The sequence below is a fragment of the Sturnus vulgaris genome, chromosome 2 (assembly GCF_052056855.1).
Source record: "Sturnus vulgaris isolate bStuVul1 chromosome 2, bStuVul1.hap1, whole genome shotgun sequence".
NCBI classification, from domain to species: Eukaryota; Metazoa; Chordata; class Aves; order Passeriformes; family Sturnidae; genus Sturnus; species Sturnus vulgaris.
The window spans coordinates 85207796-85351008 of NC_142244.1; the positions used below are offsets into that span (position 1 = coordinate 85207796).

General features: G+C 39.6%; 6 protein-coding genes across 13 annotated transcripts; 3 read left to right on the top strand and 3 right to left on the bottom strand.

The window, feature by feature from the left end:
* The first annotated feature begins 12358 nt into the window (after positions 1–12358).
* P2RY8 (P2Y receptor family member 8) lies at positions 12359–45979 on the top strand. Its single transcript, XM_014892123.2, has 3 exons — positions 12359–12464; positions 16009–16094; positions 41781–45979. The coding sequence occupies exon 3, from the start codon at positions 41849–41851 to the stop codon at positions 42920–42922; it is 1074 nt and encodes a 357-aa protein (XP_014747609.2). The 5' UTR covers positions 12359–12464; positions 16009–16094; positions 41781–41848; the 3' UTR covers positions 42923–45979.
* Positions 45980–57344: 11365 nt separating this feature from the next.
* ASMTL (acetylserotonin O-methyltransferase like) lies at positions 57345–81918 on the top strand. 2 transcript variants are annotated; one of them, XM_014892172.2, is made up of 13 exons: positions 57345–57675; positions 58688–58819; positions 60569–60616; positions 61230–61294; positions 62283–62344; positions 64292–64400; positions 68163–68589; positions 71292–71454; positions 73189–73373; positions 75055–75184; positions 76135–76278; positions 76786–76908; positions 78522–81918. In XM_014892172.2, exons 1-13 carry the CDS (start codon positions 57583–57585, stop codon positions 78737–78739), a joined length of 1899 nt encoding a protein of 632 aa, XP_014747658.2. In that variant the 5' UTR covers positions 57345–57582; the 3' UTR covers positions 78740–81918. The 2 variants fall into 2 exon arrangements, with proteins under 2 accessions (XP_014747658.2, XP_014747668.2); XM_014892182.2 differs by having other exon boundaries at positions 81587–81918.
* Positions 81919–85372: 3454 nt separating this feature from the next.
* On the top strand, positions 85373–89053 carry SLC25A6 (solute carrier family 25 member 6). The gene is made up of 4 exons (XM_014892225.2): positions 85373–85523; positions 86691–87177; positions 87866–88006; positions 88409–89053. Exons 1-4 carry the CDS (start codon positions 85413–85415, stop codon positions 88564–88566), a joined length of 897 nt encoding a protein of 298 aa, XP_014747711.1. The 5' UTR covers positions 85373–85412; the 3' UTR covers positions 88567–89053.
* Positions 89054–91119: 2066 nt separating this feature from the next.
* On the bottom strand, positions 91120–107455 carry LOC106862937 (granulocyte-macrophage colony-stimulating factor receptor subunit alpha-like). Of its 5 annotated transcripts, none has more exons than XM_014892209.2 (12): positions 107297–107455; positions 102724–102841; positions 102430–102563; positions 101344–101464; positions 99900–100029; positions 99633–99808; positions 98606–98745; positions 96915–96947; positions 95881–96010; positions 95164–95257; positions 94443–94524; positions 91120–91730 (listed from the first exon to the last, which is right to left on the bottom strand). In XM_014892209.2, exons 2-12 carry the CDS (start codon positions 102809–102811, stop codon positions 91668–91670), a joined length of 1191 nt encoding a protein of 396 aa, XP_014747695.2. In that variant the 5' UTR covers positions 102812–102841; positions 107297–107455; the 3' UTR covers positions 91120–91667. The 5 variants fall into 5 exon arrangements, with proteins under 5 accessions (XP_014747695.2, XP_088016042.1, XP_088016044.1 ...); XM_088159916.1 differs by having other exon boundaries at positions 102430–102566; XM_088159918.1 differs by lacking the exon at positions 95164–95257.
* A 3081-nt stretch (positions 107456–110536) lies between these two features.
* On the bottom strand, positions 110537–122908 carry LOC106862599 (granulocyte-macrophage colony-stimulating factor receptor subunit alpha-like). The gene is made up of 9 exons (XM_088159919.1): positions 122749–122908; positions 119624–119753; positions 119357–119532; positions 117873–118012; positions 114594–114632; positions 113523–113652; positions 112183–112273; positions 111602–111683; positions 110537–110803 (listed from the first exon to the last, which is right to left on the bottom strand). Exons 1-9 carry the CDS (start codon positions 122780–122782, stop codon positions 110729–110731), a joined length of 897 nt encoding a protein of 298 aa, XP_088016045.1. The 5' UTR covers positions 122783–122908; the 3' UTR covers positions 110537–110728.
* Positions 122909–126066: 3158 nt separating this feature from the next.
* On the bottom strand, positions 126067–136270 carry LOC106862949 (granulocyte-macrophage colony-stimulating factor receptor subunit alpha-like). Of its 3 annotated transcripts, none has more exons than XM_088159921.1 (9): positions 136203–136270; positions 131504–131637; positions 131240–131415; positions 130351–130490; positions 129718–129756; positions 128818–128959; positions 128196–128286; positions 127547–127628; positions 126067–126653 (listed from the first exon to the last, which is right to left on the bottom strand). In XM_088159921.1, exons 2-9 carry the CDS (start codon positions 131563–131565, stop codon positions 126576–126578), a joined length of 810 nt encoding a protein of 269 aa, XP_088016047.1. In that variant the 5' UTR covers positions 131566–131637; positions 136203–136270; the 3' UTR covers positions 126067–126575. The 3 variants fall into 3 exon arrangements, 2 of the variants coding, with proteins under 2 accessions (XP_088016047.1, XP_014747724.2); XM_014892238.2 differs by having other exon boundaries at positions 131508–131637; positions 136203–136264; XR_015801605.1 differs by lacking the exon at positions 128196–128286 and having other exon boundaries at positions 131508–131637; positions 136203–136264.
* Positions 136271–143213: the final 6943 nt, after the last annotated feature.

A 143213-nucleotide genomic window follows, 5' to 3' on the forward strand; every position in this document is an offset into this window, starting at 1 on the left:
CAAAGTTTTCTAGTTTCTGTTTTATCTGATGGTCAAAGCAGGGCCCAAACAAGTCCTTGAAGACATCCCAGGCTCTCCAAGTCCCAGTCTCAGCTGCCCTGAGAGGGGAATGCTTCAGTCTGGTGTTGGGTTCCTGCCTTGCTCTGGCAGGAGCAGGAGGATGTTTGTGGTGCCAGCTGTTGCTGTAGGGAAAGGACAGCACAGCTCATCTCAGAAGCTGAGAGGCAGGAAGTTCTGCACAGAAGGAGGACCTTGCAGCAGGTGGGAGCAAAGTTCCAGGATATGATGCTCATGAAGGTCCATGCTCTCGTACAGGCTGTCAGTCAAGGCTTCTACACATGTGATTAGCCTACCAAATAATTAAATTTAAATGTATGCGGTGTAGATCAACGAGTTGCAATTAGTGATGCCCTAGCCTTCTTTTTTATCCTGTTTGCTCATATTCCTTCTCTTTTATAAATGTTGTTATTCCCTAATGCTTCCTCAGTAAGAAATGCAAATTAAATGTGCCATGAAGTTGCTGATTTCAAAAACACATTTCATTTTTCTCCACTGTTACAAAAAACAATAGATGGAGGTGAAATCTGCAGGAAGTATGCCTTATCATCCACGACCATGGGCCCGTTAAAGATGCAGCCTCTCACATTTGAGGTATGTTTCTAAGAACAAAGGTTACAGATAGATCACTAGATATGTTAATAAAAGCTGAGGCAGCCACTCATATCTGTGTGTGGAAGTTGAGAAGGAAGTTCAATAATGTCCTCACATCTGAGGTGAAGCAGGAGAAGTCTGCAGGATAGAAAATCCAAGACAAATTAGTTTGTGCTTTGGGAACTGGGGAAACACAACATATTTTGCTCTTGTGGAAGCTTACATGTGCTCAGAGATTTAAAAATCTAGTTGCCACTGCAAGTTCAAAATCCTTACATTTCCATCAAAGCCTTAAATTAAGATATCTCAATATTAGATATGGAAAAAGAAATCAAACCTGAGATAAGTTTGTTTTAGATCTTAGCCTTTTCACAAAGCCATAGTGCCCAACTACATAGGAAACAAAGAATTTTTTTAATATTTTCTTTTTCACTTGTCTCATTTGGCTTCTAGCTGCTTCTTGAGAGTTTATTCAGTGATGAATTGGTCAATGAGAACCAAAGAAAATGCTGCTGTAGATGCTTTTTGACTGAATTTTTGCTCCCTTTAAGTCAAACAGGCTTGTTTTTCTGCCACTGGATCCAGCATCCCCAAAGGTGTCCAAGTCATGTAGGAGAAGTGGCTCATGGTGCACCAGCAGGTTGGCCACCTTAACTGGTGTAGCTATTGCTGCTTCCTATGTCTCCATTAGAGCTATCTTTTAACAAAAATATGTTAAACAAGCCAAGTGACTTCAGCCACTCCTCACACAGCCTTCCCTCAAGGCCCTTCACTGTTTTCATTGCCCTCCCTTGGACACTTTATAATGGTTTTATATCTTCCTTATATTGTGGTGCCCAATAGTTAGCTAAGGACACCTGCATTTGTGGCTTCAGCAGCTCAGCATCATGGCAGAAGCCACCAGGAAGCACCATTACCTCTCTTCTCTCGTGCTGGCCCAAGACTTCCTCTACACCTCACTAACCTTGCAGCAGAAGGGGCTGTGGCAAGTGAAAATTAGAATTTCTGAGGTGGCGAGTCCTCTTCAGAGGATGGATGAAAAAAGTGAAAACCCACATAATGCAAGGGAGGAAACCCAGGGAGGGATGGAGGGACTTTCCCTGCAGTCGCATGGGGATGGTGCTATTCAATCTCCAAATTCCTCTCACCTCTCCTCCAGTTTCTGTTGTGGCAAACTGTGGGGTGAGAAACAAGCAAGCAGTGACCCCTGCACACCTTCACAGGGATGATGGGAATCATAGGAAAATGGGCAGCTGGATGGTGTAAAAGCAGAGGTTGCCTTTAGGCTGACTGCCCATCTCTGTTCTTGAGAATGACACCTCAAGCATAGAGCAAGGCAGGTGCCACAAAGCTGTTCCCAGCACAGTGTTAGCATGTGCTTCCCCTCCATAGAAAGAAAGAATACCTTGTCTAGGGGTAAAAACATACATTAAAGGAAATATTCAGTTGGTGGAACAGCTATTCAGAGTGCCTAAGAGAAGGTACTCTTGTGATATATTATGTACCAATACCTAAATTGCTATTACAAGAAGGAAATATTAAATACTGCAGAAAACTACTATTAAAAATATGTATATTCTTTTCTGAGACGAAAATGAAGAAGTGAAAAAGTTGTTTAAGGAACACTTGCTCCTTAAAAATGTATAATATATAAATTTTTTTTTAAAAGGGTTTATTCTTTACTCATTTGGCTTTCTTCCATTAAAAAAGGACCTTATTTTTTTACCTTGTAAAGCAATTTGAGTAGAGATCAGCAAATGCATCCTAGGACTGTGGCAGCATTAGGTACCAAAACAGAGGAGATGCCCAAGACCAAAAGCTGCACACTGCCCTGTCAGACCTCTGCTTGCCCTGCCAGCCCAGGCTTCTGGCAGGAATCCTGTAGCTGTCTGGTGCCTTGGGCTTCCTTCCCCCATAAACTGATCAGCAGCCCTTCATTTTACAGCACAAGTGCCTGCATTGCCTGCTGTCCCCAGCAAAGATCCAGCTCCTCAGCCCTGCAGGAATTGCCTTCTGCAGAATGAGGTGATGCTCCAGCTCAGGCTGCACACAGAAGCCTCAGGCATTGCCCAGGAATTGGTCACTTGACATTGCAACCATTTGAGATGTTCAGATCTGCTCCTCTGGTGTGCACTTTCTCCAACTCGTTAATTTAGTAAGACACATCACACTTTTCAGTGCAGGAATGACAGACAACAGCTAACTGATGTGTTTGTTTCCCTGACCTACGTTTTCCTTAAGAAACACTGCTTACACTAGAGATGTTGCTTTGGCTCACAGGTCTCTGTGCTGTCTTTCCTCTCACTAGCAATGGCATCACAATTATTCAAAAACTTCTTACTGAACACTTTTCACTTCCTCTTGTACACAGTTCAGGGAAACCAAAAAGCACACTGGTGCTTTCAACTTGGTATTGTGTAGGATTTTTATGATGTACTATATGCCTGAAACAGTGATAACAATAATCCAGTTAGCTTATATCGCCAAACTGAAGAGTTTGCTTGGGGTTGTATAAGATTTTGTTGGCATTAAACAGTCTCCACTTTGATCCTGTGGCTATTATTGTACTGCAAAGTTTCAATGAAAGGCACAAATGAAAATCTGCAGATACATTCCTGGCACATGCATTGGCAATGAAGATATGCTGAGAACTTCCTGAGACACGAATTGCAGAACTGAAAATGCATTTAATCTGGGATAGATACACATTTCATGATTTTTTGGGGACCTGAAAAGACTGCTATTTCAGAGCTCCGTCTGCAAAAAAGACAGCAAACTGCTCTCTGCCAGAACAACTGCAACTTCTTTGGAGGACAATTACCATCACAAAATAGCTCAGTATGAATAGCTCAGTATGATCTTTCTTGGCATCATCACACTCCAGCACATGAACGTCTCTGAATTAGAAATGCAAGGTACATTAGTGCAGGCTCCCTGCACCCTGTTGGACTACATTTCTTGGGCTTAAAAAAATTCTTCCAAAGCTTCTTTCTCTTTTGCATTCCTAAAGGAAATGACTCAAGACAATACAATAAACATTCAGTCATGGAGCAAAGAAATATCTGGACTGGGAGCAAAATACATTGTTGTCTGGGTCAAGGGTAAGTGCAGATGAGTTGACAGAGCCTGCAGTTAAAAACTGAATGGCAGAAAGATCCACAGATTATCTTCAATCTGTCTACGTAAATTTAGTTTCCTCTTTGCAATCAGTGTTTGTGCTGTTGATCATTGAGTGTTAACACATTGCATGTACATTTCCTAATGATGGTTGTGCTTTATCAGCCATTTCCGGGCACGGCTCGCCATGTTATGTGCCCCTAAATATCTGAAGTGTATGGCAAAGCAGGGCGCAGCAGAAAATCAACCTGGTGCTCTGCATCTCTCCTCCCTTAAGGCACTGGCCTTAAAGCCTCACCTGCTGCCCATAGTTTGCTCCCAGGTCCATGTCCGCTGCCAGGGAGCCTCAGCCACAAAAGCATCCCAGAGAGCTGTAGCTGTGCCCATGGCAGCCCAAGCTGGGCCACAGCTGGAGCGCTGTGGCTGTGCAAGCCAGCGGGTTTGCATGTGAGGCTGCCACTCCTCTGGAAACCTGCAGCTAAAAGGACACCTGTCACAGCAAGTGCCCCAGCCAGCTCCTCCCCAGCTGCCTGGGCACTCCTATAAAACCTTCCCGACCCATGCTGCTCACTTCCTCGCTTCTTTCCCCTCCCCAGTGCCCTTCCAACACGAGCCATAAGCAAGCAGGCTTTTGCCTGAGTCACCTGGAAGCACGTGCCCTGCCCTGAATGGGAACATTCTGGATGCACAGCTTTGCCAGCGAAGGCAATGAGGATGTCAGGAGCAAGGCTATAGCCCCATGAAGATGTCAGGAATACAGGAATTATTCCAGGAGCTGCCATGGTTTTACTTGCACCTTAGCAGAGCTGGGAACATAATTTGACCCTCACTTTTTGTATGTGTGTGATGGTCTCAGGAGTAATTACAAGACTAAAAGTACAAGACTGATGCATTTATCATAGGAATAGATTCCAGGTTCCTGATTTAAACTGCAATACAGAGCCCTTTGGCAATATGCATGACCTAACCTCCTCCTCTCAGACACCCCATTCCTTTTTTTCAAGAGATGCCACAAAATTTTTTGTAACTTGCTGAAAAGATTTCTTAGCAAATGTGTGTCTGGAAAAATCAAGAGCTTTTCTGAGTGCAATAGCCTTACAATAAATAGTTAATGAGTAGTAATATCATCTGGGGTTTTTTATTTTCCTCTTTTCTTTTTCTTAAAAAGAAGGGGCAAAACCAGACTTGTCTTGAGACACCTTTAAGCAATGGTGCATGATAATTTAAGAAATTGGGTGGAGTACTTCCTTCCTGCAATCTGTTTGTAATGAGTGAGAAGTGAGAGACAAATAGGATGTCTTATATAACGTCTGAAAAACAACCTGTTAACAGAAAAAAAAAAAAAGTGTTTTCCCATCTTCCTAGTGGGCCCAATCCTGAGTCTTCTTAAAGACTCCAATGACAACTCCTTGTCTTGGTAGGTGGAATTGCTGGTGCTGGCCAGCTAGTAACTCTTTCACCTGTTATTTTCTCTTCTTGCTCAGTAGGCAGGCTTGCTTCTTGCACATCTTGTCTTGGGGGTAAAAGTAAATTTGTCTTCAAGTTGTTTTTGGTGGAAGTCAAGACTTGACAGCATCTGTTTACCTAAACATGAGTGAATACATTTTCCCAGAAGCTATGTGATGCAAGATGGGGAAGAAGGGGAAAAAAACACAACCAAAGCCCGCAGGGAGCTCACCATTCTGTATGCAGCAGCCACAGTCTCCTTTTTCAGCACCCTCTGCTTGAGAGGACATAGCTGCTCTGAAGCATTTACTGGCCATATTTCAGTTTGTCACATGCACATCTAGGCAACAAATTTTAAAAAAAACAACACTTTTCAAATAGCTTCAAAAAAACCCAAAACCCTGAAACACTTCAGTTGATAAAACAAAAAGTAAAAACAAACCCAAAGCATTATATTTTTTTCCTTTTCAACCACTTAAGATACTTTGCTTCCCTAGGTATTGATTTTTTGCAGGAGCTGACTATTTTCCTGCTGGTTTTGTCCATGAGTTAGACATAGTGGTTACAAGGATCTAAGAAGATGGCCAGCCTGAGGAAAGGCTTTCCCATGTCCTTCATTTGGGGTTGGACTAGGTGATCTTTAAAGGTCCCTTCCAACCCAAACCTTGTATCATATCCATCATCTTGGTTCATCAGGGAACAGGCAGACAGGAAGCTTTGGTTTCCTGCCCACTAGCCACTAGAGTGTCTGGGCTGGCTACTGAGGTCTGGCAGGAAACAAGTCTGGTGGGTAAGGGACCAAACAACCTTGATAACTAGGGGAGCAAAGTGCATCCCATTGTAAGAGATCAGGTTTGTGACCACTTGAGGAACCTGGCTGTGCATAAGACTATGGGACCTGATGAGATGCATCCCAAAGTCCTGAGGGAATTGGCCAATGTAGTTGCCAAGTTACTTTCTATGATATTCCAAAAGTCATGACAATCAGGTGAATTTTCTGGTAACTGGAAAAAGGGAAAATATTATACTCATCTTTTAAAAAGATAGAAAGGACTGTGGGAGCTACAGACCTGTGAGCCTTACCTCTGTGCCTGGGAAGATCATGGAGCAGATCCTCCCAGAAGACACATGGAGGATGGGGAGGTGATTCAAGACAGTCTGCACAACTTCACCAAAGGCAACTTCTGCCTGAATAACCAGGAGGCCTTTATCAGTGAAGTGACTACAGCAATGGACAAAGGAAGAGATTTTGCCTGTCTGGACTTCTGTAAGGCCTTTGACATAGTCCCTTCCTACATCCTTTCTCTTTAAGCTGGAGAGAGGTGGACTCAAAAAGTGGATTGTTCACCGGAGTAGGAATTGGTTGGATGAACTTGCCCTGTCCCAAGTAACAGAGCTTTGACCAAAGCCTTGCCCATACTGATTTCAGTTGGTCAGTCCCTAGGTGTGTCAAGGCATGATCCTGGAAACTGAGACCCAAGAATTTATCTGCTTTGGTTGATGTGGTTTTACCAGCATCTCCTAAGAACTATGGGGCAGACACCCAAAACAGAGTTCAGTTTTCTAGGGTAGCACTCAATTCCATCTACCATGAGAGTGTAGAGGGAACCCTGCTTTCTGCAGGACCACAGAGTCTCTTGAGGTGCTGACACTTTGGGAGGACTTCAGAGCAATGGGGGATGTGACCATGTCTGCCTATTCTTTGGGGCTCAGCTCAAACAGGAGCTTGGAAAATGGCAACTTCTGATTACATTTTCTCCCAACCCAAGTTACCTTGAGTAAATTTCTGATCACTCTGCTTGTCGCTGTCTGATGGAAAGTTTCCTCTGTGAAATGCAGTAACCTGATAGACCAAGGCCATGGATCCTGCCTCCTTCCAACACTTTTCCCACAGAATTAACACCTGAGGTTCTCAGTCCTGAGTCTGGGCCTTAGGCTGATGCATTTTTTTAAAAAACTACAAATGAAAAACAGAATTGGACTTTACACGACTGGTGCAAAAAATACTTCCAATAACTACACACTAGTTTAGAAGTCCTGATTCCTGTACCTTTTTTTCCTCCTCCTTTAAAATGACTAGAAAATTAAGGGAGACTCATTTATGTAGGGATAACACCCTGAAATAAGAATAAGAGCAAGGGGAAGTCACTTTTAAAGGTTGAGTATCAGGATTATCAAACTGAAATATGCCTTATAAGAGTTAGTCAGACCAGCAGTCTGTCAGCAAACGTGCAATTTTCTGAACTATTTCAAAGGCAGTTAAAGGTTTTCTCAAAGCTGAGTCAATCCAAGCTAAGGCTCTAGCTGCTTTGTGCTGTGCAGGTGGATTTATTCAGACTGAGCTTTTGACCATCACAATGAAGGCAGTGATCAAAACAGCAATGACAGAGTGATTAAAACCTTAAAAACATTGCCATGGTGAGGATCAGAGATTAAAGTTTCATGAATTTCCACTAGATCAAGAGATGTGTACTTTATTTTGTGCTGATTAAATTCTTAGTTTCAGTCCAGAGGCATTTTTTCATTTGGGATTTTTTTTTCTAAAAATGTTTTAATTTAAGAGTGCTGTGAGGTGTTAGCTACAGACTTGGAAACAGAGCTCTGGTGTTTCACAAAGTGGGGTTTAGTTTCAGCTGCAGGAAACTGAGACACCTCTTGGTTCTCATTCCAAGCATCACCTCCCTCCCAGGAGCAGTCACCAGTCATTGGAGCACAGATTTATTTTGCACTGAGGGTATTTCAATATTTTGTACAACATTGAACAAGAAAGACAAATGCTGCATCTGAACCTGCACTCTGATGCATGCCACAATGCATCTGATGATCTGTCTGGTTATTCATGATTTGCAGGCTGTGCCCCCTGCTTCATCCTACCTAAGGGCCTCTCCCCATTTTCTCTCTTCCCTTGCTTCTCCACCCCCTTTGCACATCATAGAGTATTAACTCTCCTCTGCCATCTGTCATCACTCTCCCTCTATTCCTTCACAGACTTTTTCTCACCCCTTTCTTGCAATAAGGTCTCATTCATGTGAACCTTTGCTGCAAGAAAAACATATGCCAGGGGTCTCTTTGGAGAATCCCTCCATATTTGCATAGAAACCAAGAGGAAAGTGTGAGTGTGTTTGGAGAGGGAGGAGATGTTGAGGCTGTGAAAGTCTTGAGACAGTTTGGTTCAGAGGTGTGACCAGGATACTCACATCAGTATAAAAAGTAGGAAGTTTCCCTGGCTCTGGTAGAACAGATCTAGTTGGAGAGATTCTGTCTCCAAAACACAGTCCAGTGTCTGAAATGCTCCCCCAAAGGAAGGAAGACCCATCTCAAACAAAGCAAAGACCCATATCATGTGCTACTACCATTGCCACTCAATTAGGCAGCAGCTCTCATTTCCTATGACAGAAATTTCCTATGCTGAAGTGAAAAGATGTCAGTTTGAAAACACTCGCATGAATTTTTTCACCCTGAGTATTTTTCCCATTCATTTGCTCTTGGGTGCCATTACACGAGTCTGCAGTTTGGGGGTTGAATAACTGACAGACAAAATGTTTTGACCCTTGGAGGCTGTGACACTGGGGAGAACCAGGTCACATCTCATGTGCAAGGAAAAACTGTTAGGTATGTTTTCTTTCTTACCATACCAGCCCTCTATGGGCCTAGAACATCTGTAACGAATCTAACTAGAAGTAATTGGCCAAGATATCTTATTCCTTAAGAGCTTGTAGGAATGTCTCCTTTCTAGAGAGCTAGAATGATTTCATGTTAGCACTAAAATGAACAATCATTCATAACTGAGGACGGGAGTTTCTTCAGATGTATAATGGCATCATAGCACACAGGTCAACAGCATTAAGCAAAAAAGAGTTTTGTCACCTGGACAATGATCAAAGTCGTGTATTCTGTCTACCATGTATTCTGCTTTTCCTATCATTGTTGGCATCACAATGCCAACTCAGTTCTGAGTTCTGAGAGTGGGTGGGTGTTACACAGATTGGAGATAATCAGACTGATTTTGAGTTAAGAGTGTCCTCATTCTTTTCACTGGTTTCCTGCCTGCCATTCATCCCTCAAAAAAGCTCACTTTGCTATGGGACAATTAATGCCATGGTTATCTCACCTGCCTAGAATGGACCGAGCACCTGAGCCCTGGAGATCTGCTCAAAACTTTCTGGTGCTGGATGACAGAGAAGCAGAAGTTCTCAGAAAACTCTTCTCCTTTCCTTCATCTTTGCTATACAATACATCATAGATTCACTAGACCCTCTTTCCTCCCTCTCTGTTCTGCTTGTCTTCCTTCCACAGCTCAGGGACTCCTTCTCTCAGCCTCCCTTGATTCTGCCACCTTCTCTCACTTCCACACAGATTTACCCTTCCATGTTCTCACTCCCAAATCACAGGACTTCGTTTTGGAGGTTGCCTATTGTCCCTGTACTTACAGATTTCCCACCATCACCTGTGCAAGCTGCTGATCTCTTAGTGTCCCAGTGCAGCTGAAGCTGAGCTCCAATCAGAACTGCACAGCTCAGCTCAAGCTGAGATGAGGAACCCCTTGGGAAGGTGGAATGACAGTTTGCATGTCTCTTGTTTTCATGTCACAACGAACATTGTGCCATGTCCTCCCACTGTTAGACCTTCCTCTGCTCATGGAATGACAGGCTAGGTCCATCAGAGAGACCCCAAAGCAGGTCTTGTATTTAGCCTGCAATTCTGCATTCCTCCAGACCCTCCTCAGCTGCAGAAGAGAATCTAGCAGCGTTTGCTTCTTTGGGAATAACATTGCTGCTAATGAATGATAACATTCAGCCTTAGTGCAGCTCCCTAAAACCGCTTATTTTTTCTCTGTTTTTTTTTATGAAAAGGGTTGGTTTGGCCTGAAACTGGGTAGCCCTCAGGGCCTTGTGCAAATCAGATCCCCATCTGCATCTGCTTCCTCTGGGCTCCAGGACCCAGAGCCACATTCAGGTCAAACTCAAGGCTGTTGCAGATTGACCCTAGAGGGAGAACTCTGCACTGGAGAGATACTGAGGAGCTTTCTAACATCACTTAGGAAAAAACAAAAAAACAAACAAACAAACAAACAAACAAACAAACAAACAAACAAAAGTCTAAAATGCCACCAGACTAGTCTAAAATATCTCACATAAAAGTCATGTCCCTGTCTCCCAGGAGAACACAGTTGAATTGCAGGTTTTTTACCAACAAAGACAGGAACCCAAATACTCATAGACTGCTTGAGACAGCTCCAGGGAAGATTCTCGAAGTGAACTACAGAGCCTGCTGAGCTCAGTGAGAAGCTAAATGTGGACTCCACCTAAAGGAAATGCACCTATTAACATTCACAGTTGCTCGTAATCATTCTGAAAGACATGACCAGTCTTTAGAGGGATGCTTTCTTAGCACTTAATTGCTTTCTGAGGAAATTGTAGCATAGCCAAATTGATTGCCTTGTAGAAGTAGTAGCAATCATTATTATATTAAACAATTTTCTTTTCATTATAATATGATATATTACAGTATATTTTGTTGCAGCATTAATTACTGCATATACTCAATATAATACTTCAGGTCTGTAGAATTTTATGATTTTTAATGAAAATTACAAATTACCATGCTGGATCTTTTCATTATGAAAATTTCTTTCCCTGGTTTTAGAGAGAAAATCTTCTTTAAAAATGGTAGTGAATTAAAAGTTGCAAAATTTTAATTATTTGTAGCCTTAAGGATCAAAAAGTGGAAAATAAAAAGCTCTGTTTCTAGCCTGCTATATTTGAACTAAAGGAATATTGTTCAAAAAAACCCAAAAAATCAAAGAAGCAAGGTAGATCTCATTTTTGGAGGAGTTTTTAGGGGATCCGATTGAATATATTTTGCACTCTTTGAGGTTATGAGACTGAAACTCCTTCCTGTTTACCTGTGGGCTCATCAGAATACTGACAGTTGGTTTCAATTTTTTATATGTGGAAGTGAGGGGAGCTAAAGCAAGAGCTTGAATCTCTGTCCTGCAGCATGTTCAAAGTAAAATGCCCTGGTGTTTGTGCATATGAAGCTATAGCATCAATAGCCATAGCTTGAGGAGTCACACAAATGCTTTGGCTTCCGTTCCAAGACAGCAACTAAGCACATGCTCAGATCAAGGATCTTGAGTATCCTCATTATTTTTGTGGTAAACTGTAAAAGGATAAACTTCAAGTGCAGATCAGCCTCATCAGTGTCTTGTGGGAGCATGCTTCTTGAGTCTTTGTTACTGGAAATAATCATTAGGAAAACAAAGGTAAAACTTAACTTGCAGAGAATAAGGATTTTTTTGGTAGTTTTTATAAAATCTTGATTGCATTAAAAAATCATGTGAGCATATATATCTATAGAGCAGAAGGAACTTTTATTTGGATGTCAAGACTCCCATGTAAAAAATCTTGCAAAGGTCTTTTTCTTTCCATTGCCTATATTCAAGAGTGCCTTGAATGACAAACTCTGGTGTAAACATCTACAGTGTAAATGCCCAGAGCTAGGTAAGACAGCCCCATCCCTGTCTCAGAAAACCCCAGCACAGGGTCTCTCCACAGGCTCAGAAGCCCAGGTGCCACCTTGGGTTCTGTACAGAGGTGTCCACTCCCCAGAAGTAGCTTGTACTCTTGTGGGCAGCTGGCCTTTAATAGCTTTCAAGCTGGTGGATGTTTATAAGCTCAGTCTCAGAAATGCCTTTTAGTCAAATAGGTGGACTATATATCATACACTATATGTATATCAAATGCTTGTCCAGGCTGCAGTGGATGCCACTCCATCAAATAACCTAGTTTTTTACCTTGCTCTCTTGGGCACCACAACACTGAATTCATGCTGAGAATATTGCTCCACTGCTCTAAATCTCTTCTAAAAATGAGAGTTGGGAGGTCAAGCCATTACTCTCGGTCATTTCTGTACTTCATTACATAAGCATCACTCAGCAGTGAAATGTACTTGGTCAGTTATGCAGAAGACACTGCAGTTTTTCTCTTCCACGGAGGTGATCAGAGTCTTCTCCTCCAGCCACCTGCATATTCGCAGTGTGAAACAGAAATCATGTGTGGGACAGAGCATTCGTTACCAAACTGCAGTAGAACTGTACTTGAAAAACCTCGAAGTGAGGAAGGAGTTAATCTTGCAAAAATAGTCATTTCCTGAGTCCTCTGGTTGGATGAGTAAAAACTTTCAAGTATTTCTATTTCTTCTGTGTCATTTATGAGGCTTTCCAAGGTGCACTGTACCTCTCAGACCAGGTAAGGAGTACATTTTCACTTCTTCATTGTTTATTCGTAATAGTTTCTCAGAGGAGCCAGGCTCAGTCAAGACTGATTTTTTCTCCCTCCTATTATTTACATCTGAAACGAGAAGAAAGTTCATTGCAATCCAAGAAGTACATGTGTCTCTTTGTGCCAGATGACTGTGAGCTGTAGAAATAAAGGAAGAACTGTATGGTGTAATAATAGAGCAAAGATAATTAAGAAATTATGTTGCATATATTTAGAAGTCAGAATTATTACAGCAAATACTGCAGTAAAAGAGAAAGAAAACTCACCGCCAGTTTTAAGGAGCTCACTCTGCAAGAGCCACTAACAAAATAAGGAGTTCTCAGGTGCAGTTTGCTTTAGTGAGGAGAGTAGTAAAAAATCATAGTGTGTCTTCAACTCTGTTTTTAAAAAGAGGAAGAATAAGCTTCTACATGTTGGGGGACAGAAAAAAAAAATCAAACCCAGATAATTTTGGACCAGTTTTAGTTGTAAATCTGGACCTGATATCTATCTGTAGCTGTTGCAGAGTCATGTACTGTACTCATCCTGAGACTGCTCTGGAGGTTTGCAACAGCCCAACATACACACAGAAGTGACTGTGGAACAATATCATAAAATTATACAATTTCACCAGAGTCTTTTGATGCATAAAAGCTGAACTCAGACAGACAGGCACCAGAAGGAAATGCAGGCACAGTGCACTTTTGCGTATGGCATTTGTTGCCTCTTAATAGATAAGGAGAGAGATTATTTGCGTGAAAACCCGTTTGTTTTGTTTAATAGTTCAGACACAAGCATAAAATAGCCATCTATGGGGAAGTTATTGTAATAATGGGCTGACATTGTGTCACCATACAGAAAGGGAAATTGTACGTGCCATGATGATTTCTGGGTGAAATCAAGCACTGGTATGGCATTTGTGGGCTTTTTAAGACTCGAGGTTTTTTTGGCATTTGTGGGTTTTTAAATCTTTCCTTGTAATCACTTTTAATGTTTTGATACTGAGTCCTTGAATGTCTGGTTTAAACACTTTCTGGATTTTATACTTAGTAGTCAGGAGAATCTAGTTAGGACTTTTAAGAGCATTGGTTTGATTCAGACACAAAATTTCCATCCACATTGGGACTTCATTCCTAAATAATTTCCACTTTACTTGTGAAATTGCTGTTAGAGTAGCAATTGGACCTCTCTAATGAATTTCACCCTCATCAGACTCAATGATCCACTTGCAGTTTTGTCACTGCATCTACACATGGGGAATTCATGTGAATCCCAGCCGATGCCAGACTTGTACCTGGTTTTCACAGCTTCCCAGTGCAGGCAATCTGATCAAGAACCCCAGTCTTCCCTTGCAAACAGCTGTGTCAGTTTAGAAAAAACCAGAGAGCATGTCCCCATTTTGCTAGGGAAGAGGCTATAGTATGGGTAGAGCATTTACATCAGCTTTAGTCTTCTCAGTTTGAACATCAATGCTGATCAATTTGCTGTTTGTTACGGGTCTGTACGGCCTTAGTTGGTAAATACTTGCAGCCTGTGCCATAGTTTGCTGCAGGAAAGGTGGCTGAGGTGTGCCTACCATCCTGCAGTCACATTTCCCAGTTACTGAATAGGCAGAGCTCAAGGGAAGGTGCTCAGCAGCTTGGTGTGGGAAGAGCAAACTGAACCCAGGCATCCCGTCACCAACCAGCATCTTACCCACTGCTTGTGTATTCACCTTCTGTCTTGCAGTGTGGGTTTGGGTTCAACTCAGATGTGTCTGCCTGTGCAGATAATTAGGCTTTCACTGATGACCATTTGTGCAGAAAAGGCCAGCTCAGGTGATTTAAAATGTTTGCTCCCAGTGCTCTCTTTCAGCACCAGTATCTTTGTTTGATGTGGGAAAAGGGTGCTCTCCTCTGTCGGGGGGTGGCAGAGGTTATGTGTAGTCTTATGTGTAGCAGCACTGGAAACAGACAAATAGTAGAAATGTCGTTCCTTGTATGGTAACTTTGGTCTGCCACAGTAACTGCTGCATTCTGGTCAAGTGGCCCGAGGGGAGAAACCCAGACAAATCACCCACAAGAAGTTATTTTGTGGTAGAGTCCCCTGTCCTGCTTGAAAATGAAGGCACACCAAGACTGTCACCATGTGTCTAAAATATGTGCTGGTGTTTCACACATGTATTTCCTCTTAAAAACTTTACTTCACATTTGCATAATTTCCAGATAAAAAGTTGTTTTGTAACAGAAGTTCGGGGGGCTTCGCTGCTGACAAATAACGTTTGCAAAGCTTTCAGTTGCACAGAAGGGAGGTTTTCTTATCAGGCATATTTACTGGCACTGGTTCTATGCTCTTCACAAAGGTGAAAGGAGCAAAAGGAGCTTGAAAATGTAGCTCTCCTCTGAAAATGACATTACAGAAATGACATTACAGTTTGGACCTTGACTACTGCCTCCAGAATTCCTGGATGAAATGAGCTCTGTTTATAAATAAATGTCTGTGGGATATTTTTTTTATTTTTTTTTTTCTTAATTATTCTTACTACCAGCTCTCAAATGGGAAAGTCAAGCCGGTGTTCTTCTTAGACTTACTATTTATACACAGGAAACCTGAGAGGGAGTCATCCTGAGAGTTAGGGTTGTTATTTAAAATATGTGTAAAATGGGTAATATAATCCAATTTCTGTCTAAATTTAGTTCCTAATCAATCAGAAATATCCCACAGGATTAATTTTCTACACATTTGAATCCGGTAATGTCAGTTTGATCCAGTCTCTTTTCATATATTTTTGATTGGAAGCCTTCTGTTCTTACAGAATTTTTCCATTGGTAATCTTATTTTCCACTGTTGATGAATATTTAACTAAAGCTAAGTACTCAGAGAAATAGAGAGAAAAATGTGTGTATGCTTCATGCAACAGCTCAATAATTAAATACTGGGTTTTAGCTGTCATTGATATCCTAACAGAGGGATTCTGCCTTTTTGCACACAGACTGATGAGGGTCCAGGCGTTCAGGCCGGGGGCAGGGATCTGTAAGCTTGGTCATCAAGAGCTGCACATTTTTGTCACATTTTCACACTACTGCATGAAGAATTGGGGCTCAGCAGCTGATGAATTGAAAATCCTTGCTCTCCCAACTGCTGACTAAATCTTGAAATCAGAACAGAAATTACACCTTGCTATGGTCATGAAGAACCAGCTAGGGCTACTTACTGTGAGATACACTGCAGCTGATTCACATCTGCAAAAATGAGAAGGGAAAATAGCAAATCAGCAACAAGCATGTGCTCCTTTTTCTTCTCTCCATCTTCAGATGTCTGTATTTTGAAGCTTTAGTAGTCCTGCACAGGTATGTTTTAGTGAACCGTATATTTAAGGCTGTGAAAGAAAATAGAAAATGTTATCAGTGCTTGTCACTGTGTCACTGCAAATGTCTTTAGATATGTGGGGTTTTTGTTTGGTTGGGGTTTTTTGGGAGGGAGGTTTGTATGTGTGTGTTTTTTGGTGTTTTTTTTTATTCTTACAAGATTTCTTGTTTGTTCCTTTCTGCAGATCTTACTCATAGAGGAAATCTGATCTGCTGCAGCACGGAAGCATCAGTGGTGAGATGGCGAGACAAATTCCTTAGGGAGCTGCCTGTAAGTCCGGTCAACTTTTAAGATGAAAAGTTTTGCATTTTCTTTGGCAGGATGTTACATGCAGAGTTTAGCTGTATGAGGCAATTGCTGAGGCAATAAGGGAATATTCAGGAGTACAGGCTTTGAGTAGGTGAGCAAGCACAAAGGCAGAAATAATCTTGTTACTTCCCGGCCCCCTTGGAGGCAGCACGGGTGTATCTGCACCCTCTGGTGGGCTACACAGAAAATGTTTTTGACCAACAGTAACTTTCCACTTCATTTGCTGAGACAAGTCACTCATCTCTAGCTTATTTGACATACCTGTAATAACTGTTTTCAGCCACTGTAACATTATGGCTGCACCCAAAATAATTTTCTGAGATGGTTTTTTGTCTATCATAACTCCTGAACTATACAAGAAGTTGATTGTGGCTCAGAGTTGTTTAAGAGGGCATTACTTGGTGTGAGACAAAACCTTGCCAGAACCGTAACAGCCCAAGCAATTCAATTTCATGATCTGAGCACTGTTCTGACAGTGTTAAATTTACTAATATTGACATACTTTACATGTAGGAAAATCTCCCTTGTGCAGATGGTATATTCCTCAGAGTCCTAAGGGTAAATATTACAGAATAATACTTCAGCACGAAAAAAATCAATAAACAATCTGTTTAGTGGGAGACCATTTCCTGTCTCATTGTTCAACTCTCATCTACTTGCTGCTGGAGGACACTTGCTGACTGAGATGTAGAACTACAGGAAAAAGCAGAGCAGCCTTGTGATTTTAGAGACTGAGTAATGTTCTGGGAAATACGATTCTGCCACTGATTCTACCTTGAAGCAGATGCTGAGAAAGGCTTTTGTGATGCTGAGAAAAGGTCACCTTCTTAAGAAAAGGATACAGGTGAAATTCCTGAAATGGAGCTTGAATGGAACTTCAGAGCTTCAGCTCCGAACAGGGAAAATTCTAATGCAGCCTCTGACTACTGGGGAATTATACCATAGCAGGTGCTTCTTATAACACAAGACAGCAATACTTAAGACACTTAGAGACAAATATAGAGAAGATATCCATTAGCAATTATAGAACAAATAGATTTTTACAGGACTGAGAGAGCTGATCTGGTTCCACAAAGGAGAATGCTTAAAGAAGGTCAGTGAAACTGTTTCTTCTTTACAAACACAAGTTCTTGCTTTTCAGAAGGCCAAAGAGTAGGAATAGTGTAACTCCTCTCTAGAGCACACTCCTAGGGGAAAGAGCATGCACATTCTACTCTGTCTTTGGAAAATATTTAAAGGCTGATCCATCTCCTTCCTTGCTAGCTAGGTAGTATGCTAGATCTATGCTCTGGGTTAAGCTGTCACCAGCCAGTAGAAGCTGGAACAGCAAGCAAAAGAGGACAAAATCTCTAGTCTTGTCCTCAGAGACACCGTTCCACAGTAATTACTGGATCACTCCAAAGGACAAACTAAAGAATAGATTCCAGGCCATGTGCACTTGCTTGATGGTTACTGTTGTCACTAGACTAGAGAATCTCTTTCCCTCTTTCTTCGTGATGTTTTTGTCATTCCCTGAGCTGTTGTATTGATAATATTTTTAGTGTGCCTCTCTGATGTGAAAGATGGGCAGTAACCAGAAGCTTTGTGGCTAAAGCAATCTCTATCTCGGATAATAAGTCCTATGGTCAGACTTGAAGGGCAGCTTAAGGCATCTATTTCCTGAAATTAACCACTACTTTATCGTTCAGACAGGGAAAGGTTTTTTTTTCTATCAACCAGCTTTTAAAATTGTAGCAAATTCTATTTAGGCCCCAGAAAGAAAAGGCAACAGGGAATTTTAACAAAAGGAACTTTTGCAAAGAAGTTCAAGGCTCAAGTCTCACTGTAGTTTCCCAGTGAGAGTATGTTCTGTGAGACTCACTATTTTCCCCCTCAATTTTTCATGTTTTTAAGGCTCATCCTTTGTCTACACTGGATTACTTCACACTGTTCCTTATCATTTTTCTGACTATTTCAGATCCCATTCTGAGACATTTAAGCCTTCACTGGTGCCTTCATCCTTCCACCCATGTGATGCTTATCTTACAGAGCTTGAAATTCTGTTTCAAATCTTGTTTCAAGGGGTTAAGCTTCCAGAAACAGGCACCAACCTTAGGATCTGAGTTCCTAATTTTCAAATGTTATTAAAAGATTTCTGGATCTGACTTGCAGAGTATTGAGTACTCGCAAATCCAGGTGTGGTCAATAGAAATGTGGCTTTAAAACGGTAACATTTTATTTAATGCCAAATCCTCTTAGAAATCAGTTCCTAGGCAACTCAGGGCCTTCATTCCTCACTTTCCTCTTTGTCATATGGGGTTAAATAATCTTTATATTAGAGGAAGGCTGAAAAAAATTAATTTGTAGGTGTTTCTGAAGCACTTTGATGCTACAACACTGGATGCCATAAATATGCCCAAAAATAAGTTGTTGATTTCGTATTTAGGACAAGAGTTTGAACAGTGCATTGTACATAGGGCATGGCGACATTTATTGAACAATGAGGAGAAGAAAGTCTAAATTTTTCTGATAGGTATTTTGCCTTTGGAAAATTGCTGGAAAGGCATTGGTTCCAACAGAAATCAAGTGGGAAAGAGCAAGCTTGAACATGTCCATTTTCCAGCCTGTGACCTGCAGTTTCTTGGCAACTGGGGCTGATTTTTGGTCTTCGGCTTGTTGACTCACCATTTCACTAGTAGGATCATTCAGCTAAAAAGCAACCAGGGGAACCTGCTGATGAAATTCTGGCTTTTCAGCTGTTTATTTATTCAGGCTGCTAGGACAGTAACCTTCGTGAGATAAATGGGCTTTGTGAGCATTTCAACATGGAAGGAAAAGACAAGACATTTTCACAAGGGGACACCTTCCATTCCCCTCAATCACATGTCTCTGCAAAGCTGCTGATCTCAGGTACGTGGTGTTTAAATCTTCAGTGTGCTGATCAGAGCTGTTGGGGTCTTTAGAAATACATAGTCAAAAAGTTTGCAACCTATCCATGATTGCAGCTAACAGAAGCTGGCTGCTAGCACATGAATGTGAGAAAGAAACAAGATCAAGACCTTAAGCTGGACTAAACACTGCCTTGCACATTGCAAAAATCATGTCCTTATCAGCCCGATTTGTGACCCAAGTCTGTATATCCCCCAAAGAAAACCACTGGAACCCAGTTTTTCACATGAAGATGCGGCTTCTTGGCCACTGATTTTTCCCATGGGGCACTAACATGTCTTTAACACCTCTAAGAGGATGAAGAATGAAGTTTCCTGTTGTGTGTCTGGCTTTTGCAGCCCCAGCAATTCTCAGCAGTGCAGATACATAGTCTTAAAATCCGGTCTTAGTGGATAAAATGGGCTCACAAGCTCATCACTGAGGTCTTTTGTGGTGAAATGCACGTTAAATGTTTGACAATTAAAACCATATATACTTGTGAAAATTATTTTTGAGCTTTTTAAATGAAATGTTTTCCACCAACAGCTCTTCTCTGAGAAACTAACAGGACATGGCACATTTTTATGTTATAGTCAGCTGATAGGTTCGTTTAACTCACATGTCTGTTTCTGCTAATGTTTGTGGGTTGAGTGTATAATTACCCCCACATGAGTGGGGCAGAGATCAGAGCCAATATGGATATCAATAACAAATATGATTGTTCTACCCAAAGCTTGGAAATGTTTACACTGAGTGGGGTGGGTTCTCAGCACCTTCCACTTCTCGTTGCTGCAGTGCTTCAAAAAACAACTGCAAACTCTCACAGCAGTGACTGGGAATCATTTTGTTAAACGTGGAACACCAGCATCTGGAAAGACTATTGCTATGCCAGTTAGCAGCAGGAGAGCAAAGAGAGAAAGGAATCAATTGTATTACAGAAAAATCAGTTCCTTTGGTTATGCCTACTTTTCTGACTGCTCTGACTTGTCTTTGGGACTACTGCAGTCACAAGTGTAGAAGGAAAAAGAGGTAGTCAGAAACAGAATTATTCAGGTTGGAGAAGACCATCAAGGTCATCGAGTCCAAGCCTTAACCCAGCACTGCCAAGCCTGCCACTAAACCATGTCCTGAAGTGTCACAGCTATACATCTTTTAAATACCTCCAGGAATGGTGACTCCACCATTTCCCTGTCCCAATGCCTGACAACCCTTTCTATGAAGGAATTTTCCTATTATTCAATCTGAACCTCCCTTGGTGCTACCTGAGGCCATTTCCTTTTTTCCTATCAGTTGTTACTTGGGAGAAGAGACCAACCCCCACCTGGCTCCAGCCTCCTTTCAGGTGGTTGGTAGAGAGTGATAAGGTCCTCTCTTTTCTTCAGACCCAACGCCCCCAGCATCCCCAGCTGTTCTTAGTAAGACTTGTGCTCCAGGCTCCATTGTCCTTCTCTGTGTGCTCTCTAGCACCTCCGTGTCATTCTTGCAGGAAGGGGCCCAAAACTGATAATCTTTGCCATCTTCAAAAGCACGTGGTCACCTGTAGATTTGACTTTCTCAATTTTCAAATAAAAACCTCAGTGTTGCAGCTTGACATTGACAACGATTTTGTTGTTCACATTACCATGCTACAGGAGCTGTAGGTGCTCCCCTGCCCACGCATGCCACAGCAAAGTAAAAAAGTTCACACCTTCTATGTATCATCAGCTTAAAATTTTTTAGTAAATCTGAAGAAAATAAGTAGGGGTATGTTCACAAAGAACTGGTCAGAAATTCAAAGTGTGCCAGGTGTTAGAAATAAAGCCACACTTATATATTTTGATGTCCAGCTATAGGTCCAAGAGAACTGAATGTTAAATGCTTTCACTTCCTTCAATGGAAGATAATATATGCTTCATTCATAAGCTGGGTCTGTCACATGCTGGATCAAGGAGGATTTGTTGTAGGATTTGCAGACTGATATTTGTATCCACAAGAAATACTTTGTCTTCTATTCTGAGCTACATTTTTCTTGTTTAACCCCAGACAGGCTGGGTAAAACTGTTTTCAACAGTTAGGATGAGATGGTGACACTGCCCTATAAGGGGAGATAACACCAACATGTGTGGATCCAGTGGCTCTGGGGACAGTAGGAAACACTAGCCTATTTTCTTACTGTGACTTACAATGGATTAATATATCATGAATATTGTCCTTATTGTCATTGCACACATCTACAAACTTCTCCTGCGTTATTATGGCCATTACACACAGAAAACCATATGCAGTTGCACTAATCAGGGAAAGGAACTAAAAAACATCAGGTGGAATTATAAATGTCTGAATTCCAGGCTTTCATCCAATTGCCCAAATAATCTATGCAATCCTAGAAATTTAGTTATCTCAAGACTTTCACCCTTTATCAGCCAATTCACATTTTTTGAGAGAGAGAGAGAGAGAGGAGAAATATAGACTCATGTATATAGACCAAAGATCCTTTCCAAACAAAGCTGAACAGCAGCTGGGCTCAGTAGTTCTCTGTGCTTTGTTTACATTCTTATTTCTATGTTAATGATAAAGTGAACAAGTGTTTTGATACCTGTTCTGCCTGACAGTTGCCCAGGATTCCCACAATCCCTTCTGGATTCTCCCATATCACATCCTTCCCCTACAGATGAGGCTATATGCTCACCCACAGAATTCATTTGTCTGATAAGAAAGTGTTCTGAAATACCAGAGCCTTTCACTGCGAAGCCCAAGCAGCCCACATGGTTTCAGTGAATAGCATTCATTGACTGCCTCACAGAAAGAATTGCCTGGCCCAGCACCTCGGTGCAGGTTCTCTCTGTTATCTCCACCGTGCTCCACAGAGCACTGGCCCTCACCTTCCATTTCTGCAGCCAGTGTCACTGTGCCCCTTTACTTTCTTCTGGGAGGAAGAAAATAGATTCAGACTGAGCCTTCTGCATGGACATTATTGTCTTAATGCTCTCCTCCTCCAGAGAAATGTGCTGTAGAGACTTGTGGGAGCTTATTTCCTTTTTTGAGATCTGAGCCAAAGCTTAAGTCTCTTGATGTGTAGCCATCAAAGGCATCAAAGGTAAATAACTCATAGTAGTGCTGGTAAATAAATATCTTGCAGACTATTACTCAGTGCCATATTGTTTCATGCACATTTTCCAATGGGATTGTATAGAAGCAGAACCTTAAGCTTGCAGCAATTAAACTTCTAAATAGTTTGAAGCATAATTTTTTTCAGTTTTATCTGTTTATGTTATACTTATTAATATTTATTTCACTTATGAAATTAATTTGTCCTAAACCACCCTTAATCTAAATCCTTTCCACAGCAACTTATATTTGTGAGAAATTATGCCATAGATTTTGGCAAGGCCCTACATTCAGAGAGTTGCAAATGACATCATTTTTTAATACACCTGCAATGTATCTTATGCATTAATTTTTTTATATGTTAGGGCTACAAAGATTGTAATGTTGTTGAATCACTACTGTCAATGATGACAAATGACAGGAATATTTCCCCAGTGGATAAACAGCCAAATATGGTACAATTTTTAAAAAGCCAACAGAGCATTCTCAGATCAGAATTACAGAGTATGTAAATGTTCTTTGCAAATCAGTTTGTATTTATCTTTTTGACACTGACAGTCCTGGTGTCCTTTGTGGCAAACCCCCCAAATGGATAATGTGGTTAAAAACCCAAAGAGTTTTAATGTGTTTGCTCTGTTTTATATACTTTCGATCCACTCAATCTCAAATTAAATAACTAGATGAAAAAAATTGTGCTACCCTACACTGAAAGGGTTTGGAAACCAACCTCTCTTCTTATTATTAGAAATAATCCCTTCACTTCATGTTTCAGTCTGGGTAGGTGAGAAAACTGCTTGTTTTTTGGCTAAAAGTGTAGTGTTTCCATTTCTGAAGTTCTTGTTGCATTTTCCACTGGTTATGTATGCCCACAGCCCTAGGGGAAAAAACAAAACAAAAAACCACTACCTAGTTAGGGGCTCTTCTGTGTTGTTTATGCACCGTTTAAAATGTTATCAAGTATTTCTTAACTTTTTTCTTCGCTTAAAAGCAGATTGTTTCAACCACTACTTCCTTATTTCTCCTCCCTTCCTCTTAACTCTTTAACAGAGAATCTCTGTGTGTGCTTTTCTTCCTCATTTACAGTCTACAAATTAGTGGATCTGTGCATCCTTCCAACCAACTGGGATTATGAAAGCCAAGCAAACTTTAGGGCAGCTTTTCATCAGAACAGCAAGATAGAGTTGAAGAGTTGGCAACAGTTTGCTAGGAGTGGGGGGAGAGGTGGTGTCACTCTCTTACCACTGAAAATCCTATAGTTTCTCATTCATCCTTCTGACAGTTTTATTTTGACAGCCTGCATCACAGATAGCATCGTATTGTGACCACACAACACTGAAAATGACTTGATAATCTGCTGCTTTCTTCAAACCTTATCCTTCACAGTGATGCACCCACATACCCTCTGATAGGAGTTAGTCATGCTAGCAATGACAGGATGTCACAAGAGATAGCTGAGATCTCATGCTGGCACAAGAAGGTGTGTTTAATCTCCTCCCTGTATGTCCTGAGAGCCTCATTCTGCTAAAGAATCATTGGGTTGGTCTTTGCTCTGAGGCCAACCTGAGCCTTCCTGTGCTCCATGAGCACAGCTTTCATTCTCACTGGGGTCCTCTTCTCTGGCCTGGGTTCTTAGGTATTTCACTGTGTAATTGCACCCCTTGCCAGGAAAATGTGGTCAGTGTTAAATATGAGATATCTATACTGTTCTTCTCCCACTCCAGCCAGGAAGGGGGAATGTGGAAAGGATCTTAGCAAGATGTAGATACCTATACCCCTGTAAGCTGAAGCTCACCATCATCCATCTAAACAATGCAGGAAATCAGGAACTTTTGCTTAACAAGAGACAGCCCTACTTGACCCCTGCCTGTCACAGGGGGGAAAGATACATTAACACTTAGCCAGGTGATTTGCAGTGAAAGCATCACATCAACCTACCAAACTCACCCTCACACACTTCCATAAGTACCTTATATCTGCCTGAGAGAACGGTGAAAAAATGTGGAGTTGAGCCAGGAAGCTTTTCTATGCTGAATATCTTTCTTAATCTGCTGGGACAGAATATCTGTTCTCAAAGAGTTTAGCAAGACGTTTTAATTCATTTAATGATTTCCATGATCTGGAGGATTGATTGAGTGGCAGTACATTCTGGAAGACCTGCCAGGGTTCTTGAACTAGGGAAAAGCAATTGGGACTGCAATAAAAGCAGAAAAGGCAAGTATTTTTATTTGACTGCCACTGATTCTTACAATACAAGATGAAGACCATCCATCCAGTGTGGGATTATGCTCACCAATGGATGATTTAGCTAGGAGCATAGGAGATTCTTCTGCAAAAGGGGCATAATCCCAGGAGGCAGACCAAAGAAAATGTGCATTTGTAACTCACATTATATGCCTAGCATCAGGCCTCTGCAAGTTCATATGCCTGATCTGCTTGCTGGAATCCACTCCAGCCCTACACTGAAGGAGAAAACTTTCATCATAGGTGGAATTTCCAATTTCTGACCTTTATGCTGGCACTGAAAAAAGTTTTAGGAGCCTAAATACTCTTTAGTTGTCACTAAGTGCTAAAACTCAAGACTGAGGTTTTTGGCTGCTTAGCTTTTGCTAAAGGTGCCATTATCAAAATTATGAACCCCAGTCACTAAGTCCTCAGAAGCCCGTATATCCTAATACCCCACTCAGGCTGAAGGTCTGAAATGAACCACAGCTGTTAAGCAGGGGGAGGACTGTTCCTTATGCTGCATCAGTCAGAGAACCCAGTATACCATAAATTGCCAAAACACTTATTGGAGTACACCCTCCATGAGATACAGAAAGAAGCAAGATGTCAATGCCACGTGCTCTTTAATCTTGTGGATACTTAGGGCACTCCCTACAGGCTATGGATGTTTACCTGGCCTGATTGGAACCAAGCATTCTTGCGAAAATGCATTAATCATAATGTTATGTATCTACAACTTGTCTTTACTCCTGCAGCTGAATTTTTTCCAGATTGCATGGTACCACAGGGATATAAATTCCATGAGTGAGAAAAACAAACTGTAGTTTTTGTTTAGTACTTGAGAGGAGAAGACATCCAAAATGCAGTTCCTTTTTCAATGTAATTTATATATTTTCTGTGAAGTAACTAATAGAAAATCCTGTTGCTTGATGGGGGGGTATAGATTTAAATCTCATCACTCTGAAGAGAGAAATAAATTCATATCTCCCACTTCCCCATCGTGTGATATTTAGAAAGTATGAATAGTACTCTTGTTGCTGGTTTGGGTACGTCTGGGTTTTATGAGATAAGACAGAGGCAAATGTCTCAATGCAGTGGAAATTTCAGGATAAATGGTTGTAACTAGAGGTCTCCTTGAAGCCCTCCACAAAGTGCCAAAAACTGAAGCTTTCTCAGAGACTAAGGTGATGTCTACCTTTCTTGCTGCTCAGTGTCCTAGTTTTCTGTATCTGATGGTAAAATGCCCAATTATGAGCTGGTGAGGTGGGGACATCTCAGATGGAGCCATGGAAACTCCTCAGCAGGCAGGTGTAGAAACTTATGTTTCTACAACCCGAGGCAGAGTGGATGGTGGTGCACTGGGCTCTCTCTCTGGATTTACATTCTGTTTTAACTCCTCTAGGTACTTGCTGCTCTCCTGTGTCTTCTTTTCATTTTTTTTCTGTTATTAAGCAAATCTAACCACAATCTCTTTTTACACCCAGTTTCTAAAGAAAGTCTTTCGCCTGGTTTTCAGCTGAACTGTTGCTTCACTAGTAACAAGAAAGAGATATCAGAAATCCAGTATACGAAATAGTACACCGATTCTGTAATACGAGATATTCAGCCATTTGAGAACCAGAGAATTTTATAGTACCCTGCAGTTTGTGGAGATTTTTCCTCTTAGGATATGAATACATTATTATAATTCATGCAGAAAAAATATCCACTACCTCCAAAGAAATACTTTTTTTATTTTGATAATTGTTTTAGGAAGTCTCATTATATCATCAGTTAAGGTTCAAGGAACTGCTCAATTTCAAAAGCCATTTAAAATGTTCTCCTTATAACTCCTGTAGCATTTACAAAGCAGGACTAATATTCCTTGAACCATCAGCAGCAAGGTAACTGCATTGTGCAAAAAGATTAGTATGATTTAATGAAAAAATTATATCAGAGTAGGAAAGTGACTTTTCAGAAGGCATTGAGCAAGTGAGAGAGAGCACTAGAATTGAAGATGTTCTGCTTATCATCCTCAAGAACACACCTACAGTCTTATCAACTCTTGTCAATCCAGTCAACCCTCAGAAGAGACCTGATTCTTAATTATCTACCACTTGTAATTGCAAGGAGGCTTTTTCACAAAGAGATACAAAGAAGTCATTAACATTTTCATCTCCTTATTGTCATGGCTCTCTGCAGGAGCTATAATGAGGAAGCTCACTGTGAGTGTTGCCTTCAGTCCGCTTCATCCCAGCATTCTAGAAGTGGTTTTGGATTGCCAGATCATTTTACACAGGCATATTCAATAAGGTGGTTCCTTACTCTAATCCAGAAAATAATTTTGCTTTGGATATCGTGGCATTGTGGGACCACTGACATACTGGTCACAGTGTTGTTGCTGTGTTCTCATTGACAGTTTTGGCAGCAGGAAGCAAGTCTGCATTTGCTTTTGCAGAAGGGTGCTGGGAAACTAGTCAGGGATGCCACTGCTAAGGACTGCTTCCTAACATGTTTGGATGCCTTCTGAGGACTTAAAACAAAATTAGTATATTTTCTAAATATTGTTTTTCATCAGGTGTGTAAAGAAATGGTGGGGGGGAAGCAGGAAAAATTACTATTAACACAAACGGCAATGGCAAGGAGTTGGCATGTGATGCAACCTAAAAATAGGGGACTAATACAAACACTTGTTCAGACTAAAAAGTACTCTGTCTTGTGATTAGTGTGACCATTTCAAAATATTTCCTGTTGTGATTGTATAACCTTTAAAAAGAAAGGATAAGTTTGAGCTTGTGAATTGCTAGGTCTTCTCTTTCTACTGGTTTTAGTAAAAAAAGGGATAGATTTCTTTTACATTAAAGAAACAAGTAAACAAAACTAAATGACAAGCCTTGAGGGCTTTTGTAGGTTAGTTTTCATCTTGCTGTAACAGAATGCTCTAAAGACTATCAACCCACGCAGTACAAACACAAGTAACTTCTACACATAGTTTATAGTACATCTAAGAAGAATCTATAGAGATGGTGGGGGAGTGAAGGGAGGGCTGAAAGGAGGAAACTGCTATTGAAAGTTGTTTTTGTGTGTGTGCAATTTTTTTAAAGAATTTCAGAGAATGGAAAGAGGAACCTACACCGAGCAGCTAGGCCTAACTCGTAAAAAACTTTCCCCACATTGTGTGGCGAAACATCTTTTATTGCTGCACTCTTGTATATTGGCACTACGTTTTGCTCACCTGCATGGATGGGTGGATGGATGATGCTAGAAGGGATTCTGAGAATTTGTTTTGATTTTCCAGGCTCTTTTATGAAAATGTTATTAAGCCACAATCCTCAAGAAAATTGATTTATTTTAAAGTTTAAAACTTCTTTCCTTTTCTTTTTCTCTCTTTCTCTATATGTTTGCATGATGATAAGGCAATGTAAGACAGAAACACAGAGAAGAAGAAAGGAAACTAAGTTTGCTCTCCTGATATATACATTGCCTTTAGGTTTTTATAAAAGTCTTTCTGAGATGTTAAAATAAAAAGGACTCAGGTCTGTTTCCTTCAGGTCCCTGAAAGAGCTTCAAAACACTGGCATTTTCTTTCATTTGATTGCCAAACCACATTAAACCCCCCGCAGGCTCAGTGACTGTGACAAGCACGGGTGACTTCATCTCTCATGCCCCACCAGGGCTCCCCACTGCTGAGCTGATGCCACATGCAGAAAGGGCCAAGGTTCCAGGGGATTTCAGCAGGGCCAGGGAGAACACAGTCTTGGCAGCTCTGTGGGAAAACCCCGTGATGGCTCTGAGCCCCTGAACTTCTCATGAGAAGCAGGAGCAATGAGTCCCAAAACAGCTGGGAACTAAATAATAGTAAAAAATAGATAACCTCCACTACTCTGAGAAAGAGAAGTGAGAAAGTAGTTGGTGCTGATGTTTCTCCCCTATGAGCTGGGCAGCAAGCTGCATTTTCAAAAGGCCTATCCTGTCTCTACTCCCAGGTAGATGAGGGCATCCTTGGGGTTTCAGAAGAGAAGGTGGCTGCTGTGGTGTCTGGGATCACATCCCAGCCACTGCCAAAGCATCAGGTGTCTGCCAGCAAAGAAGCTTCCAACAGCAATTCTCCTTCACTCTCTGTGGCACTACAACAGAGTGAAAAAGAGAACCAAAACCTTTTGATAGGGAAGCCCTCATGAGAGCCCAGGTTTCAAGCTTGCCATTTGCTGACAATTCTCAGTTAAACAGCTGAAGTAGTAGAAATTTATTTGCAATAGTCTATGGGCCAAAGTTCTTCGGTGTCTTGATTGGTTGAGTGCTCTTGCTGCTGTGGAGAATCAGGATGGCAAAGACCTGAGCCAAAAGCTGCTAATCCTCATCTTGTGAGGAGCTCCTCACTGGGTCTTGAACAGCTGCTTTTCACAAGGAATCACACTTGATGTGCCTGAAGACACACATTGCCAGAGTGTATTTTCCTAGTTTGGTTAGGGGTACTTGAAAGGTTTTGTTATTTCTGCATTGTTTGCTCCCACAGCTGATTTTTCTATCCCTAAACACATCACTGCCACATTTACCATCCTCATTATGCAACTGATGATGCAGTCCTCTAGTCACAGCCTTCAGCCCACAGAAATTCTATCTTGTGTTGATGCAGCTGAATTGTTCACTGGATGTGACACAAAGCTTCCAAGTAATGCAACAGTAATGATCCTGAAGCAGCATGGCCAATTTTGGCAGGGCTGTATCAGGGTGTGCCTTGCCCCTACCATTCCTAACAGTCACTGTCTGTCATCAGACTTCTCAGATGCCTAAATCAGGTCAGATTCCCAGCTGAAAACCAGGGCAATCTGCCTCAGCATTTTTACACTTTCCATTTAACTGTTTTTTAAGGTATCTGGGTTTTTTTTGTGGCTCACTGTTTTATGTAATGTGCTTCACACACTTCACATGTAGCAACTGTTTGTCTGGTTCCTTCCTGGTCTTTATTAACACCTTTTCCTGTCCTTTTTTGCTAAGACTGCAGAGGATTGAATAACATTCCCACCACTAAATACGTGTCATCCTGAACTATACAATTTACTGTGCCAGTTTGCACTCTCTCTCTAATTTTTTAGTTTAAAACCTATAACACTAATTTTCAGTAACAGAAACATTGCCCTATTTTAGTTTAGGTCAAACCCAATTTTCCTGATGGCACCACCTGCACCAAACATTTCCTTCATTCTTAAGTGCACCTATATCAATTATCTTTGCATCTGTGGTCAAGTTACACATGCAAAGTGCAGGAATGTGGTAATATTTCAGAGCACATCACATAGAGATCTCTGGGGCTCCTACCAGCCCAAATTTCGTCTCCAAAGAACTGTCTTGTAGTGCTCTACTGTTATATGTATCTTACTGAAACATAACTGTACCAGTCATCAAAATTGCCTTAGAGCAGTCTAGCTGGCACCCTACTGCTAGGGGTGCTCCACAGGAGTCAGTACTGAGTACAGTCCTGTTCAACTTACTCATCCATGACCTGGGTGAAGGGACAGACTGCAGCCTCAGTGAGTTTGACAGTGACACAGAACTGGGAGGAGTGGCTGACACACCAGGGTGCTGTGCTGTCAGCCTGTGAGACCAGGACTGGCTCCCCCCCACACACCAGCTGTGGAACACTTCTGCCTGAGATTATTTCATAGGTAGTATTCATTATAATAATGTATCAGCATATATCTGACTATAGTTAGGGCACTTATATACTTCTCCAAGCAAAAAGAGTATGTTAGACAAGGATAGAGTCCAATTTCTCTCTAATTTATGTCTTTAAGTTAATTAAGTGCAGAGAGGACTGGAGAGATGACCAAACCCTGAATATCATGGCACTTGCAGTCAAGTTCAGCTGACTCAGTCCTGTCTCACCTGTACTCAAGGATATTAAGAGAAGTGAAGCACGTGTGGTTTCAGGGTGCTATTCCTGTTATAGCTCTTTGTAGCAGTGTGATAGCTCACACTAATACATGTGTAGATAGATACTGGACTAAAGGTGAAGATTTTCTTAGAAATCTTTTTCCTTTTTTTCTGCCATTTTATAATCTCTACTTCTTGTCTGTTACCAGTCATACCGCGAACTGGTATCAAATTGCCAAGCTAAGGGGAAGTAAAAAAAAAAAGTGTTAAATCACGGAGAAAGTAACAATTATGTTGGCTCTTTGCTCCTCCTTTCTGTGCACATATGATGCTGCTTTTAAAACTAGGTCATATCTGCTGTTTCTGAGGTTCCTGTTACCTGTACACTGTGCCTTAGGGTAGATGAGCTCTGCACTGTTCAGGCACCTGTGAGTCCATATTGTGCCCTATGCCAGCCACAAGCAGCACATCTGCAGTTATTGATGCTCAACACAAGCCATGAGCTTTTGCAGAGAAGCCGATTTTCAGTTCTTTCCACACACAAAGAGATTTTGCACGAGCTTGGAAACAATGGTCTTCCTTCTACCCATGAAGCAAAGAGCTCTGAGGTGCTGTGCATACAACACAGAGAGCTGCCTCAGACTTCACTGGGGGCTGCATGAATACCAGACCTACAGGACTGCTCCTGAGAGAAATGCATCCTTGTCATGCCATTGGGCCTTCCTAGATTATATGATCCTAATTAAAAAGCAGAATCAGCCAGGGTACCCCATGACTATAGCTTGAATTCTATTGAATGGTGATGGCAATTGGTTATAAAAATGAAGAAACTTTCTCTAGCAGAGAACCACAACCAGTTATACGCGACCATATATATGAGCAACTGAAGATCACTCAGGAAAAATACAGCTCATATATAGCTCAGTAGTACAATTCAGGGTTCACATTCTGGACTGTGACAATAAGCAGTAAAAGAAACTGGGCAAAGGAAAGAACTGTGACAGTGCAAGATTTCTCATGGAGATGACTTGAGGTGAGCCTCAACTACCAGTCCCTTCAGGCCAAGCTGGAAAGGAAGCATTGTCCAAAGTGCTAGAGAAGGAGCTCATGTTTCCCACTGCCTTGGATTGCATACATTTCTGCCTCCTAGTCCTTTGTCAGCCCAGCCACACCTCTCCTCCTGAAATACACGCAGTCACCTCTTTTCAGTGGGTATTTCAGTGGGTACAGGAGAATGGCTGAGTGCAATACCAGTTCCAGTCATACCAAAGTGCCTCCAGCAGCCCATTTTTGTATCAAAGCCTTCCAGTATGTTTGACAGGAAGTGAGGCTCATTCTTTCTGTATATCTAGCTCCTCTTACCCTTTCAGGAGCAGAGAATAAGAAAAGCAAGAAAGCTGCACAGTGCACATCAATTTAGTTCCTACAGAGCCCCTGGTCTCGTATTTTTCAGCCAAGACACTTTTCACTAGCACTGATGTGAGAACTACTCCAAACTGACATGAGAGTCAGGACAATGCCCAGTCCACAGGAGTTCACTGCCAGAACATTGCAGAAGGCACCTGGGGGGAGAGCAGTGGTCAGTCCATTCCATGGTCTGCCAATAAGGGCTAAATGATGTGTGCTGAGCAAGTACTGAAGCAGAACCAGAAGAATAAGAAAAAAAAAATTTATTTGGAGTCCTTATGATCATGTAAAACTGACTGTAGGTTTTGACACACAGGTAGAAGAAGATAGATATGGGTAAAACAATGCATTTGATACTATCTTGTGGCAAAAGCCAACCTGGTCATTTAAAAGTAGCAGCTGAGTGATCCAAGTGTGAAAGGGGTCAAGTACGTTTTAGTGAACTAGCTCAGGTTCTGACAGATTCCAGGAAATTATGAGCCTCCAGGAAATCAGGATCTGAATCAACAGGATGTTTAAAACAGGCTGGAATCAGCTTCAAACACCTGCATTTACTGTGGAAGTCAGTATGTATGCAAATATTACAGTCACTGGAGATCTGCCCAGTACAGTAAATAATTTCCAACTCATCCTAAAATAGGTACTTAGATTTCTATGGATGATAAATCCATAGCTGTAGCAGAAACCAGGCAGGAAATCCTTATCCAAATCCTGCCACTTAGTACTACTGCTGTGGAAAGAGTTTTGCCTCTTCGTGTCGATCTTAATAAATAGGAGGAACAACAATTCATCCTGTGTTTTTACAAGTCACCACTTGTTAGGGATCCAGCACAGGCTTTTTGGGACACATCTATTTATCTAGGAGGTAGAAAGATGTTTTGAATCTACTGAGACCAACTAGTGGAAGCAGTGGAGAAAGGCCCATCTGAAGACAGCTTACATGCTCAACCAAGTTATTTAATACTCCCCTAGAAATATTGCTTCCAATTTCTAGTCCCAGTATATTATATGGCTGTTAGAATTACTCTACACTGTTTGCTCAAAGCATTTCCCAAATACCACACTAAATTATCCTTTCAGGTACACCTTCATGGCCTGTCCTGTTTATGGGCTCCACCATAAGCTAAATAGATCAATAGCTACAGCCTGTAATATCCTTAGTGCAAGTATGAAAAAAACCCCATCATCTAAGGTTCGTTTCTTTTTTTTTTTTTTCTAATTTTGATCTCTAAAGATAATCTTCAAGGGCATGCAGCAACTCTGCCTCAATTCCTTTGTAGACTGATCAGGAGACGAAACACTTGAAGAGAGCTGCACAGAAAAGAGAGATGAAAAGACATAAAGTAGAGATTTCAAAGAGAATATATATATAGACATATGCTTGTATGTGTGTATATTTATTTGTTTGCTGAGAAATGCCAGTTGGAGCACACAGATTAAATGTAAAACCACCAAGTTTTTGAAGATTGAGGGATTCTCTGTTAGGAATCTGTCATATTGTCTACCACAAATGTCTTGTGCCTATAAGCTGTAAATTCTTTTCCTGGACTTTGAGGTCAGAAGGGAAATGATCAACTACACCTTTTCCTCTGATTCTCACAACAGCTATGAGAGGCAATTACTTGTAGAGGGAAGTAGTTGATGTTGATGACCAGAAGCCATTGTCTGCCAGTCCTGGATACCGACAATATTTAAAAACTTAGAGTCGTAAAGGAAATCAGTTCATGTGTTATTTAAATTTCAACTAGATCAGGCAATTTCATCAAAGTTCTATAAAAACATGTGTCTTCATTTTGCCATAAGTCAAGGCCAAGATACCTGCAGGAGGACCCTCTAGCACAGGATAACTCCACACTATGCAGGATGTCTGCCAGAGGAGTCAAAGGGAGGTTTACAAGCTGATTGTTCATGGCCCTGCACCATCTGACAAACACTGTGGTCCATTTTAGTGAAGGGTCCCTGCCAGGAATCAGCAGTTTCAGGAACTGCTTGTATGGCTCTTTGTCCTTGTGCAAGACAGCATGGTTTCACCCAGAGGAAAGTTACCTTGTGCTCTTGGGAAATACGAGTGTGCATATGGGTAGTGATCACCGAGGACTCTATGTCCTATATAATGAATTCCTGAACTGATATGTTGAACTCTTCTGTTGCCTTAGCTTTGCTAATATTTTCTAAATATCAGTCTTCAAAAATTAAGCTTACAAAGTCTGCTCATGTAGGAAAGATCAACGTATACATAATATTCTAGTTATTAGCCCCTAAATTGGAACCTCTTCAAATCCGGTTCAGGATGCTTACTCTGACTGAAATTTAAACTAGCCTACAAAATTTATCAGTGGAGTTACACAACCTGGGTTTCAACTGACCTAAGGTTTTGTGCACAGCATTTTTATATGCTGACTTGTGCGCTGATAAAGAAAACTGCAAAATGCTTTACTTTGTAATCTAAGTAGCACCTGAACTGGAAAATCACACTTCAGATGCTGAGAGGTTTTTTGTCGATACTGGCCCACAGACATGCTATTTCCAAGAACATGACTGCTGCAGAAATAAATTTTTTTAAAGTTTTAAAGACCACATTGATGAATTTCACTCTGAACTGGCTTACTGACACAAACGACAGTGGCTCTGTGTTATGGCCTTTTCCCGGCCGATACAGAGTCTCTCACCTTCCACCGGTCTAGCTCAGGTGTTGGGATGATATTCCTCTGGGCCTTAGCCACAAAGACGTAGATAAGATATCAAAAGAGGCTCTTTCCCCTGATAAAGTTACAGGTTTATTTCTCGTGGGTAGTGAGTGAAAAGGGAAAGGAAAAGAGAACGGGGGAAGAGAAAAAAAGGGGGGAAAAAGAAAGAGCGGGATAAGAGATCTGGGGAAAAAAGAGATGCGGGAAAAGAGTGGGGGAAAAAAGAGAGAACGGGATAAGAGAGAGTGGGAAAAAAGAGAACGGGGCAAGAGAGGGGAAAAATGCGGGAAAGAGTGCGGGAAAGAGAGAGGGGGAAAAATGCGGGAAAGAGTGCGGGAAAGAGAGCGAGGTCAGCCGGTCCTGACCTTTTCTAGGGTCTGGAAAGGGGGGGCGGGGAGAAATTGGATCCCAGCCAGCTCTGTGTGGCCAGGAGGGGAGAGGGACCAAGATACAGGGCACAGCAGGGGTCACGGGATGTACCATTTACAATGTATCTAGGGAACGCAACAGCTCTGTTTATGCAAATCTTACCTAAATTAGGGTGAATGTTGCTAACACCAGCAGAGAATCCCAACTTTGCTGATTTATACTTAGAAAAGGTGAAGGTACAAGTGAACTAAAATTGAGCTATCAGCAAAACTGCATAATCCAGGACAGACACAGGAAATTTGAAAGTAGGTATGTACATTTAATTTTACTACTTAGCTAGTTCTGAAGATTCTGGAGTTTCTTTGCCTCTCATCTGTATATTTAAATTTCACAATAAGAATTTTTTGGTTCAGCCTTGGAAAGTGCCTGTTTTCACTCTGTCAGGCTGGAGAACGGATGCACTCCCTAGTAGGAAGAAATGACAGTATTATTTTTCCTCACTTTTGAATAAAGTAGTTTTTCTCTAGATTGATATAGCTAACAAGCTCTAACAGGTGGAGGTATGCACCCCTCCACTACACGAAAGCTGGGAATGTTTTTATATTTTCTTGCTGAAAAAGCAGAGGGTTTTTTACCTCTCAATATGAAATCCTTGTGGAGAGAAGACACTCTTGTTTTACCTTGCCCTGATGGTTTGAGGTCAGAGCTATAACCACCATAGGGTCTACTTTGACTGTATGTACCAAGATAAAGACTGACATTTGTCTCTGACAGAGTTTTTGACTAATACAATGAGTATAACTTAACTTTTTCGTTGTAAAAAATATGCTAGCTTTTGCTGTGAAGGTATACATTTAGTTTACTTATGTCCTTTACCAGAGTGATCTTTGGTGAAAAACAAGAAATAGAGAAGTGTTTTATTTTTTTAAAGCTAAATGGCATGGAAGGTCAGGAACATCATAGATAATTAGATGCTTTCAATTTTCTTTTCTTTGCTCAATAGTACTTGCACACACAAGTGCACAGAGGGTAGAAGTGTCATTTCCCAAACGTATTTTTTCTTAAAAGAAGGTAAGATAAAACATCAAAAAATGTCTTTGTGATAACATAACTACAGGCTTGGCAACAGTTTCTGACCTTTGCAACAATGATATCAGAACAAAACAATAGGGAAAAAAAATCAGCTAAAAGTACAAGGAAGCCCAAATACAAAGAAATTTCTTAGAAGACTTAGGTTCAAATCTTCACTGAGTGAACCAAACTCTTGACTTTTAGAGATGTAGAGATGTAACACTGCAAGCTAAAATTTGCATGAGAGGTTTATTGCAAGGGTGAGAAAGAAGCATCAAGACAAAACCTGCAGCCTCTTTCGGTAAGGCCCATGTTCAGTTTAGGAAACATTCAGTTAGAGATGGTCTCATTTACATTCCTCAGTTTGGTGAGCTTGAACATTTGCAGAAGTCTTTCTCTGAATCACATGAATGATGCTTTAGGAACTGTACTTGTGATGTATTACAAAGGGGAACTTTTTCTTCTTGTTCTTCATATTAAAACCCCTTACTTTATTTAAATATCGAAGTGTTTGTCACTTTTCCCACAGCTCAAGATTACTGACCCTTGGTTCTTTACCTTCCTGACTCCTTCTTCTCCTCACACTCAGTCTACAAGAGAAATTAAGCATTTGTTTTGTGTTTTTACTCACTTCTGTCATCTCAGTAGTAATTCAGACAGTCCAGGAGGGGTTGAAAACCCAGCAGGAGCACTTCATGCTGAGAACCCCTACGTTTTCTTAGATAGATAGACATAGACGTTAGATAGACATAAACTATCCTAAACCTTTAGCTCTTGTTCCTGCTTTGTAATCAAACTAAATAAGTAAAAAATAATGTAAAATAAAAATATATTAAAAAGCAATCTTTTAAGAAAAAGCAAAATACATTCTTCGGCTTCACTTGCATTGATGAAAAACCTATTAATAGGGTTTTTCTAAGAGCTTACAATAAAATCCGTGCTTTCACTTTGCTTCATTCTAAATCTATTTGCAATTGAGTTTCAATTGCAATTTAGCTTGTTTTTCCTGTAATCTGAAACCTGCCATCCTATATTATTCAGCTAGAAGGGTGTCTCTCTAAAAGTGTAAATATCAAAGAATTTATGAAATAAGAACTTTTTTCCCCCTATACAATAGTGTTTTTACATGTAGTGAACCAAAAATCATGGAACACAATAGATTTTGAAAGGCTTTCTGGTGCATGATCTATTTTAAGTTATTTTTCCATCTCAAATCACAAAGCAAATCTCAATTTTTTTATAAATTGGCAATTCCCGTTTTGACTTTGCTCATGGGCATTTCAGTTTTTTTCACAGGTGCACTAGACACTGACAACAGGAAGATAATAGATGTGAGAGAGAAATCACATCAGCTTAATTTAGCAGTTCTCTAAAAACAGAGACAGCTCTACTGTTACTCTTCCACAGCAAAGAAATAACACAGATATCTTGTGATTTTTTTATTCTTTGATTTCCAGTACACCCTTTAATATTTTATCATCTTTGTAAATTGAAGGGAAAGAAATCCATATTCCTGTCAGATAAGCATTAAGCGCCTGTCACCTTAGCTTATGGTTGCAGCTGGGATGAAAACCTGATGGCACTGAATTTTCAAGTGGGTTTTCTGTGCAGAGTGCCACAAGCCAGTGAGTACAAAGTGTAACAAAAAATCCTACATGGATTTATTGAGTATACTCCAGAGGCTTAGTACTTAATATGAGACTAATGTACATCCCTCTACTAAATGTTTCAGAAATCAGGCAAGCAGAAAAGCTTAACATTTCTCCTTCTATGTCACAATCTTGAGGACTGATGTAAATGTCAATATGACTGGATCATGTCACTTAAAGAATCCTTATTGAGTTTTTTTCAGTCTATCTGTATGTTCATTGGCCTGTCATATTTTAAATATAGGTCTCCCAAAATTAAACCAAAACCTAAAAAAAATGTATTTCTAACAGGAAAATTTATGTAACAGAACTATATTTTTTAAAAATTATGCATATGAAACCATAGCTTAGGGCAGATGTTTTAAAATCCATGCAAGCTTCGCTGATTTGAATTCTGTTGGAAATTGAATGGAAAAAATTCATAAAATGAAAGAGGAGTCTAATTCTAAATCTCTAAAGAGAGATTCTTTTCTCTTTTGATGTATTGCATTTTCAAATTAAACCACAGGAGACAGGCAGAGACAGCGGATACAGAGTGGGAAGGCCATAGTTACCCTGAACAAGATGAAAATGTAAACACAGCATTAACTAAACCCCAACAGACACAGCAATGGGAGATAAAGTACACTGAAATGGTGCATTGTGGTTCCAGCACCTTAGCCTGCTGTTGTGGTTTCACCCTAGCCAGTAGTCAAGCCCCACACCATGACTTACTCACCTCCCCCACTAAGGCAGGACTGGGGAGAGATTAGAACGGGTAACAGGAAGAAAAACTGTGGGTTGAGACAAAGAATTTAATAAGGAAAGCAATGCATACAAGAAAAGCAAAGCAAGGCAAGGAATCAATTTGCTGTTTCCCATGGGCTGATAGGTGTTCAGCCATCTCTAGGAAAGCAGGGTCCCATCACATGAAAGGGTTACTTGGGAACATAAACACCATCACTCCAAATGGTCCCTCCTTCCTCCTTCTTCCCTCTATATACTGGTAATGATGTTGTATAGTGTGGAATATCCCTTTGGTCAGTTTGGGCTACTTGTATGTCTGTGTCTCCTCCCAGATTCTCATGAATCCCCAACTTCCTCACCAGCATGGCACTACAAAAAACAGCGTGGTGGCTCTCTGTAAGCCCTGCTCAGCCATAAGAAAAATATCTCTCTTTTGTCAACCCTGTGTTCAGCACAAATCCAAAAAATAATCTGTGAAGAAAACTAACACTATCCCAGCCAAACCTCATACACCTAGGCATTTAAAAAGCAAATCATTACAAGTAAGGGAGAGTCAGAGCAGGATTTTCTTACTAGTTCAGGCTTTCCTGGCAAGGAATTCAGGATTAGAGTGTGATAGAATCTGACAAAGGAAAGAAGAAATTGGGAAGAGGATTTTCTCTACTCCGCATCTCCTCAAGAGGTCCTTTGCCCTCAGGAATGACATGCAGCATCTGAGTGCTTTGCATGCCCTCTTCTCCCCTGCAGAGCACTCTAAAGGAACCATCTATTATTCTTCTGCTCATTGTGATGGACATCTTCATTACTGAAAACAATGTCAAGAAGACCTAACCTTTTTGGAAAGCTCTTGTAGGCACATAATCAGTAAGTCTGGTGTCTTTCAACTCCAATTCAAGAGGTGCCTACATTTGGAGGCACTTACATGTTACTGACAGTAGCATTCCATGAGTGCATAAAATTTGCCTTTAGTCAGGCTGTGAATGCTGACACTGTTTTGCATTCAGCAGCATCTATGTGTGCACTTTTTATCTCCTTTTTATCAAGACATTCTCTCAGAAAAGGCCAGTACAAAAGAAAATACGTTTGAGATTAAAACAAACAAAACTAAAAAGTGAGACATATTAGATAGCTTTATGACCAGTGTGACAGATTTAATGAAAATTTTCACCTATATTCCTACCTTCCCAACTACCTGTAATTTGTATAGGAATAGCATCTAGGAGCCTGTGATAGCAAATATCTTTCACTTGCAAAGGTATATTATTACAGATCTGTAGTAACTCTGATATAGACAACAATTTTCTGTTTGTTTTGAAAAGTATAGCCTTGTTAGGCACAAAGGGGTGCTACTTGAGCAGGATTTTTGAGGCAACACACTTCATGAATAAATATTTGCTATGGTAAGTCACAGACAGATGAGCTGAAACAGAGAGCATTAATGCTTTTTTCCCATGAGTTATGTGACAGTGAGTGCTTTTTCAAGTTAGACTGAAAAATGAAGAATTAGTTTCATTCTTGATATAACTTCCCTGACAAGAACTGAATTTCATTTGCAACAGATTTGGCTCAAAGGGCTTTTTGCAATTGTGCCCATCTGATGACCACTTTACTATTTGAAACATGCTTGCTCTGTGTCATGTGCATGATATATGTACATCTCCAACTTCTTTGCAGTTCCTATTTTCTTGTTCCTTTATCTAGGATTCCAACAACCCATCTGGAAGCAAAATTAATCAATATAACTTTCTTGGTACTGACTCTCTGACTTGTTAATATTTTTAGCTGACATTTGAAGAACAGAACTATGTCAAATAGATCAGATCAAGAAAGAATCTCAATAAGCCCACACAGACCTGCTTACTGCTGTAGCTGTACCTTTTTCTGGATCTGCACTCAGGTTTTTTTGAGTTCATTATCTCTTTATTGCACTGCAGCCTCCAGTAGAGACTTCACATTTGCCAGGTCTCAGTAAGCATCAATGGTTCAGAAAGCAAGTTTTTCAGTAAAAGCCTCCCTCAGAAAGCACAGTTTTTGTCAGAATGGTTACTTCCAGCTATAGAGTTTCCCACCATCATGGGCTGGGTTTTTTGAGGGACTGACAGCTTACACTGCTCATGGCCTATAACCACACAAATTAAAGCTCTTTTTAACAAGATATGAGGTTAAGTGACATCAACTGGCACCTATGTTTTTAATCTAACCTCCTACAGCAGGGCTGTTTTGCTGCAAGATGTTTGGAAAAAAACATGCAGGTGATGAGAGTCCACAAACAGGAGTGTGCCTGAGCCCACTCTCTGTCTATTATTAAACAGTAGAGATGTGCCCACAGTTATTGGCTGACTTGGCCTGGCACCTCTTCAGTCTTTATTTTAACTCTTCACAGAATCTACTGTATATCTATCCTCTGCCTTTTTGGGTATTTGTTGCCATTTATTCACTTTTTCAATGCTATACTTTTGTGAAATTGCCTCCCTGGACTTGAAGCTTAATAAAAGCAAGCACACATCAAGGTGTCGGTTCTTTCTTGCAGCTGCTGAATGGTACTATGCTGCTTAAAATACATAAACCATGAGCTATTGCATCCGCCAAGAGAGATCTATGTAAACCAGGCAGTGAAAGCATGGATCTGCTTTGCAGACTGCAAAACTGAAACTAATTTTGCAGAATTACAAATGATGCAAATAAGACAGCTGCAAACATTTTTAAATAACATTTTTAAATAAGTTACATTTTGCAGAAACTGAAGCTCAATAGTTTTTTTCTTCTTCATAGAAGAGGGCTTCTCCAGCCTGTAAACCAGCCCAAGCAAGTGCAATCTGTCCCTGGTTCTCATGTTTCTTCCTTATATTCTGTTTATATTATAAATACAGCAAGAGTCATTGAATACATGTTCTCCTTTCCCTAAGTTGAAAAAAAGTGAAAAAAAATTAAAATCCAGCCCTTACTTGAAATGGATCACAGTTTAGTTGGGGGAGGGGAAGGTCAGAAGATATTGTGCACTACAGAAGTCAAGGTCATGACATCTAGAGTAGATATAATGGATTTAGTTCATGGAGAATTTATGGACTAATGTTCTCATGCAGACATCAATTGAATTTCGACTTGTGATATGTGATTTTCTTTATGTTACAGTAACACAGGAGGTGTGATAATGAATAGATTACAGAGCAATCTGGACAGGAGGGATTGATGGACTAAGGTCAATGGTGTGAGGTTCAATAAGGCAAAATGCCAAGTCCTGCACATGGGTCACAGGAATCCCATGCAGCACTACAGGCTTGGGGCAGAGTGGCTGGGAAGCTGCCCAGTGGAAAAGAACCTGGGAGTGTTGGTTAACAGTGCTATGATTTAATTGACATGGTGGTGTTTGCTCAGAGGTTCCATGATCTTGGAGGTCTTTTCCAAGCTTAATGATTCTATGATGCTAAGTATCAGAAAACCATTCAGCAGGGAAAAGGTAGCTGTTCCAAGATAGGGAGAAGTCAGACTGGTAAGACATTATGATGATTTGGAGGGAGGCAAGACTTTTCAGAAAGCAATTTTAATGGATTCAGTGCATTCAAGGAAAATCTGTCAAACTAAAGAATTTTTAGTTGATTATTATAGGATTTATGTCCCTAATTTCTGTTTTGACATACTGTTTTTCTCACTTGACATTTCTCATCTAGGTTTTCAAGCCAAGTGTTCATGATATGATCCAGCTGGCTTACAGAGATCAACAACCCATTCGTGAATAATGGTTAAAAACGAATCCCACCTGGACGCTTTGACGCTGTCAATGCTGCAGAATAAAACAGTCTCCATCACCCTCCCAGTTGTGTATACAGTGGTGGCTCTGGTCAGCATCCCTGGCAACTTGTTCTCCCTTTGGGTGCTCTTTTGGCACATCAAACCCAAAACACCTTCTGTTATCTTCATGATCAACTTAAGCATTACGGACCTTATGCTGGCCAGCTGTTTCCCCTTCCAGATTTCTTATCACATCCACAGCAATCACTGGAGATTTGGCAAGACTCTTTGCAGCCTTGTGACAGTGATGTTCTACTCCAACATGTATTCTTCCATACTGACCATGACCTTGATCAGCATGGAGCGATACATGGGTGTGGTACACCCCTTGAAATTGATCAAGTGGAGAAGAAAAAGATATGCCTTGGCTGCCTGCCTAGCTATGTGGATTTTCTTGCTACTAGCCTTCTACCCACTAGAAACTACAGACTTGACCTATGAAGTGAAAGAATTAGGGATTATAACCTGTTTTGATGTCCTAAAATGGGATATGCTACCCAATTTCGCAGCTTGGGTAGCCTTTCTCCTCACTTTATTTGTTTTGCTGTTCCTGATCCCTTTTGTTATAACAGTTGGATGCTACATTGGTATCATTAGGAAGCTAATTCAGACATCAAGCAGATATGGTAATAGGCAAAAGACTAGATCCATATACCTGGCAGTAGTTGTCCTTCTGTCCTTCATCACTTGCTTTGCCCCCAATAACTTTATCCTACTTGCACATATGATTAGCCGCCTATTTTACAGCAGCAGTTTGTACCCTGCCTACAAGCTCACCTTGTGCCTCAGTTGCTTCAACAACTGTATAGATCCCTTCATTTATTATTTTGCATCAAAGGAATTTTACCAGAAATTCATGCAAGTGTTTCGCCCTAGGGTACTGCTCAGCGACAGCTTGGAAAACAGAAGGGAAAGTTTATTCTCTGGCAGGACCATGTCAGCCAGATCAATGTCAAGTGGACCTATGGATGGGTTAGAGGGAGTAAATGTCAATTTGCAAAGGCAGGAAAGTGTTTTTTAGCTTTAGATATTCCCAGAAGAAAGATACGTGTGAAATTTATGAGTAGACACAGAAAACATTTCCTTTTGAATGGCCATGCTCAAAATACCTTGCTCCAGTGACAGAACTCAAGCTGTACGAAAATTGCATTTCAGCATTTTCTGGTCAGAAATGGAAGTAATAAAGGAACTGAATTTATTCAAGAAGGCACTGAAGCAAATCAAACACGGTTAGCCTGGAAATAGCAGCCTTGATGCTTAAGACCAAGGGATAAGTTTAGAACAGTTACTCTCAGGTTGTATGGTAGTTAACCAAAGACTTGTGATTTTCAGTGAATGTGAAATATTACTGTACATGAATTACAGCATACACCAAAGCTGATTTGGGAGTAAGGGAGTTGTTTTTCTAAGCAATGTGCGAAGGTTTGTTTTGTTTTTGTTTTTTTTAAAATCACATTATTTCTCTTTTGTTGTATTTTTATAAAAGAAAGAATAAAAGTAGCATGGCATTTTACCATTAATGCATAATGCACAGCCACTGTGAAATCACCACAACACTCACTCAACTGCTTGTCAGAGTCAAACCACACTGACACTTGAAAAGGTTAGGTTGACTCATAATTTATTTCAATCTTATACAGCAAAACATCTCATAAAATGAAAGGAAAGCTAACAAATTGTTTTCAAATACTGCTGCATTTCTTGGTTATTAATTTCTCAGGACTGTGGGGAGCAGGTTATTTAAGGAAACAGACTTTCCCACATTAACCTATTACAGTACCAATGCTGCTTGTATGTGGTTAGTATCAACTGGTCATTTTCACCATTTCACTGTAGGCTATACATAGAAGAACCATCCCTCTCAGCAGAATTTAGCTTTACATAGTGCCTGGGGAGTGAGTTTTTCTTCCTTACAGAGATGGTGTAGATTATAAACCAGATTATTTTCAGCTGGATAATTGAAAATTCAGCCACAGACTGGAGAGTCATTCTGCGCCAGCAGAAACCAGCTGAAAACTTTTCCTGATGGCCAGATATCAGAAATAGACTTCTTTCAGGCAGGCAAGAAGAAAGAAGAAAAGAAAGAGGAAAACAAGGCTTGAGAATGGGAGTTGTACCAAACATCCTTAAAATAAGTTATGACAGGTGGGTTGAGCAGTCCTATGTTGGGAGCCCTCCTCTGAAATATCTTTCTACAGCTTGTTTGCATACTCTGTGCCATGTTTAATTCTTCTCACATCTCAACAATTGCCTGTGTGCTTGGAAAGACAACTGCTACAGAACGTGCACTGGGGACAGACAAAAGATAAGCTTTTCCTGTAGTATTTACAGCTTTTTACCTATATTTGACCCTCATTGACAGAGGAGAGCCATAAGCCACCTGAGAAGATCAGAAGAGTTCCTCTCACAAGCAAGACAAAGCTACACCTTTTGCATCCATCCAACACTGAGGAGGAAGCTGTCTGCAGCATTGTGGATAGTTGGTTCAGACACCTCATGCTGCACTGATTCCTGAACTCCTGTGCCTAAGTAACAGGCAACACCCAAGGCCCTTAAAATTTGTCATTTTTCTTTGGGTATCTCATGATTAAAAAACAATTTTCCACCACTAATCACCGTGAATTCCTTCACAGAGAAGGGTGGAAAACTGCAACACGCACAGTGAGATATTCGAATGTCTTATCTTCTGCTAAAGTATTGTCAGTTTTGGAGCAGAATAAATGTAAGTGGACTTAGCACTACCGTCTACAAGCCAATGTGAACATTCAAAGCTTTGTGGCATTTCACAGTGTTAGTTTTAATTGATCTGCACTTTTTCTGTGTACAAGGCCAACCTTAGTGATACGTAACTCATGTAAACCTTCCCATCAATTTGCCTGGAAGCTTCACTTCACTATTCACTTTCACATTATTCCAGCTTTCTCACTATCACAATTGTTCAATTGTTTTCTGCATTTTGTTGTGACAGAAATTTTTTTGAAGTTTATATTGAAATCTCTCTCTTTTTTTTTTAACATGGAAATATTTTTACATTGAAAACCTTTACTTCTCCTACATCTAATGCAGACTTTGTTTTATCTTGAACATGGTTCTCAAGTGCACAGTCCTTCCTAAAATATGCTTCAAAGTGCCTGAACTATAACTGACATAAAATAGAGCCAAAAGAGCAGAAACCTTGCAGTTTGGGCATCAACTGCTATATTTTGAAAAATAGTGAATTGCTCCTTTTTCAACTGAGAAAATATCTTCACAACTGCCTGAAAATGTTCTCTCTAGCCTCATGCAGCTCTTCATAACCCTTCATCTCTCATCTGAAAATGTTTAAAAAGGAACAGGAAGGATGCCTCATTTGAGTACACTTCATGCCATTTCGCTAACTAGTCTCTAGTAGCTCAGATTCCTGATTCAGTGAGATTTTTCCTTGAGAAAATAATATAAAAATGAAACCATCAACAGCAATCCTTTGAGTCTGACAGCATATACTGTGAAGTCTTGGAGAGTGTTTATTAGAGAGGAAAAGAATAAATTATTATTAAAAGAGGTCCATAATACTGTTCTTTGATCCTGGAAATATATCTTTCTGGAGCATCATAAGAATAAATCTATGCTCCTTGATCAGTAAGTGTAAATTGACATCCCTATATATATATATATATATATATGTATTTTTATATATATATATATATGCATAGAAATATATGCATGTAAATATGTAGATATTTGTACATTGCAATTTGTGAGGTTATTGAGAAGTTCATGTCCAAATTATGTTCAGTTTGGTGAATGCGGGCCCTGGGCAACTTGCTTACTGGTAAGCATTACTATGTAGTTAATGTAATTTTAGTGAAAACAAAATAATGTAAAGGCTTCTGCTTGTTTCCGAGATTGGGAGGGGAGTTTGTGTTTCGTTTTGGTTTTTTAATTACTGTATAAAAATTTAACCTGTAAATGTGGTTGAACTTTTTTGTACATATAATGATAATAATAAAAAAAATTAAAAGCACATGATTTAAGATTCATTCACATATTTTTACCTGCCATGCGTGAAAAACTTCCAAACATAGAAGAGGACAGGGAAACCAAGTTATGAAATAAAATTAATCTGTTTCTCTTTGTTATTGTGGATTTTTTTCAGGTTTTTTTCATATTTTTTTCCAAGATAGATACATAGATATATTAGAAGTTGGCATTGCCATAGACCCTTCACACAAATTTTAAAAGTATCAATACTTTAATGTGATGTTGGCTAACTTGAATCTTTCTCCTTGCCCAACAGGTGCACCAATACAAATATTTTTTAATTTCTAAAAGAGCCTAGCAGTCAGAGCCTGTCTACTCTCAGCCTGGAGCAGAGGATTGGAGGAAACTGGGAATGGACAGGCAGGGTCAGTAGTCATGGAATCATAGAATACATCAAGTTGGAAGGGACCCACAAGGATCACTGAGTCCAACTCCTGGCCCTGCACAGCACCATCCCCAAGAGTCACACCATGTGTCTGAAAGTGTTGTCCAAATATTCCTTGAACTCTGTCAGGCTGGTGCTGTGACCATTTCCCTGGGGAGCCTGTTCCATTGCCCAATCACCTCAGGATAGAGAATATTCTCCTAATATCCAACCTAAACCTCCTCTGACACAAATTCAGGCCAATCCCTTGGGTCCTATTCCTGGTCACCTGAGAGAAGAGATCAACCCCTCCTCTTCTCCTCATAAGAAAGTTGTAACTGCAATGAGGTCTCCCCTCAGTCTCCTCTTCTCCAGGCTGAACAGACCAAGTTCCCTCAGCTGCTCCTCATAAAGCTTCCCCTCTACACACTTCACTATCTGTAACACTCCTTTGGATGTTCTCTAAAAACTTCGTGTCTGTCTTATACTGTGGCACCCAGGACACAAGGTAAGGCCACACCAGCACAGAGAAAAGCAGGACAATCACCTCGCTCAAACAGCTCGTGATGTGCTGTCATAAATGTTCCCTAGACTGACTATGTTCCATTTTAGCATCATTGTCTGTTTGGCTACATATATGCTGATACATGAGAGGGACAGAGATTATCCAACTCATCACTTTTTATCATTTTTTCCACTTTAAATTGTTTAGAACAACATGAGATCTACATTGATACCCATGAGGGTGTTATTTCTCTGAAGTGATGGTTAGGGTATATGTGACCCAAAGATGGGAAGGATAGCACAAATGTTTTTGTGTGAAATTCATTGTTGGTAAGTGTGAAGTAATGCCCACAGGGTAATCTAGTCACAGCTTTGTTTATAAAATGATGTTCTTTTCTGTGACTACTGTGAATCATAATCCATATTCTATTTATCAGCTCAGCATCATAGAAATCCATGGTTCACCCATATCTAGATTACTCTTTGCACTTCTGGCCTCTGTCACAGATAGGATCAAAAAGGACTAAAAAAGATGAAGGTAAGAGCATATGGCATGCTCTAAGAAATTAATTTTAAATCTTAGAAGTTAAATAGTTTAGGACAGCTCATCTTAGAAAAGAGACAATACAAGGTAGGTAGGAAAGAGACCTACAAAATCCTCAATGAAGTCCAAAAGTTGATTTGGATGACTTACACTGCCTTTGCCCAATAATTGGTGAGCAACATATGAAACTAATGAGATCTAAGCTTAAAACCAGATAAAGTTCGTATCTCTTCTTTCAACACATAGTATAATTAGAAAACACTTTGCCAAGAATGCTGTGGATGCACATAGTACACTGGTCCAGAGAAATTGGAAAAGAACATGGAAAAGAAATCCGTGGTAGGTTACTAAACAGGCAAACCATCACGGGCCCAGGAAGACCCCGAGGATTAAAATTGTCAAAGGCTGGAGGAGCACTGAGAGGAAATCATAGTATGTGATTGCCCTGTTCTCGCTTGAAATGCCAATGCTTGAGGCAGGACAGGTCCTTGGCTCTGCTCTGGTCCATCTCACACTCCCAGTTAAGGCCTGCCAGAATCAACTTGGAGCCTGGCTTCTTCCACCCTGCCTGCTGGGATGCTGCCAGAGGGGATTCAGCAGGGAATTCAGCCTGCTACCATCTTGGAAGAGGCTATTCCACAGTCAAGGGAGCCTGGGACACAAGCTGGATCATCTGTCACTTAGCCCTTTTGATAGGTCACAGAATCACAGGATGGCTGAGCCTGGAAGAGACCTCTGGAGGTCACCATGTCCAACTCCCCTAATCAAGCAATCTCTGATGAGCAGTAAAGATGAACTTGTGTCTTGCCCTTCAAGAAATTTCTCTAGGTGCTTGTAACAGTTCATCCATTTTGCTTCAAAACACATAATTATTAATTCCACTTCTGACATATTTTCTCACCTCTGGTCTTGTTTTTTCATCACCTATCTCTCTCAAAGGCTGCTGCTGCTGGAGCTGACTAGCAGCAGACCTTCTTGTTCACTTGGGGCAGGGCAATTGTGGTTTTGTTTTTTTTTTCACCGTTGCTGTTTTGTTTTTTTTTTATCTTCTCAGGCAGAAGCCTAGTCTACTCTTTAAAGCTCACAGCTGCCTTAGTGAAGAGTACAATTCTCTGGCATGAAATGTCACAAATACATTGGCAAATACACTCTAGTGTACCTTTTTTGCCAAAAAAAAAAGGTAACAAAATCTTTTTCAATGACCTGACAAGTTCGTCTAAAAAAGCTAATTTAAGATGCTATGACCTGGCAAAGTCCATTGAAATAATCAGTTTTGTTGGTAAAATTTTTAGATGTATCTAAATTCATGGTTCTTTTGAGTGCCCCAAATGAAAATTCTAACATAAAATAACTCTCACAAGAATGATTAAGATATCAGCCTTGGTTATTGTCCTTAGTAATTAAATCCATCCTGAAAAATAAAAAAACAACCAAGAATCTTCTATAGGAATAAATGTACTTTCCTCATTTATGCTGCAGTTCATAGTCTCAAAAGGAGTTATTGAGAGAAAAATTTCAGTCATACTATTTTGATATATTTGGACTACTTTCATTCTGGATTGAGTTTTTGCAAGTGTTTTCTTCTTGAACCTATAAAATGTAATTATGGAGTGCATAATAGAATACGACGTAATGGTTAGTTGAAAGATACTTTTAAAGCTTTCTTTTTCATTTGACAAAAAAACCCCAACCCTTCATAACTGAAGTCTGGACTGCCACTGAGCTCCTGGTCTTTCATTACTTAGTTGCAAGTCTTCTGGTATTTTTCCTTAAAGTCTAAACAGCTGGAATATGTTATCAAATGAGGGGACTCTAATTATAAAACATGAAGTTCAGAGCTGCCAGACAGAATACCTTTCTAGCTTTTGGCATAAATAAATACCTCAACTCCCTTTTTGACTGTCTTAGCTCATGATGATGTCTTGCAGTCAGTCTTTTTCTTCTGCAGAAATTTTCAGCACAGAGACACTGATGATTCTCTTTGTCCAGTTTCTGCACCACCGCCCACATGATCTGGCTCTGGCATGCTCCAATTCGCAGAAAGAAAAGTGCCCGTTGTCCTACTGAGAGAGAGCTACCAAGGCTAATTGTCCTTTGGAGCTTTTCCTAGTATTTTGCACAATCTTAACTGCTGTTGTTGGGTATGGTGAAGTAGCAGGAAAATGGAGAAGTGTATTGTTGAGTGCCTTAAATCTGAGGAAATTTCAAGGTTTTTCTCCTCTGCTGTGTACCTGAGCAGCTTTATCGAAGGAGAAAGGACAACAGACTTACATGAAGTATAAACAGATTCAAGCTAGAGATTGGAGAGGAGTTAAAGAAGTGACTTTTGTGGCCGCTGGGCAGAGAAATACTTTAAGTGACTGCAGAGAGACACAGGAAGTTAGTTTCTGCAATAGGCTATCTGCAGTTTGAGAATGTCCGTAAATAGTTTTCTTCATAAACAGCCACATTTTAGAAACATGGCATCTTTTCAGCAGAAAAGCTGGAACTAACAGTAAATCTCCAGATCTCTGCTGTAAGGAAAGGAATGTGATTAACTGACACATAAACACTATTGAGATACAGAACAAACATCTCACAGAGTGACTCAAACCTCTGGAAATGTGGGCTTGCCATGCACAAAAGCTGTAACTTACCTGATCAAGTGTTGCCCTAAGCATCTTATTGCTTAGCAGCATTCATGATGACTGATGACTGTCTCCTCCATTTCCTAAACAATGCTGCTTTGGTTTTTGATTGCATTCAGACACCCAGATGTCAGCAGATCTCTGTGTTATCATTGACACACACTACAAAAGAAATGTTGGTATCCCACAACTGTTACTATCTTCATCTTGAGAGCTGTTTTTGAATTTTGCCATCTTTATGCTTGTAACAGCAGGTTACAATAATATTCCTGGGGATCCCAGCAAGCACTTAAACAGACTGTGGGTTTTTCTTATCTCCCCAAACTCATATGGCATCAGAAAATAAAGGAAAAAATATAAGATAATGTATAAGTTATTTATCTGTCATTTACCTCCAGAGAAGAGTCTGTCCACCTTCTCAATTTGAAGCTCTTTATGGAGTGCAATGGCTTTTTCTCCCTCAAAAAGTTTCAGCACCCCAACACCTCTGACTTGGTTTCCCCAGTTCCTTATTATTGTCAACATGCTGACATTTTTTCCTTTCCCTATTTCATTTTGCATTCCGTAGTATATGCAGAATTCATTGGTATCCCACCCCATTTTGATAAGTAATGCAAATTTCTCTGTACACTTTCACATAAAGTGTCCATATGTTTGAGCTTTTTTTAAATCTCTAAGCAAGTACAAAAATAAGTTAAAACACAGCACTTCAGTTGATACACCTGATCAAATTGAGATGATAGAAGACAGAAATCTGACAATGTTTATTTCCATATTCAATAAAGATATTTATTTCATAGGATAGAATTATTCTTATAACCATGAAAATTTGCTGGAGGAGGCAAAGATCTGTGGTAATTATATCTTAGCACTTATTAGCGTGCTTATGGTGTCTATTTATTGCTCCAATCTCAGTGCACTTCTTTCAAGATATTGCTGGACACACTGCCATTCACATCAGCTTTGACTGTCCCTAAAAGCACGCACCTGCATGCACAGATGTGCATCCATTGCTCAGCCTCGAGAAGAGGACGCTGAGAGGAAACTTCATGGTGGTTCACAGCCTTCTCTCGAGGCACGAGGAGGGGCAGGCACTGACCTCTACTCTGTGGTCATCAGTGACACAAGGAAATGGCCTGAAGCTGTTCTATTATGTAATCCTTAAAATTAAAACTAGGAATGTGAGCGTTTGGGGTGTGTGGTCTTCAGTTCTTAGAAGCGACAGCATTTTAGAGGTACTTGAAATTCAAGGTTCATGAATTCATGAAAAAGGTTCATGAAAGTTAAGGTTCATACATAGGAAAAAGACGGGACGCACTGCCCTCCGGTGGAGATTCAGATAATAAATATAAGAGCTCCACAGATGCTCTTGACCTTGGAGCCTTGGAAGTTATTTTTTGGAAAAGCTGGGATTGCAGTTGAACCATTTAATAGTCTCTTCTCTGCACCTTATTTTAATTTTTCCCTAACTTCATGCCGTTGTCTTTGCAGCTATCATTATACTGTACAAAAAGAAGGAAGATTTATTTTCCAGACTTAGATAACTATATATTTGTATGTTACATCCCATATGTGTACAGACATTTCTTTTATAAGCACACACATACATAGATAACATGTGCAGTCTGCATATATAATATATATAATGCATATGCACATTTTCCTCAAAATATTTTATGTACTTGTTTACATGTTTTTCAAATTTAAATAACATAGAACCAGTGGTTTTTATAGTCTGATACACAGCTTCTTTTTGTCTAGAGACTATGTAAATGTTAATTGAAGTGAAGCTGGGGCAATGCTGAGATTAGAGGTGGAACCTGCATGTGCAGCAAAAACCAGATATTTGACTTCAAGAGAGGCTCAGGGATTCAATATAATTCACTGGCTGTCAAACACACAAACACACAGATATCTAGGGATGCTGTCAGCAAACACTTATCCTTCTGTCCCAGAGACTCCAGGGTTGGTAGACTCTGCTCAGTCTTCCCTTCTGAGGCAGCTTGTTGGCTTCAAGCTTGGAGCTCTGAGGCTGTTTGCTGGCTACAGCACGGAGAAAGAAAGCTACAGATCAGAAGTCGTTTTCAGCAGAAGACATTGGCTGTGCCAACAGCTGGGAAAGTCAGCACTGGCAGCGTGTGTACTGTAATGCTGTTTCTATGTCATGTAAATCGGGATGTGCTTGCAGCATTCCATTTTATACTGGAGGACGATACAGCACATATTTGATATCTAGTAGAAACTAGCAGGAAGGAAGCATTCTTTTCTTTCTTCTATCTTAAATTGCTGTTGTGGACCTGGCAGCTCATCCTCTTGGCCAGCACAGGTACAAAATCCGTCATTCTGTGCTCCTTTTACTAGGACTTAGTTGTCTTCACACTGAAAGTTTTTTTAAGGCTCTAGGTTTCTCCAGTTTGCAATATCTTTCCTGTGGCAGAGGCCAAAAGCAAAGTAGTTAGTTTAAATTCCTGACATCCTTTCTTTAATTATTCTTGGAAGGACATTTTTACACTATTTAAATGTGCTGTTTAAGGATGACTCTTTGGGGCTTGGATAATGATTTCTGTACTGTTAAAAGTTGCTGTGTGAATGACCATGTCCTCCTGGGTGTTGCAACATCCATGTTTGATGTAGCTGCTTTCCTTGTACCAGGAGATGGGCATGGAGCTGCCTAAAAAATGGGTTGGTATTCCTCTGGTACTAGTTATACTGTGCTCCCTCATCAGCTCTGAAGTTTCTTCCCAAGGTATGAGATCTTTGAAGACAAAGATCTTCAAATTAAGTATATGTAAAAACATTTATAGGGACATTACATATCCTACAGCCTGCATATTTAAATCTTATTTTATCTGACTTCCTGTGGTCTCCACAAAATGCCCCCGTATGATTGTAGTACTACTCTACTTCAAATAGAAAGGAAATTCTGGAAAGTGGTCACCTAGAGACATCGAGATATTACAGGCCTTCCAAGCTGGACAGAAGAGGACGAAGGAGCATTTGGACCTGAGCTGACAAATTGATAGGGATTCTTAAAAATAGCCTATGAGAACACAGAGCTAAGCAATAAGACTGTGAAAGAAATCTGGGATATCTGCTCTGAAAGCACTCCCTGAGTCTGGAAAAATCTAGAATAAACCACATAACTAGTTGAATCAGGTTGAACATGTGAAGCAATCTTAAAATGTCAAAGAGATGGAGTGCTATGTGAAGCAGGTAATTCTGCTCAGAAGACTGATAGCTAAATACAAGCTGTATATAAAAAGACAAAAATAAAACATAGGATGGGTAATGTTAAATGACACCATGATTTTAAACAGAGTTACTGATGATTAGCTGATGAAATAGAATCCATCTGCAAACAACTAAAGATCTTTTCTCCTGCAGTAACAGAAACAAGAGGTACTAATTACTTCACGAATTAGGCAGACACATTAGACATTAGACTATGGCAAGGATTTTTCTCATTGGTGGCAGGAAAAGGCTCCTTGAAAAACATAAGTGTGAGCTCTTTGAATTGATGAGGTTATCCTAGAAAAGTCCAGCTGCCCTGTGAAAGGTGAAATGCTCATTCCCTTCATAGTAACTTTACAGCTAAGCCCCTAGGGTTCACTAATTTCCTCACAATGGAAATGCATTGCTTCCCAAACAAGATGATCCTGTGCTTGCACAGGTGGCTCAGGCAAATAATCCATCGAGGTTGAAATACATACACAATACACACAAAAGGAGGCGCAAAAACTTAATGATCACAGTGCTCTTTACGTGCTTGAAGGTGTTACTGTGATGGCCACCAAGTAACTGCACAGACAGAAAAGCAGAGAAGTGCAGAACAAAAATATCGAGGTCTCTGCAGTTCAGAGCTTTAACTGCTGTTTTGCATCTGTTCAAAATACCTTGGATATTTGAAAAAGTCAACAGTTTCATAACCAACCTTGGACAAGCTAATCTTTGACTAGCACAGTCGGCCACGACACAAATTTTTCTGATAACTGCTGGTGTCATTGATCTTCCCCTCTGCCAGCTCGCTGCAGCCTCACGGTGCTGTGCCTGGCTTGCAAGGCTGCCATGGAGGAGTTAACAGCTCTCCGTCCAACCTCTCCCAGCCGTGGCAGCTTATGCAATGTGGTTTAGCTTTTCTCACAGGGTTCTTTAGTTTGACATTTAGACCAGCAAAAATAACATATAAAGATTGTAAATGAAAGTATGTATTTCATCAGGTCTGTGGTTTTGTGCTCTAAACAAACAAAATCACCATTTGCCATGTAAGTTTAACAGAATAACAAATTTAGTAATTACCACTCCTTAAAAATAATAATGCAAGAGCCACATCTCATTTTCTTCAAGTAAAAAAACTCTTTTGATGGTCTCTGGTTTTGGATATTGTCTTAACTTTCATGGAAAATATATAGAAATTCTACATATTTCCCCCTTGTTTGTTTAAGTTTCAAAATGTCTGTTGTACAAAGCAGAATTCAGTTAAGGGAAACAAATCAGGCTTGTTTTACTCTTCAGTTAATGGGATGCCATACCTAAGAAAGATGAGTTATGTTGGGTGCCTCTTTAAAGGCTCTACAGGTGTCTAGAAAAAGTCTTTCCTTTATTCATATACACAGATAGGGATGGAGTCACAGCTTCATTGCTCTGTTGCTATACTAGCCAAACTATATTGGAAGACTGAACAAAATGAGGAAAAGAAGAAAATTCGGCCTGTCAGTTTGATATGTAAACCTTTGCATTATCATCTTAGTCCTCTGAAGTCTGATTTCAGTTTATCATGCTTGCTTATATACAACACAAAGCAAGGCATAGTATAAAAAGATGACTCTGGATAAGAAATGTGTCCCAGATTCTAGGAGCACCCATACAATTGCAATTTCACTTTCTTTGGTTAGTAATGCAGTCACAATGAAGATGTGACACACACATCTTTTCTCGTGTGTGCCAGGAAACATAAGTTTCTGTTACTTGATGGGATCCTTGTCCTTTTATTCCATCAAAAATTATATTGGTATCATAAGAAAGATATTATGGTTTTCATTTCCACAGTATCTTTCAGACCTGTCGTTTGCAAGGAGCAGTGTCACACTCGACAGCCCTGAAAAAGGAACAGTGAAGTTGCTCTGACAAGCTAGAGGACAATCATAGACTATTCCCTATTTTCCTCACTGGCCAGATATCCCAGAACTCTATTCAGTATTATGCATTTGCAGAGCATGGCTGTCTACATTCACACTTGTACTTAATCTAAGGTTTTTATCTCTGTTTTCAATTCAGCATAACTTCCCTAGGTTCTTTGTATTTTGTAAGTACTTGAGAAAAAATGTCTTTAAATTTTCAATTCTGCTCTCAAGTCATCACCACAAATAAATAAATAAATAAATAAATAAATAAATAAATAAATAAATAAATAATTCGAAGTTCAAACCTTAAATCCTGGTACCTAGGATGATGACAAATGGCTGATCCCCAGGCACCATGACAGAAGCAGGAGGCCCAAGCCTGAGGGGAGCCCCAGAAGCCCCACGAGGCCAACAGAGTCCCCTGTCCCAGCCCCTCCAGGTGCCACAAGAGCCCTGTCCAAGTTGTGCTACTGGGGGGGTCCACATATATGATAGGTAGGTGGGGGGATATGTGAGCATACAAAAAAGTTTTTCATCCTGATCAGCCAAAGGGCAACAAAGAGACTCTTGGTGCTGTTTGTGTCTGTGTGAGTGCTTAGTGTCCCTGTTACGTGTTGCTCCATGTGGTTCTCCATGTTTCCAAGTACACATGCCATATAGTGTGTGCATGTCTGCCTGCTGGCAATGGAATACAAGCTCAGCCCTGCTGATGGGAGTACCTGGGGCATGGGGCTGTGGCAGTCTCCCCTCCACTGGGCTGTCAGATTTGGCAACCTCTAACACAAACTATGGAATGGGGAAGGTTGGAAGGGATCATCTGGTCCAACTTCCTTGATCAAGCAGGGCCATCCTAGAGCACATTGCACTGGATAGTGTCCAAATGGGTCTTGAATATCTCCAGTGTGGGAGACACCACAAGCTCTCTGGGCAACCTCTCCTAGTGCATGGTCAACTGCACATTAAACTTCTTCCTCACTTGGGTGAAAATTCCTGAGCATCAGCTTCTGCCAGTTGCCTCTTTTCTATTGCTTGGCACCACCAAGAAGAGCCTGGCTCCACCAATGAGACACGTGGTCCATGAGATAGGTGTAAATATCCAATGCAAACTGCTATTTTAATGACTGGACATATTTTTAATGCTGGAGGATACATTTCACTTTCTTCTAAGCCAACAGAGAAAGCATGCAGCATCACACTATTTGAAAGTAATCTGAGTTTTTATGTTCTTTTTCTACTACTTTTTCTACTTTTTCACTTAAAAGGCCAAATAGGGGGTATTTAAAGTTTGATGAAATTGCAACAGGTGATGATGACAATAGAGTCACAGAATCATAGAATGGTCATAGGAGGGACCTCAAAGATTCTTCTGAATATCTGACCTAAATTTCCCCTCTTTCAGTTTGTACCCCTTACTTCTTATCCTATCACTACATGCCCTTGTAAAATGCCCCTCTGACTTCCATTTTTGCCCTTCAGGTACTGAAAGGTTGTTATGAGGTCTCCATGAAAACTTCTCCAGATAGAGCAGCCCAAACTTTCCCAGCCTGTCTTCATAGCAGAGGTGCTCTAGCCCTCTGTTCAATTTCATGGCCTCCTCTGGACTTGCTCCAACACTTTAATATCCTTCTTATGTTGGGGTTCCTTCTGAGCTAAGAAAAAGTGATAACATCTCTTTTCCAAATACTTCATGCCAGCATTAGCGGAGCAGAAGGGATGGGATGTTAAACATGTGTCCTGCACTCAGCACTGGTGAGGCCACTCAAGTACTGTGCCCAGTTCTGTGCCCCTCCATTCAGAAAGGACATTGAGGTGTTGGAGTGGACCCAGACAAGGGCAGTGGAGCTGGTGAAGAGTCTGGAGCACAAATCCTAAGAGGAGCAGCTGAGGGAGCTGGGATTGTGCAGCCTGGACAAAAGGTTGCTCGGGGTGACTTTATCGCTCTCTAGAACCACCTGTAAGGAGGCTGCAGCCAGAGGGGCGTTCAGCTTCTTCTCCCAGGCAGCCAGGGACAGGACAAGAGGAAATGGCCTCAAGCTGCGCCAGGGGAGGGTTAGGTTGGACATGGGGAAGAATTTCTTCACAGACGGGGTGACTGGATATTGAAATTGAATGCCCAAGGGGCTGGTGAAGTCTGCATCCCTTGAGGTGTTTAAGGAAAAGCTGGACGTGGTCTATTGACATGGTGATACTCAGTCGTAAATTGGACTCGATCTCAGAGGTCTTTTCCAATCCGACTGAATCTGTGTTGCAAGCCTGCCGTCAGCTGGTGCGCAGAGGATAACCAGGACAGCTGCAGCCCTTCCCCTCTCGCGGGGCGGCTGCCGACCTCTCTCCCCACACACGGCCGCCCAGTGCCGCCAGGGGCACGGCCCCGACATTCTCCGTTCCCTCCCGGCCCGGCTCCGCCCCGCCGCCACTTAAGGCCGCCGCCGCCTCGCTGCTGCCTCCCCGCCGCCTCCCCGCCCCCGATCGGCGTGGAGCAGAGGCTGAGGGCCGGCGGCCATGGCGTTGAACCCGGTGCTGGGGAAGCTGGTCAGCAAACGGGTGGTGCTGGCCAGCGCCTCGCCGCGCCGGCAGGAGATCCTCACCAATGTGGTGAGTGCGGCCGGCGGCCGCTAGCCTCGCACGGGCCGGGCGCTGTGGGCAGCGGCGGCCGCAAGCGCCGGCTGGGCCTGCCGGGCCCGATCCTCCCGGCCCGCTCCGTGAGACCTGTGGGAGGGGAGAGGAGAGGAGCGGAGCGGAGCGGGGGAATGAAGGATTTCTCCTTTCCGAAATACGCTAGTGCCGAGCAGTGGGGACCGTAACCTGTCATTCAGACCGTTCAGCCCATGCGGAGGAATGTGTCGGCCTCGCTGGGCGGGCTGCGCGAGGCTTTGGAATGGCACTTGAGTATTACCTGTCCAGCTTAGGTTGCTTAGTATTACCATTCTTAATAATTCAGCCAATAAATTGAACTTCAGTGGAAGAAATAACTTCAAAATACGGATGTGTGGAGAAGCACCGAGGTTCAGTCATGCGCTAAGTTATTAGAAACACAGCGTGCCTGCTAGGTGTAGTAAATGTACAAGTCTAACCTAAGGGGAAAAAAGTTAGAAGAGTAGTTGGGCATTGTTTGACGAAACCAACCAGAAATTGTCTAGTTTTGTTTTCTGCTTATCGTGTATAAGGACACATAAAGTGCGGTAAAACGGCTGTAAGAATGTGCACTGCTGTTGCATGAGTAAAGTGCTATGGATGGATTAAATTTTAAAAATCCAGTAGTATAATTCTCTGTTTTTGAAGTGTGCAAGTTTATACTGTTAGTTTTCATTTGAAAAGAATAATGCAATTACTAATGTGATTAGGCTCTAATAAGAGTAAAATCAAATACACACACCAGTTTCAAAGTTCTGATTATTTTGTTTTAGATGGCTTGCAAAGGATATGTTGTGCTAAACACTGATAGAAGCACTCTTTTTTTTTGTTTGTTTGTTTTTTTTTTCCTGTGAGTGTTTGGGAGGGAGATGTGTTAAGGTCGAAAAAACAGATGTCAAATTTGCTACTTGTTTAATATGCCTTGGGAGTAATAATGAACTCAAATTGACTGCATCACTTTCCTGTGTTACAGGGCCTGCGGTTTGAGGTGGTTCCATCCTGGTTTAAGGAGACACTTGAAAAATCATCTTTTGCAGCCCCTTATGAGTATGCTGTGGAAACAGCAAAACAGAAAGCTCTTGAAGTAGCAAACAGAATGCATGTAGTAAGTTACTAAATATTACGGCAATGAGCTTTTTGTCGGAAAGTGGTGCATGTTACTGTGACTTAATTTGCTTTCGCTACTTAAGTGATCCCTGAGTCCTTTATCTCCACTCAAGGCTAATGGATGTTTTCCTGTCATTTGTGAAAGATAGTGTCTTGAAATTGCCTAATCAGAAGTGTCATGCCTGCAGTTCAGGCTTTCCACAAAATGAAGTGGCCTGCATCTTTTGTCAGCATCATACCTACTCTTGTGTGGGATATATATTCCATAGTTCCTTTGAACAGTCAGGTGTATGGCTGACCTCATTCCAGGTGTTTGTTGATTGTGGAGACAGACTCCACGGAAATACACTGATTTCAGTGCTTTGCTGTAGCTTTCACTGAAGGAGTGACAAGAATAGTCAGAAATTGTGAGTATAGAGGTACTGGAGGGAAGCAGAAAAAGAATTACTGTTTTGCCCAGAATGTTTTAAAACAGAATTTGTCTGTTTAATTTTAAAAAGTAGAAGTTGACATGATTCCAGGTTCTGTTACACAAGGCAACTATTTTGTATCCTAAATTTTATCAAAACCAGTGATGCAACTTACACTATCAGTGGTGTTTGACTTATGCCCTTGACTGTGATCATTATTTGAACACGTAAGGCTCTTTGCCACCAGAACCTATTCAAAAGTCGAGGCGATTAAATCTCACAGAATGGACCATAATAATTTCTTAATAATATAGCTCTGAAGGAGACGAGTGTTTGTGGATCCTAATCTAGTGGCACAAAAACCAATATTGAACACTTCAAATGAACAGTGTTGCCAAATGTCACTGTTGTTCAAAGCAAATATTGCATGATCTCCAATATAAATTGTTACCCAGGATTCTGTCAACTATTTTCCAGATAATGGTACAATATAGGAGAGTGGATTTTAAACCCAACCTCGCTAAATGACTTATTTTGGGCTTTCATTGCAAAACACTTTTGCTGGTGATAATGCTAGTTCATTAGATTTCAAAATGCTTCTTCATACAGGAATTAGTAGAACTAATTCTAGATATCATTAAACAATTTAGAGCACATCAAGTCTTTGTCTAGAAGAATTGCCTCACTATAAATGTTTTGTTATAATGGTCATACTTACAGACAGGTTTCATGTCAATTTGTGATAAGTAAGTGTATAAGGTACACTGGTGTACCTTATAATATGCAGGTAAATCAAAACTTAGCTATAAGGACAGGTACAGTTAAAGTCAAGAAAGGTTTACAAGAAATTTTTATATATGACTACCTCTCATATTAAAAAAAAAAAAAAGACTGTTCCGTTTTGAGAGAAAAACATAAAGTGTAGCTAAAAAAAGGGGTTTATTTTTCAGTAAAATTTTACTTGGAAAAATTATCCTAGAGGGCTGTATTCCCTGGCTTCCAAACACTAGGCACTTCCTTTAAAGGAATTGTTTGCCACCTTGAAGACCAGATTGACTTTTGAGAATGCACTTTATTTCCTGGATGCATTTATTCATCAGTAACATATTTGGGCAAATATGTGGCTTGAGAATGCTGTTCTGAAGCCTCACTTTTATGGTGATATAAATGATTGCTATTTTGCGAACAGTGCAAAAGGAGAAACAGTGTCTTGTTTTCAGGTCAGTGTAGAGCCCTATTACTAAACCAGTAAACTGCTATTTTCTCACCTTAAGTCTTAAAAGATTTTGTTCTCTTTGCATCTTCTGACAAATGCCTTCTTTCTTATGTTTTTGCAGAAGCATCAGAGAACACCTGATGTTGTCATAGGAGCAGACACTATTGTGGTAAGAAGTCTTTAGTGATTTAGCATTATTTTAATTTATAACAAGTGCAGAAAACACTTGTATCTTTAGGTTTAAGTTTGAAAGCTGCCTTCACTGTGAAGTTATATCTCCATTATGATATATCTTTTTGGATTTTGCTGATGTGGCTTTTAGGTTTTTTTCCCAATAAGGTAATTTTTGAAATCTTGAGAGCTAGAAGCCTTGCTGCTGGTTTCGGGGACACTAATACTGCCACAAATATTGCCTTGGATCCTCTGATACGTAATGGAAATTCTGTTTTCAGGTGACTTGTCTGTCAAGAAGTCCACATCATGTGAACTGTTCAGTGTTGTGCCTTGTAGGAGGAGGTCACTTTATATCTGACATCTTCTCTGAGACAGTGAAAAGTTGAATTATCCTTTTGTTTGAGAGTTGCAGCCATTGAAGGGTAGAGTGGGGCACTCATATGCTTGACACTAAATTACCTGTTCTACCAAAGTATCTGTGCTTCTTGCTCTACTCAATAGACTCAAGTTTGAAGCCCCGGCTGAAATAATGATTTAAACATGATTTCTGATCTCAATTTCTGAAAAGTGAGAAAAAGCAGCACACTCATTCTGTCTTTCTTTTTTAGTCTGTGGATGGGCAGATCCTGGAGAAACCAGTTGATAAGCAAGATGCCTACAGGATGTTATCAAGGTCCGTAGTTTTAAGTAAGATATGAAAATTGAAGATGCAATTTCTCCATCACTTAGGTTCTCAAAAGGGCTCCACAGAAGGGATACATGCAGATTTTTTGGGGGTTTTGTTTTGTTTATTATAAGCTTAGTAGGTCAATCTCTTAATTAGGGATATGAAATGCACTTAATATTTAGCTTTCTAGAATTCCAGGAAAAAAGGCAGACAAGATGATGCATCTTTGCATACATCCAAGGTGTCAAATGAAAATTTTCACACTGTTTCATCTTACAATTCAGTATGGAATCTTGTGAGGAACAGAGTATGTGACATGCTTCTGATCACATCCAAAAATACACTGGCTAATTATTATGAGACTATTCCTTAAATAGTCTCTTCAAAGATTCAGAATCCCCTGCTATTATACATCTGTTTCTTACACAGTAGATAATTAAATGCTCAGAAGTAATTGGCCACTGTGTGGCACTCTGGAGCCACTACAAGAGAGAGCCACGGGTAATGGACTCTGGGCTCTTCCTCTGCACTGTGGCTTGCCATGGGATCTCTGGGGGCCAGTCTGAATGAAAGGAGAACATATGCTCTAGTTCGCTATTACATGTTTAGTCTGAGTTGCATCACCTAGATATTTGTTGCCAACTTTCAGTGAAGATGGCTGTAACAGTAGTGTTTATGCCAATTGGCCTTTTCTAATGCATTTGGAATAGTCACCTTCCTGATGTACAGTGAATGAGCTGATAACATGGATAAGTGATACTTTGGAGACTTTAAATGACTGCAGCTTTTGATAGTGTTTTTTATGTGGCTATTTTTTTGTTTGTTTTGCCAATGTCTTTTCACTGATATTGAAATGAAATTTATTTGTTCAGGATGCATGTCAGATCCATTGAGTGATATATTAATGTAATGATCTGCTTCTCAAGCTGTAGCAATATAATCATGTAAACATTTCATAAGACTGTTGCTTAATGGACATTTTTTTTCCTGACAGGTTGAATGGGAAAGAGCACAGTGTTTTCACAGGGGTGGCTATTTTACACTGCCGCAGTAAAGGTATGCGTCATTTTATTACAGCTCAATATTTGTATTAAAAATTACTCTCGTGATAGCTTGTACAAGTAAAGACACAGGATGAAAATGTCTCTCTCACATACAGTCTGAATTGGTTTTCTACTCAAGAACTGCCTTATCAAAATACAAATTAACGACTTCACAAAAGCCAACCTACTTCCTATATTCTGTTTTCACACGGAAAGGAAAGTAACAAGACACAATGGAGTTTAGAAATACTGTCTCTGAAAGCTATGAGACTAATTGAAAGGCCTGTGAAAGTTGTGTAATATTCTAAATAAAGTTCAAGTAAGGTACTACAGACTGTGAGACTGAGCTGAATGTGATCTGTATCAAGTTCATTCTGTGTTGTGCTTATACCAGTTGAGGCTTAATGCCTCAGACTGTTAAGAAGCTGTAGGGAGTAATACACCAATGTTCTTTATCATATCATTTATTGAGAAAGCGAGTGGTTTTCATGGAAACTATACCATTAATATAATTTGAGGTGTGTTTGAAAGGCATTGTCTGATAATTGTGCCAATAGTTTTTCCGTAGAGCTTTTGCAGAAATTTCACTGGACATAGTCTTTCTGTACACAAATTAACAGTTTTAAATCTTTTCTGGAATGGTTGCTCTTAACTCTTGTAAAGTAGAATTAAAGTTAATGATGCAGTACTGCTAATACGCTGGTACGGTAGAGGGAGAAGAGCTGCTGCAAAAGAAATAAAACGTTACTAAGGGGTTCCTGTGAGCAACCCAGCAATGTAAATAACAGCTTTAACTGTTTACTCTATGAAGATAGTTAAGTGCACTCAACTGTACTAGTGATGCTATGACAGCACATCTCATTTCAAGTTTACAAATTCGAACTGCATTACAGTCAGATGAATACAAATATCCCTTTAGTCTGCAGAAGATGCAATCGATAGAACAGTTTTGTAAAATATATTTTTATTTACAATTTATAGTTACAATGTGGTTTTTAACTTGTTAAAGATCAAATTTTTATTTTGACCTGACTAGAAGTTTTTACCAATACTGAAAGACGTGGTAATCTGTCTTCATATGGATCAATTTTCGTATTTCACTTGGGTTTCACACTATCACCATTAGAAATTAGTTAGTATTCTTCCCTTGGTCTGTTCTGTAGATATTTCTTACTCCTTCTCAAGCATTTCCACTGTTACCAGAACTGTGGTAACAGGAGATGCTGACCTTGGTGTTTATAATAAAGAGTAGAGACAGCTAATAATCTGTAATGAATGTGTGCACTCATTTGTGCAAGGCTGTTAATTTTTGAACATGTTTTGGAAAAGCTTTGTCTGCAGTGACAGCAGGTCCCACTGTACCACATGCAGCAGGGTCCATACCCAGGTGTGCAGTACTTTATTGCACCTTCCCTCAGCCACTTCCAGCTACCAAGTCTGAAATAATCTTGCAATCTCTTCAGAGAGGATAGGAAGATGACAGCGATAGTTCTTGATGGGACTGCTGGATACCCGAGTCTGAAGTGCAGGTGCAGCTACACGTACCCACTTTTATGACAGCTACATGTTGAACTCTGATATATTGTTAAGAGTTCTTTGACAACAGTCATAAAGTTGGAAGGGTGGTTGTCGCCTTCTTTGTAAGCAGTGCTGCATGTGTGTGCCAGCATCCATAAATAGCTCTGTGTAAGCACTGATAATTTAAGAATATATTCCACACAGGAAGAGCAGTCTGTTAGCCCTGAGACAGGACTGTAGAGGTTGAAAATACAAACTCTTACTGCTTTGGGAAAGTTGAGTCCACTGTCCCTAAAGAGCATTATTAGTCATTTCATACATATCTGCAATATATTTAATTTTTCTCAAGCAAAATTGTCAAATAATTAAGAAATACAACCTAGATGTTGTGCTCGCTAAAATACAATTCCTGTTTCTAATAAGGCCTTTTTTTTTTCTGTAGACAATCATCTAGAGATGGAAATCACCGATTTCTATGAAGAAACTAAAGTAAAATTTTCTGAGCTGTCTGAAGAGCTCTTATGGGAGTACATTCACAGTGGGGAGCCAATGTAAGACCCTGATGCCATCACACAAGTCTTGAGAATAGGCTTTAGGGTACATTATTAAGCCAGTTTAAAACTTTGTCCTGTGTTCCGTGAAATTTTGCTCTGTGTGTATGATAAATGATGGTATGGGTGATGCAAGGTCACTATTCCTTTGTTCTTGTGTAAAGCTGTCATTTCTCCAGTAAAAGTGAGCTACCTGTTTAGAACCCTAATAAATTTGAAAAGTGAAGACTTGAAGTACTCTGGATTAGAGTAAGACTTGTGCAATATACAGTTATCTTTCTATTAGGAGACGCATTGATGGATTTTCAATGCCCAAGACAGTGCATAGTTCATTACAAACAGGTGAAAAGAGTTAATGTTGGATAATCAGGGCATCATGTAACTGTATTAGAAGAAAGCTAGAACTCGGTTTATTTAGTTTATCAAAATCACTGCTCTGATGCAAGGAACACCAGCTTAATTTTTACTTTCCCTTTTGAAAAGTGAAAACACAGTTTGTGTGTGTTGCTTTGCCAAAATTGTCCTTCAGCTTATGCATTTCTGCTACACTGGTAATATCGTTATTGACCTATATAGGCAACATTTACGAAGACAATATACCAGACAACAGTGATTCCATGGAAGAAATAGGATGAGAACAGAATGCCTCATTACTACTCCTAAGATGAAGTTCACTAGATTGCTTAGAAAAAAAAAAATAAAAAAGAAGTACTTATTTGGAGACAGCAAGGGAAAGGAATTTGTCTTTCCTTTGTGTTAGCTGAAGCCTAATGAAGGCGTAGTTAGCACTATGGACTGCATATCAGGTGATCTGATGTGAACTTTTGTCCCTCTAGCCTCAGTTGTGACCATGTAAGAATATAAATTGTGGTGGTTTTTAAACTAATTTGTGCTATAAAACAATAAAACTGTGTTTTACTGGGGAAAGAGAAACCAGAGTAGACTTTGGATATACTTCAATGCTTATGTGTAAATGAGGCATGCTTTACAAACATATAAGGTTCACAGCTTATTGAATACACTGATGTTAAATTGGATTATGTGGAGAGAATGTTTTGGCAAAACTACAGCTTGTAATAAATTCCTACATAGGTTTTTGGAAGGTGATGTTTACTATGCTAATTAGTATGATGCTTAGATTTAGTGGGCCATAAAGTTGCAGTTTGAAGGAGAAATTACCATGGATTTTTAGAAGGAATGTGAGGTTGAAAATTATTTTGGAATATTCTGAATATTTCCTCTGGAAGTGAGTATGCTTTAGCTGTACTTTATGGCACTTTACTGCTCGTGAGCAGTGCTGTGTTGTTCTGTTCATCCTGCTAAAAAGGGTGTGTGACAGCGAGGGTTTCTCAGGGACCAAAGGTTCAGAGAATATATTTCATTACTCTCTGAGGCAGAAGCCAATTTTCATTACTCTCTGAGGCAGAAGCCAATTGATCTTTGTTTATATAATCCTGAGGATAAGAAGCATTTGTTCTGACTTTGCAAAGGATCTACTAAACACAGTGTACTATACATTTTGCAAAACAATAAGAAGTATCTCACAGCACTTTCTTTTTGTTATTTTTGTTCCCTTCCCCATATCCACTCATACAGGCTACACGATTCTATGCATACAGGTTTTTCTAAACAAAAAGTGACCATTCCTTATTTTTTAAAAAAAAATTTACATCGCAAAATAACTTCCTGAAATAACACAAGACTTAATAGTCATATGAAAAAAATAAAAGAAAAATGACTAGTTCTGTTGAGGATTAAATTGAATATTTTTTTCTAGCAAGAAGAAAATTGGCATATAGTATTTAAGTCAATCACTGGTGACAGAGAGTAATACTAAAAATACATAGCTGACCTAAAGCTGACCTGATCGATAAGGAAGGAGGGGAAATTGCTGTCTCAAGGTAATCTGTGATGAGGCTATAAAAAAACTTCAAATTTTGGCTTCAGAAAGATGTTTTGCTTTTTGTTCTATTCCTCTTTGTAACCAGGGATTTTCTGCTTGCAGGCACTGTCTCTTTCTTCTTTTCTGTCTATCTGTAGAAAGAAGGTTGTACCACAGTAATCCTAACTGGTTTGGGCTTGTATAATGAGTAGACTTAGTTTCTGCCAGCCTCTTTGACCCAGCTTTTTATTTTGTAATTTTTCCCAACTTTCTCTGTCTCTGCTTACAACTCCTAGCCTGAAAATCCTATATGGTTTTAGTAGCTCTCCTCTGATGGCAGTGAAACCAAGGGAGGTGATGACAGAGCCTGCAGCTCTACAGTTTCACGCTTTACTGTGCAGGAATAAAATGTAGAATATAAATGTTCTTTTCAGGATCCAATCCCAGAACATAAAGTGTTGTAGAAAAATAAATATGAAGCCAGTTCTCTTAATGTTCTTGCTGGGAGTATGATACCACTGCTTTTGATGGTTATAATGTTTTTTGCCTACCTGTAAGCATTTACCAAAATGACTACAGTTTCACTGAAAACTGAGAAGACATTTTAGTCATTATAATATTCCTAATTTAGTTGATGTAAATCGTAAGAATGTTAGAAGAAATAATTTAAACAATGACAAAGTTATAACGTAGTGCTTACAATGCAAGATTAAAGGAAAATGCCTATTCCACAGTTTATAACAATTCAGAAAATCCTACTTGCTAGTATACTGATTCTTCTGTTTGTTTTAGCATGCTATTAGAAAGGGAATCCAGAGGTAAGTACTGAAAATAAAGAGCTGTTTCTAAGATTTAAAAAGTTAGCAGTAATTTTTTTGTGTAGTAACCTTTCTCAAGCAGTTTGTGTAATTCCATGCTACCTTAAGTTAGTAGCTCCGAGGCTAACTGACCTTTGGTTGTTAAGCTTGCTGACGTAGGCGTTCAGATTCTTTTGTTATGTAGGAAACATACTTTTAACTGCCTTGTTCCTTGTATGAGAGCAGTAAAATTGTTGGGTCTACTGCAGCTTATCTGTATATATTGTATATCTTGTGTATATTTCTATTCCACTCTGTGGAATTTGCATAATTACACCTAAAGACAAATTAGATTTCCAAGGTTAGTTAGTTCTGTGCATGTACATTCCTGTGCTAAATTACCAGTATTACCATGACATCTAGAAGCACAGTGTTGTGAACCACAATTCTATTCTATGTCAAATGGTTGCTCAGGAGATGGATGGATGGATGGATGGATGGATAGGGCTAAATAGAGTAGTGGATCTTGTTTGAATAGGTTGCTGTTTCCCATGAACTTGTTTCCCAATTCTCATTTTAGGTATTCCTATGACTGAGATCTGCAAGATGCATTCTGTAATAATTTGAGTTCTAAAAGGTCATATTTGTTGAGCTTTTTTGGGATCTAACATTCCTAAAGGCTTTTCAGCCTCTTGTGGAATTGGGTGAGGGTCAGCACGTGTCTGGTGACCCAGTGGCAGTGTTGCTTGGTGACACTGTTACATTTTTGGTAGCCACAACTTGGTAACCTGTGACAACACACTGACTGCAGTCACCTGCTGCTTAGGTGATTGTTGCACTTGAGCTTTCTGAAGCATCGAGACGTTTGGCTACTCACCCTTAGTAGAAATACCGATCCTTATATTTATCTTGTGATTGACAAATTGAAATGTTGAGCTTACCTAATAGATTTAATCTGCCTCTAACTTAGGTACACTAGTCTTTATTCCAGCTTCTGCAGTACTGGTGGATTATTAGTGTTCTGTGATACTTCTACTCTTAACCTTAATTAAATCTATGTTGTTTTTGCTTTCTCTTCCCCAGGGACAAAGCTGGTGGATATGGTATCCAAGCCCTTGGTGGAATGTTAGTTGAATATGTCCATGGAGACTTCTTGAATGTGGTGGGATTTCCTCTGAATCACTTCTGCAAAAAGCTAGCAGAATTGTACTATCCGGCCTCTAAACAGAATGTACAACATAAAAAGTGTGACTCTATCCCTTCTGCGGATGCTTTTAAAAACCTAAGTGATGGAAAAAGTGAATCTTCAGATTTCACAGAGCACAAAGTTTCTAGTAAGTTGGACAGCAGTGGGATGCATTCCTCGGGGGCTGTTTACACTTCTGAAAACGGTTCTACTGTCAGACCTGGTTTTACAGTACCTTTGGGAAATCAGAATGGAGTGTCACAGAGTGCATCAAAACTTCCATCCAAAATTCTTGAGCTGATGGATGGTTTTAGAGCTTCAAAGGTAAGGGAAAAATAAAGATACACATTACATTGTTGTCTGATACATTTGTTTCACTGGACTCCAGTATGTTCCAGGTATTGTGAAATACCTAGGGGAGGAATGTATTAATAAGTAATAGACCACTGATGTTCTGGAGAATCGTAAGATAGCCAGAACTTCTGATGCAGTGCAAACATTGCTAGGTTTTTCTTTTTGTATTTGTTTTTATGTGTTCTATGAAATTTCAGTTACATATTGGATAATTTTTTCTCTTGAGCTGAGAGGGAAAAGAAATTGCCGATTTTTTTCTATTTTTTTATTTTATTGGTCACTGGAGCTCAACCAAGCTGGAATTATATAGTCTTCAAAGAAAGCATTTAATGTGGTTAACTCACCTGACTTAAAACTGTAACAAGAAATGTATATATTTCCTTTGTAACTTTTAATGTTTTGCATTAGAATTCTGTGTAAGATCTTAATATTTTATTTCCTCTCCAGAATATTATTTTTAATAACCTGTTCCGTGTTCTGGATGTGTTTAACTGATAATATCCATGCTGTATCTGATGGAGGCATACTCATAACAGCTCACAAACAAGGTCACATGCTCTGTTTATCATCAGCCAGGCGTGATGAGAAATGCATAGCTGCACATTTTAAGTACTCCCAGATTTTCTACATAGTTCCAGTGTAGCAAAGACAATAGGGAAGAAGGGGAAGAAGAAATGAACTGTGATCATTCTAACAGATCACTGGTCTCCATCAAGTTATTTGTGTTTTAGGAAGTGGTAGTGAAGTGCAAACTTGGAAGTAAAGATTCAGGAACTTTGAGGTGAATGGAGGGAGGCACACCAGACAGTGAACAACAGTTTTGCTGAAACAGTGGAGAGTTGTACTCAGCTCTGAAGGAAGACTGTGGGCGTGCTGCTTGCAGGCATGCAAAGCTGTCCTGAGAGGTTTGGAATAGAGTGGCTTTGAGGTTGCTGCACTTGTGAACTTCTTGTGTATCCATAGGGAATGACATATTTGAATGGGTGAGATGATGCTTAGCATTAATTCAATTTAAGTAAAAATAAATATAGAGAATCATGAGCATGTGGTTGTACATGTACTGTTTACAGTGATGTGATGCTGAATAGTTTAGTGTAGTGAAAAACAGTGGAGGCTGGAAATTAAAGAAAGTACTTTACTTTCCCACTACACCAGCATAAAGTCCATTTGAAGAATAGGTTTAAGTACACAAAAGCATATATTTCCACAAAAACTCACGTTTTTTTAATCATGATTTTTGGGTGTCACTTCAAGAACTTTATAAAGCAGAATAAAATCTCCTGCAGGTGAATATATTGCTGCCTAATTTTCTCTGAACCACTCTGTTGCAGAACAGGAGGGGATCAGAGTTAAATACTTGCAAGTTAAAAAACTTTGAAGTTTATTATGTTCCAAATTTACATAGTCTGATCTGTACTTAGATCTTTGATATTTTTTCTTCTTTCATTCCTTTTTTTTTTTTTCCTGGAACAGAGAATTACTGACTGAATGGGTAGGTTAGCCAAGTTTTGTGCCTTATCTTCTCACCTTCTTTTTCCTGTTGTAATAGTTTCTAGTTGGTATCCAAGACTGGGCAGGTCTTGGAAGCTATCTGGTTGTAAACTAGATGTAATTGGCTCAGTATTGTGAAAACCTGAATTATAATAAATCCCAGCTATATATTCTCATTAGAATAAAAAGGTAAAAAGAGGTAGGAATATGTAGACACATAGTAACAGACCTACCTCTCAAAGTTAATCTCTTTTTCTCTCTTTGATTTTTATTAAGCAGAATGTCAAGGCCCTTCTTTCCTTGATTACCTTTAGATTTAAATTTCATTATAGTTGCTTGCCGTTGTAAAGAAATGGATTCTGTGATTGCTGCATTTGCCTCCACTGTTGTGTACTCCCTAAGTTCCTTGGATTTGGGTGTTCTATCTGCTTCAGAATACAGAAACTGTAGAATTGCAAATGAATTTTGACTGGAGATGTAATATATTACCACATTTCCTTAATTCACTCTCTGGTTTGGTTAGCATACCTTTAATAAAGTTCAGCTAAGGTTTTCAATTTAAGGCAGCCATTGCCCATGAGCTTTTCTTCACCATCAGGCACTAGCGTTCTCTTGTCCCCATTCCATGTGTACACATCCTGCTAAGGTGTGCCTGTAGTACAGTTGTCCTATGAAGTTTTATTCTTTTTATTCTTAATCTTTTGGGGTTTTTCCTTAATTTTAATAAAATAAAGACCTGTATTTTAGCAACTGAAGCTATTACCCTATCTTAGTGGAGTGTTCTGAGTTCCTTATGCTTTGAGTATATCAAATTCAATTTGATCTTTTGATATTGGTTCATAGGCTGAAGAATGTTCCATTAGGTCAAACAGCCATATAGATGGGGAAGTAATAAATATCTCAATAAAGAAGTGGGTCTTTATACAAAACTTGTAGGCTGCATTCCAGAATATTGTGAGTTCCCTTCTCTACCAAACGCTGTTGTTAAAAGTTCTGCTACTTGGCCAAAATACTGAAGCCCTCTAAGAAGGCAGGGAGCAGTTTTGAGGAGATTTGTTAAATTGCGTTGCAGTAGTTTAAAAGTAGTTTTGTAGAATAATTCTAGGCAAACAATATAATTGTTTTGTTTTTTTGATTGCAGTCTTTTAAACACAGCATAACAATTTCTTACCTACACACAGGCTCTGTTTGTAGCCTCTAAGCTGAAGATATTTGATCATCTGAAAGATAAAGGTCCAATGAAGGCTGTGGATATTGCAAATTATGTTGGAACCTCTGTATGTGGAACTGAAAGACTCCTTGATGCATGTGCTTCTCTTGGATTATTAGAGAAAACATCACAAGGTGATTAATTTATCTTCCTTGCAATTGCATATAGTACTGAAATACAGGCAGGACTGGAAGAGATGCTTTTAAGGTCACAGGTTCTGACTTGATATTGTGGGTAAATTGGATTTGGGGCAGAGGGGAATGGATTGTTACTCCTCTGCTTTCATTATTATTAACTGGAATCGTTTCATGTGGGGGAACGCTTTGTGTAATGAACACATTCAAGTCTCCTTTATGGAAACTTTAGATTGTTTTTGTTCTCTGGACATAATACTGACCAAATTTCTAAGAAAAGGTTGCATGGACAGTCCCAGGGAAGAGTGTAATAGCTCAGATATGTCATCTGTACTTGAGTCACAACAATCTCATGCAGCACTACAGGCTGGGGGAAGAGTGGCTGGAAAGTTGCCCAATGGAAAAGGACAGGTGGTGTTCAAGAGCAGCTGAACATGAGCCAGTGTGTGCCCAGGTGGCCAAGAAGGCCAGTGGCATCCTGGCCTATATCAGCAATAGTGTGCCCAGCAGGACCAGGGCAGTGACTGTGCCCCTGTGCACAGCACTGGTGAGGCCACAGCTTGAATTCCTGTGCTCAGTTTTGAGCCCCTCATGACAATAAAGAGGTGCTGCAGCCTGTCCAGAGAAGGGTAATGGAGTTGATGAAGGACAGTCTTTGGAGCACAAGTCTGATGAGAAATGTCTGAGGGAGCTGGAGGTGTTACACTTGAAGGAGGATCAGAAGAGACCTTTGCTGTTCTCTACAACTATGTGTAAGCATGTTGTAGCTAGGTGAGAGATGGTCTCTTCTTAAAAGTAACAAACAGCAGGATAAGAGGAAACAGCCTCAAGGTATGCCAGGGGAGATTTTAGATTGAATATTAGGAAAGGATTGCCAAGCATTGGAACAGGCTGCCCAGGGAAGTGGCTGAGTGTCCCTGGAGGTATGTAAAAGGTGTGTAGGTGTGGTACTTAGGAACCTGGTTAAGTGATGGACTTAACAGTGCTGAGTTAAAGGTTCTACTTGATAACCTTAGAAGGCTTTTCCATTGTAGTGATTCTATGTTTCTATTTAAAATGATGGTCAAATTCCATTTCCTGCTGCAGCAATGCCATCAGTCTTCAGCAGAGGATCAGGTTTCTAATAGGGAGAGTTCTGCAATGTGTCCCTCTTTGTGCTCCTAACTGGAGCAGTCCTTAAAGGTCTGTGTAAATGAGGGAATCAGTATAAGGATTAACTTCTTCAGTCCACATTGTGTAGTTTTAAGTTTCCATGTGCATCATTTATTGATGCACAAGACTTGAAATGATTAGGTGTGAAGGAAAGAAAATAGTTTTTTAACTCTGTTAGAGGACACGACAAAAAGACCTAAAGACAAAACATAATGGAGAGAGTTGAATTCAGGGAAGAAGCAGCTGTAATCTAAACAAAAATATACAATCAAGAATGAGGAACTTCTAATACTGTCCCTTGAATATTAGGTATCTAACTGAGGTACTCTGGTTTAAAATAATTTTTAAAAAATCAGTATGTATCTATATTTTCCAGCATCTAAATGATTTTTTTAAACTAAATACTTTCTCCTTTAAGAATGACAAGACTTGCAGAATTAATTATTTTTTGTGCAAAATTTTTAGTAATAGATCGTAAGATCAGGATTTACTAGTTATTTATGCAGGGAAACGTGCCTTCAGATTTTAAACAGTTGCAAAATACTGAAACAAACCTGGTTACAACTGTGTTCTTCCTGTAAGGTTACAGTAATACAGACTCAGCAGATACCTACCTGACCTCAGATGGTAAATACTCACTTCATGGCTACATTATCCATTCTAATGATCACCTTTGGCCTCTCTTCACAAACTTGGAGTTTGCTGTCAAAGAAGGGAGCAGGCAGAATCATCGAGCCTTTGGAAAGAAAGCAGATGATCTATTTAAGGTAATATAGACTATAAACTCTTATTAGTATCAGCTGTGAGGAGCCCAGAACTGATCTAGGGGCAAATGGAGACAGAGCTGTCTGAAGAAAGTTTGTTAGTCTCAGAAATGGTAGAAACACAGTGCAACTCACCAGTCCTAGACTTCTGTTCCCTTCAAATTTAGGCTGTGTAGTAGTGGAGCAATCATAGAATCTATTGGGAAACTTGAGTGATGGCAAAAATTCTCCAGATGAAGTGTTGCCTATCCCACTGATAATCTGAGAACAATCTCTGGGCCTGTTGAATTTACGTTTGTGTCTTTTTTTATAGCACCAGGTAGTACCTTACCACACATGTACTCTTTCCATATTGGATGCCAGTCAGTTGACACTGATATGCATCCAGTTTAGGCTGTGCTTTGTAGTCAAGCCTGGCTTGTGTCGATGCAGTGGAGAAGGGATCTAATCTTTATGAAGTTTTGTAATTTTGTATAAGCTTCAAGCTGATACCTATTGCTGATAAAATTGTAATCCTTTTGCCATCTGCTTCAATCTGTGGCATTCCTTTCCCAGTGCTAGCCCCAGGTGGATGTGATCAGACTGGAGAATCACTTAGGGTTGTATCTAGCCTAACTTGTCAATTACCCATGTGGTGAAGCAGGTTGAGAGGCATAAATATTTGTGCCTGTGGAAGCAGAGGGCTGGTAGTGTGAGCAGGAGGATGTCTTTGACAGCACTGCTGGCTTAAATTGTACTTCCGACTACATCCTGAGGTTCTTAATTCATATTAAATTTCAAGATAGTGATGAAGGTCCTGAAGGAGATGTCTACATCCCTCATGTATAGTCAATAGAAGAAAATAAGGACTTCTGGAGACTTAAAAACTCTGCTAGCCTCGTGTTAATACTTAAATAACTGGAGGACAGAAATTCCATTTGAAATCATTCAAAGGGTCTTTAAATGGAGTTAAGATACTTTGCTTTAGGATAGCTGTTGCAGTAGATGCCTAAATTTATCTATAAGTTAAGTAGTGTAATGTATGTGAACTGGAGCTCATCCTTTGTTAAATATCTGGATTATCAGCTTTGCTTGGGTGATGCTTGTGTCCAGTTTGGACCTGGGCTCCATATGTGTACAGGATGGTATGTCTGAGCAGAATATATGGGCCGCCTGTGGCACTATGCACACAACAGCCTGGAGATACTTCTACTTCACGGTAGTTGGAAAGCCAGCCACAACTACTGAAATCTGTATAAAAGTGAAACATAAAAGGATTTGTGTGTATGTGTCCTTGAAAAGGAAAAGGCATGAGGTTCTGCTTCTGAATGCTTAATTCTTCGCTAATAAAAATCTTTTAACGTTTCTGCTTTATGGTATGGCCCAGTTATCTAGTTACTTTCTCATCATGAGAGAATAAGTGTTTGAAATGAAAGCAATTTGTGAGGATGTCAAGAGCATAGAATTTTTTTTTCAGTCTACTAAATATGTCCTTTCAAGATGTCTGTGTGATCAGAATTCTTGAGGGGATGCAAAAATCTGCTTATTACTACAGCAGAAGATCTGGATGAGCAAATAGTCAGTGGCACTTTTAATGGACCTTTACATTTTGGGAATTCTGATGTTCACCTACTGCCTTGGTTGTAAATAATTTTATTAACTAATGAAAATCAGCTTTAATTGCACTGCTTTCTCCCCTTTTTAGGACTATTATCACAGCCAAGAGGTAAAGCAACGTTTCATGGCTGCCATGCACAGCATTGCTCACCTGACAGCAAGAGATGTGGCTACAGCATTTGATCTTTCAAAATTTAAATCTGCTTGTGATTTAGGAGGTATTTCTTGTAATTGAACTTGTATACAAATTAAAGGGAAAAGCTTGATTTCAATTCTGTATTTTATTACTTGAAAGACATGTATATTTTTTACTAGAACTGAGTAATATTATCTACTGTTATTTTTCTGATATTACAATGTCAGATTGAAAGAACAGTGCAGCTAATTGAAAGCAGAGTTACCTAAATAGTATATGAATAGTTTAAGATAAGTGAAGGTGAGTCTCAGTTTGTTACACAATTCAAGGCAGAAAAGAAGATCGTTGCTCAGGTGATACAGCATTGGGCTGGGAGTGCCATTTTCAGCAGTGTTGTTGGTTTCCTTAGGCACATCCAAGATTTTCAAAAGTAACGAACGTAGTGAACCACCACTATTGGGGTGTTAAACTTGAAACACTGCGCTGGTAAAACAAAAGTTTTGATTCTTTTCTCATGGGTTTGTTTTGTGTATTGTTGTAGTTACTAATATCTAAAATGTCCACCAAAATGTTGAAGACCATTGAATACCTGAAGAAACTCTGCTTTTTAGCGTTCCTTTTTTTTACCCTGTGCTTGGAGCTGCACAGAGGAAGTGTTATTACATAGGGAAAGATCCACTGAAGGAAGAATACTCTATTTAGTGCCTGGGGAGGTGGACAGCATCTCAGAGGAATTAACCCAATACTGGTACCACTGTTGCCACTTGTGCAGAGACTCCAAAACTCCACAATCTTTACTATGCTGGAGAGTATTTGTCAAATTTCATGTATCAGTGCTTTGTAATGCCTGCCTTCCACAAGCCTTAAAACCTTGCTCTGTATCAACCAGGAAGTCTCTGTTAGTTGTTGAGCTGTCTATCTCTGGTTCTGATTGGCTGTCTCTATTTTAATGTTATATACAGCCTTGTCTTTAAAAATGTCTGCAAATTCTTCAAGAAAATACTTGATTTGACTTCTTTAAACTTTTAACAGGTTGCACTGGAGCTCTGGCTCATGAATTAGTACAAGTATACCCAAATCTCAAGGTCACAGTATTTGACCTTCCAGAAGTCATTGCAAACACTTCTTACTTTCAGCCTTCCGGACAACACACTGCTCCAGTGACATTTGTGTCAGGTAAATGTAGCACCTGATCTTTTGTCTGATTTCTGTTATCCTTGAGCACAGAACAGGCTATTTTGCTGCTGTTCCAACCCCAATCATACCTTAGTACAAGGTAATGTAGGTTCACCCATGCTAAATGGAGACATTGTATTTTTCAAGACTGTGGGGATAAAAAATGGTTGGGGAATGTGGCTAAATAGGTATGAATTAGCAATTTTTTGAATACCACTGGAAACAGAGGCTGCATGTGCTTGTCTGAGGTATTCCATTTCTAGACAAGATCAACATGGTGACTACAAAGAACTTTGTCTCCTTCCTTGCTTTAGATTTACTCTCTATTTTTTTGTTAGAGAATTCTTGGCTATGATCTGCTCTTTAACTACACTTTCCTTATCTGCAAATCAGGGCATACCTGTACCTGTTCATTCTTGTTGCTTTTGTACTCTGCTGAAGCGCCTTGTTCTTGCAGTATGTACTCTGTGGTTTCTGTAGGAATGTACTAACTTTCTTTTCCAACAGGTGACTTCTTCAAAGATAATCTTCCAGAAGCAGATCTTTATATCCTTTCTCGTGTTCTTCATGACTGGCCTGATGAGAAGATACATGTGCTGTTAAGCAAGATATCGGCTGTTTGCAGACCAGGTATGTTTTTTTATCTTGTGAGCTTAAAGGTGCATGTTAATATACCTTTAATGAGCACTGACTAATGCTTTTCTATTATGAGCTTAGGATATTTTTGTTCAATCATATTAGCCTTTGCTTGAATGTCTAGGCTTGCATCATGATAATACCTACTAAGAAAAAGAAGGAAACAAAGCTGCAAATAAAACTATATATAATAAGATTTTACTATAGTTGGAAGCTTTACATACAACTATTGTATCTCCAGTCTCTGTCATACCCAGTCTTTCTTACTAAGCCTTTTATCATCAATTAATTAAGCAGGTACTTATTTCTATAAATAAAATTAGCCTAACTAGAATTCCTTTGGGTTAATCAAGAAGCAGCATTTTGTTTTACTGTTGTTTTGCTATCTCAGTGTCCAAATATGGTAAACTGGCTGAAGTTCAGTACTACTTTATGTACACATACCATGAGAAATACACAGTCTCTTTGACTTTCTGCTACATTTGAATCATAGAATCATCAGAGTATCTCAAGTTGGAAGTCACCCATAGGGATCATCAAGTTGAACTCCTTGGTTCTTGAAGGATTAAAACTAGTTTATATGACTGTCATACAGATGGTCCTTGCAGGTTTGGTGCTGTGACCGCTTCCTTGGGGAGCCTCTTCCAGTGCCTACCACCCTGTGGGTGAAGAACCCTTTCCAAATGTCCAGTCTGAACTTTCCCTGATGCTTCATTCAATTTCCTTGAGTCCTGTCACTGGTCACGAGAGTGAAGAGATCAGTACTTGCACCTCCACTACCCCTCATGAGGCTGTTGAAGACCACAGTGAGGTCTTCCCTGAGACTCCTCCAGGCTGAACAGACCAAGTGACCTCAGCTGCTCCTCACATGGCTTGCCTTTAAGACTCTTCACCATCTTTGTGGCCCTCCTTAGGATGGTCTCTAATAGTCTAATATTTTTTTTTTTAATATTGTGGTACCCAAAACTGCACACAGTACTCAAGGCAAGCTCTGTGTACCAGCACAGAGTAGAGTGAGACAATCGCCTGTGTAGTGATTTACTATCCTGTGCTTGATGCACCCCAGAACATGGTTGGTTGTCCCTTTGGACTGCCAGGGCACACTGCTGATTCATATTCAGGCAGTATTAAAGATCAAAGAAGACAAAAAGCAGAAAAGCCTGACCACTAAGATCATCTGATTCCTTAATGCAACTGTAGGTCTGAAGTTTGTTTCAGAGGAGAGGATGCAAAATAAGACCTAGCCCATAAACTATAATCCTGATTATAAATAATGAAAGAAAATTTTGGGTGACTGTCTTAATCTTATGCAAAGTTTGGGTTATGACAGATACTTACAGGAGTTATTTGGTTAAAATGAAACCAAGTTTTAAGAGTTTAAGAGCATAGGCAGGAAGTGATCTGAACTTCTAGAGACAGTGCTCTAAACTCTCCCTTCTTTTTAACAATTAAGTGGTTGCTTAAAAGTAAACTTTGACTGATTTCCACTGAAGATCATTTAAAAAATCAGTCTGAGGGGATGTCTGTAACTGTCTCTGCAAAAATACTTTGAAGTTGAAGCTAAAAATGCTTACACAGGACCACTTTTGATTGTTTTGGAAATGCAGGAAGTGCCTTGCTAGTGGCAGAAATTGTGCTTGATGAACAGAAGATGTACCCTTCTGTAGCTGTGCTACAATCCCTCAGTATGACTGAAGGCAAGCAGAGAAGCGGCTCAGAATATAAACAGCTACTGGAGAAATACGGATTCACAGATGTACAAATTAAGATAACAGGGAACTTATTAGATGCTGTTTTGTGCTTCAAGAAAAGTCTGTCACTGTAGTGTGCCCAGAAGCAATCTGGGATGCTGAATTTTCACCCCTTGCACAATATACCCATCATCAACCACCTCAGAATCATTGTGGCCCTTTATCTGAAGTGTAGTTGTCACAGGCCTTGGATACAAGTTGGAATGCAGCTTCTGCCGTAGTGAATTCTGTGCACTTTAAGAAGTGTCGAAGCAGGCCGAAACTCCTGCCTGTGAAATACCTTCTTCTGCAAACTGTATTAAGCTTAGGCTTGGCATAGCTGTGTATAGCATGTCAAGTTAAAACTGCAAGCTTGCACTGAGCTACATTAATACCTTAGTTTTCTTGGACCTTAAAATTAAAGAGAATTCTCCCTCTGCAGTGTATTCAGTGGTTGCTACTAATTTTTATCAGAAATTAAAATTAAAAATTAATATTGTACCATCCGCCTGAATTTGAGGATGTTAGTCCTCTTTTTCACTGCTGTGTGGGACTTTACTCAGAAACATCTCATATGTAGTCTTTTTAAGCACCTTCTTCTACAAGCAAAAGTGAAAACAGAGCAAACCTTAAACATGTTCCTGCAACAGCTGTAACCTCACAGAGGAAGGAACTTTAGCAGCCTATGGTCTCCAGCCACACTATGTACCTGCACAGGCTGCAGCTGAGAGCTGTTCATATTGCTTACTACCACTTCAGGGGTTTTCTGAATATGATTGAATGGCCATATATGCTTTCTGTCTCATTAACTGAGAGGAGTTTAAGTATTTATGTATAAAACCTTGTATGAAAATTAAAAAATAAAACTTTCTTCATGCTTCAGTCCTTAATTGGAGAAGTGCATGCTGTATCCAATCTCTTCAAGTAATTTGTCACTAATGTCACCTCTCCTAATGTTTCTTTCTTTCCCAATACTTCATTAATATTTATTTTTTCTTTTTAAAGTGTAGTGGAAGTCTCTCTGGAAATCAAAGTTACACTTTCAAACTAGCTTTCTCCTCTCTCAGTTGTGAGGTTTTTGCCTGTCACTTGTACAGCAATAGTCCCAGTAAACGAGTGTGTTAGAGGCCATGCCAACACTGAATCACCAACCTCAGCAAATGAGAGAGGGTTAATGAGGAAGGTTCAGAATTGCATCTGCCTGGATATTACTTAATCAGGAGTTACTTTGCTCCTTGACAAATGGGTAAAGTGCCACAGTGACTAAACTCATCAGGAGAAACAGGCCTCCTACAGAGCATTTCAGGTGTACAAAATCAGGGAAATGTCAGACTTTACCACACTGAGGTTTTTAATTCTTAGCAGGTTTCTGTGAATTTTCTTATGAATGGAATTTTGACTGATCTCATCTGTAAAGACATTTAAAATAAATAAGGCCAAATATTCAACAAATGAATAAATGTAAAATGTTTCTTCTCCACATTGACATGAAGCTTGCTCTTAGCTTAACAGGTTTGTATGTTGAGAGAGACTCATTCTGGCAATCAGATGTGTCTCATTTCATAGTTACTCACAAAGTTCATAATGCCATTCTTTAAGCTGTTTGAGTCAGAAACAATCAAATCCTAAAACTGGCACACTTGTAACTGTCACAGACTTTAAAACTGTGCCCCTAAGTACTATGTCTGACTGTAAAATTTGAATAGAATGCGTTTGGCTGCCACCCAGCCTTCATCTACTCTGTGATTAAGGCACAACACTAAGCATTAGTACCTTGGGCATGGTGTCTGTGGTTATGTACCACAGCTTTGCACTTTCAGGATAATTAAGTGTTGGAGCAGGCGGTCCAGGGAGGTTGTGGAATGTCTGTCCTTGGAGGCTTCTGCGTGTGAAGCCAGCCCTGAAGAAACTGAGCTGATTGCAGAGCTGCCCTGTTCTGAGTGGAAGGCTGGACTGGAGATCTCCTGTGGTCTGTTTCAAGCTCAGCTGTTCTACAATCACTTGATGCTACCTGAGGCATTATAAGATCATCTTATTAATATACAAAATGAGTTTTTCAGTTTCCATGAATATCTTTTGCTGACTGGTAGAAGGAGTAGATTTAATATTCTAACACTGAAAAGATTCTCTAAGCAATATGCATAACTGAGAAAAATTTTCCTGACGTGAGGAATGAGGGCAGTTAAGTTTTAAAACTTTTTGGCGATTATTGAATGTCTGAGCTGTACAAGTTGGAATGGCTCTGAGAAGATTGTCTTAAAGGTCAGAAAGGTATGAATGTTATGCTGAATTTAATAATAAAACCACTGTGAACTGCTGCTATTTTGATCTGAGTTGGTAAGGCCAAAAGGCAAGTATGTATAGCAGTGCTTTTGTCAGTAGCCCTCTCTTGGATTCTCTTTCCCCTCACAGGTTTGAATATGGAGATCATTTAAGTTGTGTTTTCATCCTTAGGTTACTCTCACCACAAAGAATTTGGGTCCTACAGAAATAATATACAGAATGCATTGAACAAAAACATTTACTTCTCCTCTGCTTCTGTAATGCTTGCCATCCACTCTTCTCTCTGCTTGGCATCATTTCAATATGAATGTGAAGCAGCAGTATGTCCCAAAGAGATACAACTCTATTCCTGTCTTACTGTTTTCTATAGTCCTCATGCCAAGTCTACATAAGTCATCCCCTTTTCCCCTGAAAACAGAGACATGACTTGACTTGTGAGTGTTTGATCACTCCATACTGTGAAAGGGAATTTCCTGGGGTTTGTGAGAGGAGTGGAATATTCATTTAATAGTGGATAGGTCATTTAATAGCAGAGCTAATCCATAAATGATAAAGGAAATCACCCAAGGTCTTGTAGTTTGTACCTCTCTATATGATAGCAGAAATTTTCTTTCCTGATAATGGATTAGAACTGTTGCATACATTTCTTTTTAAATTAGGCTGTGCGATTTTGGTGGCTGAAATGGTGTTGGATGATGAAAAGAAGAACAGGAGCACAGCTCTGCTGCAGTCTTTGAACATGCTTGTGCAGACAGAGGGAAAGGAGAGAAGTGGCTGTGAATATCAAGCCTTGCTGGAAAAACATGGATTCACAAATGTCAAAATCAGAATAACAGGAAATTTGTTAGATGTCATTCTCTGTGTTAAGACCTAGAAAAAAATGTATTAAGTAGTAGTCTGGATGTCTTATACTTGTGTTTGATATTTTGTAATTATCCAAATACATTCTCAACTTCCCATCAATACCATAAACAAGAAATGCAACAAGAAATACCAGTTTTGTGGTGTTACTTTTAAAAAGGGGAAAAGATTGATTACATTTATGATGCCAGGAGATTCTGTGGCTACACAACAAATGTAGGACACAAATGGTGTTATCAGCCCAATGGCAGTATTCATGCTGCTGAGAAATCACTGTTTCTTCATACTTGGTGCAATTAGAATAGTAGAATTTTTAGACCAGCACACATTGCTTTACCCCTGTTCCAGGAAGTCAATGTTGATATCATTTTAATGCTCCATCGCCATCCATTTTAATATAATTTTATGTTACACCCTCTACTGTAAACAAACACCTTCTAATCAAATCTGGAAACTGCTACTGCAGTGGTGTAAGATTGGAAACAAGAACTGGAGCAGCAGCTTACTGAGAAAGTCAAGACAGACTGCTCTGCTTTGAGAGAGGCTTCCAAAAAAGGCAGTTATATAAAAGCACAAGTTTCCTCTGTGATTATGTCGCGGGCTTTGGAATTGGCTAAACTGCCAGTACAGCCACTAGAATTATTTACTCATTTCCTGCTGTGAGATAGGATTAGGAGGAAGGCAAAACAGGCCCAAACTTTAAAAGGTGCAAAGAAAAACTTTATTACTAGAAACTATAAGAAAAAAGAATAAAACTCACAATAAAACTTTTAGAACACTTCTCCTTCCCCCGCAACTTCTCTTATTTCCCACTGACAATGTATAGAAACAACTCAGCCAGTTTACCACCACAGATTGTAATTTGAGATTAAATGTGAGGGCACCGAGTTTGTTTCAAGAATATTATCCTACACCTTTTTAGCCCTACTTAATGTGTGAGCTCTTATAAAAGTGGATAGCAGAATATGAGATAAGGAGAAAAAAAAGGTGCAGGAAAAAAAGAAAAAGCATGGTGATAGAGAAAAAAAGGACTACCTCCAGTCATATGAAGGTGAGCTCTCAAGGTGAACAGATGACAACTGCAGACTGAACAGTTTCCTGTTACAAGTTATGTGCCTTTTAGTTTCATTTTTCACACTGACGATACTCAAGAGTCTTAGAATATAAAGTACTTTTCAAATCAATAGTAAATTTTATGGTGAAAAAAATCTCAGTCTTGCAGACAAGGTATTGTGCTAAGAGAGTATTAACATTTAGTTACGAGCTTTTTTAGAAGGAAAAAACACCACACTGAGTATGGTATGAATGTTCCACCTGAATGAATGTACCACAGCATTTCATAAATTATGTTCAAAATATGGTCTTGTAACCCCTATGTGCATAACCCTCTGTGAGCACAGGAGTCACTTCAGTCTATCTGTATTATGATTTACAAGAGCACACAGTTTATTTTCGATCTTCTGGTGTGCAAAAAAAATGTATAGTGACATATCTTGTACTAGAGAAGAGACAAAGGCTATGCCTGGCACATTTTCTTCTCACAGCATGCCCTCTTGAGAGACATGCTCTCATTTTGAAATCCTACAAAGGACTTACATGTGTAAGCAGTGGTTTCTGGCACCTCAGCTACTGTAACTTTGTGGTTCACCAGTCATCTGTTTAAAAAAAAAAAAAAAGTTTGGCCTTATTTACTTTGGTTGGAAACATCCACTAAAAGGGAAGCAGGTGATGTGAACTAATGCCCTCCAGCTAGAGCAATTTCAGTACTTTTAGAAAGAATAGGTATAATTTCAGACAGAAGTTCGACAGGTTCAAAATATCAATTTCAGTGTACAGTAAAATTAGCAAAGTTACTGATGGAAACCAGGCCTGTCTTGGTAGGGCCAGAGTGATTGCTCTGACTGCCTGCAGAGGAGATTTTCACAGCATCTAACTTCGAGTGCCCATACAAGAAACTGGAACCACCTTGTCCTATTGTCCCTCTATTGTCCCTGTATTGTCCCATAGGAAACTGCAGCTAAGTCCTTTTTATTCCATTGTTTTGGATCAGTTCAGTGATATACAGAAAAGCCCCATGATGTGACCCTTGGCACTAGCAGTGCTAAGGAGGAGGTGGGAACAGAACTTGGGAACCAATATATATGCCATGGATCAGCATTACCCAGAGGGTGGTGGGCATGGAGCAAAACCAAGTGGTGCCTGGACAGTGCCTGAAATCTGCTCCCCTCCACCTGAGAGCTGCTGCTGCCCCACGGGGACCCCATGAAGAAAGCTGTGTCTCTCTCCTAGACTGGCTTCCAGCAGTTGCCACAGAAGGAGCCTCCCAGTTCACTTGCTTGTGCTGCTCATTGACTGCTGCCTGGGCCCACAGATCCACACCCCAAAGCCAGTGCTCCACCAGCTCACACTCAGCTTCACTGAATCACAGTCACAGAATCAGTTACATAGGAAAAGAAACCTCAGATCATCAAGTACAACCTCTGACCAAAGACCACATCAGCAAGACATATCACCAAGTGCCACATCCATTCTTTCCTTAAACACACAAGGGACGTTGACTCCACCACTTCCCTGGACACTCCATTCCAGTGTCTCACCACCCCTCCTAATTCAACCTAACCCTCCCCTGGCACGGCTTAAGACTCTGTCTCTTGTCCTGTCCCTGGCTGCCTGGGAGAAGAGGCTGACCCTCACCTGGCGACAGCCTCCTTTCAGGTGATTGTAGCGACAAGGTCATCCCCGAGCCTCCTTTTCTCCTGGCTTAACACCCCCAGCCCCCTCAGCCGCTCCTCACAGGACATCACTGCACACCTTCACCAGCTTCATTCTACTTATCTGGATCCACTCCAACACCTCAATGATCCTTCCTGGATTAAAGGGCCCAGAGCTGGACACAGTACTCGAGGAGTGGCTTCACCAGTGCTGAGTGTAGGAGCAGGATTACTGTCCTGGTCGCGATCCAAAGCCAGGATGCCACTGACTTTCCTAGCTACCTGGGTACACGCTGGCTCATTTTCCAATGCTGTCACCAGCACCCCCTGTCCTTTTTACTTGGGGCAGTTTTCCAGCCATTCTGATAGCGCTGCATAGGATTGTTGCGACCCAAGTGCATTTGGTACTTGGTCATCTTGAACCTCATACAACTAGCGCCCATCGATCTAGCCCGGCCAGATCCCTCTGCAGAGCCTGCGTGCCAGGCGGTGCGGGCACCCGCTGGGCTGTGCAGGCTGGTGCGGGAGCTACTGGCAGCGGCAGAAAGCAGAGAGCGCTTCGGAAAGCGACTGTAGTGGATACAACTGTGTGAGCTGCGGGCTGCGCCGCAGGCTGGCCGCGGGGGCCGGGCCGGGGCGGTGGCGGAGCCGGGCCGGGGCGGTGGCAGGCCCGGGCCGCCCCGGGTGACGCGGCGCTGCGACACTGGCACCGCAGCAGGGCGGAGTGCGAGGGGAGGGGCGGGGACGGGGCCCTTTCGCCAGAAGCTCCGCCCCCTGAGCGGACTGGCCAATGGGCCGGTGGGGGGCGTGGCCGGCCCGGCCCGGCATTAAGCCCATGCGCGGCGGCGCTCCCGCCCTTTCGGCTTGAGCGGCAGCAGCGTTTCCCTCCCGGCAGCTCCGGCGCGGCTTGAACATGGCAGACCAGGCCATCTCCTTCCTCAAGGACTTTCTGGCGGGCGGTGTCGCCGCCGCCATCAGCAAGACCGCGGTGGCCCCCATCGAGCGCGTCAAGCTCTTGCTTCAGGTCAGCAGCGCGGGCGAGGACGGGTAGCGCGGGCGGCGCCCGTCATTGCCCCTGCGGGCGCCGGGCCGGGCGAGGACGGAGGGACGGAAGGGGGCGGGGGGCGCGGCCAGCGCGGGACAAAGGGCGCGAGCGAGCCGGCGGCGGCTGGCGGGAAGGTCACGTGGGCGGCGGCGGGGAAGCCGAAGCCGGTTCCGCCGTGCGGGGAGGGGAGAGGAGAGAGGGCCGGGCCGAGGGGGGCGGCCGCCGCTGGTGTCACTTCCTGCCAGCCCCGCTCCCGGCGCCGAGGGCACGGCAGGGAGGGGAGGGCGGCTGCTCTCCGCCGCCATTTTGGCGGCCTTCACGTGATGCGCGCCCGGGCCGCGATTGGGCCGCGGGCGGGGCGGGGTCGGGCCGCGGCCGCGCGCGAGGCCCGGCGTGACCCGGTGGCGCCCCAAGGTGACTCGAGTGACCTTCGCGGCGGCTCCGGCCCCAGCCCCCGGGCTGGCCGCTCCTCCTTCGCACCCTGCCCCTACCCCTCTGGCTGCCAGCTCTGTCGGCCTAACGCGGCTCTCTCAGGCGACTCCCGTTTCTGTCAGTAAAGGCTCTCGCGTGTGTGTAGGCCCGATGTATTTGTCGTGATGCATTTTTCTTATACTTGCTCTTGTACCTCACTGAATCAGTTAGGTTGGTAAAGACCTCAGAGAGATCATGAAGCCCAACCTAATACCACCATTTAAACCGGACTGTGGCACTAAGTGCGACGTCCAGTCTTAAACACATCCGGGGGCGGTTGCTCCACTACCTCCCTGGGCAGTCTGTTCCAAAAGGTCTAATCACTTTTTGTCTGAAGAAATTCCTCCCGTAGTTCCTCCTAAACCTTCCTTGGCACAGCTTGAGGCTGTATTCTCTTGCCCTGTCGCTAGTTGCCTGGGAGAAGAGGCTGGCCCCCACCTTGCTACATTTTCCCTTCAGGTATTGGTAGAGGAATTGCTTGCAGCTGCCTGTTACTGTTTTGGCAAGTCCTGATTTCTGAGAAAGCTTGGAAGAAATTTTAAGCCTTTTTCTTAATAATACCAACAGTGACCATTCAGGATTAACAGCTTTGATTTATAGTAGGTGCAGGTTTAAGCCCAGCTGCAGTATAAACCTGTTGAGGCAAGTGATCAATATTTGTATTTTTATTTGCAGGTGCAACACGCAAGTAAACAGATTGCTGCTGATAAGCAGTACAAGGGTATCATCGATTGTGTAGTGCGTATTCCAAAGGAACAAGGAGTGCTGTCTTTCTGGCGAGGCAACTTGGCAAATGTCATCAGATACTTCCCAACTCAAGCTCTTAATTTTGCCTTCAAGGATAAGTATAAGCAGGTGTTTCTGGGAGGTGTAGACAAGCACACTCAGTTCTGGAGGTATTTTGCTGGTAACCTGGCATCTGGTGGTGCAGCTGGAGCCACTTCCCTCTGCTTTGTCTACCCCTTGGATTTTGCAAGAACCCGTTTGGCTGCTGATGTTGGAAAAGCTGGCGCAGACAGAGAATTCTCTGGTCTTGGGGACTGTCTAGTCAAAATCACCAAGTCTGATGGTGTGCGTGGCTTGTACCAAGGGTTCAATGTCTCTGTCCAAGGCATCATCATCTATAGAGCTGCCTACTTTGGGATCTATGATACAGCAAAAGGTAATACTTCAGAGAGGATCTGAAAACCTGTGTTTAGAATTATATTGTCTGGTTTTGGATAGGTGAAATTGGGTATCAGTGCCACGTTCATGACACTGCTGTATACAAAAGAAAACTTGTGCTTGAGTTGGTGGCAGCAGCCTACTTGCAAGTACTGGTGTACTTTGGGCAGTTGCTTCTAAGGCTAGGAGAGTATGTTGGTGACCAGATGTAATTAGAATAATTTCTTTTTTGTTCAGCGCATTCTGAAGTTACACTGGACCGGTCCAAATGTGTTTAGCAGAATGGGATTGAGCAGTGCCTTTGCAAAGTAGTTTTTAAGCTTGACATTTGGGCAAATAAGCCATTGATGCTAGTTTGTAGTGTAATGTTATGCACAGATACAGTGACTTAATTTAGTGACATTTCTTTACTAAAAGTATAGTGAATAGTCAAGTCTTCTCATGCCAGTCTAAAAAAACTGCTTACGCTTAAATGGTAACTTATTTTGATTACTGAGAAGAAAGTCTTCTAGATATGGCTTCAGTATGTTTAAAGTTTGTGAAATGTTTTGCTGCAGTTTTATTTACAGTAGGGTCTATAATGTTTCATACTAATTCATGTAGTAAAATAGCTGTCATGCAGTGAGTGAACCCCAGAGGAGGATTTGCATGGTAAAAAGCTAATTGCCTTTTTCGTTTCATTGCAGGCATGCTCCCAGATCCCAGAAATACTCACATCGTTATCAGTTGGATGATTGCCCAGACAGTGACTGCTGTGGCTGGCGTGGTTTCCTATCCTTTTGATACGGTGCGGCGTAGAATGATGATGCAGTCAGGACGCAAAGGAGGTAGGCTGTAAATCCACGGAGCTGTTCATGCTGATAAAACAGCATTGACAATATGGAGTTTTTTTACTAATAGCCATCCTCAGAATTACCGTTCGTTTTTCTATAAATCTGGCTTATTACATTGTACTCAAATGAATAAGGCTCAACTTGAGATTGTCAGGATTTATGCTGAGGACTTTTCCTTATGGAACATGAAATAAAAAAAAAACGGACTGCATGTTTGCATTGTCAGATTAAACAAAGGTATTAATAAGAAGCAATAGTACTTTTAGTAAGTATTGTGTCACAGTCTTAAAACTGTGGTTTGGGACATCACAAAGCAGTTAAGTGAAATAGGCCAGTTGTTAAAATTATCGGAGATAATATAGGAATTAAGAATAACTCTTTGCTCTTTTCCTGCAGCTGATATCATGTACTCTGGAACAATTGACTGCTGGCGGAAGATCGCAAGGGATGAAGGAGGAAAGGCCTTCTTCAAGGGTGCATGGTCTAATGTTCTCAGAGGCATGGGGGGTGCTTTCGTGCTTGTGCTGTACGATGAATTCAAGAAAGTAATTTAAACAGCCTAAATAGAATTGGAAATCAAGTTGAGCAGATCATGTAGAATAACTACCATTATGGACCATTGACCTTCAAGAAATTCCTGTGAGTCTTATTTATCGGAGCCAGATGATGCTTCTAGATGGGGCTAGAAACTGACATAGAGGACTGATCCACTTCTCTCTAACACGCATGAAGACACTGAATCTGGCAATTCAGTGTGGCAATTTTTCTTTACAGCAGTAAGGAATGAGTGGCGTTGGTTCTGGGTCCAAAGTTGTTAGATCCAGTTCAGGCAGAAAAACATCATTTGCCTGTGGATCAGTCTCTAGTTTCAAGTCCTATCTTCTAGGACCATAAAATTGTATTTGAAAGCATTTGCTAACAAATCATGTTCTTTTCCACTTGTACTGAAGCACTATGTACCATTTTGCACAGCTGAACATCTAGCAACTTTGTTCTTAAATTGGGGCATTCTGCTGTAAAACAATAAACATACTTACTCGGTCTGTGTTGAAATTATTACATAAAAGCTTTGGGAAAGCCTCTTGTATTTGAAAACTTGATTCAAGATAATGGGTCCTCTGATATCCTTACACTGCATTCTGTAACAAAATAAGCTTTTCTGAAAAAAAAAGGTGAGATCTTCAGAGAGGAGGGTGGGGAAGCATGGGTTACACTAATAGAAACCACGCCCATTCTTTGTGCCTGATAGTGTTTGATGGGCTGCAGCAAGTGGCTTTTTGCATGATTCTTAGAAATTGATTTAACACTTCTATGATTTAAAATGGGAGGGAGGTGTTCAGTTGTAATGCTAGGGAAACCCAAAGTACCAAGAACTATCAAAAAGTAATGCTCTTGCCCTTGGTAAAACAGCCTAAAAAATTTTTTTTTTGTTAAATCAGTATGGAGAACATCATGGCATTCATGCAAAAACCCAGGAACTCAGTAAATGCTTTCAACTTCTGATTGACCTACATATTTTAATGTTGCTGCTGGTTGGAAATGTTGGTTGTGCCATTCAAGATACTGTTTGGCCTCATCTATAGCAGTGGTCAGTAGCTCTGGAAGGTTGAATTTAATCTGAAATGAGTTGCAGTCTAGTAGGTGAAGTTGAAGGGGTGTGGGAGAAGGAATGTGTGTGCTTCTATGTAGCTGTAAAATAATAGATCAAAGTAGGTCAGCCTTCAGTATTAACTGGTTGATGTTTAGGGATGGTCAGAAGGCCAGATTGATTAATTTCTCATAACTGCTCTTTGAGATCATGTAATACCTATGTGTCGTTCTTCATGTGTATATAATCTTTTGTACTTTGTAATCTGCAAAGACATGGTAGAGGGACCAGTAGACGAAAACAAGGTGTTAATCTTCGTGTTTTAAAAACTCTCCCTATATCTTGAGAAAGGAAAAGTGTGTCATTGTGTGACTCAGTGAAGGCTGATTGGGCTGTCTTGAGTTCTTCTGTGCCTTCTCAGATTGCTGTTCAAGATGAAGTATTTAAATTACCTGCTTAGCTTTGGCTGGTTATTAATCTTCCTCTGGCGTGTACTTTACCTTCTTCCTTTCACTGTTGCACAAGCACTGCTTTCAACATCTATATATGAATGTAAGGACGTTACACAGCTGCTTTGTACACAGGCTAATGGCAGATTTAATATACCTACTGCATGTGGTTCTTGCTTCCTGTGTGCCAGTGGCAGCTCCCTGTGGTGCAGGCAGGTCATTTGGTGTAAACCCTGCTAATCAGTTTGCTGGGGAGCAGGGAAAGAGATTTTGTCTATATAAACACATTAATCAGGTTTCTTTCTGTATCAGTGCCTTGCAAGGGTAGAGATAATGATGGGTTACCTCCCTGTTAGTGTATGGTGGCCCAAGCTTTGGGAAAGAAACCAAACATGGTAGTTACTTCAGCAGCCCCTGACAGGGACAGGACTTGTACACCCAATCTCACCTTCAGGACAAGGTTTAATCAAAAGAAATAGGAAAAGAAACAAATGCAAGCATAGGTGTTTAAGTGAAACTGCAATTTCCCAATGCTGTACATTCAATATGAACTAATTTGTGATATTCAGGTTTTTATTTTTTTTAAATATGCAGCTTCCCTTAGTCATGCAGCAGCAATTTCCAATGTGTGATGCAGTTTAGGGATGTAAGAGGCAAACAATAAATGAGACTTTTAAAAAAAATCCCCATTTGTTTTCTGTCTTATTGAAGCACTGAAATACATTCATTTTGGAAAGTATGAACAGGAAAACATCCAGCATTTGTAAAAGAAAATACTGGCATCTAAGGCCTATGTTATATTTAAAGGGCATTGGAAATAGCATTTGCAGCCTTTGAAGGGAGAAACTAAAATACATTTGTGAGGAAATTCTACATTTAAGATCTAACTCTTAAATATTAGATTTTATTTTGTTTCTCACAACTGTTAGATTTTTTTGAAGGCTTTAGATGCTAGTTATGTGAATTAAGTACATACCGAAACTGCACAGGATCGCAGTGTTGCAGAAGTCTTTACAGTGGCAGTACTGAGCTCATGAAATGGCTGATTGACATACCAATATTAATAATTATAATTTACAAGAATGATTTTATTTTCCATTCTTGTCTTGCATAAGGTTAATTACATGTATTGGGATAGTTTGGTGTTACTGGTTGAAAGATCAAAGAGCAAGTTTAAACATATTCTCAATAGCTGGCTTGTGGGCATATAGAAATTACAGTAAAATTACTGTGGCATTATACAAGAAGCCTGTCAGCCTACAGGAAATCATTATAATGACAGAAAAGAAGCTTCATAGTAATAAGAAGTAACAGCTTTATTCTAGATAAGAGGGCTTGTTGTGAAGAACCTCTTAGCTAGGTTTAAGCACTTCTTCAAAATAGGTGCTTGCAGAAAAGCTTAGTTGCCAGGCATTGTGGGTTTGAACAAAGGGAAAAGAACAAATTTCACTGATCTTTCTCTTCTTTTTTTCATCTTCTCCATTTAAAGCATATTTTAAGGGGACAAACAATTTTATAGGTGATTATATTCTCTTATAGGCTGGTTTGAAGTACTTGTCAGCAGGATCCGTAATTTTCTTTCAGGTTGGGAAATCAGGTGTGTTTTTGGAAAGTTGGATCATTCTTCAATTGCAGTTATTTCCTCAGTATGACTTTTTGTTGGTAGATATACATATTCTGTCTAAAAAGAAAGAAAATTCTGTACCATGCAGTAAGCTACAAGTTGCTGTTGGTATCATTCTGAACATTAGTTTCAGCAGTACCAAAGGCATCCCATCTTGGTCCTTTAATACTTAATAGATGATTGCAAGGCAGGAGAAAACAGTTTTAAGGACAGTTAAGGAATGTTTCAATATGTCTGATCAGTACTAGCTGTCAGCAGGAGGAAGAACAGAAGCTGATTTAGACACTGGGCAACCTAAGCTGAGACAATAGAAGGCATTTATTCAATCAGTATTGCCTGAATTTTTCATATGTAGGCATTGGCTAGACGTGTAGATAAAAATTTTGGTTGCCATTACACATTTTTACATTGGCTAACCTGGAGTTCCAGGAAAGTGCATGCTGCTAGGTAAGATCATAGGACTCATAGAGCACTTGGAGTTTAAAGTTTTGAGGGAAGATAAATAATTTTAAAAAAGAGAGGGAAAACAGTTAAAAAAGTGAGCTTACTGTCATACTGAGGGTGTGTTGCAGAACATCAAAGCAGGGTCTCCTGGGGACTTTTTTTTCTAGGAAATCTGAAGAATGGGTAAAGCATTGCAGGGCTTTGTGCTCTTGGTGTTTTGGGCTACTTTACTGTTCTCCAAGAAAAATGTGCAGTGTGTCTTGGAATATTCTTGGAATATATGTAACTCCAGGCAAGAGGCGATAAAACTCAGCAATGGTGAGGAAAGCATATGGGGAGAGAATGACTACAAAGTCATTGGTCGGTAGTGAGTAAAATAAAATGGATTAGAGGAGTGCAAGTTGTTGATGCACTGAATGATTTGATTGGTAGGATCTTAAAGCAAATAAAATTTGCAGTTCTTTAACTTGGGTGTTTTAAGGATGCAGTGCAGAAACTTAGTTTTTTTTAAATTATAAATTTTTCCAGCAATCTAGGAAAAAATATTGTGTAATAGGAGAAAAGAATGAGAAAATGTGAAAGGTTGCTGAGTAAATAGAGGCAAAATGAGGAGATGCAAGCTGTAAAAAGGTGTGATTAGCAAAGGCTGTTGCAGATTTCAAAACAGCTCAAAAATCAATTAGCACTAAATGTCAGGGAGAGTGTTTGATATTCAGTGGAGGAGAGCTTTTGAAAACGTACTTTTTGTACTTTGTTATTATTTTAATATCTTCGAAGAATTACAACATTCAATCAGTGTTAAAGGCACTGAGTATGGAGAGAAGAGGTAAAATAAAAGCAGGTTTTAAGAGTAGCTCAAACTGTTCAAACATGTCAGAATCATGAGAATTATCTTCACAGCGCTGGTTGGCAAGTGTGAGGTAACAACATAAGGGCTTCACTTGCCCCTGGCAGCTGCTGGTACTACATTGCTTCCTGCATGGAAGTGCCTGTGCCACACTTTACAGACCTCATCCACAAAGGCCTCTTGATTGCAGTGGAGTGATTTGAATGTGTTTGGTAGTGTATGCACAGGAATTTGGAAGCCACTCAAGTTTAGGAAAAGCAAGCAATCAGTATGCAGTTTTCCAAGAACTGCTTGTTATTTTCCTAGAAATTTTATTTAATATGATGGACTGTCGACTGTTGCTGTTATTCTGTAGTCTTAGCTCTGGCAGCCTGGTAGGCAGTGATATACCAGGTATTTATGACTTAAGGTGTATGAGGAAAGCTATCTAAGTCACATCCTACCTGCTCTCTATGAAAGCCAAAGGTGGTGGGACCAAAGACAAATTAATCCAGGCAACAAGCTCTGGTACATGATTTTGGTATATAATTACCAAAGCTAGAGAGTTTTAGTAGTCAGAGATTTGGGCGTTCTTTGTAAACAATTGAAGGAAAATTTGTGTCACTTTTGGAATCCTCATTGGAATGTGTGGTATTGCCCACTGAATTTTAGGCAATTAATGACTAACCTGATTTACTGACTTCAAGTATGTCTTTGCTTTAGCCAGCTAAGAGAAAGCATCCCTTACTATGCAGTCACCATACAAACCACTGTTCAAATAATAGATTTGAGAAGCATGAATGATTGCCATAATGTGTGCAGAAAGACAGAAGAGTTACTTGCTGTTGAACAGTGTGCAGGTGTGTAACATACTGTAAATAGGAAAGGAGTAAGGGTAAAAAGTAATGGATTTTAAGTGCATTAAAAAAAGCTATTAAAAAGGCTTTTTAAAAGTAAGGCTAAATAAATGTGCAGAATAGGCTGCAGAGGGATGCTACAGTATATTTATACAATTTACACAAAACACTGAAATTGCTAATCCTGTGTTGAAGCAAGTAAGGTTTTAACTGTTAAGTCTTTCCAGCCCTGTTGATTTGCACTGAGTGTGACAGGATTTTTACATGGGTATAGATCAGGCTTATGAAATATATATTCACATTAGATTTTGACCATTGATGTCAGAAAATGCTAATGGAAAATGCATCCTCAGGTTATTTTTAAAGTAGGAGCAGCAACCTTGCAAAGCTAGTACACACAGAAATTGCAGGTCTCAGTAAAAGTGAAAACTCTGGTCATAAAATATGTCTGCAAATACCTCCAGGACAATCTTTTGTTTTAGTGTTGGCATGGGGCATTTCAGGTTTCAAAGCAGCATAGCTTGAATGACAGAAATTCGTTTTGGACCAAATGTTGACACTTATTTTTATAAGTCAGTTCTAGTCTTTGGCCTGTTGTGGTTTGTAGTTAACAAATTTTACTGAGTTGAGAAGAAATCATACCTGGATATCTTCATCAGTTAATGCACTGAATTTGTCTCTTGGTTGTGGTATGGTAGGAAATAAGTTCTTGAAATTGCAGCACCTTTGGGTAGAAAATGGGATTGTGGAGAAATTGAAAATACTGCTAATATAACTTAAACATTTTGTGTTGTAACTTAAGGACTATTTTTTAGTATCAAGATTGACTGTCTATTGCTCTACAAATTAAATGAGAAATAAAATCTTTTCAGTGAGGTGACTGGTGGGTAACTATTATTTCATTAGCATTTGGGTTATTAGAATTAATTCTGTGATTAGAATCACAGTAAATGCATTATTAATAAATTTATTTGAATAAATCACATGACATAATTTTCACCACTGAGTGAGAAGTTTTATCAAATAACAATATTTTAATTTGGATTCCCTCTTGTCTATACTGTATACAGCCAATGGCTTTAAAGCAACCTGAATGTTAAATGCTTAAAAGTAAGAACAAGAAAGCTTTTGTAGCATCTGGTAGAATCAATCACTTAATAACTTCAACATCCTTTCCCCCATTTTTCCACTTTGTGATTTTGCATGCCAAAGGGCCATCCACCAGCAATCCTGGTGGTGATTCTTCATGGCATTGATAATCACATCATTTAATTTTGCAGGTAGGAAAGTAGGAGGTTGGAGGAATGTGTTTCATATAGATAATACTTTGTCAGTAGTGTCCACCGAAAAAAGGTTCATTTACCTTTTGAAAAGACAATACAGGAGAAGTGTAATTGAGATTGTTCCAAGTGCAATCAGAAATAAAATCACAAAAATAAAGTAATCTTTCCCTTGACCTGAAACAGCCGAGAGAGAACTATTTTAGCATGGTAGAAAGCTACCTGTGTACCTATATGATGAAATGAATGAGAATTTCACTTCATTTTTTGAACGTCTTAAAGGACTTCAGCTTGACTTCATGATAGAATTTTGTCCAAAAATGCAGATGGACTTGATACATTTCAAACCTTTTCAAATATTTAAAATTTAGAAAATTAAAATTTAGATTTTTTTGTTTTTAATTCTGGAGAAGGAGAAGAATATACAGAGTTACAAAACAATTAATAGAGAAAAATTAGTGGAAAAGGTGAAGAGAAAGATGCAAAAGGAAGGGGATGATATTCCTGGTAAAAACTTTAGAGAACCGAGAGGCAGCTTTATAACAGCAGACCAAAGACAAGAGTGAGTCTGTCTCAGTCTGTTTCTGTAGCCCTGGCATCTGAGTAATTGCTGCCTTCACAGTCCTAGCTAATCAAAAATTCTGCTGTCAGACTATTGGAGCTACTCCTCCACGTTAATAAAATCCACCTAGTTCCTTCCATGTAATTGGGGAAAAATTAAGATTTTGTTAATTTCTGTGACTGTGAAGAAGAAAGGGAAGCAAACAAGGTAATACTGAAAAAAAAATCATAAGTCTTACCAAACTCAATGGGTTCACTCCATTCCCCCCAGTTTGAGCTCACGAGACAGTTTTTTCCACGTGCTCTGATTTTCAGAATGTATCTTTTTTTCTCATTGTAGTTTTGGAATTCATATCTGTCATCCCTTACCTAAAAGGAAAGTGATCAGACTGCATTTCACCTCATAGGCAAATATTAACAAAGTTTGTAGGTAAATTTAAATTTCCTGATACAGTTTCTATAAAAAAAAAATTGTATTATTAATTTTTTTTAGGCATGTACTATCTTGCCAGCAAAACTTTCTGGTTTTTGAAGGTTAATTTTTTTTTAAGTTTATTTTGTCTTTGATTTCTTTTATTATGCTTTATGGATACTTGTGTGTGTGTGTGTGTGTCCTTATTTGTGGATAAGGAAGAAAAATCTGAAGAAAAATCTAAAGAAATCTGAAAGACACAAAGTAGAAGCTGGAGGAGTACCCTGTAAACTCCCCTTAAAACCTTCATGGGAATTAAACAGGCATGGATGGTGTCTGTCATTGCTAAAAAGATTTAATGCTCTTGAGATAATGCAGTAACAGCTTTGTAACATTTAGCCTCATGATACTTTATACAAAGTCCAGAATATGTCAAGCTCTTCCAAAGCTTAGAAGACCACTCATTTGTCGAGGGAAGATTGACAGTATTTATTAAATTCCTCAGATTTTGAAGATTGTTGTACTCCCTTTGCCTAGCTGTCCTGAGCTATCAGTGGTTTTATTCCAGTGAGAATGAGTGTTTCAGATTTTTAGTAAGCAAAATGTCACATCTGTCGGGAACAAAATCTAATTGTGCAATAGATTGAATGTATGAAGTTTTGTGAAACATTTGGAAAATTTTGCCTACCCCATCCAAAAGAGATGTATTAAGTTTACACTTAAAGATATCATAGGAACATATTTTTCTGAATTCTCATTGCTACAAAACCTGTAGTTCTAGAAGTAAGTGCATTTTCTGTAATAGTATTTATATGCTTAAGTAGGCAAAAGCACAAATTTCTATATGACAAGAATACTCACACGAGGAAGTTTTTTCTCTTCTTTGGGCTCATCCTGCAAAACAAAGACAAATCGTCATTTTTATTATTTTCGTATCAATCAAATATTTCTCTATTTTGTTTCCATTTTCTTGAAGATCACAAGTTATTTTAAACTGAAAAATCAATCGGATATTATTCTCCAGTAATGTCCCAGAATAACAGCATTTTATTCAGGGTTTTGTCTTCCTACATTTCCTTTTAGAAAAGGAAGGAAAAAATAATTATTTAGCTGTGGATATGAGAAGCTGTATTTGCCACTAAGGGTATTTTTATGCACACTATGCATTCTCATCCATACCCAAATTATGTAAGCAATCACATAATCATACAAACACGGCAGATCTGGAAGCTGTGATTTCACAATAGTTGGATAACCTGGGGCAGAAAATTGATAGCAAATTTACCCTCCTTCTAGTCAGATCTCTGTTAGACTTATCCATGCTGAGGGGCTTTCTGTAAAGAGCTACTCACACATCCTAAGCAACCAAAATTTAATTAACTAGAATCAAACATTGACCTGGATCAAAGAACTTGAAAATTTTGAAGAAAAGGATAAGTTCAAAAATGAGTGAACAAATTCAACAGTAGTGACTTTTAGCAATGACCTCAGAAGGCTTTGAAAAGCTGAGGCCCTGGAAACATCTATCACATGTCATACCAGGATAGCCAGCATTATGGAAAAGGCAGAAAGGTGTAACTGGAAGGAACATCTCATTACTGAAAACACACCACAGTGTGTCTTGCACTGAAAAGCAGACTAGCATTTCCCCATCACTCATTGTCAGCTGGGTGCTTTCAGCTTAGGACGTGATGGAAGCCATCAGCCTGTGCTGGGAAGGAGCACAGTTGCTTAAACTTGAGATGTGTAGTGCTGCTTTAGCTGTCTTACCTTTGTTGGCCCCTCCTGAAAGGTGTGAGTTCTATCTGCCATCTGCATTTCTGGTACCTTCAACACTTCAAGGGCCATGAGGCACCTGCTGCTCCTCAGCCAGGAGCCCTAATGTGCACTGACCCTTAGGAGATACTCGTGCTCCTGGGCAGACATCTACATTTAGGTGTCTCAGTCTAGGAGATTAATTTCCTACCCAAATGTAGAAATCTACACTGAACCCCACCCATTCTGACTGTGGCACAGAAAACAAGAGTTAACATGTATTTCTTTCAAATAAATGTTTTGACAATATTGCTATGTTGTGATCTATATCTTTATGTAAAACTTCACAAGTATATCACACAAGACCTTACTGTCAAATTATACCAACCAGCTGGAAAGTTACATGTACTGCAATTGCTTCTTGTACCAATAGGTACCAAGGTAGATACTGTTAATTCGTGAGAGATAAAAAATCCGGACAATCCAAACAGCCTTGGTCTTGTTTTTAATAAACAAATGAGATTTAATGATGTGTTGCTTTATTGCAGTTGTATAGTTATGTTTAACCCTTAGCTGATCTTTCCTAATGTTCTTTTGGCTGAGCAATTGCTACCATGGTAAGCTTCTGAGCTGCTAAAGTTCATGAGAGGTGGGATGTGAGACCAGAAAAACTGTAGCAGGAGGACACCACAGCTTATGAGAGAAAAATTAACAAATAAAGAAGTCAGAAATGTACCCATTATAGAAATGCATAACATAGGTACAGTACTAAAGGCAAACCAAGAAATTGTTTTTACCTTATTTTGTATGCTAATTTCATACTGAAAACACCTTGATTCTTCCACATGATTTGTAAGGGGTGGATGCCACGTAATTATGCAACCTGCTGAACCTCTGGTACAATCAGCAGTGACATTTAATGGAGCAGTGAGTATTTCTGTGGGAAAATGGAATAATTAATAAGACATGGTCAGTAAACAGCTACAACTCATGCCTTCACAGCAAAATGCATGTGAAGATGAGGTAGCTGATGTACAATTGTGTGCTACTAGTGCTAACTGAAGTTATTTGGTAAACAGCAGTAAAAAAACCCTTACCAAAACTTGAGAATATATCACTGCAATTTTTGGACATCTGAAGTCAATGAAGTTCGTGTAAAGAAAAGGTAGGAAAGATTTTGTGTAATTCAGTAGTGCAATCAGCAGTGTGCCATTTTCTTCTGCATCTGTTTTCCAATTGCATATCGACAATGCAAGTTTCCACAGGAAAAAGGAAGGAAGGTTTTGGACGTGTGGTATTATTCATGATGCATTCAAGGCATGTGAATTGGAGTGTCTATAATATGGTTGGCTCAGTGTCACCTGTTTTCTCTTGGAGCTTGAACACCTAACTCACAGAGGTACCCACATATTTTACTAACACTAACAGTCCTAATTTGGAAGCTGAACCCTCACTCTGGTTTTAGGACATGTAGCTCTTGTGGCTGTCAGAGAGGTGTGAGACAGTAAAATCAGAGAGGGTAAATGTCAGAGGGATGGTAAAATAAGCCCTTAAGAAAGGTGGTCTTGAAAATCTAACCATTGTGTTTCATTACTTCGAATCCATGACTATGTCCATACCTCTTCTCTCGACAGTTTTTTCAGGCTTCCTCTGCCTTTGCTTGGTTTAGGCAAGTTTTGGAGCTATATTGTGTCAGCTGTTGGAAGCAAAGTCTGCCCTGCAGTGCAGGGTCCTGCAACATTGTTTTAATCTGCTTTTCAGAGAAAAATTCCCCACTTCCTGATTTTATAAAATGGTAATAAAATGAAATGTTCAATTACTTACCAATTTTATACAGGTCAATGTACTCATCATAGAACTGGATCAGAGAGTCTTTGCTAGACCCATTCACCAGAAAGTAAGCTTTTTCAATCCCTATGCTCACATTTTCGAAAATACATCCCATATTTCTACAATTTTCATCTTTAATGTAAAGCTCACATTCCATCTCCTCTTCATCTCTGCATACAGCAAAGTATTTTGGTTAAACATGGGCACTGTGATGTGTTGAATGAGAATTCAGAATCCCTTGGGCCAAACAGACCTGTTTACCTCGACTTCTGCCAGTAGAGAAAATACTGTGTGTCTGCTGGAGCATCCCTTCCTGCCTGCCAAGTGCAGTTCATGAGGAAGATGTTATAAATCACACAGGAGAAGTTTCCAATGGCCGACCCATTCATGCCTGCGAACACAGGAATATCCAGGATGAGGAAAAATTATGTGACTCCTCCAAGCTGGAGGATCATGGCACACACTTAGGTATGTTAGATACCTGCAAGCCCAGCTTGTTATTGCCTGGGTTAGGAATGACAACTGAGAGAAAAATCTGCTCTCACTCCACTTTAACTGCCTCTGAACTGTGAAATCTGTCAATCAGTGAAGCATTCCACATGTAAAGGAAGGCACATTGCCTTTTAATACCATCCATGCTGCTTCAGGATGGTATTACTGCTACAGGAGAGCAGTATTTCTCCTTTTGCAATTAATGCCCAGGAATCCACTCCTGACGTGTTCACACAGAGGATTAAAAAAACTGAGACTTTTAAAAGTAAGGTTGGACTTTTTCTTGCTCTCCAATCAAGCAGGCTCCTCCTTAGATCTTTCCACGTTCATGTGGGTGGCAGTGACTTGTTCTTTTGCTTTTCTGGAGCACATTGCAATGGGAACCTCGTTTCCTTTGAAGGTCCCTCATGGCTGGGCTGTGCAGGCACACTCAGCTCTCTTCTCTTTCAGCCATTTTCTGCTTCTTTTTGTGATATGTCCTAAATTCAGTGGAAGCATGGAGGCTTCCTCTGCTACTGACTCCAGCCCTCTCCAGTTCCCATTATAGAGGGCAACCTTATGGAGGAACAAGAGAATCCTCTGGGGAAGCTGCACACTTGGAAGGCTGGGCCAGCCAGGGGTGAACACTGACGTTCTGTGTGTCCTGGTTTGTATTTTGAGCATCACCATGAGTGTTTCTGCTGTCAAGTCTACAGGAAGAGAAGAGCAGCAAGCATTTTCTCTGCCCAGATATGAGAAAGGTGCTAATCCATCACTTCTGTCATGTCTGAAGTACCCCAGTTACACACAGCTGCTGCAGCACTGGTGGCTGGGGAATTTTAATGGAGAAGTCTGAGCAGAGGAGGAAGGGGAAAATGGGTCACAGCAAACTCACCAACAGCCCAGCAGAAAAGCATTCAAATAAATAAGTACTAACATCTTAATCTGTAACAGCCAAAAGAGTTATTTGAATCCATCCTTAATCCACTGTAATTTATTGGCATTTTGGAGCCTTAGTATAAAAGCAAATAATGCAATTATGATACATTTGTAGTAATACATCTCTTGCAAAGTGATGGTGACATTTATTACAAAGTAAATAATTTTAACAGATCTGGAAAAAAATGTTTTTTAATAGCTTATATAGCAGTTACCTACTGTGTGTTTTCTAAGGCAATGTTTAGCTTTAAAAGATTGCAAATGGATAAAACCTTAGCTCAACCATATACATTACCTCCAGGGAGAAAGCTGCATTGTTTTGAGATATTTGTGTTTGGCACTTCAATGTTGAAGAATACCCCTTTGTGCAGAGGCTTGTCTAGTTCCTCTTGAAAGTTGCATAGTGGACTATGTACCTGAAAAGAGAACATGTTGATATTTTAGTTCTCTGCTTTTCCTTTTCTGATGTTAGATGAGACTGGCTATGGAAATGCAACTCAGGAATACAATTCCATGTATATGTATGTTTTTGGCTCAAGAGCTATCTGTCTCCTTTAGCACTCAAGGGTGATATAGAATGGAACTGAGGGATCAAAACCATAACTATACTAAAAGCTTTCCAGCTCAGGAGTTGGATACTACACTAGTGTGCAATTATTTTAGGATAATAGTAGCTCAGTGGCATAACAGAAGATGGTTGTTACATAGGGGAGCCGCAGAGCAATTTAATCAAAGGATTAAGCAAAATAAAAGTCGTCATCTGACCTGCTCAGGGCTTAAAAAAGTGTTTATGGTGTTATACATATAATCTTCAATAAAGATGTGATGTATTTTGTACTATGCATTTCTAAGGCACCTGCTTTGCTAGGCTAAATAAGCCATCTCTATCTCTGTCAAGCTTCCTGTTTTTCTCTTTGGATAATGTGGGTTTATAATATAACCTGTGCTACAGGCGTGATCCAATTTACTGGGAAACAAGTGAAGAACTTAAGATAACCATAATCCATGGCAGTGTTTCTGGGATTTTTTTTGTTGTTGGGAGGTCTCTTGCTCTGTCTCTTTAAAGTCTCTAGAAATCTCACTTAACCTCACAGCCCCTTTTCTCAGCATCTACATCCCTACTCATGAGTCAACATAGCTGCAGTTCAGGCTATCACTGTCTTTCTACTTTGGTGTCAAAATTTAAATTCTTTAGTATGCATTGGGTGCTCATCTCACAGTAAATGCATCCTGGCATTGCTGATGGCTTTCCACAGCCCCTAAGAGATCAAGCTGTAGACTGCAGCCACATGTCGGATGTTATCTGCACATTCATTTTATTCAAAGTAAGTGAAATTGATAAAAAGGTATGATTATTTATCCCAATGAATGGCAAATTTACCTCTATGTCTATATATTCCATGTCCCTGTCCATGATGGTACATTTGTACTCAGAGAAATTCCTGCTGCTCTCCCAGGACAGTTCCATTTTTCTCCAGTCCACATTCACATTTGTAATGGGCGATTCCTGTGTGTCTGCTGAAAGTGTTGCAGCATAAGTTCAGTAAGGATATGCTATTGATTTTATTGAATGCAGAGGGTTTAAGATAGCAATTGCCACTTTCATTGCAAGTATCTCTGAAAAATGAAGAGTTCAACCTTTTTTCCCAGATTATATCTGCAAAAAGATACTTACACTCCATACACTGGAAGTCAGCATGCAAGGGATGAAATAGCATCAAATACCACCAAATCATACAAATGAGTCCAAGAGTATCAAACATATTTCCTTCTCTGGAAAGAGATAATGGAGCCTTCAGAAAGAAAAAAAAAGGAAAAGATAAGGGGAAAAAAAAAGAAAAGAAAAGGAAAATCATATTGACATTTATTTTGGTTTTGCAAAACTTAAATTTTAAAAAATATTCTTTAGAAAAGCCAAGCAGAGGGTGTGTTTCAGGAAATCTGGCAGGCACCTCTGCTTCGAAAGAACGAAATAGCCATGATACTGCCTATAACAAAGTGGTTGAGATAAAGAGGCCACAGACTCTCACAATGATAAATACACTCACTGTATTCAGTGCAGAGACCATGACTTGCAATTACTTTTTCCCACATACACCATCAGAAAGTCAGGTTTTCTTGCTTTCTGGTCCTGTGAAGATCACAATGCTGTGCTTTGTATTAGCAGCTAGAATGGTGTTGATCACACTCTGCTGTTTTGGCTGGTGCTGAGCAGTGCTGGCACAGCATCAGAGTTGTCTCTCCAACCCCAAAGCACCAACCCTGCAGAGGCCAGTGGGACAGGGGGGTGCCAGAGGCTGAGAGGGAACATGGCCAGACAACTGACCCCCACTGACAGGGATATCCCATATCATACGGTGTCATGTTCAGCAATAAAACCTGGGAGAAAGAATCATTGGGGTGGGATGAGGCATTTCTTGTCCAGACATTTGACTTCCAAAGCAACTGTTATGTGTGCTGTGGCCCCTTGTCCAAGGGAGTGGCTGGATATTTTCTACTAAGGGGAAGTAGAAAATAAGGAAGAGGGCGAGTGAGAGAGAAGCTTGGTGGGCAGCTGGTGGCCAGCCAAGATCAGGGCACCACAGTATTTTTTCCTCTTTGCTATCACAAATTGGTCTCTGTTTTTCAAACTACATTACTCCCACTGTTAGAGGTTTGCATCCATACAGAATAGTCTACTTCAAATATTTGCTTGCTTCAGTGTCAGAAATAAAGGAGTCAGATGTTCCAGATCACTGTAGGCAATTTCAATTACTAAGGAAGTGTGAGTACCTGCAAAGGGCAACTCCACATTCATTCATGTGGTATGGAGGACTGAGTCAAGCTAGTCAAACACTGGCATCAGCCCTTGTCAAACATTTCTTATGTACAATTTTCCTTTTCTCCAAGGAGATTAAAACTCTAGAAAAGATTTCTCTATTCCCAGCCTTTTATTATTTTTTTTTTTCTACATGAAGAAGCAACTCTGGTTAAATTTTTATTTGCTTTAACATTGTCTAGCTAAAGGAAACAAAAATTTAACCAGAGTTGCTTCTTCATGTACAGATGGTACTAAGGATAATTCTAACACTGAATTAAATTCTTACAAGCTCAGGAAAAAGAGAAACATGGTAATATTTTGTTGCTAGTCAGCCCTTCCATATAAATTTTTATGGTCACTTCAGAATGCTGATTTCAAACTGACTCCACTTGTGGTGAAAACAAAAACCCACCCCAATGTTCCAAGCAAGTCACTCTGTAGTCTTGATATTTTCAGAAGGCATGTCACAATTCCTGGGAACTGGCTTGATGTGACATACCCATCATGGTCCCCAGGACTCGAGCCAGGCCAGGACACCATGCTGGGATTGCAACAGAGACAGATTCTTCACTGTAACCTGCTTATCTCTCGCAGCATCCATATTTGTAAATCATCATACTGCAGTAAGGATGTGGCCAAGGCTGCTGGGAAGTGATATGGAAGAATCTCAAGTACAAACAGTCTGGAGGACTGGCCATGAAATGCTCTGTGAGATATTGGTCTCAACAGTTGTTTTCACTTTCCCATGCTGTCAGGGATGTCCCCAGTCATGCACATGAGAATCTTGAGATATACTGTCCTTGTAGTCAGCCTCTTAATCACATTTTTAGCCATTTTGGCCCTTCTGTTCAGTCACTCAACATTTTCCTCTTCCTTTCCTCATCTTATGTTCCTTTTCTAGGAATTTGTTTTCCTATTCTTTGTCAATTGTCTGCTCACCTTTATTTTAATTTCATTTTTCTTGAGATCTCCCTCTCTCTGTTCTGATTACTCCTGTGCTTTCAAAATCTCCCTCGGGTGTGCTACACATGACTGCAGCCCCATATTGCAAGTACCCTTCATGCTTTCTCATGGAAATGATCGTCTGGGACACTGCCATAGGAATCATCCAAAGCTCTGCGTGCTTAGAGAAGTGTTTGCTGGCATCATTGTCTCCACACTCTGGACATTTCCTTGGACATGCAGTGGAAATAGCTGGGCCTGTAAGCATTCACTCTCCTCATAAGAAATGACCATTCCAGCTGAATGCCCCAACACATAGCCAGCTCCTCTGTTTTTTCTCAGCCTTCAGGCAGGATGAATGAGAGAGGAGCTGTGGAGAGCCCTAAGCCATTTAGCTCAGCAATCCAGACCTTCTGCATGTGGCCAAATCAGTGGCTCCAGCATCGTATTTTTAGGAATTTTCTGCATCCAGGGCCTCCACCCTTTCCCAGACTGGTCTTCTGCAGTCTGGAGGTGTGGTAAAGCTCTTTCTGTTCTGAAGACACCAAAGTATTGAAGGTGCCAGAAGGAATACTTGTGTCAAAATGATCGTGAGCTTCATTTGGAGGATCAGAGTAGAAGAACCATATATATTCTGCTGTACCAGTATTTCCTCATATTTCATTAAAATAGGAGGAAAAATAGAATCTATTACAATGAAAATTCCCAAGCTGGATTGTTTCTGCCTTGCTTCTTTTCTCTGTCTCCCCCAGCCAGCCTCAGAAGTGTGTATCTACCCTGGTACCTATGGGAGGGCCTCAGGGGGTGCTTAAGCACCTGATTTCCACATTCATCAGCTCTTAGCTGACTCCCTAGCTCTCTCCAGGACAGTTTGTAGTTTGTTATAAACCAAATTTATCCACCTTATCAGCGTGTCAGAAGTAAAATACAGTCAGGTAGCCTACAGTGGTTTCTACAGAAAGCATGAACTAAATACTGACTTAAATATTATCAATTCTTATCCTCTTAGTCTCTTGTCCATGCTCTTAGGCTGTGAGTGCAGAATGGTACCAGAAAACATCACCTGAGACCAGTGAATTATTTTCTTCAGTGTCTCTGGGAAAATTGCTCCTGCCCATGACACACTTCCAGAAATGAAACTTTGTATTTTACTCATAGGGTAATGTGAGGATAAACTGATACACTGTCGAGATATGGAGAATATCATACACTGGCTAAGCCTCCCTGGAAGCACTGAAATAGGAAGGGAAACCTTACAATGCATACCAAACAATGAAATATTACTATCAAATTGCTGCCTAAATACAACTATTTCAGGTTTTAGATCAGTATTCTGACTCCTGCAGATGATACAGAACTGGGAGATGTGGGTGATATGCAAATATTTTGCTTCGGAGGGACCTGGAGAAGCTGGAGAAATAGGATGACAAGAATCTTATGGAATTCAGCAAAGGAAGGTGCTGAGTCCTGTGCTTGGGGAGGAACAACCCCCAGCACCAGCAGAAGCTGAGATCCACCTGGAAATCAGTTTTGCAGAGACAGCACAGGCTGACCATGGGCCAACAATGAGTCCTTGCAGAACACAAGATCAAAGGCATGAGACAAGAGTGCTGCCAGCAGATCAAGGGAGGTGTTCCTGGAGTGCTGGGTCTTATTCTGGGATCCCCAGGAAAAGAAAGATATGAAGCTACTGGAGGTAGTCCAGCAAAGATTATTAAGGGCTCTGACATATGAGAAGAGGCTGAGTAACCTGGGATTGTTGATCCCAGAGAGATCAGTGGGATGTTAACAAATACATGTCTACAAATACACAGCTATGGAGAATGAGAAAGAGACAGACTCTGTTCAGTGGTGACAAGAACCAATGGGCAAAATCTTAAATAACGGAAATTCAGTTTAAACACAAGAAAACACCTTTTACTATGAGGTAGTCAACTACTTGAACAGGTTTTCCAGGAAAGGTTTGAAGTCTCCAGTGTTGGAGATACTGACTGGACAAAGCCCTGAAGAAACCTGCTGTAGCTGGCCCTGCTCTAAACAAGGCTTGGGATATGACCATTTCCAGAAGTGCTTTCCAGCCTCAACCGTCCCAGGATTTTGTGATTTACTTCCCTCCCCCCCCCCAAGAAATCGAAATCTACATATTTCTAGCTACAGTAATTTATAGAAAGGGTACATAAAATAGCATTTCTTTCAGTTATTGAAAAATAGATGTCAGATAAAAGATGTCAAATAGTGCAATAAATATCATAGACATTTCATAGTCTTTCTTAGATCTTGCAGAAATCTTTAGAAATTTTGTATATACACATTTATACTTTCAATCAAATAGGCGAAAGAATCCTCAAAATTTTCTCTGGAATTCCTTAAACTGAAAGGACACTAATCCAGATTTTGCATATGTGCAAGTATGACTGTACCTACCTTAATTCCTGGCAAATACTTGTACCTTGCAAAAAATCTTCTGTGGAACAAAAAAATCAACACACAACATAGAGAGACATACCTCCTCTCGAAAAACTCTCCTCTTTTATCTTGTTTGATTTGGTTCGCAGCAACAAGGACGCTTTAACGTGTAGTTGTAGTCACATGCAGAAATCTGTATGTATTTTGCTCTGCCAGCTAGCTTTGTTTTACTGCTTGACAGTATTAAGCAACAAATGTTGCAAGGTAGGAAGCTGCTCAGTTTATCATTTCCCTTGCTGCTTTTGAGCTTCCTTAAGTTTCCTGATTGGCAGATGATAACAACTTCACATGAAGAGATCATGCAACTAACTCTTCCTTCCTCTTATGTCAGATGAACTAAGCATTAATAGTCACTAAGCATTAATAGTCACAATATGCAAACACATTACCCAAACATACTCAGTAGAATATCATAGTATATCAACATGCTCATAGAAATACCGCTTCTATAAATAAACAGATTTTCATAAATAATATATTCTGGAAATAAGAGCACTGTTGTGTGACTAGTCCATATTTAAAGTGACTGCCTGTATGTGTTGGTTATGGCCCCTGCACAAGCCTAGTTTCTCCTCTGTGGAAGATCAGTCATTAGCAGGTATATACAAACAGCCAAGAACGTTCTACCTTGCATATTTGAAGGCAAAGAGATTCCAAGGAAAACACCAGACTCAAATTTCTGAACTTTCTCACTGCCCAACAATAGGTGGTTTTAGTTTGGTTCAACTTAGGCTACAATATCATGTTAGGTGAAAAAGTGTCTGACTGCAGAAATTTAAAGAAAATGTCCAAAGCATTTATTGAATAACATAATGTCACATCCGGAAAAATCTTTGCAGTCATGTAAATATGAGAGGCACAATCCATTTTGTTTGCTTTAACTTCCAGCTTCAGAGCCACAACTTCAGATGTGACTCTGACTGTTAGTCACTTCCCCATTTGTTTTACATGACATCTGACATGCAGTTATGTAATTTGCATGTAATGGATTTTTTTTTTTTAATTTCCTGCTGTACTTGGATGCTTTCAGCAATTAGGATTTCAGTTAACCCCTACCTTCCACTCCCAACACAGGCGCAATAGCAGGAAGGTGAAGAATTCCCTAGGCTTCTATGGAGTGAGGGAAGATACTTAGTAGTTAGTCTGTTAAAGGAAGAACTGTTCTTAACCCTGCTATCATTGGACCAAAATTTTAGGGTGGGTTTTTTGTTTGTTTGTTTTGTTTTTGTTTTGTTTTGTTTTGTTTTTTGCTAGTGTATGTGCTCAGATCCACCTATAGCTACTTCACAGACTTTAAATGTCTTTGCTTTTCAGTCCACTCTGCTCAGTCTTGTCCACCTTCACCCAGTGATTCCCACTAGAAAGACATATTTATATTGTTTTCCTTTTCGAATCCTCAGGTGAAAAAACTAGGTAAGTGAAATGAGTAACAGTTTAGTCATAGCATGAGAGAGGCAGGGCTCAGCTGCAGAATTTTGTCTCTAGAGCCACATACTGGCACTGGCTCAGTCCTTATCAGCTTTTTCAGTACCTTGGGAACAGGGCATGCATGTTTCAAATCTTTTACTCACTAAAGGACTTAATTTACTTATTTTATGTAGCCTAAAACAAGCACATCCAGTACAGGTGTAGTCAAAGTTCAATGTGATCTGAAATTGTCTAGTCATCAAATACCACACACCTCGGTGACCACTGCCACCTTGAGTAACTTTTCTGAGGCATCATCCTTCCATGTCACACATATTTGTGATGCTAAGTGTGTGTCAGCGTGCCTTATTGATTTTGATGAGAGGATTTGCATGCTGTTGTGATGGTATTCTGGTGTGAAGGTGGTATTACAGTGTCACCTCACCAGCACCTTCAGGCTGCCCAAACAGTGGCTGAATTAGTTTTAACTGATCCATTTGTAAGCCGTATGAGGAGTGGCTCACCATCTCTGGAAGTGTTCAGGATATGACTGGATGTGGCACTGAGTTGTATGGCTTAGTAGAAAAGGTGGTGGTGTTAGGTCAAGGATTGGACTCAATGATTTTTGATGTATTTTTCAACCTTAATCATTCTGTGATTCAATGACTTTGAACTGTAACCTGAACTAATGTATCAGGTTTTTGTTTGTAACACCTTTCCTGAGTCTGTTAATCTTTTCCAGGAGAAAGCAGGAAGCAAATGATGAGCTTGTTTCGGTTCTATTTAACAAGACCCCAGTGCCATCTCTTGAGTGTCTTGATACTGTGTTTATTATACTTCACTATTCCCTTCCTCACGTTGAGCCACTGAATGGTTGTTCATAGCTCATGGCTAGGTTTTGGTGGACTGGAGCCAAACTATGCCTCACTCAGGCATTTTTGCCCAAGAGGAGAGTTACTGTACAAGGTTCTATAAACCAGGGCCGTCTGTTACAACCCCATCACTCTTTTAGCAAGTTACTGTGAGCATTTCCACTCCAACCACTGCTGCATACTGGGAAAAATACAAAGATGATTTACAAGTGTGTCCAGCATGAATTCAGCCTCTTTTAGAAATTTGCTGTGTTGTTCTGGCTGCTGCAAAAATCTTCCCAGGTGAGTCTCTGACCGAAAGGTAATAATTAACTGTGTCAAAGGCAGTAGGTGTGCCAAGAGCTGTTTGTGTTCAGCTACAGTGTAAGCTGGAGAAAGCACAGCTCTGGAAGGCTCCTCAGCACTGGAACATGTCCAGGAACAACTGTTCCCAGCATTAGTTTGGCCAGGATTTACAAGTAATGTCCTGAACAGTTCCTGGACATAGTCCAGAGGTTAGCTCGGGCCAGGGCTAATTTCTAAAGGTAGTTCGCATGCGTACACATTATTTAGGGGTTTAAGAAAGTATGTCTGAACTCTTATGTGTAAATTGGCCCCTGTGCAAGAAAATAGTCCCAGGAATGTTTAGTCTAATGATAAAACATCTCATATTGTAAAATAAGTCTACTAATCAAATAGCAATGTTCAAATGTCTAGTGTAAAAATCTGAGCGTAGCTTGTTTTTCTGTCTCATTGCCCATGTGTACTTGAAGAGCTCTAAAGATACTTCTAGTATAAATTGACCCATTTTTGACAGTAGAACAATGGAATTCAGATATCAGAATTTTAAAAATCGTATTCATGTCAATAAATTATTTATTAATCTTTTTAATATGAGAAAGAAAACCAGTTATTTTTCCTTAAGATTAAAATGTAACTAAAACCTCTTGAATGAAATATTTCTATCATATTTACAAAAGAGAAGATATCCAATAAGGACAACTTATCCAAACAGTTAAAATTAGCCAAAACTGAAAGTAAATACAATGGCATTCAAAAAGATTGCATGTGAGGTATCATCTTCTATTGGCTGCATCACTGTTTTCTACATGAACAAGATGAAAGTGAAGAAAGCCTATATCTTATTCCAGACTTTCCACAGGAATGCACAGCTGTCTGTGAAATGCACTTTCAGACTCCTCCATTTTTCTTGGTTATCTCACCATGTCAGCAACTAATACTATCTCTTCATTTTCAGATGCTATTGACTGAATTTTGCTCTCCATCAGCTGCAAGGAAAATAAAAAACTTTCATCAGTTTTATACATAATGTTAGGTTAGCCTCTACTTATGCACAATTCTGAGTGTTTCATCTGTTTTTGCTGTGTGTGACCACCACAGTTTCCCCTATTTCCTTACAAAACCCTATTTCGAGCTGTTTTCTGTGTCACCTTCTTGTCTTTCCTCCAGGTGTAACTTGCTAGTGGGTCAGTAGGTGAGGTGTGCACCTGGAGGGATTCAAGGGGACAGCTTGGAGGGGGGGACCTGGGGGGCTCAGACACTGGGATCAGGTGTGAGGAATGTGATGGTGGTTGTAGATGAAGACAGCAGGGAGGTATGCTGATCTCACTGGAAAATTCAGCCCTGCTCAGCTGGAGAGGAGCAGGAGGACTGTGATGTCTGGGACCCTATTTTAGAGACTGCTGCTGGTGTTGATGTGGTGCTGGTAGAGGCAGCTCTGCTGGTTTTGTTTCTGGCTGCCTCACTGTGCTCTGTTGTGTCATTCTCCACGTCCTTGTGTTGGAGGGAGATTGAACAGTCCTTCCTGCTGCCTGGATCTGCCAATGGGAGCATCAGCCTGTGCATCTGTGATACTGGAATGGGAGAAACTCCGTGGTTCTGGAACAGCACTGCATTTGACTTCCCTTAAAGAACTCGCCTGCTGGGTTTTTTTTTAAATTTTTCTTCAGAATAGGCAAAAGAGAAGAATGATCCTCTGTAATAAGTTCCTTATTATTTAAAAATTCAGCCAGTAGAGTTTTGTGTTTATTTCACATATTTAATATAAAAATAGGAAGAGAACATACCTCTGAGTTTGTATCAGCCCATGTAAATAAAGCAGGTTTTGGTCCGGGGATCTGTGGAAATGCTGTCTTCCAACAGCCAGTCCTGGAAATCAAAATGTATTGAATAAAAAATTAAAATTGAATAACTGTAATGTGACAACACCATTGCATCCTTGAACCAGCTCTTATCTTCCTCTTCCAAGTGAACTGGAAAATATGCATAATCTCAACACAGAATGAACATATATCAAGAAAATGTTAATAATTCGGATGGTAATAGATTCATTTTTGATTAAAGATTTACTAGTAGTAAATTTCCTTCTTTGACAGAAAAAGAAATTTGTCCTTCTATGTCACTACAAACAGGGAAAAGTGGGTGTAAAAATGTTAACAAGTCGAGAGAGCTGTATCTTCTCTGAATTACTGTATATTTCTATGTGAAATGCATCATATAGCAGAATATACTCTTTCTTTCTAATTCTGTTTCACTTATGTGGTTTATTATACCTATCCTACAGAGATACCTCCACCTTATTTATTTAAAAACCCTAGATGTTACACACACACGGAAAAAATAAAATAAATATAAAAATTAAGTTTACCTTTTGCATAAATAAATTGTGATGATTGCCATTAAGGGTGTTGCAACCCCAAGTAAAATCCATACCGAAGAAGATATAATTTCCTCATTTCCTGAAAGAGAGACATTCATAAACATTCATAAATCAGTAGTAGTAGTAGTAGTAGTAGTAGTAGTAGTAGTAGTCATATGAGGAATAGATCATAGAATTACAGGACAGAGAACAGTTTGGGTTGGAAGTGACCTCTAGAGATCATCCAATTTCAGCCACTCTGCCATAGGCAGGGATGCCTTACACCACAGCAGAGTGCTTGGAGAACCAGCCTGGCTTTGAAAGCTTTCAGGCATCCACAACCTCTCTGGGCAACTTGAGCCAGTGCCTCATCACCCTCACAGTGAAGAATTTCTTCCTAAAATCTAATGTAAATCTACACTCTTTCAGTTTAAAGCCATTCCCCCTTGAAGTATAACTACATGTCCTTGCACAAAGCTCCTCTCCAGCTCTCTTGTAGCCCCTTTAGGCAGTGGATGAGTGCAACAAGGTGTCTCTGGAGCCTTCTCTTTTCCAGGCAGAACAACCCAAACTTTCTCAGATGCTCCATCCCTTGGATCCTACTTGTGACCCTCCTCTGGACTCACTCCAGCAGATCCACGTCCTTTTAATGCTGAGGACCCCAGAGCCGGAGCCAGCACTGCAGATCAGGTCACACCGAGCAGAGCAGAGCAGAGGGGCAGAATTCCTCCGTCCCCTGCTGGCCACACTGCTTTGGATGCAGCCCAGGACATGTTTGGCTCTCAGGGCTGTGAGTTCACATTGCTGGGTCATGTTCAGCTTCTCATGCACCAGCACCCCCAAGTCCTTCTCAGCAAAGCTACTTTTCTTGAATTGAAGGTCAATTCCTTCATCCACCAGAGTGTATTGATACCAGCGGTTGGCCTGACCCAGGTGCAGCACCTTGAACTTGGTCTTGTTGAAGTTCATGCTATGTCAAACATCTGCTGTGGTGACTGGCTGTGGTGAATGTCAGTCTGAAAGGTTTCACTTGGTATAAAAACGAATCCTGTATTTTATCTCTTTAGCAAAATGTCTGATGGGAAGCATTAACATTGATCCTATTTGTTCACACCCTGCAGTAAGCAGGAGCTCACTACAGCCGTAAAGGTATAATTTTAAATGTTTCTTCCAGTGTTAGAATGTTAAGAAGTTGATTAAGTCTCTTCCTTCTCTTCTCTGTAGTGTGGTGTGAAACAAAACATTTGCTAATCCTTTGTACATCTGTGTGTCTGTAGGTGTCTGACAATGTGTGAGGTAGACAGGACATCACTGGGGAAGAGTAGCCCAGGATGTGGATTTGTTCTTACCAAACTCAACAGGTGCACTCCATTCCCCCCAGGCTGAATTCACAAAGCAGGCACTGCCAGCTGCTCTCATTTTCAAGACATACTTCTTTCTTGTGTTGGATCTTAGAAATAGGTTACTATTTCCCCCTTCCTAAAAAACCCAAAAAACTGAATGACTTTTCTTTGTTCCATGGCTATGTTGACAATATGCATGTGCAACCAGTGAAACTTTCAAGAGGCTATGAAAACATTGCTTGTTAAAGAAGACTGCTGTTACAGAGAAAAAAAATCATTATTTATATAATATATACGCAAATATGTTTCTCAAAAACAACCTGACACTCATCAAACTTTTTACATTTAGAAGCATTTCATCTTTTGCACTATAAAAGCATAACCTGTGATTTCTTATGGCATGGTTTGATTTACTGATAATTTCCCACAGCACAAACATCTCGAACCATCTCATTTTACTACTGCTAGAACTGAGTGGTTTGAGGAATAAGGTGTCTGTGCACCTGCCTCAGTCTCTGCATTATGAATTTTCAGAAAAAGCATAACTTTCTCTCCAAACCTGCAAAATAAGTAGATGACTGCAATACTTACCAGAATTTACTCAATACTCTTGCTCTTGGAGACTTTTGCATAGAGGTGGGGTGTGGAAGCTGCACTGATTAAAAGGAGGTGCAGCATACCTGGATGACAGCCTCCATCCCAAAAGGGCTTTTGTGGTCTATGTTTTTCATAAACAAAATTGAATTCCTAGGAGATACTCCATCTTTTCCCTGTTGTCAGTGATGTGTGACTTCAAAGTCTGTTCCAAATATTTGAGGAGAGTGGACAATATAATGAAAAATGGGGGATTTTGAAAAAACTTACAGAAAAGCAATAAAGTTCTGCCCCTGAATGTCTAGTAAATTACATATGCCATGATGATTTAGCAGTTTGAAGCATTCATGAAATCTATAAATAAGGTTCCCATAAAGCATAGGACACTGAGCACATACTGATTTAAAGGTATTTGCATTCTATTTACTTTTCACAGTTGACAATTAAATGAATGTGTATTGCTGATTAATAGAACAGACTTACTTGTATGGAAGTATATATGGGTTTTCCTTTAAGATTATCCTGTAAATTGAAAGAAAAAGAAAAGCAACTAACTTTATTTTTGCCATTGTTGGTTTTATGTTTCAATAATAATTAATTTTTATCTACTGTCCCATTTTTCTGTATTCTCTTTCTTGTGTACCTCATGGTTTGTTTGGAAGACCTAGGGATTTAACATTTAGTATCTAATATCTAATTCATTTACAATGCCAAGTTTATATAGTAATTAATTCTGCTATGGAAAGATATTTGTTTTCCTTGTCATCACAGTTGAGATACAAATTTTATTTCAGATTGAAGCACAAGGCGAACCAGATCTAAATGAAAACTATAAGTTTATTCTCACAGACACCAGGAAAAAAAAAAAGAAGATAAAAAATCTGTGAAATAAACTTCTTAATTCACATCTAATGCTTTAATATTACAATAGGTGTCACTGTATGGAATTGCAAATATTATGTAAATAGTATTTTGTTTTGTTTTAGATGAAAATATTTGGGACTGGCATGGATTCACTTATATTTTAGGTTGCCCTCCACTACATTTTTAATAGATAGATAGATAGATAGAATAAAATTTGCTCTTCTTATTTGATTAGCCATAATACTACCACACACAACTAATGACTACAGACTATATAATCTCCATTAGACAACTAGTTATGTATATTTGTAATTATTTTGTAGTACATAATTTTAGAACAAAACTCAATTAATCCAGACTTACTTTTTCAAATAATTGCAAGCCTGCTCATGTGGCATCTGGACATGAGGCTGTTCAGCCTGGAGAAGAAAGGGCTCTGGGGAGAGCTTACAGCACCTTCCAGTACCTAAAAGGGTCCTACAGGAAGGCTGGAGAGGGATTTTTCACAAGGGTGTGTATTGATAACACATGGGGGATGGCATTGAGATGAAGGAAGGTAGGTTTAGATTAGATGTTAGGAAGAAATTCTTTACTGTGCTGGTGGTGAGGCACTGCAACTGGTGGAGGCCTGTCCAGTTCTGACAACTGGACTGAACACAGAGCCACGTGGTTTTTTGAGCACTTCATGGGATGGTGATTCCATCACTTTCCTGAACAGCTTGCTCAAATACATGACCACCCTAATATTCCATTTAGACCACCCCTAGAGCAACTTGAGGCCATCTCCTCTTGTCCTTTGGTTTGTTTCCTGAGAGAAGAGACTGACTCTCACCTGGCTATAACCTCTTTTCTGGTGGATGTAGAAAGCATTAAGGAGTCCCCTGTGCCTCCTTTCTCCAGGCTAGACAACCCCAGCTCCATCAGCTGCTCCCCATAAAACTTGTGCTCCAGACCCTTCACCAGTTCCATTGCCCTTCTCTGGACACACCTGAATTCTGGCATGCAGAAAGTCAGGCAAGTGTTCCAGGTGAGCATGGCAGGACATGAAGATTGAGTCTGAACTCAGAGACTAAAGGGAATTATATAAAAAGTAGAAGAAGGGATTTGGGAGGAATATAGAGACATCATTGCACGTAGAGGAATGGAGTCAGGAAAGACAAGGCTTAGCTGGAGTCAAGACTAGTGAGGGAGGTGAATACAAGAAAGTCTTTTATGAGTTCATTGACACCAAGAGAGGCTATGGAGAAAGCAGGCCTATTGCTTACTGAATTGGGTGAACAAAAGACATAAGGGAGGTAAAGGTATCTGGTGCCTTTTTAGCTCAGTTTTCCCTGCTAAGTTTTGCCTTTGGTTTTTTCACATTTCCCGATCTATAAAGCCTTAACAAAAAACATCACTGAAGAAGAAACATTTTTTCAAACATGAGTAAATGTGATTGAAATTATGTTACTCATGGTGTTATCCTTTTTTCAAAGTTTTGGTGGGTTTTTTTTGGTTTTTTTTTTTTTTTTTTTTTTTTTTTTTTTTTTTTTTGCTTACTCCCAATGCAAGAAACTTCAGTTGTGAAAAGTAAAGTTTAAAGGCTAACTGTAATACAACATTTGTTAGTCAGAGTGTATTGGTAAAAAACCACAAGTTTAGACCTGTCAGTGATAAAGCAATAAATTTGGTAGAAGAAATTTTTATGGGTAAATCTTCCAAAGATATGATTATAGTTGCATCTTATAAGTGTCAAAGAAGCCTACACTGCTCAATTGCTGGAATAATTGCTGTACCTTGACATAATTAGCTAGGTGAAAACTGCTAATGATTATTAAAAAAAACTAGAAAATTCACACAAGGTGTGAATTGAGTATTCGTTATAAAATGAGTATTACATATATTAAAAGTTATTGAAAAGGATATATTGCTTTACTGCAATAGACTTTTGTTCTGATGTCAGACAGAATTTTCAATAATGTTGCTTTGTTACAACAGCCAAGTGATTCAGAGAAATAATGTTGTTTCATTGCAGTTAGCTGGGCTTGCAAAAAGACTCATCTCTGAAATAGTACGCCCAATCCAGACTAAGAAATTCCAAATCTCAGAAACCTAGGGAATGTCTTCAATCAGCCACTAAGTGGCCAAATCTGGCTGTAGTTCAGGAAGATTTTTCCTTTGTAGTCTCTGTCTGCCACCCTGCGGCCTTCTGGTGCAATTCTGCCGCAGTGGTTTGCATCTGCTCTCTCAGTGGAATGCAGCCATCCCATTCCTTCCCTATTGCTGCCAAAAGACTTGGAAAGTCAAGGTCACCCCACCACTAACTTGTCCTTAATCACACTGACTTTCTGCTTTCTCTCACACTTATTTTCCTTTTATTTATTATTATAAATCTTCAGCTTTTGGACCAACATATGTGATGCTTATATTTGGGTAAGCTATTTGCATTCCATACATGGAGAAAACTCATTCACTTTTATTAACTCAAAATTGTTAACTGAATGCACATTTCTATTTTCACTCTTTAAAGTCCAGCTCTGCCCTTCCACAGAGATCCAGTTTCCACTGGAAAGACTTCAATCCAGGGCAACAAGTGAAAGAATTGCCTTTTCTAAGTGTTGTAACAGACAAAGCTATGATGTATTTGAATCTCGATTAACCATGCTTCTCCTCTGGGACTGTCCCAGACATCCAGTGTATCTCCAGGAGTGTCTTACTCAAGAAGGCAGGAATTAAAAAATAAAAATGGGGCAGTATGGAATAGCAGGACTTGGCGTGGACCTGAAAAGTGAAGTCACAAAGGAATAAGGTGCTATGCACAGGGAAGGCTACATCATAGAAGAGAAACTTATTTTCTTTTCACTCGTGTATTGGTAAATGCAAATATATTAATTAAAGCTTAAGTGAGGAATTTCTTACCTTATAGTTTACATTAATTTCATATTTAAAACACATATCTTGGTTAGAATGACTTATTTGGGGTCGTTGCCATTGAATTATGCAATCATTTTTAATTTCATCGCAGTTGACTGTGATATTTGATGGAGGCATGAGCTTTTCTGAAATGATATAACCAAGAATTCAAATAATTAAAATCACTTGATCTCTTTTTGATTTGATGAAAGAGAGTGAAATTACAAGTAACACCTCTATGAAGAAAGATACTCGTTTGTATCAATTTTTCTTAGGACCTATTAGAAATAGTTGAAAGACCAAAGATTTCTAAATCGTGTATACAGGATCATAGAAAAAAAAAAGAGACTAAGACAGGGAACATCATATAAGAGCATACAAAGAAACAACCCCCTCCATTTACTTTTCTAGAGGAATAAGGTAGAATACTGTCTTCTTTTTAAGAAAATGTTTATTACTGCAGATGAACTAGCTGCTGCTATCTCTAAAGTAAGAAATACAAAGATCTTTCTTTTTGTTTTCCTTAAGCCTCCTCACAATGCTTCTGTGACATGAAGGTGTTGCCTTCAATCTGTTGTGAACTATGCAGTTTGTTTCCTCCTTGCAAAAGAAATAGCCATACAAATTTAAGAAAGACACTCAATTTTTAGTAGTCTTGCCAACTTCTTCATGTATTGCCCCTCTTTTCACAGATGTAAGCAAAAGCATGAGGATCTTTATTTTGTTGGAATGTGTTGGAACAGCAAAAGACAGTCACTCATGGCAGAAAGGGTGACAAAAGGCTGATAAAGTTTAATATCAGCTAGAATACTACTTTCCATTACTCTTTAGGGACAAGCTTAGCCTGTTTGTGATGGGCTACTTGGTCAAAGAACAATCTTTTTTATCTGCGATGAGTGACATTACAGCTCAATTTCTTCTTATAGAACAAAGCCTTTTTTGCTCAGTCTTTTAACACAATACCAGAACCAGTGTGACATTTCCAGTGAGACTTTGCTGCAGTAACAGTAGCTGCACAGGATGCTTTTAAGTACAGCACCACATGCCTAAGGAATGTTGTACATGTCTTAATTAATTTACTCTAGAGTATGATGTCCTGTGTGTCATCCCCACTGGCAATGAAGCAGAAATCAGTGCTCAGATAAACTTCTAATAAGTCTCCTTTCTCCTCTATTGAAAGGTATTTGGCCATCATTGAAGGGCAGCAGGGGAAAGTACAGTTTTTAAAGTCTTGTGGACCTTGCTTAAGAAAAACCTTAAACTCATAAGGGCAGATTGCTAAAGAATCTGAGACACAATACAGGTGTCTTGTACCTTTCTTGTTTAATTCCTCTTTGTCTTTTGCTTGGGGAATAGGTGTTCTTGAGAAAGTCACAGTCTCTTACTCTCAGCTCTGGATGAGACAGTGTACATAGTTTCTTCTCAGAGATAAATGCTCTGCTATTTTCATATAATAATTAAAATAAAGGTGAAATAAATTATTTACTTACCAATTTTATACAGGTCAATGTACTCATCATAGAACTGGATCAGGGAGTCTTTGCTAGACCCATTCACCAGAAAGTAAGCTTTTTCAATCCCTATGCTCACATTTTGGAAAATACATCCCATATTTCTACAATTTTCATCTTTAATGTAAAGCTGGCATTCCATCTCTTCTTCATCTCTGCATACAGCAAAGTATTTTAGTTAAACATGGGCACTGTGATGTGTTGAATGAGAATTCAGAATTCCCTGGACCAAACAGACCTGCTTACCTCGACTTCTGCCAGTAGAGAAAATACTGTGTGTCTGCTGGAGCATCCCTTCCTGCCTGCCAAGTGCAGTTCATGAGGAAGATGTTATAAATCACACAGGAGAAGTTTCCAATGGCCGACCCATTCATGCCTGCGAACACAGGAATATCCAGGATGAGGAAGAATCACGTGATTCTTCGAAGCTGGAGGATCATGGCACACACTTAGGTATGCTAGATTCTAACTAGTTATTGCTTGGATTAGGAATGATTTATTTCATTTTGCTTGATAACATTGAAATATAGTTGCCCTGACAGATTCAATGAAGAATTTTTTATGGATAAATCTTCCAAAGATGTGATTATAGCTGCAACAAAACAATTTGTGTGACGAAAAAAGCTGGTGCTCTCATGAGCACTGCATAAACTTTACAGATGTACTTTAGATGGCTGCTATTTTAAGGTTTAAAGATTGTTTTTCTATCTGCTGTATACAAAGTTAAGGATGAATAGATGTCAGGCAAGTGGGTAAATAGCTGCAAGCAGAAAATATCAAAATAAGTCACAGTAATATCCATCAACTCAAGTTACCCAATGTTGAATATGGTAAGTTTGCTGAGGGTGTTAGCTCATGGGCTTTCAAGGATGTAGGTCAGATACAAGGAAGAAAACCTTTACTGTGAGGCTGTGAGGTAATGGAGCAGGTTGCCCAGAAAAGCTTAGATGCACCATCCTTGGTGCATTTGAGGCCAGGTTTGTTGGGGCATTGAGCAACCAGGTGTACTGGAACATGTCCCTGGAGGAGTTGGAACTAAATTATCTTCAAAGCCCTCTCCAACTCAAATTATTCTGTGAATATGATTCTATGATTGAGGAACAGTGTCTCACTTCTAAGAATTCAGTATCAAACCCAGTAAAAAGTCAAAATCGTGTCTAGGATCTTTCTTAGCATGCAGCAGGTACTTTATTTGTTAAAAAGCTTCATTCAACTTAGTTCCATATATTCCTCTCGACAGCTTTTTAGATTTTGTCTGGGACATCCAGACACACCTCTTTGACTTCCTAGAGACTCAGTAAGTACCTCAGCAAACAAAACAGCTGAAAAGCAAAAGATGGACCTACCTTTTATTTCAAAATGTCTTTACCTCGTTTATGTTTCTATTACAGTCTTCAGATTCAGAGAAGATGAAAAGACAAATTTAAAATTAACTATAAATAGGGCTGTCTCCCTTGCTGCTTGTGTTTTGGGGAACCATCTTAGCATCGGAAGTGTTGCGAAATGAATGTTCATCACTTCCCCCCTGATTCATAGCAAATTTTGTAATTGCCCAATTTGGGATTTCTTATAACATGAACAAGAAGTTAGCTGGTTAAATTTCCCCTTTTCTTGCACCAGAGTGTGCTGGTGTTTGGGAATCCAGAAAGTGCATAGAAATATTTACTTTTACAGGTATTTCTCTCTAGCGCTAAACAATTCTGAGAAGTAGAAAGTGTCTCTCCACACATCTCTCTGGGGGATGGAAGATGGGGAATGGGGATGGAAGCCCACCCCACTCCCATCCCAGACCAGGGCAGCTGTGGACCCAGGGCAGCCCCAGCCCTGACCCCAGGCACCTCTTTGGGGACTGGGATGGGCCATGGGCCTGAGGGTGAGCTCAGCTGGGCAGGGCTTATGTCCAGGCAGGGCAGGGCTGAGGGAACCTGGGACTGGCCCTGCTGTGGTATCACTGGGCAGGGCTGATGGATCCAGGGGAATGATGTCCTGGGTTCTGGGCAGGGTGGGGGAAGCTCCAGGGGCTGGGCAGGGATACCAAATCTGTGAAGGTTCTCAGGGAAATGACAATGCAAACTGTAAGTGTTCTTTAAGCAGATGGAAAAAGGGGATTTCAAATCTTGGATATGATGTTTTCAGATAAGATAAATCACTATTAAAAAGTGGGATGCGGGTTTGTCCTCAATCCATTTCTCCCAATGTGAAAATAGCCAAACTACAAATTGCCACTGAAATAGAAAAAAATTGCAGGTAGTAAGCATTCAACTACAAATAGCTGCTCCAGGCCCTGCTGTTGAGCATTTGTTACCTTCTTAGGTCACAGCTGTGCATTTTCTAAAGAAGAGGATTATTATAAACAGTATAAAACATCAAAAGCTCCTTCATACCCTGAAAGGCTTTGTTTCACAGAAGACAATGTAATTTGTTTAATATGGATATTTTAAATCCATGTAAAGTAATTTAATTTCTTCACATTGAAATTGAAGCATCATTAGAAAATATGGTTTTTTCAAACACCAAGATATGTCAACATTTTCCTCTTAAAACCACCAGATCCTTTCTGCTTGGAGTTAAAAACTTGTAGGAAAGAGAACAGTCCATGTACTTCCCTAACACTCCCATTTCTTGGCTGTTATATTTGGAAAAATCCATCTGCTGCCTAACAGCCTTCCAGCATGTTCCAGTATTTGGCTTTATCAAAATCCTGAGGTCATTCCAGTCCTATAGCTTCTTTATTGACATATGGAATGACTTAACCATGTGAGGAGTAGCTCTCATATATCAGCTGTTCATAGATAACTGGGATATAGTTATGTCCAAGAGAGGAAGCTGAAGGCAGCACAGTGCTGTCTTTCCTTGGAGATAAAGAGAGCTTATCTTCTAGAGACCCAGAAATGCCTGGGCACATGAGTGCTTCTGCTTTCTGGATTCTGCTAGAGTGTGAGATTGGTGACTGGTGAGCTAGAAGTGCACTGTCATTTTCTGGGTTCATTATATAGTATTGATTGTGGATATTACTTATACTGAGTTGTCGCTGAGGCCAGCCAACACCACAAAGAGGAAATCTGACATGCATTCTTCTCCTCAAATCATGTAGGATAAACTGAACAGGTGTAGTGAAGCAAGTCTACTCATCATATGGGAAACTTTTTGACAGCAAAATTATTTTCTAACACAAAAAAAAAGAAAAAGGAGGAAAAAAAAAAGAAAAAAAAGGACAAAGAACCTAGCTCACTTCTGCTCACACGCAGTACTAAAAACATAGAGTAAGGCATGAAAGAAGAGCCAATGTATTAAGTGGCACTCTATGTTTGTTTTCATGCATTTATTCACATCTGTTAATAACTCTGTGTTAACTGAGGAGATGAACTCACTTTGAGCATCCAGAACTTCAAAATCTCCAGTCATCCATGGAATCAAGAGGCATGAGAGAATCAACAGAACCTTGCCTGGTCTTTTGTGGTTTCAGAGGTAAAGATCTAAGGCAGTGTTGGCTCTATAAGGACCAATTCAAGGACGTTCACTCTCTTCATATGCTAGTAGAGAATAAAAATGTGAGAAAGATTTTCTGAAGCATATCTATGAGACAAAGAGTGGGAATGACAACCATGTACGTATAGGTGGATATTCTACCAAAAAGCACATTTAGTCAAATAAGCAGCTCATTTTGGTAAGAATTGCTATGACTATAGTGTGACCCCTATCACATTATAGATGTTAATAGACATAGCAAATAAAAGCTTGGACATCAGGTCTGAGCCCATGATAGTTGTTCAGAGGTAAAAGCAGTCCATTTTCAGAAGTTTCACTGTACTTCCAGATTAAATAAATTCCGTACGTAACCATGTACGTTTGTTTGTTTTTTTTTTTTTTTTTTAACACTGACTGTCCTGTAAAGAGAGAAGGACTGATCACAAAAAATGTAAAACCCCACAGTTTATTGTGTCCTCATCTTTGGAAGAAAGCACTCAATTCTGTGGTGGTAACATACTGTATTTCATGGAGAAGGGTAGTGGTAAGTACCCAGGTAAAATCAGAGCTGAAAGAAATGTCATGGAGAGTCAAATAGGACTTGGAAAATGAGGGAAGTAAAATTTTTCGTTTGCCTGCCTTCCCATGTTGCCACTCTGGAGATCTCTTGAGCTTGCAGAGAAGGCAGCAGGGAAGCAGTGTGTTTTTGTGTGCTGTCTCAGATTATGTATCTCTGAAACACAGTGAGTAAGAGTGAAATTTGAGGTTTTGGGATTTGGCTACTTTGTTTTTAAAGTGGAATTACTACAGCAGAACAACCCAAACAGCCCAGAAGGACAGTTTTGTTTTTGCAGAAAAGGGAACTGTTCTACCCGGGGGATTTCTTTTCTTGTCTATGCTTAGGGCAACTCCTTACCTAAGGCTTTCAAAAATACAAACAAATTAAACACATTTTAAAAATTTCCAAGCAAAGAGAGTGCTATTGAGGGTGCTCCCAAAGTCTGTCATCTTTCAGAGACCAGAAAACTTGAGTGGCCTTGCTATGACCAGGTGTTGGAAACAAAATGAGAAGAAGAGGAAGAGAAAGATAAAAAAGAATAAAGGAGAGAAGAGAAGAGAAGAGAAGAGAAGAGAAGAGAAGAGAAGAGAAGAGAAGAGAAGAGAAGAAGAGAAGAGAAGAGAAGAGAAGAGAAGAGAAGAGAAGAGAAGAGAAGAGAAGAGAAGAGAAGAGAAGAGAAGAGAAGAGAAGAGAAGAGAAGAGAAGAGAAGAGAAGAGAAGAGAAGAGAAGAGAAGAGAAGAGAAGAGAAGAGAAGAGAAGAGAAGAGAAGACCCAGGCAGAAACACTAGGGCTGTTTACAGACTTTTGGCTCTACAGGGAGTGAAGTCATTGCAGAAACAGTATCAAACCCTACATTTCTGAAAAATCACAAAAACTTGAAGAATAATTTATTGCTCCAATAAAACCAGGAGTGTTCACAAGAACTGTGTAGTGTTTTGCTGTACTAGTGTGTTGCAGCTTTCGCATATGTCACAAAAATACAAATGGTAGACAAGACACCTTAAGTTGTTCTTTGCAGCAAGAGCTTTATAGTTTTTAACACAGAACAGAGGAATAGTCATAGGAGACCAGAATAAAGGACTTTGAGCATCCATGGCACTTAGTTAAAAGATTCTAAAGCCTGACCATCCTTTCCCACTGATTTTGAGATCTTTGCCCAGGGATGGGAAAGTGATACCATAGTACCACACCTACTACCACTTCCACTGTTTCATGGATATGATTTATGGTTTTCTCATTAGTGCGATGGTAGTGAACAAGTTTTCTTAATGATTTTCTGTCTCAGCAGCTTTCACAGTGAAAACAGCAGGAATTTAAGAGGTGCACCAATGGCCATGATCAACTCTGTGTGAAGCAGGATGGAGAGGATCCAGTAGACTGGATCTGTTTAATTGTCCTTAGATTACAGTGAGTGTTGGCTTTAGTTTTCCTATTTAATGCAGGTGCTTTTATCTTTTGGAAATTATAACTTAAGTAGAAGGACACTTCTCTGGTTTTGTTTTAAAAAGACATTAAAAATAAATTTTTATTGAAAGCTCATTTAGAAACACAGAACCATAGAAAAATTTAGTTCCAAAGATAGTCCCTTGACAGTACCCTGGTCCAGTGGAATTTTGTCACTGAGAGGACTTATTGTCCATGGTAGGATTTCAGCTACTTGAGATGACTTTAACCATCTTAAGACTTGATGGAATTATAGAATCATAGAATACCCTGAGTTGGAAATGGCCCGCAAGAGTTATTGAGTTCGATTCTTGGCCCTGCTCAGGACACCCCCAAGAGTCACACCATGTGCCTGACAGTGTTGTCCAAGGCTTCTTGAGCTCTGTCAGGCTGGTGCTGTGACCACTGCCCTGGGGAGCTGTTCCAGCGCCCCACCACCCTCTGGGTGAGAAACATTTTCCTAATATCCTGACATAGCTTCAGGCCATTCCCTTGGGTCCTGTCACTGGTCACCACAGAGAAGAAGAGATCAGTGCCTGCCCTTCTGCTTTCCCTCACAAGAAAGTTGTCAAGTGCAATGAGGTCTCTCCTCAGTGTCCTTCTCCAGGCTGGACAGACCAAATGACCTTGGCCACTCCTCATGCAGCTTCTCCTCAAGGCCCCTCATCATCTCTGTAGCTCTCCTTTGGACCCTCTCTAATGGCTTTATATTTTTATTATGTTGTGGCACCCAGAACTGCCCCAGAACTGGAGGTGAGGCTGTCCTAGTGCAGAACAATCCCCTCCCCTGCCTGGCTGTGATGCTGTGCCTGGTGTGCCCAGGACAGGGTTGGCCCTCCTGGCTGCCAGGGCACTGCTGACTCATGTTCAATTTCATGCAAATGGAAGGTCAAAATATGTGATTAGCCCCAAAACTCTCATACCCCTTTTCCTTTACCTCTCATACACTCTTTTCTCTCATACCCCCTTATTCATTGGAGGATTCAGGCTGTTACACTTCTCTTTCATCCAAGGTTATAAAAACACAGACTGGCTTGTACCATTTGCAATTAGTAAGTGACAGGCTTCTGCTGGAGAGTTCAAATGTTCAATTTCCAACATTTCCCACTCAATACATTTACATATGTACATCTGCTACCTGTTAGCAATCATACATTAAGTAATTTTTTCGTCTAACACAGATAAGAAAGGATGAAAAACGAGAGGCAACAAATAGACTTATGGGAAAATTGTATAGTGAGATCTTTAATAGTACTCACTCTGCATGAGCAAGTGATGCTTCTTAAGAGGTTTGATCTTGGCTGGTCTTCATACAGCAGGCTTTCATACTGATGTCAAATTTTATTGTTGATCACAATCCCAGTACAGCTGTACTTTCTCAAGACACTAAACCAATGGAGATCCTGAATAAACCCCTTAAGTTTGGTTGTTCTTACTTTTTCTTTTGCATGGTGTTGAAAAACGGTATAATAACTTCCAAAGAAATATTGAATTTTTTTTCTGAAATGCTGTGATATTCATCACAATAAAAAACAGAAATAATACAAACTTAACTGAAAATGCAGAAAATGCAACCAAATACAAAGAGGCTTTTAGAGATAACATTTTGGGCAGTTATCTCTACAGTCAGTGTTCTTCTCCCTGCTTCCAGGAGTGAGAGAATATAAAAAACCTGTTAATTTTTGCCAACAAGGTATATATGCTTGAAAAAAATCAAGTTGCTCATTTCACTTGCATTCCATCATTTCTTCAATATCTATTATTTCTTCAGTTCCTTGTTTTTTTAATAGATTCATATATTCTTTCTATTAAAGGAAGAATATAACATTTTGTTAGTATTTCATGCATGAGATTAGTCACAAGGTCCTGACTTACAAATCTCCTGTCATTCAGATTTGTTATTTATTGTATAAAACTTGTAGCTGGGCTCTGTCAATTAGAAGACCAAAGTAGACATGTCTAGATCTTCCCTCCATATAGCTCCCAAAGAGGAACAAAGACTTTTTAACTAAAAAGCTGGAAAATCATATTTTAAAACATAGAAAAATTAACATGATGAAGGAAGAGAAAATAAAAAGATTTATAAAGGCACGCCAGTAATTCAGTGTGTCCCTATAGACAAATTTTATCTTCCAGACCTGCCTGCAGCCTACCTAAAGACTTTGCAAATTGCAGGAAGCTGTAACACACTCCCTTGAAGGGCAGTTCCTGCAGCTTTTGTCTGTTTGCTCCTTCTCATGGGTCATTCCAGCGTTCCACATAAGTTAGCACCTCTCAACATTCTGCTATACTTTCTTGCTTACCATACCCGAGAAATTTTTATCTCCTTTAGCATCATTGTCGAATAGTAGCACGGCAAAACTACTGAAGATTTATTTGGCCCTTCTCTCCCTGCCTGATTCTGCATTATTATTGTGCTGAGAAACTTATGCTCAGCATTATTTTAGTGATAGCATATAGCTTTTAGGGAGAGCAGGGTGAAACTGTATTTACTCCAATGCTCCAAGTAGACAGATGACAATTATTTCATAATGGAAAAGTTAAAACAGACAAGTTATTTGCATTTGGACTTTTTCTGTCCATATCCCAAGAACAAGGAAAAGACAAATAATTCTTGCTTGTGTGCATCTTTCTGACAGTTAGGTCATACCCTTGAGATTAAATTTTTGAATTTCAGGCAAATGGAAAGAAAGAATACCTGAAAGTCCACTGGAGAGGTCTCACGGAATGGGTCTCTTGGCTGTGGTACTGTAGCAGATGTTTTTTTCAAATAAACCCTCCTACAGTAACAAAAAGGTTTCGTGAATAAAAGACTCAGTTTGTAAACACACGAACACATACTAGATAATAATGCTCCTGAAGTAATATCTTATTTCTCTAAGACATAAGTAGTATTCTTCTGATTCAAAAGTAGCTAAAAATTACATAGGCTGAACACAATGTGGCAATTTTCTCCTTCAGAATTTGAATGACAATAATTAATTTTATTATTTACTAAGGTCTCATAGGAAGTTTTTTTCTCAAGTATGTGAAAAGGAAATGTCAAAATATGGAAAAAATTTCATATGCCACCAATCTACTTTGTAGGGTCTGATGGTAGGAAAGAGGTACTGATAAAAGGCCTTGTCTCAGTACTGGAAATCATTGTGTTATATTAATCTAGTATTTAGAAAGTTGGGAATCTGAAGTATAGAGCACACTTGAGGAACATCCAGCTCCTAGTATAGCTCAGTGTTGAATTTCTCCCTCCCTTGTCTCCTTTCAAAAGAAGCCAGAAATTTTCTTCTGGGGGAAGAAGGGCTATTTCAACTTTAGAATAAAATTTTTGCACAAGAAATAAGGCTTACACTGTCATGCAGAGGAAAAGCACGAGACCTGCTGCCAGCCCTGGTATCAGAAATAGCATATATGATGAAGTGGATGTAAGTTGTTGTGTTCCTGAAAATCAAGCAATCATCAAAGTACTGGTTAGCATCACAGGACATGAAAGAGTGCACAGCTATGTGCAACCTACTTTGTGTCAGAATGTCAAACACTGTGTGAAGGAATGATTTCTTTAGCTCAGTACCACACTGCCCTGTAGCATGTGAAGGAGTAGGATGTGAACTGTCCAAGGAGCTTGAGACCTGAGGAACTGAGTCCTACAGAGTATTTAAAAATCCAAGGTGGCAGAGAGCAACAGCAGGAAAAAGGAGTTTATAAAGTCAGGAGCAAAGATGGAAGAAGTAAAACAGCTGGCAACAGACCTCAAAAAGGTCTGTTTCATTCACTATCCCTGTGCAAGAAGAGCTGTCTCCCAACAATGACTGGGGAACTCCCCAGTATTAAGAGACATGGCAATTCTTCAACTCTTTGTCCTAACAAATTAATGTGCAATTATCGATGTATTTCCATCTGTAAGAAAGAAGTAAAAAATGAGACAGACAGATAATAACTGAACAAGGTCAAGGAAGGGAATTTTATTCTTACCAAACTCCACAGGTGTACTCCACTCTCCCCAGTTTCGGCTTACTAAACAAATGTCCACATCTCTTGCTCTGATTTTGACGCTGTACGTTTCTCCTGAGCTGAAGCTTTCATATAGGTAGGAGTTTTCTTCAATGATTGCTTTCTAAATGCAAAATAAGAATGAGAATTTTTGTATTATTTTTACATAATTATGATAAAATTTATATTTTACATTTATATAATATTTCTGTGGATGGACTTGAGTGAAAAAATAAGTAGAAAAATATCCCTTATTAAGTTAGATTGTTTCATCTTGGTTCCTCTTGTTTGAACATTTTTATTATGGGTTATATGAAGATGAAATTTGCCATATGCTTCCCTGGCTCCTTAGACTCTGCTAAGCAATGGGACTTTAGGGAAAAAATTCTTTAAAGATCTGGTCCTTTGTTACAGTGGATATTTTCAAAACTGAAGTAGAGTTCGATAGCCAGAGCATACAGAAGTAAAAAGTTAGGTTTTTTTCTGCCATATTTATATTGGCCTAATCTTTGAGGTAATATTTTCTTGCCTCCTACATCTCAATCCTTTCCAGAGAGTGCTTTAAAAAAAAAATTCTCCATATTTTTTTGTGTTATACAGAATCATGATCCATATTTTTACATATATATGAATCTGCTAAGAAGTAAAAAAAAATGCAAAATGGAAGATTTTGTGAGGTAATATCAAACTCCATATGTGCAGGTGTTTTTGTACCAAGTTTTACAAACAAGAGTTCAAAACTTCAGATTTAGAAAACTTATCACTAATGAGCATGTGTGTACATTGAAACAGGCAGTGCAAAACCAAACCAATTTGGTTAAAAGATGCTCTGATGCAGAAAAATTTCAATATAGCATAAATGTTAGATTAATACAGACTTACTGTTTTAGATGCAGTTTTAGTGTTTTTCTCAGCATCAGCCTAGAAAGAAAAGTTTAATTTTTAGGGTTATTCTTTTTGTTACTATATAACAAAGGGTCTTCTCCCATGAATGTTTGATTTTCAGAAAGAAAAAGTGTATGTAATATTTTTAATGTCTTCTTTTAAAGACTGAAACTCTCCACTGATGCTCTGAAATATTGTACCATTTAAATTTAATTGTAGAATTAAGTATCAAAGCACTAAACAAAAAAAGGGCACAGTTTGACAAAATGTTTACATTTTAATTGTTAAAAGAAAGTATCTAAAATTTACAATAAACTCGGACAATGTTTTTTCCTGTGTATCTTTTGCATTCTTGAACATTTAATTTAGCTAAGCTTTTTTATTCTTTTTTTATAATTTTAAAATTTTGTTTGCTTGGTTTTTTGTTTTTAATTTTTTACTGTTGGAACAGTAAAGCTCACAAATATTCCAACAAATATTTTGAACTTTGTTTTTGAAGGATGTGATATTACTTTCCATATTCATCCAAGCTTTCAAAAGGAGGGGATGAGAACAAGGTACTGTTTGTATGGTGTTATGTGTGGAAATAGAGACAAACAAAATGCAATTAAATGTCATAATTATTCTTACCTTGTTTTCTATGACAATTTCATATTTGAAACATTTTCTATTTTTCACATGACTTGTACGAGGTGGTTGCCACCAAATGCTACATCTACGAGAAGCTTCTGTACAGTTCACTGTGACATTTAGTGGAGGAGTGAGTTTTTCTACAATAATATAATCAGAAATACTATTGATTAGTAATAACTTTCTTCACTTTACTGTTTTAAAAATATAGGTAGATGCTCAAGCAACTAAAAAGATGTAATGCAGCTTTAGCAGAATTTCGATATTGTCCCCATATTCTGAAGCAGTACCACCTGATTTAACATCACAGTTGAGAAGCCTGGAGCACCAGCTACAACAATAAGGAAACAAGCCATTCGTTACAAAACACAAGCTATTTATTACATTTTACTGAACTCTGCATATGATTTAAGAAGGTTTGATTTTATTTCTTGGCTTTAAGAGTTTTGGGTTTTTTTGATACTGTATTCAAATTAAACAGATTTTTTTTTATTAACCTTCTTCCAATTAAAAAAATGGAATTTTTTGCTCACAGTATTAAGGTAGCTGGTTCTTTTCATTATGTGGATGAACAGCATTATGAGATAATAAGACCAACATCTAGATAGTCCACTCAGGAATTCTTAGCTAGTTAATTCTAAAATATGACACCTTTCTCTCGGAGAATAAATATTTGACTGAAATGTTCAAAATTTTCTGACTTATGATTCCAGATTGTTTCTGTATTCATTAGTTTTTGTCCATTCTTATACTTTAGGGCTTAGAAAAAGGGAAAAAACCCAAACCTGTTATGGGGAGCAGTATTTTTTAAATGTATGCTTTTCCACAGGGATTAATTCTTCATTCTTTTAAAATATAACTGGAAATTAAATAAACAAAAAATGCTTACCAATTTGGTATAGCTGTATCCTTTTCTCATATGACTGAATGCTTTTTTCACTGCTGGTCCCATTTACCAGGAAATAAGCATTTTTATTTTTTATTGTCACATTTTGAAATTTGCATCCTATGTGCCTTCCACAGTTATCTTTGATGTAATTTTGGCATTCTGTGACATCTTCTTTCCTTTACATGAAATATTGTATAAATAAAAAATTGGCAATGTCACACGTCCAACCACAAATCAAAATTCCCAATATTCAAACAAACCTACTTACTCCGAGGGCCTCCAGTACAGGAAATATTGGGTATCTTCTGTAGCAGTCCTGCCCACATGCCAGGTGCAGTTCATGAAGGAAACATTAAAAATGACACAAACAAAATTTTCAATGGCTGTCCCATTCATTCCTGCAAACACAGAAAGAAGATCCCCTGTCCACTCTGCAGAAAGAGTGAATAACTGCTCAAATAACAGAGATCTTGCAAGCTTATTTAGCAAATTTTTAGCTACCTGCTTAGCAAATCTGACTGTATATTATTTTGGTCTTGTAGTTTTGTCCTTACTTGAAGATGGCAATGATTTTATTTGTGTTGAGCCATGAGGATTATCTGTCATTGTTCCAGAAGCCATATAAATGGCTGGGATTTAACTGAGTCTTCAGCCAGCTCAAGCACAGGGATTTAGTGGAAGTTAATAACAGAGACAGTTACTGTGGTGTCCTTTGTTTAGTTCCCCCGTTTAGCTGTGGCCCAGTCTACAGTGGAGTGTAAATTCTACAGCCACGAGCAGGGTGGCAAAGTTCTCTCTGCTGTGCTTAAATGTTCTGACCCTTGTTACAAACCACTAATAATTTAAATAAGATGCCCATCACTTTCTTCTGTGTGACAGCTGGCTAGTTACAATCTAAACCTGAGACTGCTTCCTGAAGCTGGTCCCTGAAGAAGTGTTGCAATTTTGAAGAGAGGATTATATATTTTTCAATTAGGAATTGAAACCAGCTGTTAGTCTCTTCCAGTACTTTGGATTCAAGAGGGAATCTTATTATCACTGAACTTGGTACAGGCCTGAATATCTGCCTAATTGGTGTAAAATCTGACAAAAACAAAGTTGACGCTGAAGTTCATAGCTTGCTTAAGTTAACTCGCAACCTGTACTCACAGCCTGCTTGAATTCCTTGTATGTTTCTCCCCTACCAAAAGGTGAGATCTCCAACAGGAAATGGTGAACATTCAGTAGCTCAACAGCTACCATTGTGAACTGAAGGACTGAGCCACTGCTTCCCAAGATTAGTCCAACCACTACTCATCGAGTTTAAGCACCACACACACAACCTTTGCATGTATCTCTCTAGTTAGCCCTAAAACTCCACGTCTTTGGAAATAAAGAGAAGCTTTTAAAGAGATGAGAAAACTGTCAAAGTACTCCTGGATTTCTGAAAATCTTTCTCTTTTCCAAAAGGAAAGTTGAAACTTTTTCCAAGAGCTTAGTTCAGCAGAATTTCTTTTAATGGCAGTGTTGGCTTAAGCATGCCCTGTTTTCCCATCTTTCATTGATCCTGACTGATTCCACCCTGCTCCCCTGGCTGTGCTAATACCACTTCTTGTGGGGCCCTGTAGTGAGTAACTTTAAACAAGTGATCATCATTACAACTAATTTTTCTCTCAGCAGCTTTTTTTCTTTTGGTTGGTTTTTTTTCATCCTCTATCAGAAACAGTGGAACAAACTCATCTGAGATGAGAGTGTGGGCTAGCAGCTAAGAGAACTGTAGCTGTAACAAATACTAACCCATACCTAGTCACTAGAGGTATGAAAGCTCTCAGCATAGAGTTGTCTGTATCCAATTTATGTGTAAGTTTATATGTATTTAACAAACTGCTTTTGAGAGATCAGTGATTATGGGGCTGTGATGAGGTGATGGAGAGCTTGGATCAGTTCTCTGGTCTGCCACAGACTCCCTTTATGAGCCAGGGCCAACCAAGTCTGCACTTCACTTCCTCATTTACAAAACAAAAGGAGAAATTGCCTTCCCATGAAGAAATTGCTGGGTAAATGCAGCAGTCTGAAGTATGATCATAGGTGCTGTGCAAGGGTCTAAGAGAGATGGGATTCCTCAAGCCTTTAGCAATGCTGTAAATCTAACGAAAAAAGGGTCATTCTGATTTAAAATCAGTTCACAACATGGATCCTCTGTGGGCCAACAAGCAGTTGAAGTGTTCAACAACAAAGGAAATATTCAGGCATATGCAGTGAATCCGTATGAGTGTCTCTATACCCGTTTCTGACTGGACCTTTTTTCCAAGGTTTTAGAGCATTTATTTTTCATTTTTTATTTATTCACATTTTTGTGGTTATGCTAAACAAAATCTAGCAAAGTATATAAATGCCACTACACTTTCTGTAAGGTTTATTTTTAAGCCTACTCTATTCCTCCAACACTGTCAGCATTACCCTTTTATTTTTAGCAACACCTGTAATAGAGCTTAGTCTTCATGAGAAGACTTTTTATCTCGCATTATTTCAAAGAGACGTCGATATTTTTCTGCCTCCAGTTTATTCTGAGGACTAGCTAAATTTTTCTAGTGTCTTTTTGCTTAACCACTCCTATTTGAAATGTCCCATATTTGTCCCTTACATATGTTTATTTCCTTAAAAAAATGGTAGGGCCATATTCTTATTAGTCTTTTCTGTGAGCTGTGATGCAAAAACCAGTTTAGTTTCTCTGCATTGCACTCATTTTTCTGAATCACTTAGTTTATTATTTGATGATGATAGTAAAACACACATGCAAGTATGTTAATATCCTCTGAAGCATCCTTTATTTCAGACACAAATATCTTATTTTCACATATTTTACTATCTTTAGATATATTTTAAATGTTTGACATTCTTTTCATGAAAGAAGCAAGATACTTAACTGAGAACACAACCGCATAACAATCCACTGTTTCAAGTACATAGAGTGTGTTTATTTATTGGCTTGTTTGTTTATGGCTATTTTGTCAACTTAGATTATCTCCATCTCTTGGGCAGACATCAGAAACAGTGTAAGCACCTTAGCTTCAGAAAAATACCAGAGAGAAGAAAATCTGCAATCGTTTGTGATTACCAACATTACTAGCAGGGAAGGACTTTTATTCAGAAATTCTTCAAGTAAAAAAATTAATAAACTGTTGAATCTTAGACATAATTGACCAGATACTTTATAAAAGATGTTAAATAACATACTTGATATTGGAAATTTTAAAAATAAATTGAAAAAAAAGCGCGCAATTAAATTGCTTTAACCTTTCAGTTTAACTCTGAAGATGCTGTTAGGTGTGAGGTGGAGTTTGTCTTACCTAAACTTACTGAAAAGTTGTATAGATACTCATAGGGAAGCCAGTAATTCTATGCTGCTTTAACACTGCCAGGAAAAAAACACAGCTACTTTAGACCAGTTTGTTCAATCTAGTCTAGGACAAGATGAATGAAGGCTTCACCATATTTGGTTTTTTGCCATTCACTGAAAACGTAGCCTAGAGGAATCTCTCTAGCTATTCACCTTTGTCAGCTAAATCCAAGAGGATTCGTTCCTTTTCTTTCTTACATCATCTGAAATTCACATGCAATTACTAAACAAAAATACTGTCACTATTATTTTCTCAAATGAAAATTTGAATCATTGAAAATGTCTTTTTCTCCTCATTCTTATACCAGTGCAAGTATCATGCGCTGCTTCTCTTTAGAAAAACTGTTGCAGTAGAAGAACAATACTATTTTCCCCAGAGATGTTTCAAACATCCTTCCACATCTCAAATAGGTCTTGTGCAGATTATTGATGAAAATATTTAGGAAAATTAAAGTATTTCTATGTGAAGTTGTTTCCTTCCTGTACCGTAGTTTATAAAGTTTCTATGAAAATTGGCTGCTTCTAGACTCTGTGCTACAGCACAAGTTATTTCTCAGAGAAGCCTGAACCCTAAAACCCTTCCACAGGGGATAGTCATATTAGGAATTTAGAAGTTGAAATACTACTGCAGTGTCTAATCTCCTTTAGGTTGATTGGAGGAGTGATTAGATGAGAATAAAAACTGTCCTGATTAGATGAGAATAAAAACTGTCCATAATCCTGCTGATTATGAGTAACACACAACAATCTATTTTATCATATGTTGATCCCACTATGATTTTTATAGCAAATGAAAAGGGAAGTTTGTAACTAAAAAAATCCCCCAAAACTTATACTTTGTTTTTAATATGACTATGTTTTGTTAAGGGAAAGCCTGTATTGAGTATAGTACATTAAGCTAGACCTCTGAGATTAATTTCCCAGCTTTGCCTCTGAAAGATTTTGGAAGACATTTTTATCAGTTGGAAAATATGAAATGGAATAACTGCTTCCATGTTGGATGTGCTATGAGGGTAAAATCATGCCTGCATTCCTGCAGCATTTTCAGGGAGCTGTGTGTATGAAATCTTCTAAAGTATTAAAATAATGAAAATGGAAGGACACTGACATACTTCCATTCTACTGGTGCCTAAATTCAGTACTCCTTAAAGCGTTCACTCCATTTATTAATTTTACTCTATGGATGCAAAGACCTAAAATCCAACATTTCCAATCAGACTGTGCTTTCAAGCGAGAGTGACACAGGCTCTCCAATTCTATAATTCAGGTTTAGCTTAACAAACAAAATACTGCTGTGTGGATGAGGCCAGTAGTACTGGAAACGCTGCAAGTTTTAAAATTCAATTATACAATCATTTTCAGATTATAGAAAAAATATGCCATCAAAATATTGGCTAAGACATTCATCAGAGGAAAACAGGCATTTGCTATCAGGTAGTGTCTATCCACATCTCACAGTTATTTTAACATTAAAACTAACAGAAATGACAAAACTCAGTATTTCTTTGCCTAGCTTGTTTGGAGTATAATAAAAAAGAAACAGAAAAGAAAATAGAAAAGAAAAACAGACAAAATGAAACCTACCTCCTCCTCGAAAACCTGTTTCCCTGTGGTGCTTACAGCAATGGAGAACAAAAAGGATAGAAACTATGACTTCGCCTGCGTATATTTTTGCACGATTTGACAATGTGATTTCATTGCCTCATTTCCCTTATCATTACTTCCTTTAAACCATAGGGAGAAGCAGGGTCACTCCCGGCCTTCATTACTTGATTCACATAATTTTTCAGTCATTTCTGTCACTCATTTTTCATGCAGAGGTTTGGACAGGGCACCACCTGAAAGGTAGAGAACGTGGGCCTTCCTTCTGGCTCGGGTGTAGGTCAGGTATCATTGCTTCAAGCCATGCCACTGTTTTCTGCTTTTTGCTTAGGGATGCTGCCCTGTACAGGGGTATCAGCCCACTGCTCTGGCCTTCAGAAAAGCTGCTCCCAGATTTGCACTAGCCAGCCTCATTCCCTGTAGGTGGGTAACAAACCATGTCACCAGTCTCAACAACCTTCCTGCTTTGTGTACACATTTTTCTGGGTTGTGTATATTCAATGCACAGATCAGGAAAATTTCTGTATGCATGAAATGTCTTGAGTCTACCAAATCAACAGCATGTCACTTGTCTGTGCTGGTCTCCTGGAACTGAGAAGCATAGAACTTGCCTTTTCATGTACCCCATAGTACAGTCTGAACAGAGAGACCCCAGTCTTCTTCATCTTTAAATGATTTTAACAAGAAAATGAAGTCATTAAAGTAGACAACAGCATTTAAATCTGATTATTTAATGTTCAATGAATGTACTACTCTTTGGTGTTATATCACACTGGATGAGTGGTAAATCATATAAAATCTGTCCTGCTGTTTGTCTGTATCTTGTACATCTTCATTCCCATCAGTCTTTGTTTTTGTTGCTGTTCTGGGCAGAGGAGGAATAGGTAGGGGATGGTTCTTGAGATATTTCCTCTTCTTTAGGTCTCAATTCCTCAATTTTATTCATACAGTAAACAGCAGGACAACATTGTATCCTGCTATGACATTTCATTTCAGGACCTGCAGAAATAAGGACTTCTCATTGCTGCTCTGTAGAGGAATTGAAAGAGGTCTGCTGGAGGACTGTGATAATACTGAGACTTTTATAACTACTCAGTTTCTGCAATTCTTGAAACTGGACCCTGCTCTGTTCTCAGAACAGAATTTTTCTTGGAACTCTGAGTCCCAGCACTAGAGAAGTTGGGTGATGGTGTAACTGGTACAGTGAATTAGGTTACTGGAAACTGAGCTGGAATAAAAGTCTTAATTAATTTTCAACTAATTTTTCTTAATAAAATTTTTCATATAGATTGGAAAAATTGGAATCTTCAATATTTATGCAGAGTAAACAATATTCTATCTCTTTCAGTATAAGCAATTTAATTTATTGTATGGAATGTAAGATGACATGATTATACCCAAGACCACCTCTGCAGTGGATTGGGGTATTACACAAGCATCCCAGTCTTGTAAATCAGTCTCACAATCAGCACAATCAGTGTTTGCCCTAGACAATGATATTTTCACCAAGCCAGACAACCTGGTGATGGAGTTCTCCTTAGCTGCTATACAGTCTGAAGGATGATTTGACTTGCTTAATAAAAGGGAGAGAAGTTGCATACCAGACTAGTCTAAAGGCATCCTTTTCAAGACCAGCACATTTTACCACAGATTTTGGGGTCAATTCTTCTTAAAAACAGAATAATTTTACAACTTTTATATGAACTTTTATATGAATAGCTTTGTAGTCTTTGATTTAAAACCTAAGAATTCTACAATTTGCATTTAGTCTTCTTCATAGCTAATGTCAAGAGTAAACATTGCAGTTATAGTAATCATGAGGCTAATAATCAAAAGAGAATCTTTCATTAATTTCTGATTTTCTTGCTCTGGTTTAATCTATTTTAAACCAGTGATCTTTTATGTGAGGTATCAAGAAACTGGAAGGAAAGTGTAAGCAGAAGTTTGCTAGATATGAGTTTGTCTGTAAGAGGGCAGAGCTGCAAACACAGCATGTTTCAGTCTAGGGCTATCCAGTAGGTACACTTGGCAGTTCAGTTCTGGATATTACAATACCTGAAAGCTGAAATAAAGCTCAGGTCCTCACTGTGTGGCGATGACTCATCCAGACATTTATTTCAGTTTACAAGTATTAGTTTTCCTCCTTATTGCCTTTACTATCATGATTTAGCTTGTTTGTACTTGATCCTAGGCTACCATCATGTGGCCACTTTGAGAATCTTCCCAAATTGCAGAAACAAAGGCTGATTACTCACTGGGCCTGGAAAGCAGCAGGGCATTGCCAGCACACAGATGAAGACCACTTGGAGATACCTGAGGGTAAAATTTTTCTTCTTGATGGCACTCAGTAATCCCTTATTTAGACTTTCTGTTCTTTGGTTTGTCTATTTTATTCCTGTAATTCTTCCCCCTTGTAAATACTGAAAAAACACACCTTAACTTCAGAAGGAAAATTTTTCTAAACTCTGAAACACATTTCTGCCCACACATTTCAAACTCAGTTTCAAATCATTCCCATGTAAGTCCTCTGATATGGTCCCCCTCAACAGCCTTGCCTCTAGGTTGGAGAGATGCCAGTTTGACAGATGGATGGTTAGATGGCTCGATGGGCTCATCCAAAGACTTAGAGTCAGTGCCTCGATGCCCAAGTGGAAATCAATAACAATTGGTGCCCCACAAAGGTCCCTGCTTGGTTGAGCACTGTTTTACCCCCTCAGCAGCGCCATGGCCAGTGGGATCAAGGGCACCCTTCAGTGAGTTTCTGGATGACACCAGGCTGAGTGGTGCAGTTGTTGCATTAAGGGGAGGTGGTGTCATCCAGAAGGAGACTTGGGGCTTGACAGCCTTGAGGAATGGGCTCATGTAAACTTCATGGAATTAACAAGGTCCTTCTCCCAGGCTGGGGCAATCCCCGATCTCTCTGAACAGGTTGCTCAGAGAACCTGTGGATACTCCTTCATTGGAAGTGTTCAAGACCAGGTTGGGGGCAGAGTTGGACTGGACAATGCTTGAATATTCCTTTTAATCCAAACCTTTCTTTGATTTTGGTATTCTATAAAATATAATTACAGTAAACACTCTCCAAAACTCATGCATCTGAGCTATTATTTCAGACTGTGACTCAAATATGGAAACATCTGTTTCTATATACACAAGGCTATATGGTGAAGGAAAACTTTGCACTAAGTAATGATACTTATACTAAACTCATTTTCATTCATGCAATTATAGAAATAGTAATTTAACTACATGGTTAATTTACTCATTGGAGAACCAGAGTGGTTTATTTGTCACAGGACTTTATCAGGCAATAATCCACACTGGAGTTGGAGTCTACCGCAGTTTGAAACCTAAATCCAGTCTCCAACCAAAGTGGGTATTTATTGTGGTGTTAACATTTCACCTTAGCCTTTTTCTCAATGTACAACAAAGTGTTTAAAAAGTGGAAAATTGGAAACAGTTTTGATCAGGACAGTAGGGCAGAACAGCAGTTTCCTCACTTGATAAGGACAGTAGAACAGAACAACAGCCTTGAAGAAAGAGATAAAGGATGTAACTTAGGCAGACAGAACTCATGCAGCATGCAAGCAGGATGCCAGCTCAGCCCTCCAAGGCTGACAAAGCAGAAGTTATGCAGAGCAATGATACTGTGCTTACTCGAACACATAGACTGAGGAACAGCCACCTAAAAAGGACACTGGGGATTGAAGGCAGAGCCTAAAGAACCACGTTAGGGCTTCCAATAAGGGGTGTGATTATGTAAAATAAAATCAAGGAAGTGGGAATATCTAATGAATATGTAATCAGTATGTATGATACAATCTTTGTTCACCTGATGCTCAGTATGCTTGATTAGAGGAAATATCCTTGGGGTGACCAGCATGCTGCAATGAAGAATGTCTGCTTTCTAATACTCAAAACTGTGCTAGAAGGTTTCTATCCAGCTGATTTCTGTATCAGATTAGGCAAAGGCTTTTAGCTACAGATATTGTTAGTTCCTGCTCCTAGATTTTATTTTATTTTAATAATTTATTTTATTTTTATAATTTATTTTATTTTAATATTTAGTATTTTTTCCCCCAGAATTAAAGCTCCATACAGTGGATGTAAAACAAAGATGGAATTAATTTCTAAAGTGTGGCTTAAAACTGCATATTGTATTCACTTATTCCGTGCTAATTTTAAACTCTGTGAACAGGAATGGATTCTTTCTGGATGAAAATGAGCAGGAGGGTGTTGTTTTATCAGAGTGTATTTATTTTCATTGGAAATAATGATAGTTGAATTTGATTTGTATAGATAAAAATATCTTGACAGAAAAGATTGAAAATTCTCTATTAAGAATTCCTTTGCCTTTCAAGTTGCAGTAATATTTTCCTGATTATTCCTAGAAAGATGATCTGCATCAGTCTGAAATTGTGCTTCTACAGCACATAAGTACTTGCATTTCTTTCCTACCCAGTACTGTACTCCCTCTCATAGAGAATTATGTTAGTCACTTCCTGTCTGAGCTAGTCTGAGTTTTGTGTGAGAAAATATTAAGGAAGTAAATAAATTATGTGCTTCCTCTGCCTTTCTGTATTTCACAGAAGATGGATCTTATCACGTTTTAACAGTGAAATTTTGTATTTGGGCTATTTTATTCTTAGATGTACCTCATTGATTGATTCATTGTCAAAGTTCATGAGATATATTATCCAAGCAGATTCTGCATTTCTTTTTTTTCCCCCAAGCCTTTTAAACAACTATTTGCCCTATATTTTTCAAGTTGTAATTTTTCCTATGAGATATTTAGAAAAGATACAGTGCTTTTAAAACCCTAAATATTGAATAGCTCTTAGTGTGCTTTCCACCCATATCGAGGCCAGTCACTCTATTAAAGCAACTCTGTCTTTAGCTGTAAAGGAAGCAGAAAAGATCCCAAGTCTGACTGCAGTCTATCTTCACCACATTGACATGTCCTTTTCAGGTTTAGCAGCCTTCTTTATTGACCTGTTGACCACAAATTTTCCTGATTTGGTTGATATTTTTGTTCAAAGGACATGTCCAAAACCCAGCCATGTCATCATAGGTCTGATCTAATAGGAGATGATCAATGTTAGTATTTCACCCAGCAGAAGGGATGGCTTTGAGAGAAAAACACCTCTTTAGAAAGTTCTCCTGGAGGCATTGGTAAATCTATGTGAGATAAGGCAATGGCTTTAAATGGTAGATTTCGATTGGTTATATTTGAAGAAATTATTTCCTGAGAAGGTGGTGAATCACTGGAACAGGTCATCCATAGAGGCTGTGGACTCACCACTCCTGGAAGTGTTGAAGGCCAGTTTGCCTGCAGCTTGGAGCAACCTGGTCTAGGGCAAGATGTCCCTGCCCATGGCAGGAGGGTTGGAATGAGATGATCTTTGAGGTCCCTTCCAAGCTGAACCAGCTTATGATTCTATGATTCCTCAGAAACAAAACATTTTTAAACCAAAAAACAATGGTTTAAAAGGAAGATAAACATTTAGCACACGCATTTGCCAGATAAAAACAAAGTGGAAGTGGCTAAACTATCATGACTCAGCCTAATGTAGGGAACAGTTTGAAGGAGTGATGTCAATCCTGAATCAGCTGGGCAAATGTGAAAACTCTCACGTCAGTAAAGCTGGTGGCACTACTTGCATGATGAAATGCACTGGTAAGGGTGGGGGCAAGAAAAGTAAGGTCTGCAACTGAAAGGGCAGAGGTCTGACTGATTCTCCAGTTAGCTGATCTGACTGTGCATAGGGAGGGGAGTAAGCTCATCTATGGGAAAAGGGAAGTAACTTTGGACAGAATGCGGGAAAGGATTTGAAAAGCTTAAGGCAAGCTTGATCAATAGTAGAAGTTAGAGTTTTGAGAAATCACCTCAGCATGAAGAGTATGTCTCATTGGGACTCCCCAGAAGACTAAATGGGGAATTATATAAGCTTCACAGTTGAAATAGCATCATAGAGGGCTGTATTCTCTCACCTTCTCCATCAGAAAAGCATGTGTCCTTCTTGGGGCACTGAAAACCATGGATGGACTGAAACTGCTGTGAACCTCTGCCAAAGGTAAGTCTAACAACATTCCTTTTTAAAATGTCAGGAAAATTCACTCCCTTCTCTCAAGTTTCCAGAGGCTGGAGCCCTCCCTCCTTCCTCTGTGCTGGAGCAGCCTTCCTCTCTCTGACAGATTTAAACCCAGCTTCTTCTCCAGCTTCATTGTTTTTTATCAATCCTCAAGCAAAAAATTATATTTTAGTCAGAAAAATCAAGTACCCTCCTCTGGGATACTAAAAATAACCTGCACTCTGCCCTCTCAAATTATTTTCAAGCAAAGGTGCAGATTTCAGATGGCTCTTATTACAAATCTGCCTAAAATTTACAATAAAACAGTTTTATTAACTATCTAACATGTTAGAATTTTACAAAAATATTTGCTGTCTATTTTTTTTTACTGATGACAATCAACAATGTCTGTAGATAGGTCAATCTTTTGGGTGAGAATATAGTTATTTCAAAGCTCATTGCTGTTACAACCCACTCCAGAAGGTGAGGGAAAACCAGGTTCTTGTTGATATATCTCTTAGGGGCAGGTTAGAGAGAAATGACACTGACTGATAGGTGTTTATAAATGTAAATATAAATATAAATATAAATATAAATATAAATATAAATATAAATATAAATATAAATATTAACATTAATATTAATAAATATAAATAGGTAGGGTTTATTTTAGAATAATTTGGTTGCAATGGAGAGTAGGTATGTACATGTTTTGGTTATTATCCATAATAATATAAAAGCATAAAAATAACACTTAAGAAAAAGTATAAGGGAAAAGAAAGAAAGGATAAGAATAAAAAGATGACACCACCTGTGGATCTTGAAACAGGACTTGATTGTTGCAATATCATATCCTTGATGCCCATTGGTCAAAGTGATGGTCACAGTCTTGATCCATTGGGGATGAAGAAAATCCAAAACA

Bases quoted from the DNA above. Each gene is read 5' to 3' on its own strand.
- P2RY8 (XM_014892123.2), top strand. From the start codon at position 41,849: ATGGTTAAAAACGAATCCCACCTGGACGCTTTGACGCTGTCAATGCTG.
- ASMTL (XM_014892172.2), top strand. From the start codon at position 57,583: ATGGCGTTGAACCCGGTGCTGGGGAAGCTGGTCAGCAAACGGGTGGTG. The intron at 62,345-64,291 runs GTATGCGTCATT...TTTTTTCTGTAG, and splicing joins TTTACACTGCCGCAGTAAAG to ACAATCATCTAGAGATGGAA. The intron at 76,909-78,521 runs GTATGTTTTTTT...TTGGAAATGCAG, and splicing joins ATCGGCTGTTTGCAGACCAG to GAAGTGCCTTGCTAGTGGCA.
- SLC25A6 (XM_014892225.2), top strand. From the start codon at position 85,413: ATGGCAGACCAGGCCATCTCCTTCCTCAAGGACTTTCTGGCGGGCGGT. The intron at 85,524-86,690 runs GTCAGCAGCGCG...TTTTATTTGCAG, and splicing joins GCGTCAAGCTCTTGCTTCAG to GTGCAACACGCAAGTAAACA. The intron at 87,178-87,865 runs GTAATACTTCAG...GTTTCATTGCAG, and splicing joins GATCTATGATACAGCAAAAG to GCATGCTCCCAGATCCCAGA.
- LOC106862937 (XM_088159916.1), bottom strand. From the start codon at position 102,811: ATGTTTGATACTCTTGGACTCATTTGTATGATTTGGTGGTATTTGATG. The intron at 101,465-102,429 runs GTAAATTTGCCA...TTCTCTTTTCAG, and splicing joins TGGAATATATAGACATAGAG to GTACATAGTCCACTATGCAA. The intron at 96,011-96,914 runs GTGAGTATTCTT...CTTTCCTTTTAG, and splicing joins AAGAGAAAAAACTTCCTCGT to GTAAGGGATGACAGATATGA.
- LOC106862599 (XM_088159919.1), bottom strand. From the start codon at position 122,782: ATGACTGGAGATTTTGAAGTTCTGGATGCTCAAA. The intron at 112,274-113,522 runs GTAAGAACAAAT...TCTCTCTTTCAG, and splicing joins GAGTGCACCTGTTGAGTTTG to GAAATGAGGAAATTATATCT. The intron at 111,684-112,182 runs GTAAACTTAATT...TTTGATTTCCAG, and splicing joins ACAATTTATTTATGCAAAAG to GACTGGCTGTTGGAAGACAG.
- LOC106862949 (XM_014892238.2), bottom strand. From the start codon at position 131,635: ATGAATGGGACAGCCATTGAAAATTTTGTTTGTGTCATTTTTAATGTT. The intron at 129,757-130,350 runs GTAAGAATAATT...TTTTCTTTCTAG, and splicing joins AAATTGTCATAGAAAACAAG to GCTGATGCTGAGAAAAACAC. The intron at 127,629-128,195 runs GTAAGCCTTATT...TTGTTACTGTAG, and splicing joins CTTTTCCTCTGCATGACAGT to GAGGGTTTATTTGAAAAAAA.